Source organism: Geotrypetes seraphini, chromosome 12 (assembly GCF_902459505.1).
Source record: "Geotrypetes seraphini chromosome 12, aGeoSer1.1, whole genome shotgun sequence".
Lineage (NCBI taxonomy): Eukaryota > Metazoa > Chordata > Amphibia > Gymnophiona > Dermophiidae > Geotrypetes > Geotrypetes seraphini.
The window spans coordinates 120,564,346-120,706,906 of record NC_047095.1 but is presented as its reverse complement, the minus strand read 5'-3'; the positions used below and the strand labels follow the sequence as shown (position 1 = coordinate 120,706,906).

The 142,561-nt window shown below is 45.6% G+C and overlaps 3 protein-coding genes across 12 annotated transcripts; 1 reads left to right on the top strand and 2 right to left on the bottom strand.

The window, feature by feature from the left end:
- Positions 1-38,141: 38,141 nt before the first annotated feature.
- On the bottom strand, positions 38,142-61,802 carry RNF5 (ring finger protein 5). The gene is made up of 6 exons (XM_033916318.1): positions 61,609-61,802; positions 48,693-48,711; positions 41,640-41,752; positions 41,498-41,552; positions 39,292-39,403; positions 38,142-38,925 (listed from the first exon to the last, which is right to left on the bottom strand). Exons 1-6 carry the CDS (start codon positions 61,743-61,745, stop codon positions 38,825-38,827), a joined length of 537 nt encoding a protein of 178 aa, XP_033772209.1. The 5' UTR covers positions 61,746-61,802; the 3' UTR covers positions 38,142-38,824.
- A 334-nt stretch (positions 61,803-62,136) lies between these two features.
- AGPAT1 (1-acylglycerol-3-phosphate O-acyltransferase 1) lies at positions 62,137-117,254 on the top strand. 10 transcript variants are annotated; one of them, XM_033916363.1, is made up of 8 exons: positions 75,248-75,807; positions 98,097-98,178; positions 98,585-98,774; positions 101,247-101,380; positions 102,355-102,530; positions 105,508-105,603; positions 110,411-110,483; positions 113,334-117,254. In XM_033916363.1, exons 3-8 carry the CDS (start codon positions 98,590-98,592, stop codon positions 113,489-113,491), a joined length of 822 nt encoding a protein of 273 aa, XP_033772254.1. In that variant the 5' UTR covers positions 75,248-75,807; positions 98,097-98,178; positions 98,585-98,589; the 3' UTR covers positions 113,492-117,254. The 10 variants fall into 10 exon arrangements, with proteins under 10 accessions (XP_033772257.1, XP_033772254.1, XP_033772249.1 ...); XM_033916358.1 differs by having other exon boundaries at positions 98,049-98,132; XM_033916362.1 differs by having other exon boundaries at positions 98,049-98,132; positions 98,582-98,774.
- Positions 117,255-125,513: 8,259 nt separating this feature from the next.
- EGFL8 (EGF like domain multiple 8) lies at positions 125,514-138,747 on the bottom strand. Its single transcript, XM_033915381.1, has 9 exons — positions 138,552-138,747; positions 134,683-134,869; positions 132,687-132,806; positions 131,916-132,028; positions 129,912-130,007; positions 129,243-129,401; positions 128,648-128,721; positions 127,725-127,887; positions 125,514-125,818 (listed from the first exon to the last, which is right to left on the bottom strand). The coding sequence occupies exons 2-9, from the start codon at positions 134,769-134,771 to the stop codon at positions 125,766-125,768; spliced, it is 867 nt and encodes a 288-aa protein (XP_033771272.1). The 5' UTR covers positions 134,772-134,869; positions 138,552-138,747; the 3' UTR covers positions 125,514-125,765.
- Positions 138,748-142,561: the final 3,814 nt, after the last annotated feature.

Genomic DNA, 142,561 nt, shown 5'->3' with positions numbered 1-142,561 from the left:
TCAAGATTTCCTCAATGAATATGCATGAGATCGTTGTGCATGCACTGCTTTCAATGCATATTCATTTGGGAAATCCTGAAAACTTGACTGGATTGCGGCCCTCAAGGAGGGACTTTGAGATCCCTGCCCTAGATATATAATAAATAGCATTCAATCTGGCTCTGCCAATGCACCTCACTCCCTGCTGTCCTTTCATATCCACGGGGGTTAGGGCTTCAGCTCCCTCACAAATATTAAAAAAATTGCAAATAACTTTAAGGCTTCCACCCTGACTCCCTCCCGTCTCCCAGACCCCTCCACAGTTTACCTTTAAAGACCCTGGTGGTCTAGCGGTGAAGCTGGGCAGGAGCAATCTTTGCAGCCAGTTTTGATGGCGGATCTGCATGGGGCAGGAGCGTAAAAAGATCGCTGTGGCCCCGCTTCACCACCAGGGCTTATAAGGTAAGCTGTGGAGGGGTCCGGGAAGCGGCGTGGTAGAGACTTGCAAATAACTGAATCTACAAATCTTAAACCCGTGAATATGGAGAGGGGGGAATGTATACCAATGTACCTCACCCTTGCACTGAAGCACCCTTGCTGTTCCAGTACAAAAATACATACACATTATAGGGTTGCCAGATTTCCTCTTTGCGAAAAAGAGGACGCCTGGCCCTGCCCCATTCTGCCTCCGGCTACACCAGGGATCTCAAAGTCCCTCCTTGAGGCATTGAAAGCAATGCATGCACATAGATCTCATGCATATTCATTGGGGAAATCCTGAAAATCCAACTGGATTGCGACCCTTGAGGAGAAACTTTGACACCCTGGCCTAGAGTATCTGTCTTTTAGGGGCTGAGTTGGACCTATAAGGGATCTCAAAGTCCCTCCTTGAGGGCCGCAATCCAGTCAGGTTTTCAGGATTTCCCCAATGAATATGCATTGAAAGCAGTGCGTGCACATAGATCTCATGCATATTCATTGGGGAAATCCTGAAAACTCGACTGGATTGAGGCCCTCAAGGAGAGACTTTGACACCCTGTCCTAGAGTATCTGTCTTTTAGGGGCTGAGTTGGACCTATAAGGGATCTCAAAGTCCCTCCTTGAGGGCCGCAATCCAGTCAGGTTTTCAGGATTTCCCCAATGAATATGCATTGAAAGCAGTGCATGCACATAGATCTCATGCATAGTCATTGGGGAAATCCTGAAAACCCAACTGGATTCCGGCTCTCGAGGACCGGAGTTGCCCATGTCTGACCTAAACCCTTAACTATTGCTATAGGACAGGGATCTCAAAGTCCCTCCTTGAGGGCCTGAATCCAGTCGGGTTTTCAGGATTTCCCCAATGAATATTCATGAGATCTATTTGCATGCACTGTTTTCATTGTATGCTAATAGATCGCATGCATATTCATTGGGGAAATCCTGAAAACCCGACTGGATTGCAGCCCTCATGGAGGGACCTTGAGACCACTGGGCTATACCTGTTCCTCCCCCCAAGCCCGCCCCCCCATGAACCTTCCAGAGCTCGAAGGCCGCATTTGGAAACCTTTGTGCAAGCGGGGATGTTGACACAATGATGTCACAAGCATGCGCATATGATGTCATCACGGAGATGGCCGCGCATGCGCAAAGGCTTTCAGGCACGGCCTCCAAGCTCAGGATTTCCCAAACCCGGACAAACTGCCGAGTTTTGGAAATCCCTCCGGGCACCCGGACAGTCCTCTAAAAAGGGGACATGTCCGGGTTTTCTCGGACGTACGGTAACCCTAACATGGAAGGCTACCAATCCACCTTATTCCTGTGCTGTAGTACCCACTACTGTTCTAGTACTGAAATAGAGCTTTGCCGGTGCACCTCACTCCTCTCTTAAACCGCCCCCTGCTGTTCTAGTACAGAAGTTCATATGCACAGCTCCCCCTGCTATTCCAGCACTGAGATATATACAACAGGGAGCTCTGTTAAATGTGCCTCCTTCCGGATTCCATCACAAGGAAGAAGCAGTTGATAAGAAGGTAGGATTGTGTATGTATTTAGTTATGTATGTATGGCTTTCACATTTTGCAACTATTATTCCTGCCCTAGTGAGCAGAGAGACCTCATTAAAAGAGCAGAGCCCCTTGCGAACGAGAGCAGGACAGAAACAACTTACAATGAATGCTCTCCGGTGACTCTAGAAACATTCACATAATAAGCCAGATGAGGTGCCAGCCGGGAGCATTTATTATAAGAGTTAAAGGGAGCATTTATCATAAGAGTTAAAATCTCTGCTGCCTCAGAGAAGGCATTGCATCTGTCATGTGGAGGTGGAGGAGAGAGGGGGGGGGGCCTTGAATTGAAACCCTGTGCAAGTGTTAATCTCAGTTACTGCTCAATATCGACACCTACTGGCAAGACCTAAGTCCTACATAGTAAACACGAACATGTCCTCTTTTTGGAGGGCTGTCAGGGTGCCTGATTGGTTTTTCAAAAAAGGGGAGTCTGTCTGGGTTTAGCCAGCTCTCCTGACTCCCCCACTTGCCTTCTCCCCGGCCACTGTATTGAATCTTCAAACAGCTAGCGGCAGCAACAATGAGATGAGCCTGCTGCTGCCGGGCTGCCCTGGAAGCCGCTGCTTTGCAGAGACTTTGTGTGCCTGTGTAGGTGAGATTTGCAGAGAGGCGGCTTCCAGGGCAGGCCGCGGCAGCAGACTCACCTTGTCGCTGCTGCTACCCGAAGATTCAATGCAGCAGCCAGAGAGGAGGTAGGTGGGGGGAGTCGGGAGGTGGAGAGAGTGGTCATCTGGATCCTGCTGTGGGGGGTGGAAGGAGAAAGAGACATATGAACAGAAGCGCCTGTGGAAGGAGTTGAAGGAGAGAGATTTAAGCAATCATGGCTAGGGGGTAGGAAGAGATGCTACCATGGAGAGCTTTTGGGGACTAGAGGGGAGAGTGGTTAAAGCTACCGCTTCAGCACCCTGAGGTTGTGGGTTCAATTCAAACCCTTGTGACCTTGGGCAAGTCACTTAATCCCCCATTGACCCAGGTACATTGTGAGCCTGCCAGGACAGAGAGGGAAAACTGCTTGAGTACCTGAATAAATGCATGTAAACTGTTTTGAGCTCCCCTGGGAGAACAGTATAGAAAACTGTTGTTTGGTTTGTTTGTTTTTTTAAAGAGGGATAGAGAGGCAGATGCTGGGATGGGGAGTTAGATTAAGAAAATGGATCCGGAAGGGAGGGAGAGATACAGTTCCATGCGTAGGGGGCAGGGGAGAAAAGAAAGAGATACTGATCCTGGGGTGGGGTACAGGAGACGGGGTAAAAAAGGAAGAGAAGCTGGACAGGTATAGAAGAACAGGACCATGAACAACTGCCTGGGGAAAGGGATGAGGGACCCAGGGTTGATTTCTTCCTTCAGCCCTTTGGAAGTGCAGTGAGAGTTCCTGGTCCAGAGACCCACAGCTTGTGTCTTACTTCTGGACCCTTTGCAATAGCACCACACAAATTCTTCACAAGGGCCTCAAATCAATAATTATTCTTCCAAAGATAGCTAACCATCTACTACCTTGGTATACCCTCATGCATACATATTCATATTGCGTTCTTAAGGATCCTCAGCGGCACCACTTAGGGCTCAATTCAATCTCATTGCCCCAAGCTTTACGTGGCGATTGAATACACGGGGATGTTCCTTGATAAAGCTAATATATAGCGAAACATGTCGGTATGACAATCCCTGGGCCAGAGACCACAAGTTTAAGAGCTAAGTATAGCTTTTTACAAAAATTGTACTAATTTAATTAATATATAAAAAAACTTTAACAAAAGTAAAAAATGACATATAAAAATGATACAATTAAGTTAAGATAGGACCCGATGAAGAGTTGACACGTAAAGCTTGGGGCAATGAGATTGAATTGAGCCCTAAGTGGTGCCGCTGAGGATCCTTAAGAACGCAATATGAATATGTATGCATGAGGGTATACCAAGGTAGTAGATGGTTAGCTATCTTTGGAAGAATAATTACTTCTGGACCCTGGCATAGGTGTGCCTCAAGTCTTGTCACCAGTTGTCACTGTTATGTGGACAGATTTTTGGAACAGGGCATGGGAGTGGGACAAGGGAGGGGCACGGAACGGGGCAGGTCTCCAGTTTTTCTTTGACAAAAAGTTGGCAACCTTATCCTTGGGCAGCTGGAGATGCGTGAATTATCTCTGGCCATCGCAGGATGCGTTTCGCGATAAGAGCTGCAAAATCTCACAGCTCTTATTGTGAGTCTGGTCCTGGAGTATCAGGAGATGATGTTTTATTAAGGTATCTCTTGCTACTGGAGGGAGTGGTGGCTTGGTGCTGTGGCAGAATTATAGTGAGCCAGGGGTGGAGCCATGTCTTGAAATCTCCCTTTCAAACACTGGGTCACCTTGGCAGCTCGATTTATTGAGTTAAGTTTTCTATACCATTCTGCCAGGAGGGTTTAGAACAGTTTACTCAGGTACGCAAGCATTTTTCCGTCTGTCCTGGTGGGCTCATTCTAATCTACATGGGGCAATTGGAAGATTAAGTGACTTGCCCAGGGTCACAAGGCTGTCTCTGTCTCTCTTCCTCCTGCAGCCATTGGTCACATATTCTAGCCAATAGGCTAAAGAGGGAGGGTGGAGCAGTAACTAACATCTATTTGTATGCAAATATATTCTTGCATTCTCACTAAGGATATCTTGAAACCTGACTGGTCCAAGCTCCTCATAACAGAGCTTCCAAGATTTCCAGTTCCAGGAGGGAGATTTTGGGCCATTCTGACCCTGTTCTGGTGCATTATGTGACCTGCTGCACTGATTTCAACAGGTAGGATCAGGAACTACAAATCCCACAATGCCTTGGGACATACGTTCAATAAGTCTTTTTCCTAGAACTGGGTAACTTGACAGCACTGCCCTAAGGGCAGGAAGTGAGTTCAGGAATGCAGTTTAGTTTACTTGGGAGATTTTCATGTGATAGGGGTAACATTGGAGAGACCTTTCTATTATCTTCTCCCACCCCTTCCTGGAGAATGTGTACAGTACCAAGGGGTGGAATATAAGCTCACGGGGGTTAGGACACTTTCACTTAAACCCTCTAGCAAAGCAAGGCAAGACTCCCTTCTACACTCCCTTCTGGCTCAGTCTGTGTTTCTGGTTCTGGTGCAGATTTCCTTATTTTCTCAGTTACCTGCCCTGTGTCAGTGACATACAAACCAACATTTAGATATTTAATACCGCAGGTTTAGTAAGTTGAGGTTGGGTTGTTTCAGGCTGATATGAGAGTTAGCCAACCCTCTGCCCTTATTATCTTATCCCCTTAAAACAGGCACTGGAAAATAGAAATGCCTGTAGTCCTTTTTTTGAAGGGCAGAGCCCAAGAAAGAGAGATATAGGAGGGAGAAGGTTAGCAGCTCTGGATGGCTCAGTAGAGCTTGACAATGTTCTTTGCTGGAGAGCTTCTGTGTTCAAATCCCTCAATGGATAGTCTGTTTTCTAACTATGTCCAGGAAAGAGAGATATAAAGAGGAGAAAAATACATCTTACTCTTGTTGGGTGAGTAGTGGCTCAGAGGAAAATGATTCGTTCTTAGTTGGAGAGGCATTGGGTTTAAGTCCTTCATAGGTGCCTGCTTTACATTTGATTCCAAGAAGGAAAGGTATAAGAGGATGAAAAAGCAAGCACTCAGTACCTGCCTGACTAGTGGCTCAGAGGAAAGTAAGCAGCCACCATGGCTAAGAGTGCCTGGGTTTAAATATTGTCTGTTTGCTAGCTAAGTCCAGGAAGGAGAGGTATAAAGAGAAGAAAAAAGCAAGCATCTAGTAACTGTCTGACTGATAGCTCAGATGAAAGTGAGTTGTCCCTAAGGTGGTGAGGACCTGGGTTTGAATCCCACATTCCAACCTGTTTTACAACTTAGTCCAAGAAGGAGAGGTATAAAGGGAAGAAAAAGCAAGTTGCTATTGCCTAGCTGACCGGTTGCTCAGAGAAATGTAATTAACCCCTATGTTGGTAAGGTCCTGGGTTTGAATCCCACATTCCCACCTGTTTTTCAACTGAGTGCAAGAAGGAGAGGTATAAAAGGAAGAAAAAGCAAGCTTCTCATACCTAGCTGACTGGTGGCTCAGAGGAATATGATTAGTCCCTGTGTGGGTGAGGTCCTGGGTTTGAATCCCACATTCCCACCTGTTTTACAACTGAGTCCAAGAAGGAGAGGTATAAAGGGAAGAAAAAGCAAGCTACTCATACCTAGCTGACTGGTGGCTCAGAGGAATGTAATTGGCTCCTATGTTGGTGAGGTCCTGGGTTTGAATCCCACATTCCCACCTGTTTTGCAACTGAGTCCAAGAAGGAGAGGTATAAAGGGAAGAAAAAAGCATGCTGCTTATACCTAGCTGACTGGTGGCTCAGAGGAACGTGATTAGCTCCTATGTTGGTGAGGTCCTGGGTTTGAATCCCAACTTCCCACCTGTTTTGCAACTGAGTCCAAGAAGGAGAGGTATAAAGGGAAGAAAAAGCAAGCTTCTCATACCTAGCTGACTGGTGGCTCAGAGGAATGTGATTAGCTCCTATGTTGGTGAGGTCCTGGGTCTGAATCCCACATTCCCACCTGTTTTGCAACTGAGTCCAAGAAGGAGAGGTATAAAGGGAAGAAAAAGCAAGCTACTCATACCTAGCTGACTGGTGGCTCAGAGGAATGTAATTGGCTCCTATGTTGGTGAAGTCCTGGGTTTGAATCCCACATTCCCGCCTATTTTACAACTGAGTCCAAGAAGGAGAGGTATAAAGGGAAGAAAAAGCAAACTGCTATTACCTAGCTGACTGGTGGCTCAGAAGGAAGTAAGTAGCCCCTATGTTGGAGAGGTCCAGGGTTCAAAACCTACCTATTTTATAGCTGAGCTCAGGAAGGAGAGGTATAAAGGGAAGAAAAAGCAAGCTGCTCATACCTAGCTGCCTGGTGGCTCAGAGGAACGTGATTAGCTCCTATGTTGGTGAAGTCCTGGGTTTGAGTCCCACATTCCCACCTGTTTTACAAATGAGTGCAAGAAGGAAAGGTATAAGTTGACGAAAAAGTAAACACTTAATAAATGGCTGACTGGTAGCTCAGTGGCTAAAGAACTTTACTCAATCATAGGGGGTTGTGGGTTCTAGACTTTTTTGGAATGTTCCAGTGTCCTCTTTTGGTTTAGAGATCTGCAGAATAGAGAAGAACATGTAAAGAAAGACTAATTCTCAACAGCTGCTGGTGGCTCAGAGTTAAAACTTATCCCTTAATATACAAGTAGTCAAGGGTTCAAATCCCTCGTTTAAAGACATTTTAACTATTAAAATGCAACATCCAATAAGTAGCTGTCTTGTACTGAATGACAATTAATAATAAGCTTTATGGAGTTTCAGTAGAATACAACTCTGCTTTAATCCTGTCAGATGATATGACTAGAAAGCACTGATCTGCTCCAGTGTCTGCTTTCCCCCCATTACAGAGTCAATGGCTCAAGTTTGATTATTGTTAAATGCCTTCAGATAACTGGGCTGAGGAAGTCCCTGTTCAGTGCCAGCTTTCCACAGGATAGTAAAAGGAATCACAACCTAGAGAGGTTCCCATTTCCTCCAGGACTGATTCCTAGATGAGATCTGAGATTGCTGTAGCATTGACTATGCTGGAGATTTAGACACAGCTCTGAGCAGATGGGAAATTTCAGTTGCAGACAGGCACTGGGAGTCCTGGAGAGAAGGACCATATCACCCTCCTGTGACTCACAAGACAGAAGAAAGGAGACAGGACAGTGTAAGGGGATGAGGTGCTCCTGTGACCTCACGCTTAGACTACTGCAATCTACTCCTAACTGGTATCCCTCAGTTTCACCTCTCTCCCTTGCAATCTGCGTGACTCATCTTCTACCAACCTCGCTACGCTCATGTCACTCCTCTCCTTAAGTCACTTCACTGGCCCCCTATCTGCCTTCACATACAGTTCAAGATCTTATTGCTGACCTACAAGTGTGTTCATTCTGCTGTCCCTCAATATCTCTCACTTTTCTCTCCTTATACACCTCCCAGAGAACTCCGTTCCTCAGATAAGTCACTCTTAGCGTAACCCTTCTCCTCCACATCTAATTCTAGACTTCGTTCCTTTCATCTAGCTGCCCCCCTATGCCTGGAATAAATTACCTGAGTCTGTCCGTCAAGCCCCTTCCCTTGTTTAAAAGCAGACTGAAAACCCACCTTTTTGATATAGCTTTCAATCCTTAACCCCACTCCTCTGCCCTCCACTCCTGTTCCCCTTAACTGTCTCCATGACATCCTGTTTGTCTGTTTTGCCTATTTAGATTGTAAGCTCTTTGGAGCAGGGACTGTTTTCTTACTCTTTGTAATTCTGTTCAGGGCTGCCTGTGTGTGTCTGGTAGCGCTATAGAAATAATTAATAGTAATAGAACCTTCTTTATTCCTAAACTTATAGACACTTCCAGTTCTTTACAGCAACATTCTGGCTCCTAAGCAATAATCCCTTTCAGGTCCCTTTACCCCTTTCTTGCTCCCTCTATCTCTAACTCACAGCTCCCATCCTGTTCCCATCACCCAGCTTCTCTTCTCCTTTCTATTGCACCCCCAGCCTCTGCCCCCATCTTACAACTGTCTCCTCGCTCCCTTCTCTCCCTCACCTCTTCTTTTCTGTTCCTTCCAGCTTTTCCTTCTCCTGGGCAATGATCCCCCTTCCATTCACTTACCCCATTGGCAGTTGCAGGCAGGAAGTGCCTTATCCTTGCTTCCAGTAGCTCTCGCTTCCGATAGGCTATAAAAGGAGGCAGGAGCAGTCACTTGGAGACAGAAGCACTTCCTTCCTGCCCTGCTGCATGTGTCTCCTGTGGAGCTTTAAGCAGCCCTGATTGCCCAGGCTGATTAACAGTTAGTTAACCTGGCCCTGGAAGCAGAGGTGAGATTTTAGGGGTGTCAAACTAGCCAGGATTCCAGGATATTCATATCTATTTTTGTATGCAAATATATTCAAGCTTATTTACTAAGGATATCCTGAAACCCTGATAGGGATACAGCCCTCCAGTATTGCAGTTTGACACCCCTGGCTATCCAACAGAATTTCCAAGATATCCATTTCCAGGAGGGAGATTTTGGGCCTGGCCTGGATTTCTGACCCTATGGGTCCTGCAGTACTGATTTAGGATCAGGAACTACAAGTCCCACAATGCCTTGGGACATAAGTTCAAAACCAGGACTTGCCAAGACGTCTTCCTGGAACTGGGTAACTTTACAGCTCTGTTGTAAGGTTAGGAAGCAGGAAATGCATTTCCTAGCCTTTATTTCCAGCTCCTCTACTTCAAATCTCTCATCTGTTCAGGACCTGGGCCTGAGACTCCAGCTAATGAGTTTGACTAGACAACACAGCTCTGAAAACAAACTTGAAGTGAATTCAGGATACTAGGGAGGTTTTCCTCTGATGGAAGGAAATAATAAGGAGACTTTGGGATACAATATAAACTCAGAGGATTAGGACACTTTATTAATAGGGTTACTATATGGTTCCAGAAAAAGTTGGACGGATTGAGTCATCTGGGTTTTACTTCCATTGCTTTCAATGGAAGTAAAACCTAGATGTCTCAATTTGTCCTCCTTACTTCCATTGCTTTCAATGGTAGTAAAACCCGGATGCCTTAATCCGTCCTCCTTTTTCTGGAGCCATATGGTAACCCTAGCCTACACTTTTATCATTCACACTAGCTCCATCTATACTTCTGGTTCTGGTAAAGGTTCCCTAGTTTTCTAAGTATCTGCCCTATATCAGTCACCTATAAACTACCATGAAGATATTTAACACACCAGGTTTAGGGAGCTGAGATTGGGTTGTTAAGGCTGGCCCTTTTCAATTCTACTTGTGGATAAGTGGTGACTCACAGGAAAGTGGTCTCTCCCTGTATCAGAGAGTTCCAGGGTTAAAATCTGTCATAGCATCTATGGTACAGCTGAGTCCAGGAAGGAGAGATAGAAAGGAAGAAAAATCAGCCATGCAGTAACTACCTGACTGATAGCTTAGAGGAAAGTGTGTAGCTTCCTTGTTGGAGAGGTCCTGGGTTTGAATCCCACATGCTCATGTGTTTTATAGCTGGGTCCTGGAAGGAGAGGTATAAAGGGAAGAAAAGTCAGACATGCAGTAACTACATGACTGGTAGCTCAGAGGAAAGTATGTAGCTCCCTTGTTGGAGAGGTCCTGGGTTTGAATCCCACATGCTCATGTGTTTTATAGCTGAGTCCAGGAAGGAGAGGTATAAAGGGAAGAAAAATCAAGCATTCAGTAACTACCTGACTGGTAGCTCAGAGGAAAGTGTGTAGCTCCCTTGTTGGAGAGGTCCTGGGTTTGACTCCCACATACCCACCTTTTTATATCTAAGTCCAGGAAGGAGAGGTATAAAGGGAAGAAAAATCAAGCATTCAGTAACTACCTGACTGCTAGCTCAGAGGAAAGTATGTAGCTCCCTTGTTGGAGAGGACCTGGGTTTGAATCCCACATACCCACCTTTTTATATCTACGTCCAGGAAGGAGAGGTATAAAGGGAAGAAAAATCAAGAATTCAGTAACTACCTGACTGGTAGCTCAGAGGAAAGTGTGTAGCTCCCTTGTTGGAGAGGTCCTGGGTTTGACTCCCACATACCCACCTTTTTATATCTAAGTCCAGGAAGGAGAGGTATAAAGGGAAGAAAAATCAGGCATGCAGTAACTACCTGACTGGTAGCTCAGAGGAAAGTATGTAGCTCCCTTGTTGGAGAGGTCCTGGGTTTGAATCCCACATGCCCATGTGTTTTATAGCTGAGTCCAGGAAGGAGAGGTATAAAGGGAAGAAAAATCAGGCATGCAGTAACTACCTGACTGGTAGCTTAGAGGAAAGTGTGTAGCTCCCTTGTTGGAGAGGACCTGGGTTTGAATCCCACATACCCACCTTTTTATATCTAAGTCCAGGAAGGAGAGGTATAAAGGGAAGAAAAATCAAGCATTCACTAACTACCTGACTGGTAGCTCAGAGGAAAGTGTGTAGCTCCATTGTTGGAGAGGACCTGGGTTTGAATCCCACATACCCACCTTTTTATATCTAAGTCCAGGAAGGAGAGGTATAAAGGGAAGAAAAATCAAGCATTCAGTAACTACCTGACTGGTAGCTCAGAGGAAAGTGTGTAGCTCCCTTGTTGGAGAGGACCTGGGTTTGAATCCCACATACCCACCTTTTTATATCTAAGTCCAGGAAGGAGAGGTATAAAGGGAAGAAAAATCAAGCATTCAGTAACTACCTGACTGGTAGCTCAGAGGAAAGTGTGTAGCTCCATTGTTGGAGAGGACCTGGGTTTGAATCCCACATACCCACCTTTTTATATCTAAGTCCAGGAAGGAGAGGTATAAAGGGAAGAAAAATCAAGCATTCAGTAACTACCTGACTGGTAGCTCAGAGGAAAGTATGTAGCTCCCTTGTTGGAGAGGACCTGGGTTTGAATCCCACATACCCACCTTTTTATATCTAAGTCCAGGAAGGAGAAGTATAAAGGGAAGAAAAATCAAGCATTCAGTAACTACCTGACTGGTAGCTCAGAGGAAAGTGTGTAACTCCCTTGTTGGAGAGGTCCTGGGTTTGAATCCCACATGCTCATGTGTTTTATAGCTGAGTCCAGGAAGGAGAGGTATAAAGGGAAGAAAAAGTAAATTGATCTTACTTAGCTGATTGGTGGCTCAAAGAGAAGTGAATAACCTCTATGTTGGAGAGGTCCTAGGTTTGAATCCCCCATTTACACCTGTTTTGCAACTGAGTACAAGAAGGAAAGGTATAAGGGGATAAAAAAGAGGACTTTCAGAAACTGGCTGAATGGTGGCTCAGCAACTTAGGTGCTTTGCCTAAATATAAGAGGTTGTGGGTTCTAGTCTGTTTCTCTCTTGTACTGCATGACTTTTTCTATTAAATAGCAAAAAGCTTTCTATAATCAGAGTTTCAGTAGACTCTAACTCTTCTTTAATCTTGTCGGATGATCCCTACCACAAGCTCCTGATATGTTCTGGTGTCTGGTGTGTCCCCCACCCCCATATTACAAAGGCAATTGGTATCTCATGGCTGATTTCTGTTCAATGTATTAAGATCAATAGGCTCATGGGGTCCCTATTCAGTGCCAGCTTTTCACGGGACAGTAAAAGGAATCACAACCTAGAGAAGTTCCCATTTCCTCCAGGACTGATTCCTAGATGAGATCTGAGATTGGTATAGCATTGACTATGCTGGAGATTTAGACACAGCTTTGAGCAGATGGGAAATTTCAGTTGCAGACAGGCACTGGGAGTCCTGGAGAGAAGGACCATATCACCCTCCTGTGACTCACAAGACAGAAGAAAGGAAACAGGACAGTGTAAGGGGATGAGGTAACCCTATGACCTCACGCTTAGACTACTGCAATCTACTCCTACCTGGTATCCCTCAGTGTCGCCTCTCTCCCTTGCAATCTGCATGACTCATCTACCAACCTCGCTGCGCTTATGTCACCCCTCTCCTTAAGTCACTTCACTGGCCCCCTATCTGCCATCGCATACAGTTCAAGATCTTATTGCTGACCTACAAGTGTGTTCATTCTGCTGTCCCTTGATATGTCTCCTTGCTTCTCTCTCCTTATACACCTCCCAGAGAACTCTGTTCCTCAGATAAGTCACTTAGTAACATAGTAGATGATAGCAGATAAAGACCCAAATGGTCCATCCAGTCTGCCCAACCTGATTCAATTTACATTTTTTAATTTTTTTTCTTAGCTATTTCTGGGCAAGAATCCAAAGCTCTACCCGGTACTGTGCTTGGGTTCCAACTGCCGAAATCTCTGTTAAAACCTACTCCAGCCCATCTACACCATCCCAGCCACTGAAGCGTTACCCTTCTCCTTCACATCCAATTCCAGACTTCGTTCCTTTCATCTAGCTGCCCCCCTTTGCCTGGAATAAATTACCTGAGTTTGTCCGTCAAGCCCCTTCCCTTGTTTAAAAGCAGACTGAAAACCCACCTTTTTCATATAGCTTTCAATCCTTAACCCTACTCCTCTGCCCTCCAACTCAGTCCGCTGATTAACCGTTCCCCTTAACTGTATCCATGACATCCTGTTTGTCTGTCTTGCCTATTTAGATTGTAAGCTCTTTGGAGTAGGAACTGTTTTCTTACTCTTTGGGATTCTGTGCAGGGCTGCATGCGTCTGGTAGTGCTATAGAAAAAATTAACTGTAGTAGTATTAGTAGTGTGCCTTCTTTTTTCCTAAAACTTAAAGACACTTCCAACTCTTTACAGCAACATTTTGGCTCCTAAGCAATAATCCCTTTCAGGACCCTTAACCCCTTCCTTGCTTCCTCATAGCTCCCATCCTCTGTCCCCATCACCCGGTTTCTCCTAGGACAAGCAAGATGAGTCAGCCACATATGAGTGATGTCCCAACAGCACTTATCCTGCTGTCCACGGAGAACCTACGTTACAGGTAAGTAACTACACTTTCTCTTCTCCTTACAGCTCCTTTCTGCCAACTCCTGTCTTCCTTTTCCCAGGCAGTAACCCCTTCCTATTCTTCCTCCACTCTCAGCGCATGTCCTGATCAATTTACAGTTTTAGCATTCGCTAGACCCCTTTATCAAAATAAGGGCCAAAGCTGTTTACAATAAATAAATAGCAAAGATAAGAAAAATAATTCCATAACTATAGGAAAACATTCAGCTATATCTTCAAGGGGACTCTGGCATAAATAGAGAAGTCACCCAGCCCTTCTCCCCCTTCTGTCTCTTGCAGCATTCTCACTCCCAGGCAGTGATCCCTTCCTAACCCCTCTAAACCTCTCCCAGTGGATGAATTCATCACGCCTCACCTCTTCTTTTTTGCAGACTTCTCTCTCCTGGGAAATAACCTCTTGCGATTCACTTACCCCCTTCCTATTGCACCCCCAGCCTCTGCCCCCATCTTACAGCTGCCTCCTCTCTCCTAGCCAGAGACCCCCTTCTCTTCCTCTCCCCCTCACCTCTTCTTTTCTGTTCCTTCCAGCTTTTCCCTGGGCAATGCTCCCCCTTCCATTCACTTACCCCATTGGCACCTGCAGGCAGGAAGTGCCTTATCCTTGCTTCCAGTAGCTCTCTCTTCCTCCTGTAGCCTATTGGTCAGATAGTCCAGCCAATAGGCTATAAAGGGAGGCGGGAGCAGTCATTAGAATGCAGAAACACTTCCTTCCTGCTCCCCAGTGGCTGTGGAGCTTGCTTTCAACAGCCCTGATTGCCCAGGCTGATTAACAGTTAACCTGGCCCTGGAAGCAGAGGTGAGATTTGTAGGGATGTCAAACTACAGTTTGGGAAGGTCACAAACTAGGCAGAATTCCAAGATATCCCTAATGATTCTGCAGGTGATTTATTTCAATGTAAATATAATCAAGCTTGTTCACTAAGGATATCTTGAAACTCTGTCTTGTTCTTGGCCCTCTGCTATTGTAGTTTGACACTCCTGGAACCAAGCTCCTTAAAACAGAGTTTCCAAAATACCCATTTCCAGGAGGGAGACTTTGGGCCTGGCCTGGATTTCTGACCCTATGGGACCTGCAGTACTGATTTGGGATCAGGAACTACAAGTCCCAGAATGCCTTGGGACATAAGTTCAAAACCAGGACTTGCCAACAAGTCTTCCTGGAACTGGATAACTGTTTAAATTTTAAATCCAAATCACGGAATGAGAGGTAGAAGAGGGAGAAAAATGAATAGCATTATATGAAGTAGCCTGTGGCCTAGTGATTGTGTACTTGCTCAGTACCCAAAGGTCTTGGATGCAAAAGTATAAGGAGGAGAACATGTGATCCAATCTTTATCAGTCCAGTGGTGGATTAGTGGAAAGGTTTGTTACCATCCACCAAAGAGTCCTGTGTTCACCTCCCCTGACTGGATGTTTCAATTTTAAATCCACATCAAGGAAGGAGAAGTATAAGGGAGAGAAAAGTGAGACACTCTTCATCAGTCCAGTGGTGGACTAGAGGAAAGGTTTGTTACCTTCCACCAAAGAGTCCTGGGTTCAACTCCCCTGACTGGATGTTTTGATTTTAAATCCACATCAAGGAAGGAGAAGTATAAGGGGGAGAAAAGTGAGGCACCCTTCATCAGTCCAGTGGTGGACTAGAGGAAAGGTTTGTTACCTTCCACCAAAGAGTCCTGGGTTCAACTCCCATGACAGGATGTTTGAATTTTGTGACAGGATGTTTGAATTTTAAATCCAAATCAAAGCAAGAAAGGTATAAAGGGAAGAAACCGAAAACACCTAGAGTCTGGCTGACTGGTGGCTCAGTGGTTAAAGGACTTGGATCCAATATAGGAAATCACGGTTCAAGTCTGGCTCAGTCAGAAGCAAGGTGAGACCAGAGTAGGTAGGTTGGAGGGGTTAGACAGACCAGATAGGTTGAAGGGAGTTAGACTAGGAGGAGGGGGATAGAGAGGGTGGGTTGGAGGAGGGGGATAGGTAGACCTGTAATCCAAGTTTTTTTGCATGAAACCTAATTATCATACAAGCCATCAGAAGCTGGGGATTGTGCTAATTTTTACTATGAAAATAGATTAAATTTGAGTAAAACTACCCTCTTCTCCTCACTTGGAGCAATATCAGCCACCTACTCTTTAGCTGAGACTTGACCCCTCAACCTCCTGTTACTGACCTCTTTGCAAGAGCCACCAGCAGAATGGGGATTATGCTACTTTTGACAATGAAAAATGGACTAAATTTGAGTAAAATTATATTCTTCTTCTTCTCTTCTATCAACCCCTTCTCCTTGAACCTTCAACCTCCTGTTACTTCCCTCTTCTCTTGGAGCAGTATCAGCCCTACTCCTTAGCTGAGGATTGAACCCTCAGCCTCTTGCTACTAACCCAGCACTCAACCCTTGAGCCAGCCAGGCTTTCACATCAATAGCTTTTCGGAACTTATATTTATCCTTCTCTGAGCCTAAATCCTAGTAGTTGACACAAAATGTCTACTATTGCTACCCACTTCTCTTCAATTGGAGCAGTATCAGCCCCTACTCCTTAGCTGAGGCTTGAACCCTCAGCCTCCTAGGTACTAACCCAGCACTCAACCCTTGAGCCAGCCAGGCTTTCACAATAAAAGCTTTTCGGAACTTATATTTATCCATCTCTGAGCTTAAATCCTAGTAGTTGACACAAAAATGTCTCTTATTACTACCCTCTTCTCTTCACATGGGGCAGTATCAACCCCTGAACCTTTAGCCTCCTATTACTAACCCAGCACTCAACCCTTGAGCCAGCCAGGCTTTCATATCAAGGGCTTTTCGGAACTTCTATTTCACTGTGTGTAGGTGCAAATTCCTTTTGGCAAGAGAAAGGTGGCTGCGGATGAGATCTGAGATTGCTGTAGCATTGACTATGCTGGAGATTTAGACACAGCTCTGAGCAGATGGGAGATTTCAGTTGCAGACAGGCAGTGGGAGTCCTGGAGAGAAGGACCATATCACCCTCCTGTGACTCACAAGACAGAAGAAAGGAGACAGGACAGTGTAAGGGGATGAGGTAACCCTAAGACCTCACGCTAAGACTACTGAAATCTACTCCTAACTGGTATCCCTCAGTGTCGCCTCTCTCCCTTGCAATCTGCATGACTCATCTACCAACCTCACTACGCTCAAGTCACCCCTCTCCTTAAGTCACTTCACTGGTCTCCTATCTGCCTTCGCATACAGTTCAAGATCTTATTGCTGACCTACAAGTGTGTTCATTCTGCTTTCAAAGAGCCGCGCACGCCCGGCTGCTCAGTGTTCAATCTTCTGCTCTGATGCAACCGGAAACAGGAAGTTGCAGCAGAGCAGAAGATTGAACATTGAGCAGCCGCGTGTGCGCAGCTCTTTGAAAGCGTGCAGGTCGCCGAAAAAGAAAGCCTGCAAACTAAGGTGAGGTGAAGGGAGGGAGCTGGCTAAATGCTACGATCGATCTGGCAGGCGGGTGGGGGTTGCGGGGACCGCACAATCGCGCGTGTTCCCGACTCACACTGGAAGAAGGGAGTGAAAGGGAAAAGGATTCTGGGCCAAGGGGATGAAGAGGGAAAGAAAACCCCACAGCAGGAAAGAAAGGGGAGGACAGGCAGGTGAGCCAGATGCTGGAAGCAGGGGGGGGGAAGAAAGAGGGAAATAAGCTAGATGGGGTTGAAAAGAAGAGACACACTGGTATGGAAGAGGAAAATAGGGGAAATCTGGACACAGGAAGGTAACAGAAAGAGGGGAAATTATGTGCATGGGATATAGGGACAGAGACATAAAGGGGACATGCCATGGGGATGGTATATGGACACAGGGGGGGGGGCAATGGCAGATACATAGGGGAGATATTAGAAATGGTGAAAATAGGAGCACAGAAGCGAGATGGTTTGTGGGAATGGGACAGGGAGCTCGTAGGCTCCAGTGGCTTGCACAAATTACATTGTAACATGCCACGAAAATAAGGAGGAAGGTAGATAGATAGGCCACGCGAGAGGAGCTGAAGGGTGGTAGAAAGGAACAGATGGTAAAGGAGGGAGGGAAGGTGGTGGTGGAAAGGAATAGAACAGACATTGAAGGAGGGTGGAGAGGAACAGACCCTGAAGGGAAATGTGGAAGACAGAGTGGGGAGAAGATGCTGGAAAGGAAGAAGACAGATGCCAGACTATGGGGGAGCGGAGGGAAGAAGATGGGTGCTAGACCAATTGGGGGGGGGGGGTGAAGGGAGAGGCACAGTAACAGCAAATGGAAGACGCAGAGAGAAGACACATAGTGGATGGAAGGAATTGAATGAGAAGATGTGGAAAGCAGAAACCAGACAACAAAGGTAGAAAAAAAAATTCTATTTATTTATTTATTTTTTGCTTTAGGATAAAGTAGTATATTAGTTGTGTTGATAAAAATTTATAAACAAAGCCCTGCCAGCTGAACATCTCTTTCTCTAGTTCAGCAGCAGGAACTTTGATTTATAAGAAAGGAATAAGCTAAGTATTACAGTACTAAGGCTTATAGGATGCTGCGGTGACAGTGACGGGGCGGTGAATGGGATGGCAGTGGCGGTGACGGGGCGGTGAAGGGAACGGCGGTGCAGAGGATAGTGGGCCGGGGACAGATTTTTTCCCTGTGTCATTCTCTACTCTAAACCTCTCCCAGTGGATGAATTCATCACGCCTCACCTCTTTTATTTTTTTGCAGACTTCTCTCTCCTGGGAAATAACCTCTTGTGATTCACTTACCCCCTTCCTATTGCACCCCCAGTCTCAGGCCCCATCTTACAGCTGCCTCCTCTCCTGTCCCTGCCAGAGACCCTGTTCTTTTCCTCTCCCCTCACCTCTTCTTTTCCGGTCCTTTCCAGCTTTTTCCTCTCCTGGGCAATGATCCCCCTTCCATTCACTTACCCCATTGACAGCTGCAGGCAGGAAGTGCCTTATCCTTGCTTCCAGTAGCTCTCTCTTCCTCCTGTAGCCTATTGGTCAGATATTCCAGCCAGTAGGCTATAAAGGGATTAGGATGCAGAAACACTTTCTTCCTGACCTGCTCCATGTGTCTCCTGTGGAGCCTTCAGCAGCCCTGATTGCCCAGGCTGATTAACAGTTAACCTGGCCCTGGAAGTAGAGTTGAGATTTGTAGGGATGTCAAACTGCAGTCCTGGAAGGCAGCAAACTAGCCAGGATTCCAGGATATCCCTAATGATGTACATATGATAAGAACATAAGAAGTTGCCTCTGCTGGGTCAGACCAGGGGTCCATCGCGCCCAGCAGTCCCGCGGCGGCCCATCAGGTCCATGACCTGTAAGTGATCCTTTGTCTAAAACCCTTTAATACCCATTTTTCTTCTATCTATACCCTTTCATGGTCCTATCTCTATCTCTACCTATATCCCTCAATCCCCGTATCCTTCAGGAATTGTCCAATCCCTCTCTGAATCCCCTTAATGTACTCTGTCCTATCACATCCTCCGGAAGTGCATTCCAGGTGTCCACCACCCTCTGAGTGAAGAAAAATTTCCTAGCATTGGTTCTAAACCTGTCCCCTTTCAGTTTCTCCGAGTGCCCCCTTGTTCTTGTAGTTCCCAATAGGCTGAAGAATCTGTCCCTTTCCACCTTCTCTATGCCCTTCGTGATCTTGTAAGTCTCTATCATGTCTCCTCTGAGTCTTCGCTTCTCCAGGGTGAAGAGCCCCAGCCTTTCTAGCCTCTCTGTGTATGAAAGGTTTTCCATACCTTTTATCATTCTTGTCGCTCTTCTCTGAACCCTCTCAAGTATCTCCATGTCCTTCTTTAGATACGGCGACCAATATTGGACACAGTACTCCAGATGTGGTCGTACCATCGCGCGGTACAGCGGCATGATGACTTCCTTCGTTCCGGTTGTAATACCCTTCTTAAGAACATAAGAACATAAGCAGTGCCTCCGCCGGGTCAGACCATAGGTCCATCCTGCCCAGCAGTCCGCTCCCGCGGCGGCCCAAACAGGTCACGACCTGTCCAAATCACCAGAAGGGGCCCCCATGCCACCTTGGTTTCCTATTGAGTCCTATCTTCCCATCAAAGTCCTAGCCCTCCGGTCTTGCACATGCACGACCTGGTCGGGTTTCTATACTTATTTTCTGGTTAGCCTTCTGGTTTGCCTTCTTCGAGGCTGCTACGCATTGTGCCGTTGACTTCATTGTTGTATCCACCAATACACCCAAGTCTCTTTCAAGGTTACTTCCCTCTAGTACTAATCCCTCCATTTGGTAGCTGAACATCGGGTTCTTTTTCCCTATATGCATGACCTTGCATTTCCCTACATTGAAGTTCATCTGCCATTTATTCGCTCACTCCTCCAGTTTGTTCAGGTCCCTTTGTAGGTCCTCACATTCTTCCACAGTTCTAACTCTGCTACAGAGTTTAGTGTCATCCGCAAATTTTATAACTTCACACTTCGTCCCTGTTTCCAGGTCATTAATAAATACATTGAAGAGCAGCGGTCCGAGCACCGACCCTTGCGGAACTCCGCTCGTGACCCTCCTCCAGTCCGAGTAGTGACCCTTCACTCCAACCCTCTGCCTTCTGCCTGCCAACCAGTGTTTAACCCATCTGTGTTCCGTGGTTCCACAACTTCCTAAGTAGCTGCTCATGGGGTACCTTGTCAAAGACCTTTTGGAAGTCGAGGTAAATATATATTGAAGCTTATTCACTAAGGATATCCTGAAACCCTGACTGGTTCCTGGCCCTCTGATACAGCAGTTTGACACCCCTGGCCAACCAAGCTCGTTATAACAGTTTCCAAGATATCCATTTCCGGGAGGGAGATTTAGGGCCTGGCCTGGATTTCTGACCCTATGAGACCGGCAGCACTGATTTCCACATGTAGGATCAGGAACTACAATCCCACAATGCCTTGGGACATAAGTTCAAAACCAGAACTTGCCAACAAGTCTTCATGGAATTGGGTAACTCTACTGCTCTGTTGGAAGCAGGAAATGCATTTCCTCACCTTTAATTCTCAAATCTCTCATCTCTTCAGGACCTGAGACTCCAGCTAATAAGTTTGACTAGATTGCACAGCTCGGAAAACAAACTTTAAGTTAGTTCAGGATACTAGGGAAGTTTCATGTGAGGGAGAGAAAATAAAGAGACTTGGAGGGTACAATATAAACTCAGGGGGTTAGGACACTTTCTCATTCACACCCTCTACTGTGTTCTGAAGTATTTTCCTGGCTCCATCTGTAATTTGCTAAGTATCCGCCCTATCTCAGTCACTTTATTTTTATATACTGCAGTACCACAAAGCGGTTTACAGAGGAAGAGACTCTATACAGACAGCGATATTACAGAAAATTTTTGAAATTACATTAGCATGGTAAGGTTATTCAAATTTATCTGGAGTTATTTTGGAGATACATCAAGGTTGAAGTGGGGTCAGAGAAATTTGTCAAAGAGATAAGTTTTGATTGACTTCCTAAAAATTTGATAAGAAAGTACGTTTGAGATGAAGTTGTTTAGACATTTGTTCCATTTGCCTGCTTGGAATGATAATGTTTTATCAAGGAATCTCTTGTAGGTACAGCCATTTAAGGATGGAAAAGCGAACAAGTAGGTACTACGTGTGTTAGTTGTGTCTGGGAATTCGAAATGATGAGACAGATTAGGGATGAACCTGTCATGGTTTTGAAGCAAAGGCAAGCACACTTAAAGATGACCCTTGCTTCCACAGGCAGCCGGACTTGCGTGGTCCGAGTTCTTGAGGCCATAAATGAGACGGACTGCAGCGTTCTAGACAATTCTCAGTTGTTTGATGGTTTTCTTAAAAGATCCCAAGTATATAATAGAAACATAGAGCAGACGGCAGATAAGGGCCACGGCCCATCTAGTCTGCCCACCCCAATAACCCTCCCCTACCTTTCTCTGTGAAGAGATAAGAACATAAGAATTGCCACTGCTGAGTCAGGCCAGTGGTCCATCATGCCCAGCAGTCCGCTCAAGCGGCGGCCCTCTGGTCTAAGACCAGCACCCTAACTGAGACTAGCCCTACCAGCGCACGTTCTTGTTCAACAGAAACTTATCTAACTTTGTCTTGAATCCTTGGAGGGTGTTTTCCCCTATAACAGATCCCACGTGACGATCCCATTTGGTCTTAAAATCAGGCACACTGCTGGCCTCAATTACTTGTTGTGGAAGATTATTCCAGCGATCAGCCACCCTTTCGGTGAAGAAGTATTTCCTGGTGTCACCGTGTAGTTTCCCGCCCCTGATTTTCCACAGATGCCCTCTTGTTGCCATGGGGCCTTTGAAAAAGAAGATATCCTCTTCCACCTCGATACGGCCCGTGAGATATTTGAACGTCTCGATCATGTCTCCCCTCCCTCGAGTGAGTATAGCTGCAATTTATCCAGCCGTTCCTCATACGGGAGATCCTTGAGTCCCGAGACCATCCAGGTGGCCATTCACTGGACCGACTCAAGTCTCAGCACATCTTTGCGGTAATGCGGCCTTCAGAATTGTACGCAGTATTCCAAATGGGGTCTCACCATGGATCTATACAATGGCATAATGACTTCGGGCTTACGGCTGACGAAACTCCTACGTATACAACCTATGATTTGTCTAGCCTTAATATTGCTAGTCTATGGTGCTTAACATCAATGAAAAAGATATCACGATACTACTCCATGTTCACCTTTCTAGGAGTAAAAACTTGGAATGATCTTACAGAAATGACCAGAACAGAACCTAATCACACCATATTCCAGAAGAAACTGAAAACTCATCTATTTGACACTTAATTTCCTTACCCTCTCCTCCCCCCCTCCTTCCTTCCTCTTCTCCCTTTTCCCTTCTCTCCCCTTCTCCATCCTTGCCCATCTCTATAAGTCGCCTTGAGCCTGCCTAGGTATGAGCGACACAGAAATAGAAGATTAGAATGAGTTTCCCATGAAAATGTGGAGTTCATGGACTCTAGAACTGTGTATAGATGCCCCTAGGTTTATCTCCCAATTCTCTTGGTGTTACAAAGATTTATAACATAACATAAAATCCATTTCTAGACCGCAACATCTTTAAATTCTTTGTGGTTTACAAAAGATTAGCTAGGAATGCATAATTCGTAATAGTTAGGAGTCTAGAAGCCTAAAAACAAATAAGTAAGTCTTCAACTGTCTCCTAAAATGCAAATATGAGACAGAAGTCAATAGTAATCAGTTAGCTTAGCAGAGTTTAAAAGGGAAGTCTATAGGCAATTAATGAGATGGCTTGGGGAAATCCACTGCTTATTCCTAGGAAAAGCAGCATAAAATCCGTTTTACTTCTTGGGATCTGGGTTGGCCACTGTTGGAAACAGAAGTCTGGGTTTGAGGATCTTCAGTCTGTCCCACTATGGCAGCTTTTATGTTCTCATACTAAACACTACAAACAAAAACCAAATACCTAAACCATGCCATAACCTGCAACTCTGCAAACTAAAAATAATCATAAATGTAATCAAAAGCATAATTACACAAAACAAATCTGTTCTACATCAGGCTCAGAGTAAAAGTTTACAACCAACCACTGAAGCTGGGGTGATGGCTGGATTTGAACTTGTGATCAGAGAATTACTGGTGTTCTGCTATTAGTCTTGTGCCACTTGCATACTTTGAAGAGGGGGGGGATGGTTTTTATTCTGATGTTTTTTGTGTCAACTACTAGAATTTGCGCTCAGAAATGGAGAAATAGAAGTTCTGAAAAGTTCTTGATGTGAAAGCCTGGCTGGCTCAAGGATTGAGTGCTGGGCTTGTAACAAGAGACTGAGGGTTCAAGTCTCAGCTAAGGAATAGCAGCGAGGAGGGGTAGAACCTAACGGATGTAGCGGTATATAAGAAATAAATTACATTACATTAATCTCTATGCTGATGTTTTTTGTGCCAACTACTAGGATTTGAGCTCAGAGATGGAGAAATAGAAGTTCTGAAAAACACTTGATGTGAAAGCCCAATTGGCTCAAGAGATGAGTGCTGGGTTAGTAACAGGAGGCTGAGGGTTCAAGTCTCAGCTAAGGAGTATGGGCTTCTGATGTTTTTTGTGTCAACTACTAGGGTTTGAGCTTAGAGATGGAGAAATAGAAGTTCTGAAAAACTCTTGATGTGAAACCCCAACTGCCTCAACGATTGAGTGCTGGGTTTAGTCTTTCATCATACGAGATGAGTTCCATCCCTTTTACCATCTTGATCGCTCTGCTTTGAACCTTTTCTAGCACCACTATATTTTTCTTGTGATAAGGAGACCAGAATTGAATGCAATACTCCAGATGAGGAGAGAGCTGCAGGTAGTGGGTGGGGTGAGAGCAGGCGGAGTAACAAGACCCCCTAAGGGTTCAAGCCTCCCACATAAGGTGGAGAGCAGTGGAGGGGGGCCAGAGGAGGAGTAACAAGACCCCCTAAGGGTTCAAGCCTCCTAAGTATGGAGAGGGGTGAAGATAGTTTTTGCCTCTTTTGCAAGTTTCTTTTCATATTCTCTCTTAGCTGTCTATCAATGCTTTACATCTAACTTGCCAGTGCTTGTGTTTCTTCTTATTTTCTTCATTCGGATCCTTTTTCCATTCTTTAAAGGATGTTTTTTGGCTCTGGTTTCCTCTTTCCACCTTTGCCGATACGTGGAATACATCTGGTCTGGGCTTCCACGACAGTATTTTTTAATAATATCCAAGCCTGGTTTATAGTCCTAAGCTTTGCAACTGATCCTTTTAGCTTCTTTTTAACAATTTTCCTCATTTTATCACAGTCGCCCTTTCGAAAATCAAACGCCCCTACAGTAGATTTCTTTTGCGACGTTACTCCCGGTATCAGCTCAAATTTGATCACGTTATGGTCACTGTTTCTCAGCAGACCCAACACAGTTAACTCCTGTACTATGTCTTGCATTCCACCAAATCTAAAATAACATCTCCTCTTATCGGTTCCTGGACCAGTTGCTCTATGAAGCAGTCATTTATGACATCTAGGAATTTTACCTCCCTAGTACTCCCCAATTTAACATTTAACCAGTCAATGTTGGGGTAATTGAAATCATACTATTTTAAAGAATTGAGAAGCATATGTTTCATTCATATATCAAACAGTCATATGCTGGACACAAATCAGTGTAACTGGTCATTATAGTCCATAGAGGGATATACAGGCCATCTCAAACTAAAAATGCTCTCACATCTATGAGGAGCACGGGAAAAAAAAAGAAGACCTCAGTTAAAGGGCTTCATGGGTCTAAAAAAAAAAACTCCAAAACTTTTTGGCAGCAGGTCCATCACCATATTGTGGTCATGTGGAAGTACAACTTTGTGCTTAGTCCGCTTCTGCTGTTTACTATGGATGTTCTTCCGAGACCCTCTCCGAAGGGTTTCAGGGGCTTTTTGGATCCAGCTATTTTGTTGGGCAAGAAAGTGATACTTCATTGTTGGATATCATCTGATTCGCCGACCCTGTCTCATTGGCGCACACTGCTGATAGATTTGGCATCCATGGAACAACTTCAATATTGTTCTTGTTGGGCACCCTTTTGGAACACCCTGACGTCCAGAGCCCGCAGTCATTTGTTGAATGTTTAAAATATTTTTCTGTTTTCGACACACTGGAATGGGGATTGTGGGTTGTTATTATTGTTTAGTTTGGGTCATTGGGGGAGGGGATGGGTGGGTGGGTGGGTTTTCAGGTTGGCATGGTGAATTCCGATAAGATTGTTGGTACTTTTATTAGTGCTTTGTACGCTACGTTATTCTGAACTTGTTTGATTTTTTGAAAATTAATAAAACATATTATTCAAAAAAAACAAATCAAAAAACCTCCAAAAGGGTGCTACCACTGAGGTTTGAAAAAGTAAGTCAAACAACAATCAAATCTTCATTCATACCCTCAAGGAACAATCCCAGGGACTGGAAGTTCAAAAACATGCTCTAAATCATATACAAATCAGCACTGCAATTTATAAAACCATGGTCATAGAACTTGTTGTACCAGGGCAGCCTTGAAGCCCCATGGAAACAAAGCATATTGATGCTGCTGTGTTTTAAAGTAGAGGTTCCCTGCCCTGGAGGACCACCAGTCCGTTGGGTTTTTGGAATAGCCCTAATGAATATGCATGGAGTAGATCTGCATTCCTGTTGTCTCCATTATATGCAAATCTCTCTCATGCATATTCATTAGGGGTATCCGGGAAACCTGACTAGCTGGTGGTCTTCCAGGGCAGGATCGGGAACCACTGCTTTAAAACACAGCAGCATCGATATGATTTGTTTCCATGGGGCTTCAAGGCTGTCCTGGTACGACAAGTTCAATGGCCATGGTTTTTACTCCCACTCCTCAAAGACCACCGAGTTGTGTTCCCAGGAGTTGCTCTGAGAGAGATTTGCATGTAATGAAGGTACTGGGCATGTAAAACTTTCAATGCACATTAGGGACATACTAGACATCCTGTTTTGCTTATTCCATATACCAAGCAAATGATCCAAAAATGGCTTTAATACCAGCAGAAAGGATATCCCCACAGGGTTTGGGGTCTGTGTGGTTGGGATACGAGACATTGTCCAGGTGACAGGCCTCCTACTCTCCATGCCCCTAGGGGAGGGCCCTTGCTTGAGACTAGCTGGGAGCCGACGTGTCCCTTGGGAGACTCTCACACAATTCTGGGAAATTGTCACCTACTGCTTTTGAAAAGCCCCCTCCCTCCCCCCTTTTCTATCCCCTCCTGCCATCCCTGAGCCCTAGAAAGAAGGTTTACTGGCCCTTGTTCATCTTGCCTTGTACAGATCTGTAATTAATTTCATTCCGAGGTGCTGTTATGGTCTAAAAGCACCTCTTGATGGCCCTGCTAATTACGTTTTAATTAGAGGCTTTAATTATCATAATAACAGTAATAGATGAGACTCAGGCATGCCTGTCAGAGCTGGGAGGGGCTCAGTGTGCTATCAGGCTCTCTCTCCTCACCCTCAGATAATGCTAACAAAGGGAAGCAGGACAAGGCCAGACAGAAGCATAAAGGACAGGGCAATAACAGGGACCCTGGGCTACACTAAACGGGGTGGGGGGGGGGAGGGGGGTTAAAGCGTCCTTGGATGTATTAACTACCCTTAAAGATGTCTATTTTAAATTTGTATTATCCCAGGACAAGCAGGCAGGTATTCTCACTAGTGGTGCCCCGATGCGGACGTCTCACAAGCATGCTTGCTTGTAGAAACTATAGAAGTTTCGAGTAGCCCGCACCGCACATGTGCGAGAGCCTTCTCGCCCGATACACCGGGCACATCTCCTCAGTTCTTACTTTTCCGCGGAGCCGAGAAATCCATCTTCGACTCTCTGCGTGAAGTACCTTCACTTGTGCCTTCTAAGTCCGCGATTTTGGGTTCTTTTTACTCATAACCGTTGGTTTTCGTTGTGTTTTCTTGTTTTTCAAAAAAAAAAAAATTTCTTCCATCCGTTCGACCGGGCAGGCCAGGTGGCTGTGGCCCCGCGGCTTCAATCTTGTGGCGGAGCTTTTTCGGCCTATGTTCCGGCTTATCACCGGTTTTAAAAAGCGTGTCAAGTGCCAGCGCGCGATTTCGCTGACGGACCCTCATCGACGATGTCTTCAGTGTCTCGGGCCTCAACACTTTCCGAAATCATGCCGGCCTTGCTCCACACTTGCAGTACGTGCATTTAAGCGTCGCTGCTTCTTGTGGGAGTCACTGTTCAGCATGGAGGCTTCGACGGAGCTGTCCTCATCGAAGAGCGCCACGCCTTCGTGCATTTAAGCGTCGCTGCTTCTTGTGGGAGTCACTGTTCAGCATGGAGGCTTCGACGGAGCTGTCCTCATCGAAGAGCGCCACGCCTTCGACTTCTGCCTCGACTCTTCCAGCTTCCACCTCCACGGCCTCGAGTCTCCTCAAGCCTGCTTTGTTCGTGTTCGTTGTACACCATCTAGAAGTCTAATTAGGCAGTATAAGAAATTTTAAATAAACTTGAACTTTGCACCAGAAAAGAAAGTAGTCTAGTAAGACCGTAGTTTTCCTTAAGTGTCCAGAGACTGAAAACGATTGTAGGCAGGGCTCCAGGCCCTCTGACGCCCATTCAGAAGGTGGTCACAGAATCAGCAGAATATAGTCTAGAATTTAGCAGTTAAGATTTAATACTAAGGAATATGGGATCATGCGACTGGGCTGTAAAAACTCAAAGGAGCAGAAGGATATTCCTTTCTTTATTTAGATTTTAAGTCAAACCTTTTTGAGTAGTAGCTCAAGGTGAGCAACATTCAGATACACTATTTTCCTGTCCCGGGAGTGCTCACACTAAGGGTGAACCTGAAGCAATAGTGGGCAAACTGACTTGCCCAAGATCATAAGAAGCAGCAGCAGTGGGATTTGAACTGGGACCGATTGTAACGGATGATCTTCAGGTGGCCGAATGGCTAGAAAAGGTAGCGGCAGAAGCCAGAAAAATAAGAATATAACAGTTGCCATACTGAAGGTCTATCAAGCCCAGTCTCCTGTTTCCAACAGTGGCCAACCCAGGTCCCAAGTACCTGGCAGAAGCCCAAAGAGCAGCAACATTCCTGAGCTGAGATTGTGATGTCATAACGCCTCATTCCACCAATGCCTAAGATCCAACCTCAGTGATGTCACAAGGGCTTGATTCTCCTATACTTGGCTCACATAAGAGTTGCCGTACAGCAGGGATCTCAAAGTCCCTCCTTGAGGGCCGCAATCCTGTCGGGTTTTCAGGATTTCCCCAATGAATATGCATTGAAAGCATATTCATAGATCTCATGCATATTCATTAGGGAAATCCTGAAAACCCGAATGGATTGCGGCCCTCAAGGAGGGACTTTGAGATCCCTGATCAAGCCCAATATCCTGTTTCTAACAGTGGTCAACTCGGGTCACAATCAAGATCCCAAAAAGTAAAATATATTTCAGCGAATAATAATAAACTTTTATTAATATTAACAGGGGTTGCCATTCAGCAAATTACAGGGAATTGGAAAGATTATACTAAACTGAATTATACTTTTTGGTGGAATTCAGTGTGTCATTTATAAATGGAAAGGGTATTTGCTCTACAACAAGGCAATTATAATAAGTTTAAAAAGATTTGGGGGCCATTGACGATTTATTCTGGTGATCAGACATCTTAAACACCTAAATATTGGACAAGATAAGGGGGGGTGGGATTATGAAGGATAATAATTGATAATTGTTATTTATTAGTATACGGGTGGGAGGGATAGGCTTCTTATATAATTATTTATTTGGAATGTTACAAATAAGAATGTGAAGTGATTAATTAAGATATTTATGAATGATTGTTGTACACTTGTTGTAATTTTTGAAAATGAATAAAGATTTAAAAAAAAAAAAAATAATAAAAAATAAAGGATGTGAAGAGAATGGAGTCGATCCAGAGAATGGCCACTAGGATGATCTCAGGACTTAAAGACATCACATATGAAGAACATCTAACAAGACTGCACCTATATTCTCTCGAGGAGCGCAGAGAAAGAGAGGACAAGATAGAAACATTCAAATACATTACGGGTCGCATTGAAGTGGAGGAAGAATTATTTTTTCTTACGGGCCCCACGGCAACAAGAGGGCATCCGCTAAAACTTAAGGGGGGAAGATTTCATGGTGACACCAGGAAATTCTTCTTCACCGAACGGGTGATTTGTCGATGGAATAAACTTCCACGCCATGTGGTCGAGGCTAGTAGCGTGCTCGACTTCAAAAGTCGATGGGACAAACAGGTGGGGGTGCTACAGAGTTATGCATAAAGGATGGGTACACCAGGGAGGGAGGGTTCTCGAGTGGGCAGACTTGTTGGGCCGCTGGCCCTCTTCTGCCGTCTTATTCTATGTTTCTATAATCTTGTACTGAAATTCTGTATGTTTAACCCGTTCTGAGCACTTTGGGGACGAGCTAGAAAGGGGTCCTTTAACTAAGATGCGCTAGTCGTTTTAGCGTAAGCTAAACGCTAACGCGTCCATATCTTTATAAGGGACTTGGCAGAAGGGCTCCAAGGTAAGATAACATTATTTGCCGATGACGCCAAACTAAGCAATGTAGTGGGCAAAAGCACAATAGATAAAAATTCAATGCCCGACAATATGATGCATGATCTACTCTTACTAGAGAGCTGGTCTAAGACATGGCAGCTCAGCTTAAATGCCAAAAAATGCAAAGTTATGCACCTGGGTACCCAGAATCCATTCAGGACTTATACCCTTAATGGCAAGATCCTAACAAGAACGGTTGCAGAACGAGACTTAGGGGTGATCGTCAGTGAGGACATGAAGGCTGCCAATCAAGTGGAGCAGGCTTCGTCCAAGGCAAGACAAATCATAGGTTGCATACGCAGGGGTTTCGTCAGCCGTAAGCCTGAAGTCATTATGCCTTTGTATAGATCCATGGTGAGACCGCACCTGGAATACTGTGTGCAATTCTGGAGGCCACATTACTGTAAGGATGTGCTGAGGCTGGAATCGGTCCAGAGAATGGCCACCCGGATGGTCTCGGGACTGAAGGATCTCCCGTACGAAGAACGGTTAGATAAGTTACAGCTATATTCACTCGAGGAATGCAGAGAGAGGGGAGACATGATCGAGACGTTCAAGTATCTCACGGGCCGCATCGAGGTAGAAGACGATATCTTCTTTTTCAGGGGTCCCACGGCAACAAGAGGACACCCGTGGAAAATCAGAGGCGGGAAACTGCGCGGTGACACCAGAAAATTCTTTTTCACCAAAAGAGTGGTGGATTGCTGGAATGGTCTTCCACTTCAGGTGATTGAGGCCAACAGCGTGCCTGATTTTAAGGCCAAATGGGATCGACACGTGGGTTCTATTCGCAAAGTAAAGGCAGGGGAGGGTCATTAGGGTGGGCAGACTGGATGGGCCTTGGCCCTTATCTGCCGTCGATTTCTATGTTTCTATGTTAGCATTTAACGCACACTAAGGGCTCCTTTTACGACGCTGCGCTAGGGTTTTTAGCGCGCGCTAACCCCGCGCTAGCCAAAAAACTACCGCCTGCTCCAGAGGAGGCGGTAGCGGCTAGCGCAGCCAGAAAATTAGCACACGCTATTACGCGTGTTAAACCGCTAATGCGGCTTCGGAAAAGGAACCCTAAAACAGCTAGCGCACCTTAGTAAAAGGACCCCTTCATTTTTCTATCCCGTTGTAATGTAATGTAATGTAATTTATTTCTTATATACCGCTAAACTCCGTTAGGATTCTAAGCGGTTTACAGAAAATAGACAATAGTATGCATTAAAATGATAAGTAATATAGGTTTACAGAGAAAATATACATTAAAGAATACAATAAAAATAAGATGAATAAATAAAGAGAAATAAATAAAGAATAGGTACTTAGAACTTCCCTTACTGTTCCGAAGGCTCACAATCTAACTGAAGTACCTGGAAAATTAACAATTAGTTGAGTAATAAAAGTAAGAAATAGAAATAGAAGAAAATAAAAATTCCAACAAGACTACATTGATCCAAGGACTTTGAAAGGGAGAAAAGAAGAGAGATAGGAATAGCTGCAGAAAGGAGGAACCGTTGAGCTGGAGAAATTCAAATGTTAAAAAATAAAACAAAACAAGGGGCAAATCAATGAATGAAATTAACAATGTCCCCAAACTGTCCCCAAAGTGCTCAGAACGGGTTACAGGTTAAACATACAGAATTTCAGGACAAGATTATGATGCAAGTTTTATCCTAATTTGGCACCTACTAGGGGATCTAAATAAATTCCGGAGAACACACCTTCAAAAACAAACAGGCAAGAGTTGGCCCATAGGGCGGCTATGAAAATGGGCAGTGGTTCAGATTTATGTAAACTATTTTGATTATAACCACAGAAAGGCATTATACTTCATTTTTCACTTGGGGCAACGGACTTCCGACGCAGGTGGGGATCATGAAAGGAGCCGCCGCCGCGTCTTTCAACTAAAAAGTACAATACGGCAAGGCGAGCAGGGAGCAGGCCAGACCGAAGCTCCGAATTTCTCCCCAATGTCGGATTCAGGCGGCGCGGAGGCTGTCGGCTTCTGATGGCCGCACGAATCTCCTCACTGTCTCTCCCGGATGTTGGCTTCAGGTGGTAAGAGATTGGGAAGCTGCGCTTTGGTGGGGGAAGTGGCGGGTGAGCTAGAGAGGGTGGGAGCAACAGCCGGCCGAGGTGAGGGCCTTTCTCTGCAGCAGGAACTCTTCAGCCCCATCATTGCCTGAATCCCTCTGTTCCCTCTGGGCTTTTCACTCCTCCATGCCCCGGTTTCTCCAGCAGGTCTGCTCCAGCTGTCTCATCCGTCCATCCCTCGCTGTCCCCACGTCTCCCACCAACATTCCCCAGTCTCTCCTTCATTCCCATCGGGGGGGGGGGGGGGAAGGAAGAGAGGCCTACTGCTGGACAAGGGGACAGGAAAGAGATCCAGAGGAAGGCTACTAAAATGGTGCGTGGTCTTCATCATAAGGAGTATGGGGACAGACAAAGATCTCAATATGTAAACTTTGGAGGAAAGGCAGGAGAGGGGAGATATGATAGACACATTTAAAATACCTACGTGATATAAATGTGTATGAGAGGTTTCCCCCACCACTGGCAGACGCAATGGCTGGGGAATCCTCAGCACCTTTGGCGGTTAGGAAACCTTAGGCCTCCCCACTGTCCATGACAACTCACCTTTCACAGCTGCCGAGGAATCCCTGGTGCCAACTTGATCTGATACTAATGAGGGTTCCCCTTCCGGCCGCGAGCAAAAAATACACACACCGGCCACATTAAGCCCTCAGTGGGAGCATGCTGAGCACTTCTTAGGCTTATGAGAATTGCTCATTGTGAACTGTGAGCCAGGCTGAATGAAACCGGCAGCCGGCACACAGACAAAAACACTGCCTCGGGGGTTTTTTGTTTATAAATAAAACTTTAAAAGATCAGGAGCAGACCCCACAGGCACTCAAAGCTGTAGTCTTTGCCCCCTGGCAAGGTGGTACAGCTGAGGCACCTCTAGAGAAAAAGTAGGGAGGTGGGAGGGACTCGACTGCCTGAGTGCAACACCCCTGAAGTGTAATGGGCAGAACCCCAGCTCCATCCAACAAGAAAAAAGGGCAGAAAAGGCCACTGCCTGTCCCAACAGACCCTGATCAAGGCCAAAAGGAAGACTGCACATGCTTACCACTCCACCTGCTGGAGACTAAACAGACTGATTCTATGAGAGACTGCACAGGCCACTTGTACTGTTAGAATTCAGTGTGTTCAGTCTCCACCTACTGGAAGCAAAGCGTAAACCCATCAGTCTGTGCCAATCTGGAGGGACACTAAAGAAACAGACATTTGCTCCCCCCACCTTTTACAAAGCCACGTTAGACTTTATCGTTGACCGCGGTGGTATTAGCTCTGACACTCTTAAAATTCCTATGAGCATCAGAGCTAATACAGCCGCGAACAGCGATAAAAAAGTCTAATGTGGCTTCGTGGGGGGGAGGGGGTTAAATATTTGAAAGGTATTAATATAGGATCAAATCTTTTCCAGAGAAGGGAAATTAGTGAACTAGAGGACCTACATTGAGGTTGAGGGACGGAAGACTTAAGAGTAATGTTAAGAAGTTCTTTTTCATGGAGAGGGTGGTGTTGCCCAGAATGCTCTCCCGAGGTGGTGGAGAGAAAAACGGTGATGGAATTCAAGAGAACATGGGATGAACACTGAAGATCTCTAATTAGAATATGAATGGGCCAACTTTCTCAGTCTGAATCCCGCAAAGGAGACGGTTTGGATAGACTGGAATGAGTGTCACCGGCAACTCCAGTAGTTGGAACCTAAGGACTAATAAAAGAAAAAGAAAAAAAAAGATATTTTAATTTAATCATGAGATTGTAATGCATCTAATTATAGGGCAGTCTGGATGGACCATTCGGATCTTTATCTGCTCTCAATTACTATGTAGTCAGAGCTTCGTCAGCCGAAAGCCTGAAGTCATAATGCCGTTGTACAGGGCCATGGTGAGACCTCATCTGGAGTACTGTGTGCAATTCTGGAGGCCACATTACAGTAAAGATGTGCGCAGAATTGAATCGGTTCAACGGACGGCCACCAGGATGATCTCGGGGCTCAAGGGTCTCTCGTACGAAGAGAGACTGAACAAATTGCAGCTCTACACTCTTGAGGAACGTAGGGAGAGGGGAGACATGATCAAAACATTTAAGTACCTCACGGGACGTGTCGAAGTGGAAGATGATATTTTCTTTCTCAAGGGACCCTCGGCCACAAGAGGGCACCCACTCAAACTCAGGGGCGGAAAATTTCATGGCGACACCAGAAAGTATTTCTTCACAGAGAGAGTGGTTGATCATTGGAACAAGCTTCCAGTGCAGGTGATCGAGGCAGACAGCGTGCCAGACTTTAAGAATAAATGGGATACCCATGTGGGATCCCTACGAGGGTCGAGATAAGGAAATTGGGTCATTAGGGCATAGACAGAGGGTGGGTAAGCAGAGTGGGCAGACTTGATGGGCTGTAGCCCTTTTCTGCCGTCATCTTCTATGTCTCTATGTTATGTTTCTATTTCCATATATTTACTACACAGCTTTGTTTTATCCCAGACCTGTCATCTGTGAACATATACGCCACAGGTTTATGAATTTGCATATACATTATCATATGTTTTGTTTGTCACATATACATATCTTTGACATATTTATCATTCGTTGTATTTATATGTATTTATTTATTTATTTGATTGGTCTCTGGTATTGATTTATTTGTATGGCTTATGAAAAATTTTGTACTTTTTATATGATGTGATTTAATATGTTTTTATGTTTAGTGACCCCTGGTGCAGGCGTTCCTCAGACGCCGAAACACAGTGCTGCGTCGGGTCCACAGCTTCTGCTTGTGTCCTTTTCTGAAATAAACAAGTTGGTTTTACATCAGTGATCTTCAGTGTCTATTCCCACTTCCTTTTGTACTACCATATCTTTTATCTACCATCATTTTCAATCTGATTAATATTTATTACTATTGCTAATTTCTATAGTGCTGTACATTAAAAATACTCAAGAGACAGTCCCTGCTCAGTACAGTTTACAATCTAATCAACCAAACAGGACCAGTAGGGGGTCAGGGAGCTTCTCAGGCATGGGTGCTTTACAAGTGACTGGGGGTTAGGAGTTAAAAGTAACCTTGAAAAAGTGAGCTTTTAGCCTGGATTTGAATACTGCCAGGGATGGAGCTGGACGTACTGACTCAAGACAGTCTGTTCCAGGCATATGGTGCAGCAAGAGAGAAGGAACATAGTCTGGAATTGGCAGTAGAGGATATGGGTACAGATAGAGATGAATAGAATTCCCAGGGTACAGGGAGGAATAAGAGAGGAGAAATATTGAGGGGACGCAGAGCGAATGCACTTGTAAGCCAAAAAGGAGTCTGAATTGTTTATGGAAATAGATAGGGAGCCAATGAAGTGACTTGAGGAGAGGGATGATGTGAGCATAATGACTGGCAGAATATAAACTGAGCAGCAGAATTTTGAACGAACTAAAGGGGAGAGAGATGGTTACGTGGAAGACCTGCGAAAAGCAAGTTGCAGTAGACTTGCACGGTCTGTGTCTGTATATGGCCGTTTGGTGGAGGATGGGCTGGGGAGGGCTTCAATGGCTGGGAGGGTGTAGATGAACTGGAGTGAGCTTTGACGGAGACTTCAGTAATTGGAATCTAAGAACAGTACCAGGCAGAGCTTTGGATTCTTGCCCAGAAATAGCTAAGAAGAAGAAAAGTTTATATTCTGCCAGTCATTATGCTCACATCATCCCTCTCCTCAAGTCACTTCATTGGCTCTCTATCTATTTCCATATAAATTTTTAGATTGAATTAGGTTGGGCAGACTGGATGGACCATACGTGTCTTTATCTGCCGTCATCTACTATGTTAGTCGAGGTGAGAGGTGATAAGGATGTGGAAAAGGGTTTTAGTAGTGGGCTCAGAGAGGAAAGGTCAGATTTTGGCGATATTACAGAGAACGAAATAACAGGTTTGGCGATCTGTTGGATTTGTGCAGAGAAAGAGAGGGATCAAAGATGACCGAGGTTGTGAGCTGACAAGACAAGATAGACTGTTATCCACTGAGATAAGTGTGGTAGTGTTGGGTGGAAGGATAAATAAATCAATCTTAACCATGTTCATTCAGTTTTATGTGGCGGTGGGACATCTTTAAACGTTGACCACCACCAGCTACATTAGACTGTTATCCACTGAGATAGTGTGGTAGGGTTGAGGGGGGGAGAAGAAAACAGGTTTAGGTGGGGGGGAGAGGAAAGCAGTTTTAGGTGGAAGGGTAAGTAAATCATTCCTAACCATGTTTGGTTTTAAGTGGCGGTGGGACATCTTTAAACGTTGACCACCACCAGCTACATTAGACTGTTATCCACTGAGATAGTGTGGTAGGGTTGAGGGGGGGGAGAAGAAAACAGGTTTAGGTGGGGGGGGAGAGGAAAGCAGTTTTAGGTGGAAGGGTAAGTAAATCATTCCTAACCATGTTTGGTTTTAAGTGGCGGTGGGACATCTTTAAACGTTGACCACCACCAGCTACATTAGATTGTTATCCACCGAGATAGTGTGGTAGGGTGGGGGGGGGGGGGAGAAAGAGGAAAGCAGGTTTAGATGGAAGGATAAGTAAATCATTCTTAACCATGTTCAGTTTTAAGTGGTGGTGGGGGTGACATCTTTAAACACTGACCACTAATTCAAATTTGATTCGGGATTTACGTTGAACTACCAGAAATCTATGGCCCTAGCTAGCCCCCTGACACTACAACAGACCTGGAGCGGTCACTTCCCATTTACGTGGGCTCAGACTTCAATTCGCTATTTGGGGGTACAGATCCCCCGAGACCTTTCGACCCTGTACTCCAGCAATATCACCCCATTGCTTCAAGACACCTCACAACATCTACAGAATTGGTCCACTTTTCCCTTATCAGTGGTGGGCCGGGTAGCCCTTTTTAATATGGTGCTCTTTCCCAAATGGTTATATCGCTTTCAGGTTTTACCTCTGCTGCTGTCCCATGCCCATAACATTCGTTTAATGAAAGAGCTACAGCGTTTTCTATGGGGTGGTAAGCGACCTTGCTACGGATGTGTCTGCCCAGGGATAGGGGGGGCTATGGTTTATTAAATGTACGTTGGTATGCTATGGCTTGTCAGATGAGACATATTAATGATTGGTTTAGAGGCACATCTGATTTTTCTGCTACACCACTGGAGTTATCTTTGCTGGCTCTGTTCCATGTGAGCTATTTTCTACATGTGGCGGATCCGAGGATGCGTCCTTTGGTGTCTCATTACCCCATTTTTACGCCGGCCAGAAGGACATGGAGATGAGTCTGTAAAACAGCCAAATTATCTTCTAGGGTGTCTTTATATTTGCCTATACTGGGCAATGGAGCTTTCCAGCCGGGCATGCAAAATGCCACCTTTCTTAGGTGGCAAGCACAAGGTCTACAATATCTTTTTCACCTGTTTTCGGAGGAGGAGAGCCTGGTCACGTTTGCCGAGCTGCAACGAACTTTTGACCTACAGGCTAATGATCTCTTCGCCTATTACCAGATCCGTCACTATGTTCAGTCCCTCCCACTGGCTGCTCTTACTGAAGTCTGCAGGGAGGCGCTTTCAGAACTCTTCAGCCTTTCAGCCCCACAGAGGATTCCTCTACGATTTCATATTGTGGGGATCCGGGATTGCCAACCAATCTGGATATATTAGCGACAGCGTGGGCTGAGGACTTGCATTGCCAGTTGACTGCTCAACAGTTACAACGGGTCTTGAAGAACATTCAGAAGGTGTCACCCAATATTACTCACTGGGAAATGCAATTGAAAATTGTTCTTAGACTTTACATTCCACCGGAAAGTGCAGCCCGGATGGGGATTACTGCGTCCCATTCTTGCCCAAAATGCAATCAGGCTCACGCATCTTTGAGTCACATGTTTTGGGCCTGCCACACAATCCAACAGTTTTGGAGACATCTTGGCCTATATACTACATCGCTTTGGGGAAGGCGATGGCTTCCGCAACCGAGGGCGTTATTTGGATTTTATAATATAGCCTCGCCCAAACCCAGGGGAATGTCAGCATTTATCTCCAGAGCCCTTTTGATGGGAAAAAAAGCCATCCTCACCCACTGGCTCTCCCGTGATCCCCCGTCATATGCACCATGGAGATCCCTAATGATAGTGCACGCAACACTGGAGAGATGCATGGTGGGAGACTTGACTCTAGGCCCGGGTCGCAAATTTTGTCAGGTGTGGGAGCACTTCTGGCGTGCTCGCAGTAGACTTTTGAATCTTTAAGATTTTATTCCCACTCTCAGCTGTTGGATCAGCCATGGATTCTTGGGTAGGGGAGGGGAGGGGAACTGATTATATTGTTGAAAATGTTATTTCCTGAATGGTACTACTGTTTGTATTTGCTTCTTACTGCTGGAATAATAAAAATCATTTAAACATAAACACTGACCACTACCGGCTACATTAGACTCTTAAATTACTATGCAAATGTCACCCACCCACTGAGCAAGGCTGCTCCTACCTACGTGAGCGCCTAAAGCTCTACAGATGGTTTACCAAGCCCCCCCCCCAAAAAAAAAAAAAAAAAAAAATCACCAAAACTCAGTTTTTACTCTCAGGTTTGCACAATTTTTCATCTTTTTCCGCTTTAATTTGATCCTATTTTTGTTTTTTTTAAAGCAGGAGAGAAATAGACTACACTTCTTGGCAGAATCAACATAAAAATTACAGGAATTAAAAAGGTCTCTAATCAGATCTGCTCCTGGAAAGAGTAGAGGAGGGTCCAAGAGGCTGGAAGGAGATCATTACGTCCTGCTCAGTGCTCTGGGAGAGGTCTGCTGCTTTACAAGTACGACAGTGGGGTAAGCCTAGGGGAGACCGCACCCTCCCTTCTTATAGGCGTGAGAAACGAGACTACGCCTGCTATGTATGACTGGACAGATTCCTGACTGCTTCATCCCTTCCCCATTCTCTTCTGGCTCAGGTATTGCCCTTGTCCTTCCAGAGAACGCCTCAGGGGCAACGGATGAAGAGCGCAGGTGAAAGGTCAGCTTCGGCAGGGATGGGGAAAGAGCTCATACTCGCAGTCTCCTCACTCCCCTTTCCATGGCTTCCTCCAAAGGGTTAAAGTGCCAGGATGCAGTGCAAGAGAAGGGCTTCTAATATGTCTAAGAAAAAGGGTGGCACCGCTTGAGCCACAGGCAGAGGTCCATGTGCATTCGTTGGGGGTCGCCGACTCCGTTGACTCCGCCGTATCCTCCTCTTCCCTCTCCCCCCCCACAACCCCGGAAGAAAGATTCACACACTGAGGAGCCAGAAGAAAAAGAAAATAGCCAGGATGAAGAAAAGTGAATCTTGCCAGCCGTTGCCATTTCCATCAGGAGGGGCTCTGTTCGTATCTGCAGAGGGCAAAGGAGACAAGGGAAAAATAAAAAAAATTACCCCTCCTCCTCGCAAAACAGCAACAGCACAGGCAGCAGCAATACAAACTTCAGACACAAAAAAACACAGACCTACCACAGGACAGGCAGAATACCCCCCACCATCCCCGTGCCACAGAACAGGAGCAACAAAGTGCCCCCCCCCCACACACACACACACCACAAGACAGGCACTGCACAGGCGGCAGCAGTTCAAGCGTTCCAGACACAGGCACACACGGCAGGTACCGCATCCCAGACAAAGGCACACACGCTCTGCCCCACCACAAAGCAGATACAGCACAGGCGGGCTTCCCAGCTACAGTGTCTCCGTGTCTGACTGACCTGCCCTCTGGAAAGAATCCGTGATGTTGAATACTGTGGTAAAGAATCCGAAAGGAAAGGCTCCAATTCCAAAGGACATGTGAAAACCATTTTCTCCAAATGGGTGGAAACCCTGGAGGAGGGGTGAGAACAGCAGGGACTGTATGAACAACGGCAGCACAGCCTCCCTCTTTCCCTCCTCTCTTCGTAAAGCTTTAGGGGTACTGGGATCAGACCAGAAGGCAGCAAACAGAAGAACCATGGATCCTAGTATCCTGCTGGGCCAGTGGCCAGTCCAAGTCACAAGTGCCTGGCAAAGTCCCAGGAAATGACAAGATTCTGGAACCCCCAAAACCAGCAGGATTTTGCGTTATTTAAACCCCAGGGATAAGCAGTGGCTTCCCCCAGTGTACCTGAATAATAGTTTATGGGTTACGTCCAAACCTTTTTTAAACTGTTAGTGCATTGGGCTGACAAGGAAATGAGTGATTCCAACTGTGACTCCTTTTGACCTTGGGCAAGTCACTTAACCCTCCATTACTCCAGGTACAAAAATGTAGATTGTGAGCCCACTAGAGACAACAAAAACAACCCATATGTATAATATGTATCACAGAAAGGTAGTATATCGCATCGTCTGACAATTTCCAGAGCTTAATTTTTGTTACAGGGTAACATGCCATTCCACTCAAGATTTTAGAGACCTCTTATCACATCTCCCCCCAGCTGAAGAGCCCTAACCTCTTTAGTCTTTCCTCATATACAGTATACCCTTCTCTCTACCTGTGCTGGACTGGGAATGGAATCATGCTGTGTTTTAAAACTCTTATGCTCAAAACTCACCGTGCCTTAGGTATCTGAACCAGAGTAGGAAGGGGCCTAAAGTCTTGATTGGCCCAGGCGCTAAGGCCCCTCCTATGGGAGAGGCCTTAGGCGCCTAGGACAGAGATTTAGACCCCTCTCAATGAATCCCAGGATGGATCAGGAAGGGAAAGGTCTGCCATTTTGTAGAGGCAGGGCTGCTGGCAGGAGGGAATGGGCATTCCTTCTGCCAATCTTCAATTTAGAGGTGCATGGAGGGTTCGGGAGTTCATGGCAGGAGGGAGCAGGCATCCCTCCTGCCGCTCTTCAATTTAAAGTTAGGGGGGGCTTGGGGGGTTCTGGGTGGCCGAGGCAGGAGGAAGTGGACCCTCCTTTTGCTGATTTTTTTTAAGTTCGAGGGTGTGGGAGAGGGGCGCTATCGGCGGGGGGAGGGCACAATTTTTTTAATGGGCACAGATGTTTGTGCGTGTGTATATATAAACACATGCACATCATCTCAGGCCATTTTTTTTTTAAACCAACTTGCTTGGAACTGTTGAACACCAAGAGGCTGCTTCAGAGCTTCCCCTGCTGGCTCTGTGCATGTGCCGGTCGCTTTCTCCACCGAATGATCGGATGGGATTACGGCAGACCTCTGCAGAACTCATTTGCATGCAAAATTGTTTCAACATTGACTGCCGTTTCCAAATCAGACCATTTAGTGGCTCCACACCAGTGGTCTCAAACTCAAACCCTTTGCAGGGCCGCGTTTTGGATTTGCAGGTACTTGGAGGGCCTCAGAAAAAAAATAGTTAATGTCTTATTAAAGAAATGACAATTTTGCATGAGGTAAAACTCTTTTTATAGTTTCTAAATCTTTCCTTTTGGCTAAGTCTTAATAATAATATTGTCATTTATAGCTAAAGAGACATATGATTAAAAAATGGTTTTATTTTACTTTTGTGATTATGATAAACATACCGAGGGCCTCAAACTAGTACCTGGCGGGCCGCATGTGGCCCCCGGGCCACGAGTTTGAGACCACTGCTCCACAGTGACATACAGGCACAGGATTTTAACAGCAATTTTAGAGCATCTGGTCTAAGATTTTAAAAGAAAGCAATTAAACAAGTCAGATTTTGTGAGTTATGGGGGAGGCATATGACAGAGTTCACGTCTGTGTTCTCGTGAATAATTATACATATCTAAGTGTAAGTGTGGAATAATGGTTTTTTAAAAAAAATAAATTACAGATACTTTATATTGCTGCAACATGTTATATACATGTTTTGAGAACTGCTTAGGTTTAAGCGGGCTACAAATTTTTAAAATAAATACTGTATTAAATTGGGGTTTTTTTCCTAATAGTTATGGATGTGTTCCATGTTTTCATTTTGTCAATAAAAGTATTTCAAGAAAGACTCACCCCTCTACTCTCAGGTTCCGGCCTCTGTCCCTGAGGTCTGGGAGGTGTCTTCAACCTAGTAAGGGAGGGAAGACAGTTATAGAATTCTTGCTAATTCACTGCTTCGGTGGTTTGCTGAGGTTTCCCCATTCTGGGGTCCTACCTGGGGTCCTGCTGACTGGTGCTGCCCCTCCCGTACAATGGGATGACTTTGTCCCGGCTAATCCCGGCTTTGCAGACGGGGCATTCTTGCCGATCAGGCCGGGTCTCCAGCCACTGCAGAGTACAGAAAAAGAGAGACACAAAATAAGGAACATTTTACATGATCTTCCCCTCAAATAAGATCTACGGTATTCTACTTCTATGACAGGGATCTCAAAGTCCCTCCTTGAGGGCCGCAATCCAGTCGGGTTTTCAGGATTTCCCCAATGAATATGCATGAGATCTATGTGCATGCACTGCTTTCAATGCATATTCATTGGGGAAATCCTGAAAACCCGACTGGATTGCGGCCCTCCAGGAGGGACTTTGAGACCCCTGTTCTATGAGATTTCAAGTAGAGAATGACATGGGGACAAATTTTGTCCCTGTTCCCACTCCATCCCCGCCCCATCTCTATAAGCTCCATCCTCATCAGCACAATCCTCAAAATACTTATGATTTTTATATTTAAATCATTTTATTAGAGTATAAAAAGGGACAATATAATATACAACTATTTATAAATACTAATAGAACCTTTCATTTCGATCTGGTTCTCGTGGAACTTTCCCAAAGATTTGGTTGCCTTTGTTTTTACATCATCTGGGAAGATAATTGGATCTTTTAGACATGGGTGTAGAAGAGAACCAGCACTACGCAGTGGCTGGACAGGAAAATAAGTGTCTATTAAACATTGGAAATGCTCCTCGATGACAGAAATGATGGGTGAATCTACGGCAGTAACAGTAAGATGCCTGAACAGCTGGGCACATGATGGATGTTTCAAGTTTCATTAATAATTTTATAAGAAATCTTTCGCAGTTATGAGAAACCTTAGACAAGTCCGAAAATTCTTTGAAAAAACACAATTTCAGCTCCTAGTACAATCTCTAATCCTAAGTATCCTAGACTATTGCAACATCCTCTACCTCCCCTGCCCTGCAATAATGATTAAACAACTACAGACAATTCAGAATACAGCTCTGAGACTCGTCTATTCATTGAAAAAACATGATCACATTACTGAGGCATTCATCAATTCTCATTGGCTTCCAATCCAGGAAAGAATACAATTTAAATTCTACTGTATACTATTTAAAACTATAAATGGAGACAGCCCAACCTACCTAAACGACCGCCTCATCCAAACCACCTCTACCAGGCATAGAAAAACACACACCCCAATCAAAGAAGTAAAACGGAAAAAACTATACAACGGACTACTGGCCACTCAGGCAGCGAAGATAGACAACCAAGTCTCCAACCTATTGACAACAACCCCAGACTACAAGATGTTCAGAAAGGAAATAAAAACTATACTCTTCAAGAAATCCCTTAATAAAGCTTAATACCATGATAAAGCTTAACCCCCCTCTTACCATCCCCTCCCTAACCCCAGATCCTACTTTTCCCTCTCTTGGAAACCTTCTCTGATCTAACGTTGTAACCCTTCTTCCATAACTCTTTTTGTAATCCGCTTTGAACCGAAAGGTAATGGCGGAATAGAAATCTGTAATGTAATGTAATAAGATCGCTTATCAGGATTTCTAAGCAAGTAGGACACCAATCAGCAGACAAGACTCTTGTTGCCACATCAAAGGTAGACAAGACAAATGATGGCATTAACAGCAGTTCATTTACGGTAAATCCAAAAGCAGCTTCTACAGGTTGTTGTTTTTTTAATCACTGAATTCAGTTGCTAATTGCTTAAAATGTGTTACGTTTTTACATACTGAACAACATTCTTCCTGCTTATCGGATTCCATTTAAATACAATAATAGCCTTACTTTTCAAATTCTTTTCAGTGGTCTTCCCTCTTTTTTTATTCGGTTACTTCGTTCAATGTTCTCCCCGGAGAACCCTTCACTCTTCATCTCAATCACTATTGACTGTTCCTTCATTTACCTCCCCCCCCTCCTTATTTACAAAACCGCGAAAGCATTTGGCACAGGCCGGTGCGCTAATGCTCTGCGCTCCTCCCGACGCTCAAAGGAGTGTCGGGAGCAGCGCAGAGCATTCAGCGTGCTGGCCTGTGCTAAAAACGCTATTGCGGTTTTGTAAAAAAAAAAAAAAAAAAGAAGGGGGAGAGATTAGGCAGTTATTCTTGGATGTTCATTGAAACTCTGCCTTTTCATTACTGGCTCCTACTCTTTGGAATCCCTTTCCCTTATACCTTTGTACGGAAAGGCCTTTTTCAACTTTTCCTACTATTTTCCACAGGCCTTTAACACATAGCTTTTCTTTTTCGCTCAAGATCATTTATCATCCTGTAACCTTTATGCTTTTGCCATCCCATTTTTCCTTTTAAAAATGTTGTAATTTAACCCTACGCCTTGTCCTTTACATTTCCAGTCTTGTTTGCTTTTTTTTTTTTGTTTATGTCTAATCCCCTTACACAATTTTAATTGCACACCGCTTAAATTTTAACTTAACTGGCAGTGCATCAAAGACTACTTATGATATGTTCACTTTCCAAGTCACTTGATCCAGCATCTCTTCATTCATTGATAATTTCACGTCTGGATTACTGCAATTCTCTCTATAAAGGCATAACCCAGAAAAAAAGAAAGCGCTTACAAATCATGCAAAATACCGCAATTTGTTATATTTTTTTAGCATTGAATATAAATAACTATGTCACGCCATTACTCATTAAGGTCCACTATAAAATCCTTCTATTAACATTCATAATCCGTTCCACCAATTCTCCAGACTTCATGAATAGATTGCTCATTCCATTCAACCCGCCAAATAATAATAATAATAACAGTTTATATACCGCAATACCGTTAAGTTCTATGCGGTTTACAGAAGATTAGTGGAGTACAAGTTGAGTTGACGTACAAGCCAAAGGTCTCTCCACTCCACATCTCAAAACCTACTTGCCATTCCATACCTGAGACATCAATACAATGTGCTCAAACATTTTCACGGTTACAGCTCCTACTCTCTGGAACGCTACGCCGAACTACTTATGTTTAAATGATTTTTATTATTCCAGCAGTAAGAAGCAAATACAAACAGTAGTACCAGTCAGGAAATAACATTTTCAACAATATAATCAGTTCCCCTCCCCAAGAATCCATGGCCAGTCCAACAGCTGAGAGTGGGAATAAAATCTTAAAGATTCAAAAGTCTACTGCGAGCACGCGGTGTGAGGTCCTGCCAGAAGTGCTCCCACACCTGACAAAATTTGCGACCCGGGCCTAGAGTCAAGTCTCCCACCATGCGTCTCTCCAGTGTTGCGTGCACTATCATTAGGGATCTCCATGGTGCATATGACGGGGGATCACGGGAGAGCCAGTTGGTGAGGATGGCTTTTTTTTCCCATCAAAAGGGCTCTGGAGATAAATGCTGACATTCCCCTGAGTTTGGGTGAGGCTATATTATAAAATCCAAATAACGCCCTCGGTTGCGGAAGCCATCGCCTTCCCCAAAGCGATGTGGTATATAGGCCCAGATGTCTCCAAAACTGTTGGACTGCGGGGCAGGCCCAAAGCATGTGACTCAAAGATGCGTGAGCCTGATTGCATTTCGGGCAAGAATGCGACGCAGTAATCCCCATCCGGGCTGCACGTTCTGGTGGAATGTAAAGTCTAAGAACAATTTTCAATTGCATCTTATGCCGAACTACTTAAAAGAAGACATCTTTAACTGGCTTCAAGTCCAAATTAAAAACCTGTTTAAGGACGATTTTAATGTATAACCGTCCTAAGGATGTGACTTCCCTGAACTTTATTGGCTTATCCGATACCTTTCCTTGTGTTCTTCCCATTTGTGCTTTCTATTTTAAAGAATGTAGTTCTACCAGTTTCCTCTTGTTCCTGTTTGTCCGTTCGTCTTGTCAAGTCTTTGTATGACAACCTAAAACTTTTAGTGTTCTGTATTTATAAATTGTCATAGGCAATGGGCTCTGAGCTACCTGTGACAGGAATTTGGCTCCTGTCGGCCACTGTGAACCGCACAGGGATTTTGGGTGACCAGAGAGACAACACTGCACAACCAAAGACTTTTCAAAAATGTATTCATGAGAAACAAAAACCAAAATGTTCAGCTTGGTTACAACAAAAGCAGTTTGTGCAATACGACAGAAAACAAGCAAAAACAAGATTCAGACAGTGTCAGAATGCTCCACCACATATGAGTGCCTCAGCAGGCACAGAAAAGAGAAAAAAAACCACAACCTTTAAATAGTCTTTCAGGATTGTTAGTACTTGTGCTCTCCTGTAAAACTTCATTTTCCAGCACTTAAGTTTTACTGATCTCACTCCTTTCCCAGCAGGGGTGAACTCACCTCAGTCTTGGCTTCCAGCAGCCGTTGAGTTTACCCCCGGGTGGGCTAATAGGTGATTAGAAAGCTTCTGGTCCGGTCCTCACGGCAAGCAGAGAAAACCCCCCCCAGGCTTTTAAAGTTTCATTCAAAATCGGTCCAGAGAATGACCACCCGGATGGTCTCGGGACTCAAGGATCTCCCGTACGAAGAACAGTTACATAAATTACAGCTATACTCGCTCGAGGAGCACAGGGAGAGGGAGACATGATCGAGACGTTCAAGTATCTCACGGGCCGCAGCGACGCAGAGGAGGATATCTTCTGTTTCAAGGGTCCCACGGCAACAAGAGGACATCCGTGGAAAATCAGAGGCGGGAAACTGCGTGGTGACACATTCTTTTTTACCGAAAGGGTGGTTGATCGCTGGAATGATCTTCCACTTCAGGTGATTGAGGCCAGCAGCGTGCCTGATTTTAAGGCCAAATGGGATCGACACGTTGGATCTATTCGCAAAGTAAAGGCAGGGGAGGGTCATTAGGGTGGGCAGACTGGATGGGCCGTGGCCCTTATCTGCCGTCAATTTCTATGTTTCTATGTTTAAGCATGAAAACACACTCCTTTCAGGAATTACCAGGAGCAGGAAAAAAGAAAAAGGTAAGTTTGTTCCTGGCTTAGACTTCGTCTTCTTGATTGCTCTGCCGACTCCAGCTGTTCGTATGGCGCAGTCTCCATGGTCTGGTTCCACTGGCTCTTGGGTTCTGGCAGTCTCTCACCAGCCTCTACCAATTCCATGGCCTCCGACCTCTCCTGCCCATTTAGAACCTTCAGTCCTGAGCGTGCCTCAAGTGTCTGACATTCCATTCCTTTCCTTCTCCTCAAGCTGCTCTGCCTTCCTGTGTAAAAAGGCACTGCCTCGCCCCAACCCTTCAGGTGTTGCAGGTGCCTGTCCCCCTCTGTAATTGTAGGGAATAGCTCTAGAGCAGGGGTGCCCAAAAGGTATCATGATCGACCAGTAGATTGCAAGGGCAATGCACGTCGATCGCGGAGCCCATCCCGGGCTCTGTGATGGATTTGCGTTGCCTTTGCGTTCTCCCTGCTACCCTGACGCGCAAAAGCCAGGCCCGTGAAGCCACTAAACAAGTGTTCCCCCCCCCCCGACATCAATTCTGACATCAGACACAGAGAGACAGGAAGGGGGCAGGGTAGGGAGAGGAAGAAAAAGTTGGACTCATGGAGGGACAGAGATGTTGGTTGGGATGAGGTCTGGAGGAGAGGAAGCATGCAGGTGGAAGAAAAAGATTGGATGCACAGTCAGAAAGAAGTGCGACCAGAGACTCATGAAATCACCAAACAAAAGGTAGGAAAAATGATTATTTTCAATTTAGTGATCAAAATGTGTCCGTTTTGAGAATTTATATCTGCTGTTTATATTTTGCACTATGGCCCCCTTTTACTAAATTGCAATAGTGGTTTTTAGCGTTGGGAGCAGCACAGGGCATTCAGCGCAGCTCCCTGCGCTAAAAACTGCTATCGCGATTTAGAAAAAGGGGAGGGGGTACATTTGCTTATTTTTGTATGGTTGTTACTGAGGTGACATTGCATATTTTAAAGTCATCTGCCTTGACCTCTTTGAAAAAAACCCAAATATAAAATTATAATTCACATTTTCTCTGTGTACAGTGTGCTTTGTGTTTAAAATTTTATTTTTGTACATCATTTTGACTTGTCATTTTAAAAGTAGCTCGCAAGCCAAAAAAGTGTGGGCACCCCTGCTCTAGAGTGGTGTGTGATAGGAAGTGCAGGCTGCTCACAACTCAGACTCCCTCTAGAGCAGTGGTCTCAAACTCGCGGCCCAGGGGCCAAATGCCAGGTACTATTTTGAGGCCCTCAGTATGTTTATCATAATCACAAAAGTAAACTAAAACAGTTTCTTGATCATATGTCTCTTTAGCTATAAATGACAATATTATTATTAAGGAAAGATTTATAAACTATAAGAGTTTTACCACATGCAAAATTGTCATTTCTTTAACAACCGAAAGACTGACCTGAAGAACTCCACAAAAATAAAAATCGATAAAACCAGAGACCGTGGAGAAGATGATCAAGATGCAGGCTTTATTAAAAGTTCAATCCAATAATCTTGATCATTTCTTTAATAAGACATTAACTATTTTTTCTGAGGCTCTCCAAGTACCTACAAATCCAAAATGTGGCCCTGCATAGGGTTCGAGTTTGAAACCACTGCTCTAGAGGAATCAGCGGGAATATCTTCAACCCTATTTGTATGAGGATTAAACTGTGCTGTGATTTGCCTCTTTTGATCCAGTGTGTTCACTGCTTTGGGGAAATCTCTAGCAGACAGGTTGCACATCACAAAATATATGTACCTTTTAACCTTTGGATGTACATCGCCTTGAAATTTGATTTGGCGGTATAACAATTGTAATAAAACTTGAACTAGCATTTTATAGATGCTGTTCCATCTAGCTGAACAACCTGTTTTAAGGCTAGTCTATCCTTGTCCCCATGTCATTCTCTAATTTCAAGCAATTTTCCCACACCCTTTCCCGCTCATGTAGGCAGAAATCCAAAGATTCAATGGTTACAAAATGGCCGCCCTAATAGGCAGCACTGGACTCCTCCAGACCTGGCACTGCATTGCCCATGCGAAAAAGGCCAAAGCCTCTTAGTCTTGCATGCTAGGAAACCACTTCCCTAAAACAGGTTATTTGCACTTACCTGGTGAAGGCAGGGCCAGCTGCAAGGGAGAATTAATGCATTAATGGCCTGATTTATTTCTTCCTAAAAAAGCAGACAGACAGTTTAACCCTTCAGAAACTGGAGATATTTATGTTTGATTGCTTGATTTACAGCTTAAGCTGATGAATTCTCTCAGACATTGCTTAATAGAGGGACATTTTGAAAGCTTTTTTCACCGTTAGCTGTATACTAGAGAATGACAAGAGGACACTTTTTTTCCCTATCCCCATGGACATTTTCCCTATCTCCATGGTCATTTTCCCCATCACATCTCAGATACTTCTTTTCCTATCTCTGCCCCATTCCTGCAAGCTCCGGCCTCATCTGCACAAGCCTCAAACACTTTAAAATCATAAGTGTGGAGATTTGTGTGGTTAAGGCTGAGCTTACAGGAATGGGACAGTGACAATTTTCGGGGAAAGGAAGAAATTGAGTTCCGGCGGGGATGGGGACAAATTTGTCCACGTGTCATTCTTTACTGTATACCTGTGGGAAAAACCCTGATGAAATCTATCCCCCTAGCCTCCATTGTGGGCTAAAATACCACACGGTTCACAGCAGGATACCTTTACCAGGGTGCAAAAAAGGTGCAGGCAAGGACAGACATCAGGGGAGTCCTTGAGGGGTATTCATTTTTTAAAAAAGTCTCTTGTAAGAGACTTTTGCCCAGTAAACTGAATATGCCCTCTTCTTGGCAATCGGTACAAGAGAAGAAACTCTTGTCTTGGGATAAAGATGCACAAACCAGAGAAAGACAAGGTAGATGTCACCATCAACCGAAATGGGTCTATTAAATAGATTTCATTTTTGAAGTTGCCAGCATTGTACACAGTACTCTACATACAAGTGTCCCCTGAGGAAGGCGTTTTCAATTAGCTCCGAAACAGGGATACTTGTTTTGACTCTTAACGTTTGTACAATTTAATGAAGACCCATTTCGGTTTATGGTGACATCTACCTTGTCTTTCTCTGGTTTGTGCCTCTTCTTGACCATGCCATTCAAAATATGTTTTGTTCTATGAAATTGTAAACTATCAAAAGAAAATCACATTCAAAAGTTTTTAAAAACCCATAACACCCCCTCCCGAAATTCAAGAAGTCATTACATTTCAATTCTTTTGGAAACTGATTCTACCCTTCAGCTAAAAGCTTTTTTTCTTCCACTTACACTTCTCCCTCCGTATCCACAGGGGTTAGGGGCAAAGCCATCTTGCAAATATTAAAAAACCGCGAATAATATTCAGGACGGTTCTGCCCCTAACTCCCGCTTCTCCCCGGCTATTTTAAGCCCTGTAAGCCCCCCCTTAAGCCTTACCTGGTGGTCTAGCGGGTTTTCAGGGCAGGAGCGATCTTCCCACGCTCCTGTGCGGATCGCTCACAGGAAATGGCTCAAGAGACTACGGGAGCTCAAGGCAGCCATTTCCTGTGAGCGACATGCACGGGGCAGGAGCGTGGGAAGATCGCAGCTGCCCCGAAAACCCGCTAGACCACTAGGTAAGGCTTACAGGGCTTAAAATAGCCCCCAAAATTAAAATGGGTTTTTGGGTTTAAAACTGCGAATAACTGAATCTGCGGATGCTGAAACCGCGGATTCGGAGGGGGGAAGTGTATATTTTCCAAATTTATTATTTTATTTATCAGGGACAAGCAATAAGCTCCTTAGTGCAGAATATAATAATGTATAGGGTGAATGTGTACATCAGGAAAACAAATCTAGATCAAAACATACAGCTCATTATTATATTACGCAACTGGGACCCGACATAGGCTGCGTTTCAGCAAAGATTCTCTTCATCAGGAGTCCAAACAAAAAAGGACTTTAGTTTCAAGTTTGTTAAAAGCTTGATTTTATCGCATCATCAAACGATATCAAAACGATGTACAAATTAAAAAATTAAAATAGAATATGACAATATGTTTTGGTAGACAAGACTTAATAGGCAAACCTTTAACAGGCATATAAGATAACAAGCTGCTAGATGTTGCTTTGGAAAAGTATTTTGAGTTGAAATGTCATTGTATAATAAAGAGCTGTGTTTTAACCTATTCATTTGCCCAGTTTCCTACCTTTTTACAGTTTGTGCCTTATGGGACTTCTTTGGTTTTCCTCTTTGTTTTTCGTGAATGTGTATATAATAAGTGGGATATATGTGAATAAATATCCAAGATGTGGCAGTGGTAGGGTGAGGGGGGGGTGCATCTGTAAAATGAGCTTCTGTAAAGGTGTTACAATACAGAGTTATTAAATACCAGCATAATTATGCCATAATCAATTATCCTACTTATGTAGGATCATCTTAGTCATGTGAAAAAAATTAGGACACCCCATGAAATATTCAATTTTCTTAAGAAATGTTCACATATCGATGTCAAATCTTTTTTTAGTTTCTCTGTGGAAAAGAACATGATGTAATTGCATGTAAACAAATTCTCCGATAGGGATAGGAGAAGAGGCAAGTATAGGGATAGGAGTGGAGATAGGTTATAGAGCTAGTCAGGGACCACTGCTCAGGCAATGGGTCTGATGGGCCGCTGCGGGAGCGGACTGCTGGGCGAGATGGACCTCTGGTCTGCCTCAGCGGAGGCAACTTCTTATGTACTCATGAAAAAGATATCCACAAAAATGTGCATTCTAACTGAGGAATAAATTAGGATACCTCCCACCTATCCTCCCACTTAAACTGGCTCAAATCACACGCAGGTGCACATGATTAGATCATCATTACTCAGCATTTTGAAGGAGGTTTGCCCTACTTAAGTCTCAGACATTGAGTTTGGTGTGCTCATAACTGTTGCAGTGAGAGTGAATACCATGGTGAGATCAAAAGCGCTGTCTGAGGCCTTCAGAAAGAAGATTGTAGCAGCTTATAAGTCTGGTAAAGGATTTAAAAAAGATCTCGAAATAATTTGACGTTCACCATTCCATGGTCCAGAAAATAGTGTACAAGTGGAGGACTTTCCAAACAGCTGGCAACATGCCCAGGTCTGGCCGTCCAAGCAAGTTGACCCCTAGAGAGGACCACAAGATACTAAAAGTAGTCTCCAAAAACCCTAAAATGTCATTGCGGAACCTACAGCAGGCTCTTGCTACTGTTGATGTGAAAGTGCATGCCTCTACAATCAGAAAGAGACCGCACAAATTTAACTTGCTTGGGAGATGTACAAGGAAACCTTTGCTCTAAGAGAAACATCAAGGCCAGACTGAAGTTTGCTAGAGAACGTAGACAAACACCAGGACTTCTGGAATAGTGTTCTATGGACAGACGAGTCTAAAATTGAATTATTTGGACACCAGAAAAGAGGACATGCTTGGTGTACACCAAATACAGCATTCCAGGAAAAGAACCTCATACCAACTGTGAAGCATGGAGGTGGAAGTGTCATGTTTGGGGATGCTTTGCTGCAGCAGGACCTGGCAGCTCACCATCATAAAATCCACCATGAATTCTACCATGTATCAGAGGGTGCTTGAGGAACATGTTAGACCATCTGTAAGAAATTTATTTTATTTTTTCCAAAATTCTTTATTCATTTTTTCATCTTACATCAAGTACACAATATTACATCATTTAAAACTTTTACACATCACTTGAATTTATTTCTATTGTCATCATAAATGCATAAATTTATTCCCTCCCCACCCACCCTTCCCATAAAAATTTCAATCAAAATTATCAAATAAATATTTTATTCTTATCTATTGATTAAACCTTTAATAGAACTTTACACCACCCCCCTCCCCTATGTATAAATATACTGTCAGTGGAAAATGATTTCTATTACAATAATTTGTCAATGGCCCCCCCAATTTTTTTAAAATTATTGTAATTCCCTTTCTGTATAGCAATTGTTCTTTCCATTTTGTAAATGTGACACAACAAATTCCACCAGAATATATAGCTAAGATTATTGTAATTTTTCCATTATTGGTGATATGTTGCATGGCGACTCCTGTCATAATCAATAGAAGTTTATTATTGCTTGATGAAATTTGACTTTTTGTTCTCATTGACATACCAAACAGAATTAAAAATTAAAACTGAAGCGGAACTAGACCCTGCAACACAATGACCCAAAGACTGGTTGAAAACCAAGAAATGGAGAGTCCTGGAGTGGCCGAGTCAAAGCCCTGATCTTAATCCCATTGAGATGTTGTGGGGTGATTTGAAACGGGCTGCACATATCTCACAGTCCAAATATCTCACAGAATTCTGCACTGAGGAGTGGGCCAAACTTTCCTCAGACCAATGTCAGAGACTGGTAGACGACTACAAGAAGCGTCTCACTGCAGTTATGTCAGTAACCCTAGCTATTAGGGTGTAGGGTGTCCTAATTTATTCCTCAGAATACACATTTTTGTGGATATCTTTTGTTTCATGAGTTAATCAAGGAAAATTTTTTTTGTTTACTTGCATTTACATCACTTTCTTTTCCAGAGATAAATTAAAAAAAGATTTGACATTGACATGTGAACATTTCTTAAGAAATAACTGAATATTTCATGGGGTGTCAATTTTTTCACATGACATACAAATCTGGAGGTGACAACAGCTTCATGGGTTTTATAGGCATACCAAGGGAGAGAGTCATACATACCTACAAATTGGGATATGACAATGGACAGATTGGTTGCATAGGGTTTATACGTATAGTAACATATGGGTTTGATAGAGACACATACATACATCGCTACGATGTAATAATGATTAAGTAATCAGTGGCATGATAGGCTTATACGTATATAACATATGGGTTATATATACCTGGCACAGGAGAGGGAGTTTATGTCGCCAAGCATAGCTTCGGGACACCGAAATGTCCCATTTTCAGAAAAAGCAACCCACTAACAATTTCAAAAAAATAAAGATGCTGTGCTTGGGGACAACGGGATACGACTTTACAAGCGGCAGGCCCACAAGCCTCCCCCCCAGAGTGTCAATTCTGATGTCAGAGGGGAACTTCCTCTCTGATGTCAGAATGGACATGGGGGGGGAGGCTTTTGGGGCTACCCCTTGTAAAGTCACTGCACACACCTGGCCTGTTGCTGTGTCAGTGTTGGGAAGCAGGAAGAAATCAGTAGTGTTGGGGGGGGGCAGGGTGAGAGAGACAGAACCAGACAAAAAGGGGAGGGGGGAGCAAGGTGAGAGAGACAGAACCAGACAGAAAGGGGAGGGGGAGCAAGGCAAGAGAGACAAAACCAGACAAAAAGGGGAGGGGGAGCAAGGCGAGAAAGACAGAACCAGACAAAAAGGGGAGGGGGAGCAAGGCGAGAGAGACAGAACCAGACATAAAGGGGAGGGGGAGCAAGGCGAGAGAGACAGAACCAGACATAAAGGGGAGGGGGAGCAAGGCGAGAAAGACAGAACCAGACAAAAAGGGGAGGGGGAGCAAGGCGAGAAAGACAGAACCAGACAGAAAGGGGAGGGGGAGCAAGGCGAGAAAGACAGAACCAGACAGAAAGGGAAGGGGAAGCAAGGTGAGAAAGACAGAACCAGACAGAAAGGGGAGGGGAAACAAGGCGAGAAAGACAGAACCAGACAAAAAGGGGAGGGGAAGCAAGGCGAGAAAGACAGAACCAGACAGAAAGGGGAGGGGGCAGAGCGAGAGAGACAGAACCAAAGATATCTACAATGTTATCTAAAAATTAGTAGATGTCCCATTTTGAGGAAAAAAATAAGGCAAAATTAGGTCGCCTGACAATTTTCTTTCCTTTAGTCACAGCAGATGAATCTAGAGACTAGTGGGATTATGTCCATCAACCAGCAGGTGGAGATAGAGAACACAGAGTTGTCCTCTGATGCACAGCCTCCTGGCCAACCAGTATAGGTCTTCTCAAAGCAGTTGAAATAAAGCACATAAAAGGCATATGAAATTTTCCCTCTCATGCGCTACCCGAACCACTGATGCTATCAAATCGAGAATGCAATTTCTGCCGAAAAGCATGCCCAAACCACGCCTGAGAGCGACACACCCCGCAACAGGGTGGGGCTCTGGATTCATCTGTTGTGACTAAAGAAAATTATCAGGTAAGGATATAATTTTACCTTCCTTGTCACCAACAGCAGATGAATCCAGAGACTAGTGGGATGTACCAAAGCAGTCCAAACATAGGGAGGGAAAGTACAATTACTTACCGTAACAGGTGTTATCCAGAGACAGCAGGCAGATAAGAACATAAGAAGTTGCCTCCGCTGAGGCAAACCAGAGGTCCATCTCGCCCAGCGGTCCGCTCCCGCGGTGGCCCATCAGGCCTATTGCCTGAGCAGTGGTCCCTGCCTATTTCTATAACTTACCTCTTACTCCTATCCCTATAACCTACCTCTACTCCTATCTGTACCCCTCAATCCCTTTGTCCTCTAGGAACCTATCCAAACCTTCTTTGAAACCCTGTAACGTGCTCCTGCCTATCACAGCCTCCGGAAGCGCGTTCCATGTATCCACCACCCTCTACATGTGGGCGACATCATCCATGGAGCCCCATAGCAGATAGCCTCGCAAGCAAACTTGCTTGAAGATCTTCAAAGTCTGCGAGTGCTGCACCGCATATGCGCAAGTGCTTTCCCACCCAAGTCAGGGCGCGCGTCTCCTCAGCGTGGCCTCAGTCCAGATAGCTAGCAAAGAAGCCAACCAGGGGAGGTGGGTGGGTTGGGAGAATATCTACCTGCTGTCCCTGAATAACACCTGTTATGATAAGTAACTGTGCTTTATCCCAGGACAAGCAGGCAGCATATTCTCTACATGTGGGTGACCTCCAAGCTAAAAAGAATGGGATGGTAGGAGAGTTGGCAATTTAGGAGAACAGATTTTGCAAAACAGACTGGCCAAAATGGCCGTCAGGTCTGGAAAAAGTATCCAGACAGTAGTGAGAGGTGAACATATGAATTGAGGACCAAGTGGCAGCCTTGCAGATTTCCTCAATATATCGGAGTTGATCTGAGGAAAGCTACAGACGCCGGCATCGCTCTGACCTTATGCCTCGTGACTCGACCCTGCAGAGGGATACCAGCCTGAGCATAGCAGAAAGAGATGCAAGCAGCCATCCAGCTGGAGATGGTTCACTTTGAAACAGGACGCCCCCAACCTATTTGGATCGAAATATATGAAACGTTGAGGAGCAGTCCGATCAGCTTGAGTGTGTGTTAAGTAGAAAGCCAATGCACGCTTACAGTCCAGAATATGAAGCGCTACTTCTCCAGGATGAGAATGAGGCTTTGGAAAAAATACTGCAAGGACAATGGATTGCATGAAGTGGAAATCCGAAACCACTTTAGGTAAGAATTTGGGATGTGTAGAGAGGACCACCTTATCATGATGGAAAATGGTGAAAGGTGGATCCGCAACCAAGCTTGCAGCTCACTAACTCTCCGAGTAGACATGAGGGCAATAAGGAACACCACTTTCCAAGTAAGATATTTCAAATGGGCCCTATCAATCGGCTCAAACAGAGGCTTCATCAATTGAGCAAGGACAACATTGAGATCCCAAACCACCGGAGGAGGTTTGAGTGGAGGATTGACATTAAAAAGACCCTTCATAAACCGGGAAACCACAGGATGAACAGAGAGCGGTTTTCCATCAATTGGCTGCAATGGCACTGAGGTGGACTCGAATAGATGTTAATTTGAGACCAGCCCAAGATAAGTGCAGCAGATAATCCAGCACAGAGGACAAACAGACAGACTGTGGCTCCTAGTACACCAAGAAGAAAATCTAGTCCATTTCTGAGTGTAACACTGTCTAATGGACTGTTTCCTAGAAGCCTCGAGGATGTCCTGAACAGATTGTGACAACTGGAACGAGGAACGAGGCAATCAGGTTGAGAGGTACCAAGCTGTTAAGTGTAAAGACTGTAGGTTGGGATGAAGCAGAGATCCTTGACTCTGAGTAAGCAGAGAAGGAAAAACTGGTAGAAGCAGAGGCTCCCTGGCACTGAGTTGAAGCAGAAAGTAGAACCATTATTGTCTGGGCCACCGAGGAGCTATCAAAATCATGGTGGCGCGGTCCGACTTGAGCTTGACAAGTCTTCAGAATCAGAGAGAATGGAGGGAACGCGTAGAGAAACAGATTCTTCCATTCCAGAAGGAAAGCATCCGCCTCGAGTCGATGAAGAGTGTAAATCCTTGAGCAGAAACAAGGCAACTTGTGGTTGGGGGGGGGGGGACGCAAACAGATCTATCTGCGGAGTCCCCCACCGAGCAAACATCTGACGCAGAGTCGAAGAATTGAGTGTCTATTCGTGAGGTTGCAGAAGACGGCTCAATTTGTCCAGACAGTACTGCTGGCCCTGAATGTAGACTGCTCTGAGAAACATGTTGTGACGTATCACCCAATCCCAAATCTTCAGAGCTTCTTGGCAAAGAGACAGGTATCCCGTACCTCCGTTTGTTGACATAATACATGGCCACTTGGTTGTCTGTCCGAACTAGGACCACGTGGTCGCGAAGCAGATGATGAAAGGCTTTTAGAGCGTTGAGAATGGCTTGAAGCTCCAACAGATTGATGTGACAGCGACGATCTGTGATGGACCAATGGCCTTGAGTACGGAGACCGTCGAGGTGAGCTCCTCATGCGTAGGCGGAAGAGTCTGTCGTAAGGACCTTCTGCGGAGGGGGCACGTGAAACAGAAAACCTCTGGAAAGATTGGAAGAGAACATCCACCAGCGGAGAGACTATCGCAACGAATGAGTTACTACAATGAGTGGAGACGGGATCTCGATCCTGCCGCCACTGCGATGCCAGGGTCCACTGAGGAACTCGGAGGTGAAGTCTGGCAAAAGGAGTCACATGAACCGTGGAGGCCATGTGCCCCAGCAGGATCATCATGTGCCTGGCTGAAACTGTTGAAAGAAGAGACACCTTCTGGCAAAGGTGAATGAGAGAATCCTGACGAGGTTGAGGCAGGAATGATCGGAGTCGAAGCGTGTCTAGCACCACTCCGATGAACTGGAGAGATTGAGAAGGACACAACTGGGATTTGGGGAAGTTGACCGCGAAGCCCAGACTTTGAAGGAATGTAATAGTCTGTTGGGTTGCTGCAATAACCTCCTGCTGAGACGTCGCTTTGATGGGTCAGTGGTCAAGGAATGAAAACACCTGAAGGCCCTGCATCTGCAGGGCTGTGGCCACCACAATAAGGCACTTCGTGAAGACCCTTGGGGATGAGGTCAGTCCGAAAGGAAGAACTCAGTACTGTAGATGGAGATTCTCCATCCAAAATCTCAGAAATTTGCGAGAGGCCGGATGAATTGGGATGCGAGTGTAAGCCTCTTTGAGATCCAACGAGCATAACCAATCCCCCTCGTCCATTAGGGGGTACAATGTGGGAAGAGAGAGCATGCAAAACTTTTCTTTGACAAGAAATTTGTTGAGTGCTCTTAGATCCAGAATAGGACACAAGTCCCCGGTCTTCTTGGGGACCAGAAAATAATGGGAATAAAACCCCGTGTCCCGTTGGCTCAAAGGAACTGCCTCGACAGCTTGGAGGCTAAGGAGAGCCTGAGCCTCCTGAAGAAGGGGAAGTTGCGACCTCCTGGAAGGAAACTCTCTTGGAGGAAGGTCCGGAGGTACTTGCAGGAATTGAAGGGAGTACCCCTCCCGAATGATGGTGAGAATCCAGAGATCTGATGTAATCAGCTTCCAGTGATGATAAAGTGATGGAGACGACCTCCAATGCGCAGGAAAGCTGCTGGACGTAAGGGGGCGGAATGCTCAGATTGGGATTGTCAAAAGGACGGCGCTGGTTTAGCCACAGCAAGGTTCTGAGGATTTTGGGGTCCCCTCTGCTGCTGCTGATGTCTTGGCAGTGGCCGGGAAAATGCTGGTGTAGACTTCTGTGGATAGCGCCGTGGAGGTAGCTTGTACGGTTTAGCAGAGGGAGTCTTAGTCTTAGGCCGCACCAGGGAGATGAAGGACCGCTCGTGCTCCGAGAGGCGTTTGGTAGTCGCCTTGATGGAGTCATCAAATAGCTCATTCCCCAAGCAAGGAAGATTTGCCAGACAATCTTGTAAGTTGGGGTCCATATCCACTATGTGCAGCCAGGACAAGCGGCGCATAGCCACCGCAAAGGCCGTAACCCTAGAGGATAGCTCAAAGGTATCATACGTGGCTTGAAGCATAAAGAGCTGAATCTGCGAAAGAGTCTCCTGAAGCTGACGGAACTCCTGCAGGCGGTCAGCAGCCAAGTCAGAATGGAAAGACGGCATGGTCTTAATGCAGTGTTTGCAGTAGGTAATAAAGTTGAAATTATAGTTGAGGACCCGATTGGCCATCATCAAGTTCTAGTAAAGACGACAACCAAACTTGTCCATGGTACGTCCCTCCCTGCCCGGGGGGACAGCAGCGTAGACTTTGGATGGGTTTTTATTTCTTTAATGAAGATTCCTCAACCAAGGACTGATGGGACAGCTACGCTTTCTCAAACCCCTTGCAAGGGACAGTCCGTCCGATAGCGAGATTCCATCTTGGAAGGGATAGCAGGAATGGCATAAGGGGTCTCCAGATTTCTGAAGAAAGTCTGTTTCAAGATCGGATTCAGCGGCAGACGCAGGGATTCTTTGGGGGGAATGAGGAAGCTCCATCTCTGCCAAATATTCCAGGGTATATCTGGATTCAGACTGAAGATCCCGCTGAAGAGCCTTATCCATGTCAAAGACAAACTTGGTAAAGGAGGAAGCCTTGGAAGAGGAAGGCCCCTCCAGAGGCGAAGAGGATCTAGACCTCGGAGCAGCGGAGAAAGATGGGGAAGCCTCTCAAAAATATTGAGCTGGCATGTCCGTGTCCAGTAATAGGGACACCGAGGAGGCTCTGCTATGCAACACTGGAGGAGTCAAAGAGTGCCTATGTTTAAGCAACCTTGAAGGAGAGGACCTAGGATCTGAGGGATGGAGACCCGCGGGGCTTGCCTCGGAGAGCCCGGGGAGGTACTCTCCCAAACGGCTTCGAGGAGGGGGTCCTCAACCTCGATTTGCCTCGACTCGGAGACCCAGGAGGCGTGGAAGACTGCCGAGGTCAAGACCCATGACCCAGAGGCCTCAACAGACATTGAGACCTGAGGCACTGGAGACCGTCCCCTCCAAGGAGGGGGAGTCCTTCGGCCGCTTAGAAGGCAGGTGCCTCGAGGATGAGGCAAGCTTAGTAAGGTGCCTCAATCGAGGCTTATCGGCCGGCGACTCAGGCCTGGTAGGATGAGAAGAGTCACTCGAGGACAACCGGCGAGGCTTGTCCCGAGGGCCTTGACAGGATGCTCAGGCTGGCTCGCATGGAGCGGGGTTGAGCAGAGGCCTTAACAGGTACGCTGACGCTACTGGGGCTGAGGCTGAAGTCGAGGTCTTGTCCTCCGGTTGCTCCATAGTGCCCAAGAGCTCGAGGATCTTAGCATGCCGCCTGCGAAGGGGCCGCGGTTGAAGAGTGGAACCAAGGAGTGGAAAGAATAAACTCTGACCAAGAGAGAGCTGTAAACTAGCCCGCAACTAGCCTAGCCACAGCTAACTGTCAGTCGGCTGGTGCCAAGGCCAAGGCCAACCTCCCCCCCCCCATGGCGGTGACTGGGACCAGCTGGTCAGTGGCAGAAGAGGCAGCATCTCTCCTCCGAGAGGAGAAAGACTGACGGCAGCTGCAGTAGCCATGACGACCCCCCTCCCCTGAGCCACGGAGAGAAGGAAGGGCCTCGATCGACCGCCCTCAGGACCTCCTACTGCCTGTTGATGCCTGACCTAGCTGCAACCAGTGGACTCAGTTTAAGCACAGCCGACATGACACCACACTCACCCATACCATCCCAGCCAACCCGGAACGGTGCAGGGAACAAGAGGCAGGCTTGCTAATCCCTTCCCGTGACACTAACAGTTCTTCGGGGGGGAAGGGACCTGAGAGAGCCCAGGTGTTGCTCCCCAAAGTTGGCACCTTACAGCCAACATGCCGCAGCTCCAAGGAACATCTCTACTCACCTGAGGCCCAAGCCACAGCAACCATCTCTACTCACCTGAGTCCCAAGCCACAGCAAACATCTCTACTCACCTGAGGCCCAAGCCACAGCAAACATCTCTACTCACCTGAGGCCCAAGCCACAGTGAACATCTCTTTTCTGAACCAGGAACCTGAAGCCAGTAGCTGCCAAACCAGGCTCAAAATCCACCATAGAATCCAGGAGCTGTGAGGAACCCCTGTAGTCCAGAAGTCACCACATCCAGTAGGGTAAGGGACCTGGGGGGGGCAGGTGTTACCCTGTAGAGCACAGGTGTCAAAGTCGGTCCTCGAGGGCCAGAATCCAGTCGGGTTTTCAGGATTTCCCCAATGAATCTGCATGAGATCTATTTGCATGCACTGCTTTCAATGCATATTCATTGGGGAAATCCAGAAAACCCGACTGGATTCCGGCCCTCGAGGAGGGACTTTGACACCCCTGCTGTAGAGGGTGAGGTAGGGACGCTGGGAGGGCCCAGGTGTACCTCCAAAGCTGGAGCTGTTCAGCCAGAACACTCCTCCTTCCAAACATCCAGGCCTGGAACCAAAATCCACAAGCAAAAGCCTGGAGCTCTGAGGAACACATCTATGAAGCCTGCTGGAGATAGAGTATACTGGTTGGCCAGGAGGCTGTGCATTCAAGATATACCTGGGTGCTCTCTATCTCCACCTGCTGGTCGATGGACATAATCCCACTAGTCTCTGGATTCAATCTGCTGTTGATGACAAGGAAATGGTATACAGTATATACATAGGGGTTGAGGCAATACTGAAGTGGGCGCACATGGCATTAACAGAGCGAAGACGCGTAACGTCAGCTCGCGTCAAGCGTCATGACGTCGGAAAAGAAGCCTCGGCTCCTGCTGAAACGTCATCGCCAAGGCAGCAACGGTGATATCATGCATGCAATGACGTCGAGAGGGCGTTCCGTTACCAGAATAGGTGTCCGCACAGGCTAATAACAGCGTCCCGCGCTGTGTCCAGGCAGATGTTGCACTCGAAGGTAGTTCCGGGTTCCCGTTCGGGCTCGGTCCCATTCCGGCCGCTGCCCCGCTCCGCTCCGGCCGCCATCACTCGCGTCCCCGTACCGTGACGCGCCTCGCTAGCCGGGCTGCCCGATTGGTCTGCTGGCCATGCTGCTTTATACCCGATTGGGTGGCTTTGTTACCGCCCCTCTCCCTCTTACTTGCTAGAATTGGATGAATGTCGTCCCGTGCCGCCTCCTTGCCTGCTTTCATTGGTTGGTTGCGACCTTCTTTTTCTATTGGTTGCTTTCTCGTCCGGCCCGCCTTGAGGGGCGGTTACAACAAAGGAATTGTAAAGGGAAAAGGACATGCAAAGCTGATGTAACAGGCCTCGGCTGCTGAGTGGCGCCTAGAGCTGCCAGTCTTTCAGTCAGAGATTTGTGATTGGACTGTTTTCAGCGTTTTATCTTTTCCTTCAGCTGCAATAAGTCAACGTTTCCTATCTTTGATTGGACAGCGCATGCCTGGGCGGTGCTTGGAGCTTTTCTTGGCCGTCTTGCTGTTTTGGAACCTCCCCTGACAGCATGGAACACTGGGTAAGCTAATTTGCATATCAGTTCTATTGGTTGGCAATCTGACTACTAAGAACCATTTTAAAATGGGCTATTTTTTAAAAACTTGAAGCAATATATCCATATTTATATCTATCTATGTAAAGAATTATGACAAAGTGTCTCAAATGATGTCATTTTTCACACAGCGATGATTAACTCCCCAATGACATCATCACTGCATCCTACAATGTATGTCTAAATGTCTAAAGTGATGCTGATGAGACTAGGCCATGTCATATCACCACACCTGATACTGTAATAATTAATAATAAATTTATTCTTTTATACCGCCATTACCCAAGAGTTCTAGGCAGTTTACATCATAAGAAACTGAACAGTCAGTGAAATATAATAATAAAAATAATAATAACAGCTTATATACCGCAATACCGTGAAGTTCTATGCGGTTTACAAAGATTAAGCAAAGGTACAAATTGATTGACTTTAAGAGGGGAGGAAGAAAGAGGGTTAATAGGACAGGAAATCCATTTTTGAGGAGAGATCAATAGAACAAGTTAATCGCTATAGAGGGGAGAGAAGAGAGGATCAGTTGTCTAGATACTTTAGGAACAGGTGTGTTTTCAGACGTTTCCTAAATTCCCCATAAGTAGTGGGCGAAAGCAATTGTTCTAGGTCAGGGGTGTCCAATGTCGGTCCTCGAGGGCCGCAATCCAGTCGGGTTTTCAGGATTTCCCCAATGAATATGCATGAGATCTATTAGCATACGATGAAAGCAGTGCATGCAAATAGACCTCATGTATATTCATTGGGGAAATCCTGAAAATCCGACTGGACTGCGGCCCTCGAGGACCGACATTGGACACCCCTGTTCTAGGTCTTTTACCCCATGATGCTGCTTGGTGCGAGAGAAGATGTTCATGGTGTTTTTTCAGTTTACAACCTCTCACTGGGGGGGAAACGAAGTTGGAATGTGAGTTTCTCTTGTGTCTGCTGGCTGAGAAGACGAAAAGGTCAGTTATATATTTAGGAGCAAGTCCGTGTAGTGCTTTGAAGCAGAAGCAGGCAAATTTAAACTTTACGCACGCCTCCATTGGCAGCCAATGCAGCTGCCGGTAGTAGGATGTCACTTAGACTACTGCAACTCGCTCCTCAATGGTCTTCCACAAAAAGAATTACGACGCCTTCAACTCATACAAAATACCGCAATAAAACTTATCTACAAAAAAAACCAAATATGATCATGTCACTCCTCTCTTAAAGGAAGCCCACTGGCTTCCAATTTCTTATCGTATCACTTACAAAATTATTCTACTCACTTTCAAAATCAAACTCTTACATCAACCTACATTCCTCGATAAACTTCTTATTCCTCAAAGTTCCACTCGTACATTAAGATCATCTGACCAAAAACTCCTTTATATTCCATCTCTTAAAGATTTTTATTATACACGCAAAACAAACTTCGCTATAACAGCCCCTACCTTATGGAACTCACTTCCACAATACCTCCGCGACGAACAACAACTAGTCAAATTCAAGATCAATCTAAAGACTTTCTTATTTCGAGATGCTTTTAATTAAACCTAAAAGCATCTTCTCTCTCTTCTTTCGGTCAGCAAACTTCCATTATCTTAAGGTTCCCCTCCCTTTTGTTCAATCCTCCCCCCCACTCTTTCCTTTTCATCTATACAATGTAACTTTTTCCCCTTCCGCTGTTACTGCCCTCACACTCCAGTTCGTCAAGTCTTTGTCATTTATGTTTAACTTAAGACATCTTTTTACACATACTGCTACTTTTAATACTTTTTTATTATAATTTTATTGTAAACCGGCCAGACAATTGTTTGATGGTCGGGATATTAAAAACCAATAAACTTGGAAACTTGGAAACGTGGTCAAACTTCCTCAGCCCAAAGATTAAGTTTGACCGCTGCATTTTGCATCAATTGTAAACGCTGCATGTTCTTTTGGGAAATTGCTAAATAGACGATGTTACAGTAGTCATGTAGATTCAGTACGAGGGATTGGACTAGGGTTCTGAATGCCGCTGTCTCGAAATAAGCTTTAATGGATCTGAGTTTCCAGAGAGTGAAAAATCCCTTTCTGATCAAGGAGTCTACCTGGTCTCTCATGGTTAGGCACTGATCCAAAGTTACACCTAGTATCTTTATGGTAGGTTGGATAGGGGAATTAAGATTATTGATACATAGTGGTGATTTGGTGTCAAGCGGATGTGGCGAAGCAACGAAGAAAGTTGTCTTTTCTGAATTAAGTTTCAGCCTAAAGGTTGTCATCCAGTGCTCCATCACGTTTATGGCTTCTGAAGCTTTAGGAATAGTTTCAGAGATAGAATTAACAAATGGGATGATGATCGTAAAATCATCTGCATAACTATCATCTGCATGTACATATCATAAGGTAAAAACAGAGTAAAAGATTTTAAAAAATTACAATCTTAAAACAATCTAGTTAAGTGATAAATTTGTCAAACAAAGCAGATTTTACTAGTTTACGAAAAGAGCAATAAGACATGAATTGATGGATGCATTCACCGAGCCAACATTATATTTTGCGTGCCTGAAATGCTAAGGTCCTTTCAAAAAAGATTTTATATCTGACTCCATTTGGTTTAGGATAAGTAAATAAGTTGGAGTTTCTTGTGATCCTTGATGGTCTGTAAAATTCAAAGTGAGAAAACAAATAAATTGGAGGCTCTCCTGAGATCAGCTTAAAACAAATACAGGAAAACTTAAATAATATTCTTGCCTCCAATGCAGTAAACGATAATATGGACTAAAGTGATCGTTCTTCTTTAGGCCAAATATCAGTCGAACCGCAGTGTTCTGAATTATTCTCAATCTTCTTAAAGTCTTCTGGGAAGATCCCAGATAAATGATGTTACAATAATCCAGAATGGGTAGGATCAATGATTGTACCAGTAGTCTAAAAGTAGTTTTTAATATTCCGTAATTTCCATAATATATGGACAAATTTTTGTACTACCAGGTTTGTATGATTGATCCAAGTCAATTGACGGTCGAGCGTGATACCCAAAATTTGAATGGAATTGGTTATTGGATAAGTATGTCCATTAAGACATAACAAAGTTTCTGTTATTTTGTCATTAGGATTGGCTAAAAAATTTTTGTCTTTTCTGTATTAAGTTTCAGCCTGAAACTGATAGTCCATTGTTCTATCTGAAATAATATGGATGATATCTGATTTATGACTTCCACAGTGAACTTGTTCAGGGGAAAAAGAATAGAGATATCATCAGCATAAATATGAAATTTCAAATTTAAACTCTGCAATAGATATCCAAGTGGTGAAATATAGATGTTAAATAGTGTAGGTGACAACGGGGAGCCCTGGGTCACACCACAAGGGTTGTCCCAGGGGTGAGAATAATTTCCATCCTAATCACTTGATAAGATCGCGTTTTTAAGAATCCTTGGAACCATTTCCAGACCTTACCTGAGATCCATATTGTGTCTAAACATCCTAGTAAGCTATCATGATCTACTAGGTCGAAAGCACTGCTAAAATCCAGCTGAAGAATCAGCACACTGGTGTTTCTGCTGAATTGGCAGTGAAAATAATCAATCATAGATGTAAGGACAGTCTCGGTACTAAAACGTTTTCTAAATCCTGATTGATGGTCATGAAGAATATTGAATTTTGAGAGGGAAAAGAGGATGAGACGAAGAAGAAGTCCTGGTGAGATACAGGTGAAGCAAGATAAGTCCTTTGGATAAAGGTGAAGTAACCAGACCTCACAAGAGAAAAACCCCCTCCCCTCCCTCTTGCTCTAATAAATCAGTATATGAACTGTAAAAGATATTTCATAACCCACTTGCCAGCTGGCCTATAGTGATTGAGAAATATTCTGTTTCTGAGTTAGCTATGGTAAGCAAAAACTTGTAAGAAACAAGACTTAAATTCCGATGCATGGCACCTGGCCGGATATTATGCAAAGAGGAACACAGCTCATGGTCAGAAAAACAGAGTACTCAGGAACATTATTTAGCAAGATATATCATGTGTTACCACAGCAGAGAAGGAATTTTAGACTCGGAATTGCATATATGGTAAAGGGAAAAGGGCATTTGCAGGAAAAGGTTAGGCCTTACGGCAAACTGAACAGACGTATAAGATGACACAAATAGATAAGCCAATAAATGAATCTACTTATGTATTGACGTATAAGAAAAACAACCAATAAAGATGTATCATGTGATTTAGGCTAACGTGGTATTGACCACCAAAAAATGTATAAAACCAGGCCTATAAGCAGAAGTAAGGTGAACAGACATCAGAGGACCCTCAGGCCTGAGGATCACATCTGTTCCATTATATGCTGAATGATTTATTCTTGTAAGCTGTTACTAATTTGTTAATAAATGTATACCTATTGAAACCAGTATATAGTGTGTGGAGTCTCCATTACGAGGTAGGCCTAGACAGCGGCCTACTTCAATTTGTCTAAATAATTAACCAATTCTAAGTTGACCAGACCCTCCAAAAGTTTAGCGAACAGAGGTATACTTGCAATTGGCCTGTAATTAGATGTAGTAGCAACAGGTACTTTCTGATCTTTAAGAATGGGGTGATCAAAATTAGACTAAGAGCAGCAGGGAAGATTCCGTTGTACAGATACATTGCCATCTATGATGTTATGCGGCGTTGTCAGTGATGTTATCATACCCTATAATGCTGCTTATGAGGTTCCTCACTATTTTCAGGCAATATTCATTCCATTTACAACAAGCATATGTAGCAGTGCACAGGGTATTTTTAATTCAAACTAATAATATTAATAATGTGAGGTGTGTCGTCAGTGTGTAGTCATAAGTAGGGTTACCATATTAAAAAATAAAAACCCCCAGGCACATAACCCCACCTGGTTCCACCTCCAGCCCCGCCCATTTCTGCATCCAGCCCCATCCCATTTCAACCTCCAGCCCTGCCCCCAGAAAGTCTTTTCTCTTTGCTTCGAGCTCTGGCCGCTTCTAGAGGGCCTGGAGTAGGGTTAGGGTTACCAGATTTTCCGTTTGGAAAATCTGTACCCCCCTAGACCCGCCCCCCCAGGCCCGCCCAGTTCCATCCATTTCCAACCCATGATACTTCCAGAAATGAACTGAAGAGGAAAGTGTGGGATATAAAATCTTACATGTTACCGTACAGCGCTGTGCACATCTAGCAGCATTATAGAAATGATGAAAAAATAGACTAAAAATAAGTCATCGTTTAAAAAAAAATGCAAAAAGTTCTTATGATATGGAGAAAAAGAAAATTCTCCACTATAGCACACTTGAATCACAAAATACTACTCACATATAATGTGCTGAATAACCCAGCCAGCAGATTAACCGTTCCTCTTAACTGGATCCATGACATCCTGTTTGTCTTGGCTGTTTAGATTGTAAGCTCTTTGGAGTAGGGACTGTCTTCTTTGTGACTCTGTACAGCACTGCGTGCGTCTGGTAGCACTCTAGAAATAATAATAACAGTAGTAATGGTAGTAGTGTGAAGAGTTTCAGGGTCTAGTAACCAGAGCTGAGATTATGATGTCATAATGCCTCATTCCACCAATAAGAGCCAACCTCCTCAGTGATGTCACAATGGCTTCATTGAAAAGCTTCCCGTTAAAATCTGATGCCATCTGGGGGCAGGGCGGAACGGGGCATGACACAGACAGAATGGGGCGGGCCTGTGGGCGTGGCCATGGGTCCGGATTTCCCTTTGGGAAAATTTGGTAACCCCACCTCCATTGCCCTAGGTACACAATAAGTACCTGTGTATATGTGAACCACTTTGAATGTGTAACCACAAAAAGGTGATATACAAGTCCCACCCCCTTTCCTACTCTGCTGTACTCATGTGTGTTTTATCTTATCACCAGAGCTACTAATGTACCCATTCCAGGAGGGAGACCTTTTAGCCGGTCTTCGATGTCTGCCAACCTCCTCATATTGCATTATGGGTCCCCCAGCACTGATTTCATTGGTGAGAATCATGGAGTACAAGCACTCCACTGCTTTGGGATATAAGTGTGAAACCAAGGCTGGCCCAAAAAGTCTCCCCCCTGGAATGGGTAACTTGGCAGCCTTGTGACTGTTTACTCGAGGTTGGTCCCTGCACGGGGCGAGAACTTGGTGAAGCTAAGTCATGAGTGCTGAAATGTGCTTGTAAAACCCCTGAATAATTTACCTCCTTGGATATTGCAACAGTAATGTCTAATAGGTCGATTTTATCGGGAAGAGCATATCCCAGTGAACGAACAAAGCATATAACACACAGTTATAACAGAAGAAAAAGCCCCCAAACAAACCACTAGACCCCCTGTGGTGAAGGGGAGATATGGAAGAGCAGCTTGACTAATTAAAGTGTCAGTATCAAGTGAGTACTCTGTGCCCTGTGTGGTGAACGAGCTTTAATATCCTCAAAATCTATCAAAGACCAAGAAACTAGGGGGGAAAGATAGAGAGGAAAACCATCTCGGACAGTTCAGCGGCTGTAGAGGGTGATGGAAGAGATGAATTGTAACAGATTGAAATTGAGTGTCCAGAAAACGAAGGTTATATGCTCTTCCCGATAAAATCGACCTATTAGACACTACTGTTACAATATCCAAGGAGGTAAAATATTTAGGGGTTTTACTACCGTGTTTCCCCGAAAATAAGACCTAGTGCCTTTTTTTGGACCCCAAATTAATATGACAGTGTCTTATTTTCGGGGATATCTTATTATTTTTTCTGTAATGATCATCTCTCCCTTCCTCTCCTTCACCCCAATTCTTCCTATTTCCTTTCTCTCCCCCACATGTGCAGCATCTTTCTTCCCGTCCCTTGTGCAGCAAGACCCTTGCAGCTTCTATCCCTCCCTTCCTCCCATCTCCCCATGTAGCATTTTTCTATCCTCCCCACCATCTACCGCCGCCGCGCACTTCTCACCCCCCACTGACCCATCTCTCCCTCCCATCCGAAATGCGAGACAGGAATACCTTATAACAGCGTCGGCAGCAATCTACACAGGCTGCTTCACGGCCTTCTATCTCCCGAGCGTTCCTCTTCCGCATTTCTGATGACATCATCAGTGATGCGGCAGAGGAACATCCAGGAGATAGAAGGCCATAAATCAGCCTGTGTAGATTGCTGCCGACGCTATTATAAGGTATTCCTGTCTCGCGTTTTGGATGGGAGGGAGAGAAGGGTCAGCGCAGGGGAGGAGGTGTTCAGCGGCGGCGGGCGGGGGGGAAGCGCTGTTGCTGCCGGCAACTAGGGCTTATTTTCGGGGAAACACGCTAGATTCTTGTCTGGTGTTCAGGGGGCATGTATATGCAGGAGTGAAAAAGGTATTTTCAAAATTACCTCTATGTTTAGGACTGTCTTGCAAGGGTGGTATTTTCATGCTTAGACTACTGCAATTTGGTGCTTCTGGTTATACCTGCAACAGCACTGAGTGCTTTGCAGGTAGCCCTGAACGCGATCGTTCGGACTCTGTTTCGATTAAGAAAGAGCAATCATGTGACAGAATGCTACATATCTTTGTATTGGTTAAAACTAGAACATCGAATCCTTTATAAATTATTGGTCATGGTGCATCTCTATATACACAATAAGGCACCGAAGCATTTGATGGATAGCATTCGGCCATATGTTGCGCTCGGCGACTCACAATGGCCTACGTATTCCGACAGTGAAACAGCTGCGGCGAGCTGTGCTTTTGTGCGTGGGTCCTGGGGAGTGGAATAAGCTTCCGGGATATTTGCGACAACAAACATGTTTGAGTAGTTTTAAGAAAATGTTGAAGAAACACCTCTTCTGGAAGATGAAATATGGGACTTGATCTATAGTTTTTTGATACGAAGAGCCTCTTTGTAGTTTTAGGAGGCTTTACATTATCACTATTATGTTTCATTGATGTTCGATTTGTTGTACTGTATGTGATTCTGTTTGTGTATGTACTCTATTGTGCCCCGCCTTGGGAAAGGCGGGGTATAAAGAAAGAAATTAAAATCTCTGATGCAAACAGAACAGATGTTTATTGGATAGAAACCACTTCCTCTTGTATTCATTCATCCTTCCCCCTTATCTTCTTGGGTCCTCCACTCTCTGGGATATTTCTGTGTTGACGCCTCAGCTGTATAAATATATATTTTCTATATCGCCAAAAAAAAGGGTTCCCGGTATCCTCAAAGTGCCCGTGATTACCTGTTTTATTTATTTGGATTTAGCTCACAACAAAACAGAAAGAGCGGAAATTAAACAAACCCAGCAAAATAAAACGAAATAAGTTATACGTTAAAATAAATTCCAGTCTGCTACTAAATGGCGTAGAACGGGTACAAGTGGATCGATTTTTTTCACTCTGTCAAAAATGACAAAGACTAGGGGACACTCGATGAAGTTTTTCACTCAGAGAATAGTTGAGCTCTGGAATGCGTTGCCAGAGGATGTGGGAAGAGCGGACAGTGTAGCTGGTTTTAAGATGGGTTTGGACAATTTCCTGGAGGAAAAGTCCATAGTCTGTTATTGAGAAAGAAATGGAGGAAGCCTCTGCTTGCCCTGGATCGGTAGCATGGAATGTTGCTATTCCTTGGGTTTTGGCCAGGTACTAGGGACCTGGATGGGCCATCGTCAGATCGGGCTACTGGGCTAGATGGACCATTGGTTCTGACCCAGTAAGACTATTCTTATGTTCTTATCCAAGCTTCATTCCGGTGCAATGGCGCACCATATATGCCTTAACTTCACTACTCATGGAAGGCCAATAGAGTAAGGAAAGTGGAAGAGCAATCAATGCAATGACTGACTTCAGTCTGTTTCCACTTAAATGCTTTCACCTTCGCGGTTAACAGGACTTTGCTCGGTAAAGGAGAGAACTGCTCTGGGGGCATTGCAAAGAAGTGGTAGGCCGCGGTGCTGCCCCAGTCAATGGCATCATACCTGCCGGAAGAGAAGGGCATGTTGGCTGTGACCTGAAGCAGCCGATGATGGGCACTTCCCCCAGCAGGCCAAAACAGGAGGGCGGGAACCAGATGAGCAGGAGAGGGCCAGGGGAACAAGAGGAGCCCAAGAGCAAGTGACATGAAGTCCGTGAGGAAGAGGTGGGCCTTTGAAAGTCCTCCGATGCTGGCATCATCTGGCCACATGCCTACAAGGTAGCGTGAAAGTGCTATAGCGCCTAACTAAACATAAGAACATAAGAGTTGCCGCTGCTGGGTCAGACCAGTGGTCCATCATGGCCAGCAGCTCGCTCATGCAGCGGCCCTCTGGTCAATGACCAGCGCCCTAACTGAGACTAGCCCTACCTGCGTAGGTTCCGGTTCAGCAGGAACTTGTCTAACTTTGTCTTGAATCCCTGGAGGGTGTTTTCCCCTTTAACAGCCTCCGAAAGAGCGTTCCAGCTTTCTACCACTCTCTGGGTGAAGAAGAACTTCCTTACATTTGTACGGAATCTATCCCCTTTTAACTTTAGAGAGTGCCCTCTCGTTCTCCCTGTCCTTATCTACTAAGTACCTTAAATGTTTCGATCATGTCCCCTCTCAATCCCCTCTGTTCGAGGGAGAAGAGGCCCAGTTTCTCTAATCTCTCGCTGTACGGCAACTCCTCCAGCCCCTTAACCATTTTAGTCGCTCTTCTCTGGACTTATATGTGGGTGGAGCTTGTGCGAGCCCTGGGCATATCTTTCGCCTAAACTAAGGTACCAACTTATAGAATTGTCCCTATAGAGCAGTGGTTCCCAAACCTGTCCTGGGGGACCCCCAGCCAGTCAGGTTTTCAAGATATCCCTAATGAATATGCACGAGAGAGATTTGCATACCTGTCACTTCCATTATATGCAAATCTCTCTCATGCATATTCAATAGGGATATCTTGAAAACCTGACTGGCTGGGGGTCCCCCAGGACAGCTTTGGGAACCACTGCTATAGAGCGTAATTCCAGAAACTGGTTTTGTTGCAAATTGTCTGTTCTGAGACCAATATTCCAGAAAAGCTGCAGTCCTAAATTTATGCCCTATGTTTAGTCAGGAGCTGGGGAAGTTATCAACTTGGGCTACTGTTAAGAGGGTTATTTTGCTACAAGTTCTTGCGCTATTGCAGCACAGATCCCATTTGATGCAATGAGACCTATAGCGCTGCACAGTAAACATGTAAGAGAGAATCCCTGCTCAGTAGAGCTTACAATCTAATCAAAACAGACAAACGGGACAGGTAGGGGTTAGGGAATTTATTGGAGCGAATGATAAAACAGACATGGGTAAGAGTTAGGAGTTAATGGTCAAATATATTTTTATTGAGCAATCAAGAAAGCAACAGGTCAACACAACAAAGTACAAAACCAACTCAACAGATTATGAAATGTCCCCAAAAGAAGCCCCCCCCTCCCACCCCTGGGTCCTCCTTCCAAATACACAGCAGCTAAGAATTAGAAAAGAAAAGTAAAACACCAAGCAAAACAAAAGGATAGGTACAAACAAGAATCAACAATTAAGTATCCGGCTACGAGCCAGAGGGGTCAAGGTAGTCCAAAAAGGTTCCCAAGTGGTCTGGAAAAGGTGGCCCTGGCGAGAAGACAAATCAGTCACATCCCTCCTCTCCCACATCAGGAGAAAAATCATTCGGCATCTCCAAAGGGAATAATCCGGAGCTTCGGCCTCAAGCCATTTCAACAAGATGCATTTCAGAGCAATCTGGACAGACCACTTGAGGAAAGTTGCAACTCCTTTAGAACGTGGAATGTAATGAGGAACAGTCCCAAACAAAAGCAAAGGTGAGCTGCGAATGGTGACATGCCAAAGATTCTCCACAAAAGCAAAGATAGCAGTCCAAAAAAGCTGTACCTTAGGGCAAGTCCAAAACATGTGTCCCAAGCCTGCTTCCGGAGCCTGGCAACGAAGGCAGGCAGCGTTTAGACGGAAGTGGGACAAATAAGAGAGTTAGGAGTTAAAAGCAGAACCTAGTTATTAATAACTGGGGTTGGCCCTGTGGCTAACTTCCCCCTTAATTAAAGAAAAGAGAAATGTCTCTAGATATCGAAATCACTGCTATATATACAGTAATAAAAGTGAGCCAATCAAGCCATTATGACATCAATGATGAGGTTGACCCTTATCGGTGGCACCCGGAGGCAGATACGACGCGGTCGCGAGGAACATGTTAAAGTTGTTGTTTGAGACGGTGAACAATTAGAGGCACGGGGGAAGGGAAGGTGGGGTTGCGCGTATGGCGAGGGGAGGCGTGGGAAGAGGTGGGGCTGGAGAGGAGGAGGGGTGTTGGTGCCCCCACCAACATGGTCCCCGGGGTGTTCCGTTCCCCCCCCCCATACTACGCCACTGGATGCAGCAAGAGGGGGAGCAGTGCTTGAGCTTCTTAGCTATGTTGCGCGGTTTCCCCCGATGGTGGCAACGCTGAAGTAGCTGTGGCAGAGGCGGACATCGAAGTCGACGGCCCCTGGAGCAGGGCTACGAAGAGGAGCCTCAGTGTTGGAGTTGGCCATCCTCAATGCCGCTGGAAGGTCAGCAACCCTGAGAGAAAAACCGTTGACACGAGGTTCCTCGGCGAAGAGAAGGAGGCTAGTAGGCCAGGGTCTGAAAGCACCCCTTTTGGCAATATACTTCTCCCTCCATATTCGCGGTTTCAATTATTCACGGTTTTTAGCTTGCTGGCTCCTCCCCCCCAAATTACATCAGCTTGCATAGAGAAATCGCTGATTCCATGCGTTTACAGATAAAATCGCCGATTCCCGGCACTTTCTTCACCGTGTTTTGCCTCTCCTTCAGGAACAGGCCAGGTCTCCCACCATGTTATTCGCGGTTTCACCATATTCACGATGGTTTTTAATAGAAAACAACGAATAACATATGAAAAAGTTATTTGTGTTTTTTCTGTATTTGCAGTTTTGTTAATCCACTATCACAGCGAAATCGGAGGGAGAAGTGGTCTGCCAAATAAAATAAATTGAAAGTAGATTTAATACGGGAAGGCACACAACATATGCAACTGATACATGCAGCAAATATGCATGTATAAAATTCACATATTAAGAATGCATATGAAGAACTGATGGTCCCGTGAACTGGTAGCGGGTGGGAAAAACACCCACACATGATTCTTATTTATTTATTTAACTATTTATAAGCCACTTATAGCAGGGGTGTCAAAGTCCCTCCTCGAGGGCCGCAATCCAATCAGGTTTTCAGGATTTCCCCAATGAATATGTAGGAGATCTATTTGCATGCACTGCTTTCATTGTATGCTAATAGATCTCATTCTTATTCATTGGGGAAATCCTGAAAACCCGATTGGATTCTGGCCCTCGAGGACCGGAGTTGCCCGTGCTGGGTTCCATGGATGACGTCGCCCACTTGTGAGAGTACGCTGCCTGCTTGTCCTGGGATTATGAAATTATTCGCATTCAGGGGGGGAAGTTGTCCACGTGGGCTACTGTTGAGGTGTGTTATTTTAATGCAGGTCCCATTTTATGCAATAACCGGGGTGAACATTAAAATAACACGTCTTAATGGTAGCCTACCTGGATAACGTCTCCCCTTAATGGGGGGGGGAAAGGTCTCTAGAAAGTGAAATCAAAATGAGCCAAATATAGAGCAATCAAGCCATTGTGACATCACTGACGAGGTTGGCTTTTATTGGTGGATTGAGACATTATGACATCACAGTATCAGCTTTGGTTACCAAAGACTGAAACTCTTCACACTAGGGTGGGGGGAAATATCGATGTGGGCTTCCGTTACGAGGGGTTATTTTACCACTAATTCATGCTGTTTTTTAGCACATGGTCTCATTGGACACAGAGATGTAATACACACAAATATAACACTTGCAAAGATAACGGACATGTCTATTTATCTAAAACGCACACAGGGATATAGAACATGCACGTTATAACAGGCAGAGAAAGGCCAGGCAGACACGGCCACCCCCAACCCTTCCCTTCAGGCTGATTGGCTGCCTGCTCTGTCTGTCTGTCCATGCCGGGGCCCCTCCCCTCCCCTTCCTGCCTCTCCCTCCCTCCCGGGCTGAGCTAGGCTGGAGGCAGCAGGCAGTGAGCAGCGCTCTGGGGAAGGGGGTTCCCGGCAGCATCCAGAGCATCTCCCAGTGCCACTGCAGCTGCCCGTCCTCACCCTCTCCAGCAGCAGCGCCAGGCTCCGGCTCCCCCTCCCCAGATCCCCCTCATCTCCCTCCCCCATCAGGCTGGTGTGCTGGGCCCTGCACATTCACAATCTTTCAGATCTGCCCTGACTCCTCATCTGCAGTACCGGAGGGGGAGGGGAGCCCTCAGCTCCCCTTCCTCTTCCCAGGGGCTGTCAAAAAGGAAGCAGCACCCCCTCCCCCTCCCGCATATGACCCTGCTTCTGCTCCCATGAAATAAAACCCTCTCCCCTTGCTCAGAGAGAGGGATAGCCCCTGACACTCTCCCTCTCTGGTTTCTATCAGGTTTGAGGATTAGGGTCTCTCTCTCTCTCCCCCTCCCCAGCCCCCTCCCCTGGACACCCCACAAAAGCACGGAGAACGGACAGATTGGATATTTTCCAAAGAGTGACATCCTGGCAGGAGGCAGGAGAGAAAGGTAAGACAAAATGGGGAGTGGGGGGGGGGGGGGAGTTCATCTCTCTGCTGTAGGGTTTGGAAGTAGTAGGGGCTCCTTCTGGTATTTCTTTGGGGAGGGGGAGGAGAAGAGCGTACTATCCCCCTCATTGAACCCTGTGATCAGGACCTAAGCCCTCTCCTCTGCAGCACGCTGTCCACGGTGCCCCCTCCTCCATAGTGGGTTGCCAACAGCAACTATCCCCTAATAATCATTTAGGGGATCGCACCTGGAAAGCGAGGAGTTTGTAATGTGGGAGAAGGGCTATGCAGTCAGCACATCTTGACTCATCTGGCCCTCTGGGTTATCAAAAGGGGAGCCGGGAAAGAGGGATGATTCCATGATGTTATCACTCATCCACTGACCCCTCCCATAGAAAGGAAGGACAGAAGACCTCTAGACCCAAAAAGTGTGGGGGGCCCACCCACCCCGGGGCCCACCCACCCCCAAGAATCCTCTGCCCCAGCTCAAGGTTTACCATCACTCCTTCACTGGTAAGGATCTTCTGTGCCTATCCCAAATATTACCCCTCACTCTCCCACCACTGTGCCCATCCCGGGTTTTACCCCTCACTCCCCCACCACTGTGCCCAATCCAGGCTTTACCCCTCAAGGCCCCAGCACTGTGGATCCTCAGTGCCCCCCCCCCAGACTTTACCCCTCACTCCCCCACCACTGTGCCCATCCCAGGCTTTACCCCTCAAGGCCCCAGCACTGTGGATCTTCAGTGGGCCCCCCCCAGACTTTACCCCTCATTCTCCCTCCACTGTGCCCTCTGTGCCCATCCCAGGCTTTATCCCTCAAACCCCCACCACTGAGGACCCTCTGTGCCCATCCCAGGCTTTACCCCTCAAGGCCCCAGCACTGTGGATCCTCAGTGGCCCCCCCCCAGACTTTACCCCTCACTCCCCCACCACTGTGCCCATCCCAGGCTTTACCCCTCAAGCCCCCAGCACTGTGGATCCTCAGTCCCCCCACACCCGACTGTACCCCTCTTTCTCCTTCCACTGTGCCCATCCTCAAACCACCACCACTGTGCCCCCGAAACTCCCACCACTGAAGACCCTCTGTGCCCATCCCGGGCTTTACCCCTCAAACCCTCACCACTGAGGATTCTCAATGCCCATTCGAGGCTCTAACCCTGAGACCCCACTGCCGAGAACCGTCTGTGCTTTGCCCAAGCTTTTACCCATCAGTTTTGAATGGCAGTTTATAGCATGGATGAATATAATGCCTTCAGCTTCATCCTCTTCCCCGGCGCAATCTCTTGTCCTGGTCGCCTCTGACATTCTGGCGGAAAAGTGTGTATGTATGTGTGTGTGTATTTAGTGGGCTCTCTCTGCAAACAGAATCCTGTTAAGTAATGTTGATTTAAGACCATTAAACGTGTGGCTGTGTCTAAAAAGTGCCCCTTGTTGCCCAACTGATAAAGTAGGCCTAATAATATTTAGGCGGTCTTTTTTTTCTCGTGGGGGGGGGGGCGAGAAGTGTGTTTATTCTTTTGTTTAACATTGGGGGAAGGTGTAAGAGTAATATGCTACTGTTTTTTTATTTTTCTTTTAAGGATGTTTTTGTAAAAGAAAATAATAAATAAATAATATGAAGAGGCATCGGAGGCACAGTGGGGGAAATTCTAAAACCGATGCCAAAACGTAGGCACCGAAGGCGCCCCACCGGCGCCTGTTAATTGAAGAACGCCGTTAGAAGCGGCAAAAAAACAGAGAGGTTGAAGCGCCTACCAGCGCCTAAATAAAAGGCACCGGAACCGTATCCACTTGGCGCTTTAGGCCGCTGAACGCCAAAGTAGGCGCGGCCAAAGCTGGAAGTGTCGTTACGTGGCCTAAAGCGCCTATTGTAGGTGCAATTCACGCAAAGACAGGTGACGGAGATGTAGGCCCGAAAAACCTTGGCCTGTATTTCCAGCTTTCCCATAGGTTTGGTTCTGAAACCGGTGCCAATACGTGTTTGGCATGTGATCGGCGGCTGCCGATATCCGTGCCGGTTGCGGAATCTTGCGCGGTGTCTTTTATGGTATAACAGACAGTATCTTCTGCTAGCTGCTTTGCCATGTTGATAGGGGCTGTGGATACCTTGTTGTCCTGTCCTGGGCTGGCTTGTGGCGTAGTAAGAGGAGGCGGGGTCCGCCCTGAGCGTCGGCGCCCATCTCCTCTCCACCCCTCCGCTCCTTCTCACCCTCCCCCTGCAGCACGCGCGCTTTCACGTCCCCTCCCCCCCACAGTACTTATAGCTTTTCGCCGGTGCGAGCTGTTGGCTATCTCTGACGTCACTTCTGGGTTCCGTGCTGAGAAAGTGATGTCATAGGGAGAGCCGACGTAGGCAGCGAGTTCGTGATGCTGCTTGCGCCAGGAAAGTTAAAGAGGTAAGGGGGAAGGGAAGGGGTGTGCGCACGGCAAGGGGGGGGGGTCGGGAAGGAGAGGGGGTGGGGAGGGGCGCCCCTCACCCTCGCTGTACCACTGGCTGCTTTTAACTCCTAATCCCCACTTGCTTGTGTAGCACCTATGCCTGAAAAACTCCCTGACCCCTTGTCCTTGTTTGCCTGTTTGACTTGATTGTAAGCTCTACTGAGCAGGGACTTTCTCTTGAATGTTTTACTATACAGCGCTGCATATGTCTATCAGCATTATAGAAATGATAAGTAGTAGTGGTAGCGCTTTGTAATGTCGTTAGGGACTGCAGATAGGATTAACATAAGGCTTCAGAAAAAGGAGGGCGGATTGAGACATCCGGGTTTTACTTCCATTGCTTTCAACGAAAGTAAAACCCGGATATCTTCACCCTGTCCTCTATTTTTTTGTTCTGGAGCCATATGGTAACTCTGAGTCTGCAGATAACCTCTGAAGCAGGAGTGCCCAACCTCAGCCCTCAACAGGTTGGGTTTTCAGGATTTCCCCAATGAATATGCATGACATCTGGTTTGCATGCAATGGAAGCAAATCCATTAGAGAAATCCTGAAAACCCAAAGGAAAAACAAAGAATCGAACGAGTCTGTAGTGAGCAGGTAAGACCGAAAAAATAAAAAGGCTGCAGAAAACAATGTACAAGTTACGGGAACTTTATTAAAAATCAATAAAATATTTTCCAAAAAGAGGCTGTCGTGTGCATGTTTCGGGAAACACTCCTTCTTCAGAGGTCCAAGTTGTCCTCTGCTTCACTACTTGAGACCCTTATGGAAAGCCACAATGTTGAATAAAAAACGTAAATGCTCTTTTTGGAAAATATATATATATATTTTTAAAAATCTTTATTCATTTTCAATCTTACATCAAGTGTACAATCCATAAAACATTACAATTAAACACATCACTTGATAATCTTTGTAAATTGTCTTACAATACATAAAATTACCACCCTCCCCACCCATCATTCCTCTATTATTTTCCCAATATGAATAACAAAAAATTATGCCTCTCCCCCCCAAACATTAAACGGTGTAGTGTTTACTCATTACAATAAGAAATTAATGGCTCACAAATTTTATTAAAATTCTTATAATTCCCTTGTTGTATAGCTATTGTTTTTTCCATTCTATATATGTGACATAATGAGTTCCACCAAAAATTATAATTGAGTCTACTGTAATTTTTCCAATTACTTGTAATATGCTGACTGGCGACTCCTGAATGGCGAGAGCCTCTTGTTGGAAAATATTTTATTGATTTTTTAATAAAGTTCCTGTAACTTGTATATTGTTTTCTGCAGTCTTTTTTATCCTTGAAACCCAACCGGATTGCGGCTCTCGAGGACAACCCTGCTTAGTAGAAGAGACAGTGTTTTTTTGTACCGGCTGGTTGACAGGCGCTGTATTGGCGTTAGGGACCTCAGATAACCTTGTATGGTATAAAAGATGGTGACTTGTACTGGCTGGTTGGCTGGCGATTTAAGCAATGTATTCCCACCCATTTAGTTCGGTGTATGACTTGTTTAACATTTTATGTATAACAATTTTTATTGACAGAATCAAATAATCAGTACAATAGGATAATACAAAAATACATTCAATACAATAAATTTCATACAAATTTAAATCATTCTTTCAAATTTAATTTCCATATGAATTAATTCAATCTTATCTACACCCCCCTTAATTCCATCCCCTACCCATTATCTTCCCCTAAATGAAATCCCTCACCCTGGATGAAAAGTTGACAAAAATAAAGAATTAAAATAAATAACTGGAATGTAATTAGTAAACCTAATTTTCATAATAAATCATTGGTAACCAAACTTCGTATTTTTGGTGAAAGATTCTGAATATAAGGATCCCAAACCTCCATAAAAAGACGAGTTTTTTTAGGCGAACCTCGAACCTCCTAACTCTCAAATAAAAATAAGCGATGTAATTGATTCCTCCAATACCAAAAACTTGGAGATTCTTTCTGCAACCCAAATGGCATAATACATTTAGGCCCAGTCATACAGGCTTTCTGAAATAAAAGACATTTTAGTTGGCCAAAAACCCCACAAGCTGATGCTTTACCAAAAATTATTCCCACAGGACAACCCACTATCGAATTACCCCATAAAGAACCCAAAAATAATAGGATGGCAGACCAAAATAATAATAATAATTTTATTCTTGTATACCGCCATACCCAACGAGTTCTAGGCGGTTCACATTAATTAATTAAGGTCCGCGATGACACAGGGATTTACAAAATTTTAACAAAATTACAAAAATTACAGAATTTTAACAAAAAATTACAGGCAATGAAGAGGGGGGCATGGGGAACTCTATAACTGAGATTTAGCAGAGGTAATGATAAGACAGAAGGTAGGGTTGGTAAGCGATAACGAGAGTGAGACCAAGTGTGGGGAGGGGGGGGAGGAGAAGGAGCAGAAGGAACGGGGGAATGTGGGACAGGGGAGAAGCCGGGGGCAGGGGGATTAAAAGCCCTGTTCGCGGAAGAGGTGCGTTTTGAGAAGTTTTCTAAAACTAAGGTAAGAGGGGGCCTCTAGTATCATTTGGGCAAGCCAAGGATTCAGCTTAGCCGCCTGGTAAGCAAAGGTTTTGTTGAGAAATCTATTGAGGTGACATAATTTTAGGGATGGGAAGACGAACAGCTGGATTCTGCGGGATTTCTTGTTGGTGAGATTCAGAGTGAAATGGTGATTGAGGTAACTTGGTAGTAGGCCAAAAACTGTTTTGTAGCAGAAGCAGGCGAATTTGAATAGGACTCTGGATTCGAAAGGGAGCCAATGCAGTTGGTGGTAGAAAGGCGTGATGTGGTCCCATTTGTTCAGGCCGAATATGAGGCGGACGGCCGTGTTCTGGATCAGTTTTAGTCTCCTCATGGTTTTCTTTGTGGAGCTCAAATAAAAGACATTGCAATAGTCTAGTACGCTGAGCACGGAGGACTGTACCAAAATGAGTTGATCAAAGGACACAACCAAAAAGCATTTTAATCATGTATGTAATCCCCCCTACTTAAAAAAAAATTTTTCCAAATAACTTTGGGCTCCTTTTATTAAGCTGCGATGGCGTTTTTAGATCACGCAGAATTTTAGCGTGTGCTAAACCTGCGCTACGTGGCTAGAACTAACGCCAGCTCAATACTAGCATTAGCGTCTGGCGCGCGCGCTAAAACTCCTATCGCAGCTTAGTGAAAGGAGCCCTTTATTATTCAAATGCACAATGAATATAGACAAAATATGCAACAATCTTCAAACAGTTAAGCAAACCAGTTTAACATTTTCTTCCCCAAGCCCCCTCCCCCTACGATATATAAGAGCACAGCACTATGCTAACGGCAGCTCCCAACAGGACAGTCACAAGTTCAGGAGTCTACTTCTAGCAGTAGGTGTCAGTGAATTCCAAAATGGCTGCCACATATTTTGCAGCCTTCGGCCCTGGGGAGTGTCCAAGTCTGGAACACACAGTCTTTCCGACTGTAAATAATGTCTAAGCAAAGCCCTCCGCTGGGAGAACGAAGGAGCTTCCGGGGTTAGCCAAAGGAGCAAAATCAACTTGACCTCCAAAAGAAAGGCAACTTGATGAAAATCTCATAAGCCCTTAGGCACTGGAGCGACAACCGGGCACCTGGAAAACAAAATCGAGGGCGTCAGTGTACATCGCACCCGCCAAAGGTCAGAAATATGCTGCAAAATCCTCTTCCGAAAATGATCTAAAATTGGGCAGGAGTAGAGCATGTGTCCCAAGGTAGCGATAGGCGATCGACATTTCGGGCAATTCGAGTCTGGACGAAAAGCCATTTTTGCGAGCGCGGGCAGGCGAAATAGAAAGGCGCAAAGCCAATTTATAACAAATTTCCCAGAGAGGAACAGACAAATGCTGATGAGATGTTATGGTGCGATACCGGTGAAGCTACCGCTCAGGCAAAGACACTCCCAGATCAGTGGACCAACAGAGCGCCAGCTGAGCATAATTATACTCAGGCTGAAAGTCCTACTTTTAATTTTTAACAATGTGTGATGTAAACCGCTTAGGGAAGGTAAAGTATTAATAAAACTTAAACTTAATGTTATTAAAGACCTCAGATGCTCTCTTATGGTATCTTTAAATTTGGCTGCCTTTGCTACAAGACACTATTCAGTACCTCACCCACCTACCTCCTGAATCACTTCATCCTACAGGACAATCCCAGCCCCACCCGCAAAATGTTGATATTCTCATTTCCAACCCCCGAGGGATGCCACTACAGAAGAGTCCTAGACAGAACTCTTTCCTTCCAAGCAGGCATTTGGAACAACATCCGAAGCAACCTCCTCTTGAACTCCCCAACGTACCGAGCTTTCAGGGGAGCCCTCAAAACCCATCTATTCGACAAATTCATCTGATTCTCCAAACCCCTGACTCTTTCTGAAAGACCCCGCCCCTCTCTTCCCCTTTCCCCCTCTACTTCCCCCTCTTTCTCTCTGTCCCTATTCCCCCTACCTCCTTACTTATACTTATAGGATTAATTACCCCCACAATCCCACTTTGTAAAAATCCACTACTCTATCCACTATTGTATACCGTCTTGAACTGAACAGATATGATAGGATATAAATAAAGCTTTAATATTATTATTATTATAAGAGACAATGTCTTTTGCTGGCTGGTTGATAGGTGCTGTAGATACCCTCTTGTAATGTAAGAAATGGTGACTTGTGCCGGCTGGTTGATAGGGCTTTGTAATATTAAGGGTTATGTTATGAATACGAGAGTGAATCAGAAATTAAAGGCAATTGTTAAATTATGCGATAACCAGAACACAGCTAGCAAAATGCAACATATGTACTCGTACACTGCCTGTTGGATAGTTTGTCCATGCATAGTGCAGCGCTCAGCCATTAGTCGCGTGGCAGCCACGAGGTCAGAAACATGAACGTTCCATTGCTAGATCGCAGCTTCGAAGAACAACGTGTAGTAATATAGAAACATAGAAGATGACGTCAGATAAGGGCCATAGCCCACCAGGTCTGCCCACTCTACTGACCCACCCCCAAGTCTACTATCCTAGGGATCCCACTCCTGGTGACAGGTTCTTTTGGCTTAACCCTCTAAGGGATCCCACATGGGCATCCCATTTGCTCTTAAATTCTTGCACGCTGTTTGCCTCGATCACCTGCACCGGGAGCTCGTTCCAAGGATCAACCACTCTCTCGGTGAAGAAATATTTCCTGGTGTCGCCATGAAATTTCCCGCCCCTGAGTTTGAGCGGATGCTCTCTTGTGGCTGAGGGTCCTTTGAGAAAGAGAATCTCTTCTTCCATCTCGATACGGCCGGTAATATACTTAAACGTCTCGATCATGTCTCCTCTCTCCCTACGTTCCTCGAGTGAGTACAGCCGCAAATTTTTCAGCCTTTCCTCGTACGATAGATCCTTGAGCCCCAAGACCATCCTGGTGGCCATCCGTTGCACCGACTCTACTCTCAGCACATCTTATCGGTAGTGTGGCCTCCAAAATTGCACACAGTATTCCAAATGAGGTCTCACCATGGTTCTGTATAATGGCATTATGACTTCAGGCTTCCGGCTGACGAAACTCCTGCGGATGCAACCTAACAACTGTCTTGCCTTAGATGAAGCCTTCTCCACATGATCAGCAGTTTTCATGTCTGCGTTGATGATCACTCCCAAGTCTCGTTCTGTTGTAGTGCGCTTTCTTTGGGCAGAGGGCGTGAGACCTGTGGAAATTCACCGTCGGATATTGACTCAGTATGAACATAGCACCATGAATCAACAAAAGGTTTATGAGCGGGTAAAAAGGTTTAAAGCGGGAAGAACAGATGTAACCGCCGAAAGTCATTCTGGCCGCCCCTCAGTATCACGCACACAAGAGCACATCGACAAGGCAGGTGCCTTGATTAGAGAAGACTGACGGATAATGGTGTCTTAATGTCTGCAAATTGGGATATCAGCTATGGATCTTCATTTGTCGTAATGCATGATGACTTGGGATACAGGAAAGTCTGTGCATGATGGGTTGCCGAACAGCTGACTGATCTGTACAAGCAACAGCGTGTGGAGGTTGCGACCCAGTTCCGGAGATGGGATGAAGAAGATCCGAGTACTCTGGAGAGAATTGTCACCAGAGACGAGACCTGGGTGCATCTCTGCGAGCCGGAGGGGCAAAAGACAAAGCGTGAGGAAGTAAAAGAAGCGGAGCTCACCTGGCTTTGGGAACAAACGAAAAACATCTTCTCTGTAGGAATGCAGAAGCAACAAATGCGTCATGTGGAAAAGTGACATGTTCAATTGCTCACTGTTACTTCTATTAAAGAGTTAAATGTACCGTATTTTGCCTTTACTTTTTGATTGACCCTCGTCTATGGTATTTGTCATGTCTGCTTGATACAGCTTCCTATTTTATCTCTCACTGTTGTTCCTGTGCTATCTCACCGTTATCTCGGTGGTTTCTTGCGCTGGCCAGTTTGCAAATTCACAGCCGGGTAGATTTTGTTGTTCTTTTTAGATATGGTAAATATGTCATTATGTCATGTTCCACTTCCTTCCTCATGTCCTTCCTTCCTTAGCTCTGTGAACTCCTGTTCCCCAGCCGGGACTGAGCATTTTGGAAAGCTTGCTCAGATCTGCAGACCCCCTCGTGCCGCAGTCCCAGGAAGAGGGCCTCATGAATAAGGAAGTGACTCTGAATACTGAACAAGCAAGAGAGCTCACACAGCGTGAGGCCTAATCCCCTCTCTTTTACCTGTTCTCTGAGGAGTTAGAACTGAAGTTCAGGAAGGTAACGTGACATGTACCGAGAGTTTAGTTTAATATTTGAGCAGAGTGGCAAAGTTGTTTCTTTTGGTTTGTTTTATGAACCCATAAATTGTAAACTCAGACTTACAATCAAAGAATATGATACAGAAATGAGAAAGGACTCGGGCTGGGCTCTTAAAAATGGTAACACATTCATTAACCAATAAATAGCAATCCAGATTATTAACACTTGAGGAATGTGCAGAGAGACTCAGGAGAGCAAGGGATGGAGTAGCAGGTTAACGGCCGAGAGCTTGGGAGTGGAGCCAAGCCTTAAGACCTTTCCGGAAGAAGGAATAAGTACATGCAGTTCTTAAGTGAAGAGGAATGGAATTCCAGAGGGATGGGCCAAGGTAGCTGAATGCTTCATGACTTGCCCTCTCGAGGTGTATCTCTTCTGGAGGTGAGACAGCAGTTGCGGGGGTCTTAAAACTACGAGAAGGGGAGTCGAAAACCAAACCGGGCCAGAGATCTTATGGCTGACTTTGGGAGAGAGTCATAAAGATCAAGGGTATAATTTGAGATTTGATTCCAAAAGCCAAGAGAGGGTGACATGGTCAAAACGATGCGACCGCTGTAAAGTTTGGTGATGCTTTTCCGAATAAATTGGAGCTGTCTTAAGGGTACTGCGGACACTGCGTCACATTAATCGGATTGGCTCAGAACTAAGGTCTGTAAAAAGGTCGCTCTTGTCTAAGAACAACTGGCAAATTTTACAAAAGAAAACGATAGATTTTATGTACCAACCTGATAGTACGTGCTTTGGGAGATAGATCGGAGTCTAAGGCGATCCTATTTCTTTCTATCCCCTCTATAAAGGAATTCTTCTATACCAGGAAATCCAATTTCTCAGTAGTAGCTCCAACTTTATGGAATGCTCTGCCATCTCAACTTCGTCATGAAAAACTAATCGATAAATTTAAAAACGTTCTTATTTCAAGATGCATTTAACTGCTCTTGAACCTTCTCATCTTCAAATCCACCAACCGCTTTTAAGAAGCGATCCCATTCCCAATGTTTTATCCTTTTTCCCTCCATTTACTTTCCACTCTTTTTTTTTTTTAAATCTCTAATAATGTATCTTTACCCCTTTCCTCCTTTTTAATCCTCACTTTCAAGTTCGTCTTGTCTATGTCTTCAATGTACACTTCCCTCCCTTTCTATAAACATTACTTTTTACAAGTATTGCTTTTATTTCTATTTTAGCATATTATTGTAAACCGGCTAGATACCCGTTGATGGTCGGTATATTAATTCAAAATGCCAATTGTGATGGGCAATCATCCATGGGGTTTTTTGTACTGTGGGCCTTTGTTGTCCTTATTATGCGTTCTACTTTTGAATGCTCTGTTTTCTGCTTGTTCTGCTCCGGGTTGTTTGTTCCTTTGCAATTGTTAATAAAGATAATTGGAAAAAAAAAAAAAAATCAATAAACTTGAAACTTTGAGGGAGATTAGAGGGAAGGTTTTCTTTCTGCTTGAACCAAAGAGCCTCAGATTTGTAGAAGTTTACGAGTGGACAGCCAATGGGCAAACAGCATCCAGGCAAGGAGCTTATATTCCGCCTAAAACCTGAGCGGGTTCAAGAATACATTCATAGAATATAAATAAAATCAGTAATATCAAATAACAAACAATAAAAAAGTATAAAAATTGAAAACATAAATAGTTTTGTTGCTGTTGTTGTTTGCCTCTGCCACGATGGGCATTGTTATAAGATTTTATGTTGTTTATTTATTCTACTAGTTTTTTTAGCCCGTTACATTAACGGGTGCTAGAATTAGCTCCCCCCTGTCCAGCAGCACCCCTTACCTGATCCCCCCTGTCTAGTAGTACCTCTTCTCCCTGCCAGGGCAGACTCAAAAGAGGAGCTCCGCCCCCTTCCAGCAGACTTGCTGAAGATTTTGATGCAGGCACGTGGTGGTCTGTTGGCGGGCCGGGCTGCTGTGTTCTTGGCCGAGGAACCTTTCCTGCGGGGACAGTGGGCACCTCGTCTCTGGCCAGCGAGCTCATCATGCACATCTTCTTCGAGCACCTCTTCTACCCAGCGCAAGCGCCTTTTCCACTCTGCATTCTTGTGCCGCCGTGGCCGACATCCGACTCTGGCTGCCGCGGTCGACATCCGTCTCGGGGGGGGGGGAGGAAGAGAGAGAGCGCAGAGGCGGCGACGGCAAAGTTACTGGAAGGGAGGGAACGCAGGCGGGGATCGTGCAAATAGCCACCGCTGCGTCTTTCAACAGGACAGACCGTAAGCCGCGCATGCGCACTTCCTATGTGTCGCTACAGCTCACGGAAAACCGGCGCACACATAGGAAGTGCGCATGCGCGGCCTAGCGTTTTATTATATTAGATGACGGTTTTATTACGCATGCTGTTTGGAATCTACGCTAGTTTTAAGAACATAAGAACATAAGAATTTGCCTCCGCTGGGTCAGACCAGAGGTCCATCGTGCCCAGCAGTCCGCACCCGTGACGGCCCATCAGGTCCATGACCTGTCATGTTATCTTGATTTAGCCCTATAGCCCCCTTGTTTTTATCTATTCTCTTTCCATACTCTTATCTACCCTTATCTGTATCCCTCAATCCCCCTATCGTTCAGGAATCCATCTTTAACACGTTAGGTGCACAGATTTGCTATTACTAAAAGCAGCAGATAATCCCAAAACTTTGGATCGGGGCTGCCAGCGGGGCACATAAGATGTCGAAGGCGGTGACCGAGCAGGGAGGCCAATGCAGGAAATGTTTCTCAAAACAATGCATGGTCTTTTTTGGCTCCACCATTCTGGAAACTAAAACTCTTTACAATACAAATGCACGGGAGCAAAAACTCTGAGAAAAATATGCCAGGCTGCCCCTGTGGCAATCCTTGGAATCCGAGTGAGTGTATGATATAAGTCATTAAACCCCAAAGCCAACCCCAGCTCCTCATTCCACTTAGCTGTTAAACCCGTAAAGGATCTGGCAGGAACCACTTTATATTGGACTCGAAATACAACTGGCAGCCAACGTAATTTCTTTAGAACTGGCGTAATACGGGCTGTTCTTTCGACACCCATAGCCAACCGAGCTGCGGCATTTTGCACTAACTGCAGCATTCTTCCTCTTGTTTTGGAAATACCGAGGTAAAGAGCTTTACAATAATCTAACCTCGATAAGATCATCCATTGCAATCAAAAAGAGAAGTCATTGGTTTCAAATAATACAACATATGAAACTTACTAAAACATGCTTTTATGGTCTTAACTATCTGCCATTTCAGGGTTAAACCTGGGTCCAATACAACCCCCAACACCATCATTTCTTTTTTTCACAGGTAATTGCGCCCCAGAACGCTTACCGTTTCAGGCCATAATTCCTCCCCACTCCTTCCAACAAACATCACTTCTGTTTTCCCCACATTCACACTTAATCTATGGCTACTCACCCAATCCTCTTCATACATTGACTTAAAAGTGCCTGCCAATCTATTCCCCCTAAATGGCGTCGGCCCCCTAAATGGCATAGGCGCCATTAATAGAATCACAGTTACCGTCAAACATAGGTGCTGGTAATGTAGGTCAGGGTTTTGAAGACCTACATCACTGGCTTACGCCAGCCTGGTTCTCCTCGGAATCACTTCCGGGTCACGGGGCCAGGAAGTGACGTCAGAGGGGAATCCAACACTGGAGTGAGGAACGTGCTGCAGAAGCCACTCATGTTGGTGAAGATTTAGAGGTACGGGGGGGGGGAGGGAGAGCGTAAGTGTGGAATTGGGACATGAAGAGGAGGGCGCAGGGGGAGCGCCTCCTACCCATACTTCGCCATTGACGGCAGCTCTTATGTTCTTATGATTTGGATGTCCCTTTTCTGACTTGGATGTTCTTTCTAAAATGCCATTCTCTGTAGTTGAGGAAAGTTCAATAAATATTTAAAATTTTTAAAAAGGTATCATCAATGTCCTAAAGTCTAGGAAGCCCAGGAGGAAGCGTATGTTCCTGAGGGCCACCAAGGACTTTTCTACTGTCATTGAAAGAACAGCCTGGCATCCCAAACCACTAGTGATGACAATAAGGTGTTGAACAAATAGCTAAAAAGGTGGGGGTGTCCAAAGTTTTGAACCCCAAAGGCCTTTGCATTTCCAGGGCTTTTAAGATCAACTTACTTGCCTCGAGCCATTATCCAGATTTTGATCTAGGGATTGCTTTAAAATGACATCCCATTTATCGTGAACAATCACAAACCGGACGTCATCGGCATAAAACCAGGGACTGAGTCCTAGATCCTGAATCAGAGAAGCCAGAGGAGTGATACGGACATTAAGGCAGGAGCAAGAACAGATCCTTGAGGGACTCTGTAGGTTAGAAGATTAGTACTGGAAGTAAGTTCATTTATGGACACTTGGCATACCCTCTGTGAAAAGTATGAATGGAACCATAATGCCCATTTGTTCCAGTCTGGACAGTAGTAATGAATGGTCAATCACGACAAAGGCTGCACAGAGACCCAACTGAATGGCGACACCAGAAAGTATTTCTTCACAGAGAGAGTGGTTGATCATTGGAACAAGCTTCCAGTGCCAGGTGATCGAGGCAGACAGCGTGCCAGACTTTAAGAATAAATGGGATACCCATGTGGGATCCCTACGAGGGTCAAGATAAGGAAATTGGGTCATTAGGGCATAGACAGGGGGTGGGTAAGCAGAGTGGGCAGACTTGATGGGCTGTAGCCCTTTTCTGCCGTCATCTTCAATGTTTCTATGTTTCTATGACCTTCCTGAGACTAACTAAGCTCATCCAACATTCCCAAAAAGGGTTGTTTCCATATATAGCCTTTACAAACTCCAGATTGTCCTGGATGGGTTGTGTTTGTAGCATCCCAACATTTCGTTACCTGTCGTGCTACAGCTTTCTCCAAGAGCTTTGCCATAAAGAAGCAGATTTGCGATCGGACGATAATTAGCTGGGTTTTGTTTCTCTAGCGTGTGCTTCGGGACAGATCATGGAACATTTCCAGCTGTCTGGAAAAGTTCTTTCCTTAAAGTTGGGTTAAGGATATCCAAGAATACGGGTGAGAAGGAAAAGGGAATGGAGTCTTGCATGCCGCTTTAGCATTTCAAAACTGATGGCACTGGAGAATTAAGCGACTTGCCCAGGCTCACAAGGAGTGGCACCAGGACTTCATCTCACAACCAGTGAGCCACAGCCCTTGAATGAAGAAAGATGGATAGTTCTTAAGCCATTTGGGAGGTGTGTCATCTGCTAAGGAGGTGGAGGAATGCCGCTTTTGACCAAAGCGGCTCACAGATAACATACACAACTTTTAAACACGTACAAAGTCTTAAGAATCCACATAGAAGATAGAGAATGACACGGAGACAAATTTTTCCCTATCCCCGCGGGAACTCCTTTGCCCTTCCCGTCCCAGCAAGTTCTTTTCCTGTCCCTGCCCCATTCCTGTAAGCTCTGTCCTCATCTGCACAAGCCTCAAACACTTTCAAATCATAAGTGTTCGAGTTTTGTGGGGGTTAAGGCCTACAGGAATAGGACGGGACGGGAACAAATTTGTTCCCGTGTCATTCTCTAGTAGCAGACAAGAGCGAAGGGAGGCAGAAATTAAAATGTAAACAGCATCTCAGACCCATTCTAACAGGGCAGCATATAAAATGAGATACAGCTAGCGTAGCAGGTTTCCACAAAATGTCAATGCGCCCTGTTAAAGCGTTCCAGAGGACAGGCCCAGCAGTAGACAAACAAGATTTCCTAATTTGCACATAACGTACAGCATTCATTATACCCGTGTAGAGTGACAAACGGTTCTCAGATCTCAATGCTCTGGATGGTTTGTACAATGGCAGAGTGTCTTATCAAGTAATCAGCCAAGGTACCTTAAATGCCTTGCTGAACAATTTTCAAGATTTTAAATTGAATTCGAAAGTGAATTGGTAACCAGTGTCATTTCTTTAAGACGGGAGATATGTGCTCAATAACGAGACACTCCCGTCAACATCCGAGCCACTGAGTTCTGCCTTGATACGCATAGAGGGTACGGCTAGGCATATACCATTGCAGAATCCCGCCACTGATACTTACTTGGTAGAGCCAAGAACATATGTGCAGGATTTCCTCTTCAGAGGTCAATCGACGCACAGTGCGAGGCTGATTTGTGGGGGTTTAGAAATTTGACCGCATAACACCGTGGTTGAAGAAATGGCACCAGTTACCTGTGCGATCACACATTATTTTCAAAGCTCTTTCCCAAGGGACCCTCGGTCACAAGGGGGCACCCGCTCAAACTCAGAGGAGGGAAATTTAGTGGTGACACCAGGAAGTATTTCTTCACAGAAAGGGTGGTAGATCACTGGAACAGACTTCCGGTGCAGGTGATCAAGGCCACCAGCGTGCTCGACTTTAAGAATAAATGGGACATCCACGTGGGATCCCTACGAGGGTCGAGTTAAGGAACTAGGTCATTAGCATTCAGACTTAATGGGGTGGGTCAATAGAGTGGGCAGACTTGATGGGCTATGGCCCTTTTCTGCCGTCATCTTTCTATGTTTCTATGTTGGTGTTCAAAGTCATTTACCATGGAATTCCTGGTATCTATTACAATGCATGACAATCTGTCGACCGCTCAGAACCTTGCGTTCGGAGGGTGCAATACGTTTGTCTTTGACGGACTTCTCAAGAATGCATTATGAGAGCGCACGAACTTCTGCTTTTTCCGTCATGGGAGTAACGCCATGGACCAAATGAAGTGGACCACTGAGGGCTTTATCTGATATTCAGAGGTTAAAAAAAATACTTAAAACTGGAAGCTTTTCAATAAATCATATGTTGTTTGATGCTGGTTTTAAGAGGAATGATTCTGTGGGATTTAGGAAATCTTGGTTTTAAGATGTAATTATTCATTTGTATTTTAAGATATGTGTATAAGTTGTGTTGGTTGATTTTATGTAAGTTATTTTTATAATGGCGCTTAGGAATAGGCAGTTGACAAATTTTTTAAATAAATAACCTACGAGTGAATAAGATGAGAAATGTCCTTGGATTTGGCATGCTTTATCAGCTGTTTGGTCTTTGGACTTAGATTATAAATTCTTGTCTAGGTCAAGGTTCCATGAACTTGTACAATCCCAACTGATGTATTAACTTATTCTTATTGTAAACAGCTCAGAACTTGTTGGTTGTTGCAGTTTACAAAAAAAGGACTATTATTACAGTATTATTATTATTCAATGGTAAGGAGTCCTTTCTCTGCCTATGTTCTTGCTGCAGAGATTTCCTAAAAGACTGAAGTTCAGCAGAAAAAAAGATGAGGGTTAGCACCTGAGATGACCATAGAGGATCTCAGTGATATCTCTGAGATACCTACGTAAACCGCAGACCTAGAGGATCCCCAGAAATGGAAAAAGTGAGGGGGGAAAGCCTCTGATGGACACAGATGGTCCTTGGTGGTGAGATTAGGGAAGGTAAAGCCTGGAACAGGCACAGAGGATCCTCAACGATGGTGGAGTTAAGGCAAGTCCCTCAGTGGAGGAGTAGAGTCTTGGGATGGATGAGTGTGGGATAAAGCCAAGAATGGGCACAATGGATTGTCAGCGGTAGGGGAATGAGGATTAGTGTCTGGGATGGGTACAGAGGATCTTCAGTGGAAGAGGAGTGAAGGAAAAAGCTTAGGATGGACATAGAGGATCTTCAACAGTGAGGAAGTGAAGGGAAAAGTCTGGGATGGGTACAGAAAATCCTCGACAGTGGGGGAATGAGGTTAGCACCTGAGATGGCCACAGAGGATCTCGGTGATAGGGGAGACAACTACAGAAGATTCTTAGTGGAGAAGAGGAGGGATGAGAGGGAAAGTCTGGGGCAGGCACAGAGGATCCTGTGCAGAGAGAAAGTGAGGGGTAGCCTGGGATGGGTTTAAAAGATTCTGAGGGAGTAAGGTGGAAAGCCAGAGATCCAGGGGAGCCTATGGTATTACATCGAGTAGGAAATGGGGTAGGTTAAAAGGGCCATCATGGTCTACAAGTGGTCACCTAGACCAGCAGTTCCCAACCCTGTCCTGGAGGACCACCAACCAGTCAGGTTTTCGGGATAGCCCTAATAAATATGCATGAGAGAGATTTGCATATGATGGAGCTGACAGGCATGCAAATCTGCCCCATGCATATTCATTAGGGTTATCCCGAAAAGCTGACTGGCTGGTGTTGGGAACCACTGATCTAGACTTCTAGGAAGATTAAGTTGGGTCCTGGCCACTTGTTCGTTTCTCAGCTCAGCCACGGCTGAGAATTCCATGGATTCGTGAACCCTGGCTGGAGAAGGTGTCCCAGTCATTGCTCACCAACGACACCTAGGACGCCAATATTTTAGCTAGTCGTGAATGCGTGTAAATGGCCAGAACTACACACCTGGCAATTTAGCCCATAATTATATGGGTCGATATTCAAATTGATTTGACCAGCCAGAAACTGCTCCTGGCCAGTTAATTCACCTGCTTGGAGCTAACCGTGAATTTTTTAGCAGTACCTAACCAGTTAGGTCCAGATTCTAATAACGGCGCTGTAAGTTAGCTGGCATTAGGTGCCCTAACGCCGCCTAACTTAAACCCCCTTTTACGAAGCCGCGCTAGGCTTTCTTATCGCCGGTCATGGTGGTATTAGCTAGGATTTCTATAAGTGTTGGAGCTAATACCGCCACAGCCGGCGATAAAAAAGCCTAACGCAGCTTCGTAATGTGGCTTCGTAAAATGGGGAGGAGGGGTTAATTGGTTTAATTGGTGCAGTAGTTGACTGCACTGATTAAAAACCAATTAAAACACTGTAAAAAAAAAAATGGAGGTACCGAAGGGCGGCTCCAAAACTGGAGCTGTTCTCCTGTCTTAAGGAGGCGATAGGCCCTTCTGTGGATGCAATTCTCGTGAAAGGTAGGTGGTGCCAGAAATGTAGGCCTTTCAAACCCTGGCCTACACTTCTATTGCCTGCGTTTCACATAGCCGCGAATCTGCAAATAGGGCCATTGTGTTATTTAACACGCCCCAATTCATATCAAGAATGATTACTCCATATCATTCAACTCGATCCCTTCGATCTTCACAACAAGATTTATTATCGATCCCCTCTCTAAAAATAGTGGGAACAAGGAGAAACGATATGTTCTCTGTTTTAGCCCCCCAACTCTGGAACACTCTGCCTCTATTTATTAGAAAGGACAAAGATCTTATCTCTTTTAAAAAACAATTAAAGACTTTTTTATTCAACGACGCATTTTCCGACTAATTAATTAGTCTCTTGATTTTTCTTTCTTCTTTTCCCCATCCTTTTGTTTTTTCCATTACATGTTTTTCATTTCTATTTGAGTAAAATTTGTAACTTTTCCCTCCTTTCCTCTCAGTCATGTCTGTCATAAACTAAATGTACAGTGTTATCCCTAAATTGCAGGTTACTATTGTTTTATTTGCTTTTAATGAGATATATGTTTTTTATTTAAACTTGTTTCTTTTTTATATAAGTTGTTAACAATTTTGTTCTACGCTTTTTAACTTCTTAATAATTAGACAATTAGTCTTCCCTTAATTTGTTTTAATTGTACATCGCTTAGAATTTCTTATATAGGCGATTAATCAAATGAACTTGAACTTGAACTTGAACATTTGCCGAATCCGGCCCTTAATGCCTAACTGAAAACCGGCTATTTTGGGGGTGTCCTGATGACAGACTCAGTGCCGACATTCAATACTTAACCATCTAGGTTTACAACATAAATTGGACATAGTAACATAGTAGATGACGGCAGATAAAGACCCGAATGGTCCATCTGGTCTGCTCAACCTGATTCAATTTAATTTTTTTTCTTCTTCTTAGCTATTTCTGGGCAAGAATCCAAAGCTCTACCCGGTACTGTGCTTAGGTTCCAACTACTGAAGTCTCCATCAAAGCTCACTCCAGTCCATCTACACCAGGGATCTCAAAGTCCCTCCTCGAGGGCCGCAATCCAGTCAGGTTTTCAGGATTGAAAGCAGTGCATGCTCATAGACCTCATGCATATTCATTGAGGAAATCCTGAAAACCCGACTGGATTGCGGCCCTCGAGGAGGGACTTTGATACCCCTGATCTACACCCTCCCAGCCATTGAAGCCCTCCCATCCTCCTCCAAACGGCCATATACAGACACAGACCGTGCAAGTCTGCCCAGTACTGGCCTTAGTTCTTCAATATTTATTATTATTTTCTGATTCTAGATCCTCTGTGTTCATCCCACGCTTTTTTGAACTCCGTCACCGTTTTCCTCTCCACCACCTCTCTCGGGAGCGCATTTCAGGCATTCACCACCCTCTCCGTAAAGAAGAATTTCCTTACATTGCTCTGGAGTCTCCCACCCCTCAACCTCAAATTATGCCCTCTGGTTTTACCATTTTCCTTTCTCTTGAAAAGATTTTGTTCTACATTAATACCTTTCAAGTATTTAAATGTCTGAATCATATCTCCCCTGTCCCTCCTTTCCTTTAGGGTATACATATTCAGGGCTTCCAGTCTCTCCTTATACGTCTTTTGGCATGAATAAAACATAGACTCTATGCCAATACGCCCGCAGGAAGAAACGTCACTAGACCGATTTAAGTCAAGGCTCAAAACATTCTTGTTCAAAGACGCTTATGACCTATGACTGTTTTCAATCTTTCCATCGCCTTTTCACGTAAAGATGCTGGAGCCAGTCTTGTTTCCTTGATCCTCTCCTAGGCATTATCTATCGCTCAGCTTCGGATGGAGTCCTCTTCCCTCAGGACCTCCCTCCACCTGGAGACCTCTTGCCTTGGGGAATCTCTTCCTGGAAGCCTCTACACGAGGGGTCTCTCTTTCTCCACACACTGACTCACTACCCTTAACTCCAGCCTGGTTTGAGCTCTGCCCCTCTGATTAAACAGGTTTGTCCCACTTACTCTAAGGCAGGGGTGTCAAAGTCCCTCCTCGAGGGCCGCAATCCATTCGGGTTTTCAGGATTTCCCCAATGAATCTGCATGAGATCTATTAGCATACAATGAAAGCAGTGCATGCAAATAGATCTCAAGCATATTCATTGGGGAAATCCTGAAAACCCTACTGGATTGTGGCCCTCGAGGAGGGACTTTGACATCCCTGCTCTAAGGTGGCTTACTCCCAGCATCTATGAGCTAGTGCCCCCTGCTGTAAGGTGGCTTAATTGCAATATCAGCAAGAGAGCACTTTTCACTATACCACCCACCCTCTCACAGGAGGAAACCACAGTTCATGGCCCCACAGCTGAAGAGGGTCCTTGTGATGGCTGAGCCGAGTTGGAAGGAACATTATGTCAGCGTCTAACTAGGAGAACTCGCTGTCTGTCCACCTCACCCCCATTCGAGTAGTTACGAATGAAAATCTGAGACTCTGTAGCCCAACAGAGGCCGGTTCTGATTGAGTCACAAGCCCAAAGCAGCAGGTGAAACCTTCTGGGAAAATCTTTTTTTAAAAATAAGAGGTTGGGCTTGGAAGGCCCGTCAGGAGGCCCTTAGTCCATTCCCTGTACGTTTTGTGTGGCCTACCGTTGTAGTATTTAATGTGAATTCTAAATTTAACATCTGGTTAATTACATAATATAAATTTGGCTCCTAAGTGAGTATAATAGAGAAGATAGGGAGGATGAATATTTTAGTATAGCCCATCGATGAACGAGCGGCTTCTGTAGTGGTCCATCATTAGTCATGAGTCTGAAATACTTGACTTAAACTCACCAGTGTCAGGGATCCCTCCAGTTCCCTAGGGAGCTCATCCCAGAGCCCAGCTCCCTCTTTGAAAACTTCTTCCTGACATCTCCCTTCTGTAAGTTCAACCCGTTACTACATGTCCTTTCCCCTAATTACGCCAGATATGTGGAAAGGGTGAGTAGGCGCCTGTTAGCCCGAGTCCTTCAGACATCTCTTGGGGAGGGGAGAGGGGAATGACGTTAGGACTGAGGCAGCTCTGAAGGGTGCATCTGGATTCTGAGCTGGAGGAAAGGAGGCGGTGGGGTGGGGGTGGGGGCAGCATTTCCTGCCTGCTTCGATGGGGTCATAATTCGGACTCCCGTGGACCGATAAGTTGCTTGGGAACGCAGCAAGGTGAGATGCTGTCATGGAAAAGTGGGTTTTAATAGATTGAGAACCGCCTGTGTCGTTATCACGGCCATGGGAAGACAAGAGAGGTCTCCGGATCCATCCAAAGTTAATGGGAAGGAGCAGATTAGAACTGAAGTTCAGTGAGATACGGTGACTATGTGTGTACAGGGAGAAGTCCAGGCTTTCTGTGTAAGTGTGTGTATGTAGAGCGCTACTGAGCAGTCCAGGCTGTGTGTGTTCACTCCACTGATCAGTGTATGCAGTGACAACTCTGGGAGAGTGCACTCTTAATCCCCATCTCCGCAGTAGTCTCGGCCATTTGAGATCTCTCTGTCTAAATGCACCCCCTCCCTGGCATTTTGGTGGTCTTTCTGCAGAGGGGATGTGAGTTTGGATGTCTCTCTCGAGCATCCTGGAGGTCTCTCTGAGTACTTAAACTCCCCTCCTCTTGCTATATCTCAGGCACACTGGAGATCTCTCAGTACTTAACCCCCTTCTGTCTCTCTCTGGAGGTCTTTCTGAATACTTAACTCCCCTCTCTCTCAGGCACGCAGGAGGTCTCTTTGCGTCTTTCAGGTTGGCACGCTGAAGGTCTGTCTGTAGAAGGGAAGTGAATTTAGAAGTAGAGAATGACACAGGGACAAATTTGTCCCTGTCCCCACAGAAACTCAATTTCCTTGTCCAGTTCCCCTGAGTTTTGTCGCTGTAGCTGCCTCTGCCCCATTCCTGTGAACCACACAAGCCTTAAGATTTTAAATTGTTTGAGACTTGTGCAGATGAAGAAGGAGCTTGCAGGAATGGGGCAGGGACAGGAAAAGAATTCACAGGGACAGGGAAAAATTTGTCCCCATGTCATTCTCTATTTAGAAGTCTGTCTGGGTTTCTAATTCTTTCTCTCTCTCTTTCAGGCACCCTGGAGGATTATCTCAGTACTTAACGTCTTCTGTTTCTCTCAGGCATCCTGTATGTGTATGTCTTTCGGTAGAGGGGAAGTGAGTGTAGGAATATCTCTGGATACTTAACCCTTCTGTCTCTCAGGCATGTCATAGATAGTCTCTGGACCCTTAACTCCATCTATCTCTTTCAGGTACCCTGGCAATCTCTCTGAGTATTTAACCCTTCTCTCTCTCTCTCTGGCACTCTGGACTTAACTGTCTCTGTCGGACACTCGGAGATCTCTCTGAGTACTTAACCCTTCTCTCTCTGGCACTCTGGACTCTCTAAGTGCTTAACTGTCTCTGTCGGACACTCGGAGATCTCTCTGAGTACTTAACCCTTCTCTCTCTGGCACCCTGGAGGACTCTCTGAGTGCTTAACTGTCTCTGTTGGACGCTCCGGAGATCTCTCTCTCAGGCTCTCTGGATGCTCAGTTGTCTGTGTGTTTCAGGTCTCTCTGGGTACTTCTAATCTTCTGTGTGTGCCTCTCTCTTTCCTGTCTCAGCAGGCGCCATGGAGATCTCCGTGGGTCAGTGGATCCTCATTGCGGTGCTGATTCTGGTCCCGTTGCTGTACGAGTGGAGCGCCACCTTTAAATACTTCTGCAAAATGGCCTTCTATAACGGCTGGATCCTGCTGCTGGCCGTTCTCGCCATTCCCATCTGCGCTGTGCGTGGACGTAACGTGGAGAACATGAAGTGAGTGCGCCAGAGCGCGTGGCTCTGGCTTCTAGTGACCTCTGACCCGGAACCGGTACTCGTTTAAAAGGTTTTTCTTTGTGGTAATCTAGAATTCCAGTAGCATCTATAGCGGTGTATCGCAGACTTGCGTCTCCTGAGATTTCAGGTGTGCCGCGACACACTGGGCAGGAGGAGAGGCGCCGGCTGACTGTCTACAGGACGCGCCTCTCGCGGCGAAAGGCACGTCCGGTAGGCCAGTGTGGTGTCAGGTCAAAAGCGCGCCGGGACAAAGGCGCACGCAGACAACTGAGCATAATATGGAGGCACGCGCCGAAGAAAATGACTGTTTTAAAGGGTTCCGACGGGGGGTGTGGGGGGGGAACCCCCCAATTTACTTTATACAGATCGCGCCACGTTGTGGGGGCATTGAAGGGATTTGGGGGGTTGTAACTACCCACATTTTACTGAAAACTTCACTTTTTCCCTAAAAAGCAGGGAAACAGTTAAGTTTCCAGTATAATGAGGGCAGTTACAACCCCCCAAACCCCCCACAACGCCGCCATGATCTGTATTAAGTAAAGTGGGGGGGTTCCCCAACAAAATCCCCCGTCAGAGCCCCTAAAAACACTCTTTTTCTTCGGCGCGCGCTTCCGTCTTTTTCTTCAGCGCGCGCCTTTGTCTTCCGCGGTTTTGTCTATGAACCGGCCAGTGTTTCACAACTTGGACCTGGGGTTCCCCCTTTGCCAGTCAGGTTTTCAAGATATCCACAATGAATATGCATGAAAGACATTTGCATATAATGGAGATAGTGTATGCAAATGAAGTTTATGCAAATTCAATGTGGATATCCTGAAAACCTGCCTGGCAAGGGGGTACTCCAGGACAGAGTTGAGAAACACTGCTGTAGACAACCAGCCAGCGCATCTTCCCTGCTGCTCCCTCCCTCCCCACTGACGGATCAAGGCCCGTCTCGAAGGCCTTCGCGAACGTGCGGACGTCCTGAAATCTCAGGAGGCATAGAGTTTGCGATGCACCGCTATAGAAGTTGAGAGCCGATGTGCGTGACATCATCACGGTGATGTCCGTGCATTTCCGGATGCCTCGAGCCGCGGCCACTGCGTTTAGCGTGATGCGGCTTGACAAAGTTTGCGGGACCCTGATCTACAGGGTTAAAGGCATTCCAGGTGCTGCAAATTATGCCGAAATTCAGCCACTCTGTGGTCCAGTGGCAGCAGGCATCACTGTGTACATTGTGGTCCTGATCCTATAAATGCAATTGTCAATCATCCGTCAGGGGTGTTTTATAGACTCATGCCTAGTGATGCCTAAGCGTTCTTGGGTGCCAGTAGGTGTGAAAAGCTTAGGCGCGCTCCCATTTAGGCTAGGGCTTTCTTGGCCTAAATGGGCGTGCCTAAATGAAACCACACCCAAATCCCGCCCCCTCCTTAACCACGCCCACTTTTTTTAGTAGGCGCCTACTAAATAATTCATGTATTTAAATCATTTTTTTGAATTGGTTTTTAAAGGCACTTTCAATTATTAGTGGTGATTAAGCTAATTAAGAAAATTAAGTTAGGTGCCTAGATTGGCCAGGCGCCATTTATAGAGTCTGGGCCTATGCGTTTACCATCACTGCATATACGTAGAATTTTGTACAGACAAGCTTGGTTAGGCGCTGGGCACACATCTTCGGGGCAGTAAACAATTAAATCTTAAAAGTCCAAATCAAAACATGATGCTTTCGACAGTAGCTGTGATGTCATGGCTAGAGCAGAACCTTAGCGGGGAGACTGTATTGTCATCGCTGGTTGGTGGCGTAGCAAGGGTAGGAGGCACTCGGGGCGGTGGCGCCCCCTGCACCTTCCTCGCCACCCCTCCCTGCTTCCTCTGCACCTCCCACGCCACACTCGCGCCCTCCCTTCTCACCCCCGTATCTCTTAAAATCTTTGTTAGTGCGAGCAGCTTCTCTAGCCTCTTACTCACGCCGGCGTTGGCTTTTCCTCTGTTGTCACTTCCTGGCCCTGCGACCCAGAAGTGATTTCAGAGGGATCCAGACCTGTGTGATCAGCTGGCCAGAGTAGTTGCTCATGCTGGTGAAGATTTAAAGAGATACGGTGGGGGGAAGGGTGCGAGTGTGGCATGGTGGGAGGGCAGAGAGGCGATGGCACCAGGGGTGGTCCACCCCTGACCCCCTTCCCTTACTATGCCACTGTCACCAGTGCAGAATCTTGGGGGGGACTGTGATGTCACAGCTAGAGCAGAACCTTGGGGAGGATTGTGATGTCATAGCCAGAGCAGAATCTTGGAGGAGGGCTGTGATGACTCAGTGGATGTGCCTTTGCCATGTGATTGAGCTTTTGCCAGATTTCGATACAATGACAAAACTTATTTTGATGATACTTTTAATATGTGGTTTAATAACATCCCTCTCTTCCCCTCTGCTTCTCTGTGTCTGTCGGCCTTGTCCTCTCCATGCCTTTCTGTTCCCAGAATCCTCCGCTTCATGCTCCTGCATATTAAATACCTTTATGGGATCAAGATAGAAGTGCGAGGCTGGGAGAACTTCAGTCTGAAGGAGCCTTATGTGGTGGTGTCTAATCACCAGAGTGAACTGGATCTTTTAGGTGAGTTAGGCCAGCCCCAGTACTCAAAATGAAACAATCCTAGGATGCCCCACTCCAACTCCTGAGGGCACATTTCTAGTAACATGACCACAGGAGATATTTTCCTGATGCATGACAGATCCAGTAAGTCACATGTGGGAGCTCTAGCCCTGATAACTGAAAACATAGACGTCGGCACGGGGGAAGCCACAGGGGCCATGGCCTCCCCCCAAATTTTGGGGCGCTGGTTTTAGCCCTCCCGCCCACCCTTCTCCCGGGGTTACGCTTTAAATCTTCGGGAAGCCACCATGCAGCGTCAAACAGAAGGCCTGCCCCGGAACCCTTTATTCTACTTCGTGGACACTGCTCGGCGGCTGCTGAAGATTTAAAACTATAGCGCCGGAAGGAGGTGGCTGGGGGACTCGGGAGCTGCTCGGAACCCCCCCCCCCCCCAACAAAGCAGCGTTCCGCTGCCTATGACTGAGAGGAAGGTCCCAATAATACCCAGAGCTTCTCTACCCCAGTAGCTCAGATCATGTTCCAAGTAATATAGACCTGAGACCCTCTATCCTCAGATAGGAGTGAGAGAGACATAATTTTGGTACAGCAACACAGAGATAGGAGTAGGGCTGGTGTTAGGACTATGCAAACAGAGTATTTGCCCTGGGCCCCTGTGCCAGGAGGGGTGACAAGCCTACCCCAAACTGAAGGTAGCACGGCCTACCAGCAGGTTTTGGGGCCTTCTTGCAAATTTCTGTCCTGCGCTCCATCTTGGCTAACACGGGCCCTGGTTAGGAGTGAGAGGGAATTCCCATAATTGCAGACTTGGGATCCTCATTTGGGAGGAGGCAGGCCTTATCGTAGGAGGGGGGAGGGGAGGGGAAAGGGGGTATCGTAGACCTGGGACTTTCCAGTAGGAGTAAGGGAGATTGTGCTTCACTGCCACCCCCCTCCCCCTATCTAAAGTGAATTATTACCTCATATTCCCTCCCCAGGAATGATGGAGATCCTGCCTAACCGCTGCGTGCCCATTGCCAAGAGGGAGCTGATGTACGCGGGCACAGCGGGTCTCGCCTGCTGGCTGGCCGGAGTCATTTTCATCAACCGCAAAAAGACAGATGACGCCATCAGCGTGATGTCCGAGGCCGCTCAGACCATGCTTCGTGAGGATGTGAGTGGCACTGTGTTGACCTTTGGGGGGGGGGCACAGGCGAGGGGGGGTATTATTCACTCAGACTCGAGAACCTTTTTTGCTAGAAACAAATCAAACAAATGCAACTTCAAGGTGTATCTTCACAAAAAGTGCAACATAAAAGACACACCCATATAATAATTCAAAGCCCTTTAATATATGAGGGTGTTAAAAGACCTCAGAGACCTTTAAAAGGCCACAGTGCTACTTAAAGTTATCAAACGAAGCAGGTCATGTCTCAATCACTGGTCAAAACCCTGTGTGATACTTAGGAACATAAGAATAGCCGCTGCTGGGTCAGACCAGTGGTCCGTCGCGTCCAGCAGTCCGCCACCAACTCATTTAAAGAACCTTAACAGAGCTGCTGTGTGCCAACCAATGTGGCTCTGTTAAGGTTCTTTAAATGAGTTGGTGCAATTAGTAGAAAGAGGCATAGCCCCTGATGAAACTAAGTGTGAAACGGTGGGCAGCTGTTGGGCACAAAAGATAACATGGATGTTTTTATTACATAGAGTTTTATGGACCCCTACGAGATTACAGAAATTAGATAGTAGTAGATCTAATAGATGCTGGCATTGTAAAATAGAAGTGGGGACATTAGATCATTTATTATTCTTTTGTCCCTGTATTAATTCCTTTTGGAAATTAATTTGGCCCCAAATTAATAAATTATTAGAAAATCATGTTGGACTATCATATGATACAATATTATTTGGAACAGCAATGAGAACACAGAGTCCGATATCAGCTAACAATAATAAACTTTTATTAGTTTTAACAGGGGTCGCCATTCAGCAAATTACTCAGAACTGGAAAGATTACACTAAATTAAATTACACTTTCTGGTGGAATTCAATTTGTCATATATATAAAATGGAAAAAGTAATGGCATTACAACAAGGTTATATTAAAAAATTTAATAAAATATGGGGACCATTGACAAATTATTCTACTGATCAGATATCATAACACATGTATAGAGCATATAGAGGGGATAGGGAGGGAAAAATATTGAAATAATAATATGATATAAAATTTTGATAAAGGGTTTCTTTAATTTACAATGTAAGAACATTTATTGATAATTTCAAGTATTTTTTCATAATTGAATGTAATACATGTATTTCACTTGATGTAAGAATTTAAAAAGAATAAAAATTATTTACAAAAAAAAAAAAAAAAAAAAAGATAAGTGATAGTATGAATATTTAAATTAATTCTCACAGCATAAGCACTTTACCAAGACCAATGATGAATTTACCACCTCAGTAAGGGCACGAAAAATCACTTACGTAGTGCCTTGGGTATTTGAAGTCTGGTTATCTAATACAACTTGATTTGAATTTGTTCTCTGACCTGTATCGATCTTTTGTGGGACGTCTTTCATGTCCTCTCTCGCCCGTCAGAAACGAGAATCTCTTCTCTCTCGCTGCGTTGCACGGTGCAGGAGAAAACGAATTTCTGTTTCTCTTGCTCCAGCGTCTCGCTGCGTACATTTGGGGTTTCCAGTTCAGTGTTTTTCTCCGCACGTTCCGATTTCTAGTTTGTGGCCCTTGCGGAGAGTAAATTCATAACGGGGACTCAGGTTCCCAAATTGTGCCTATTTGATACAGACATCATACTGTACATATGTAAGATAACCTCGAATCTCACCCCGTTAACATCTTCTCTGAGGCAGGCGTAGCTTTGTGAGCATATGTGTCTGTAAGAATCTGTTCCTTTTTGGGGTGTATTTTATAAGTGCTGATCTCGCCACTGCTCCACCTGTTTTCTGCCTTCGGGGCAGCCTACGTTTGTCACCTGAAAATAGGTTTGTGTTTATCTAATGCCTTTTTTTAATGTTTTGTGTACACCAGCATTAGTTGACTATGTGAAATAATGTCCTATATGTTCAATTTACTGAACTTTAGAAATCAAAATGTAGAAAAAGCGAGCCAATGACAATGAAGCCATTGTGACATCACTGACAATGAAGCCATTGTGACATCACTGCTGGGGTTGGCTCTTATTGGTAGAATGAGGCATTATGATGTCACAATCTCAGCTCTGGTTATCGGAGGCTGAAACTTTTCACACTTTATTTATTCAATTTTCTATACCGTTCTCCCAAAGGAGCTCAGAACGGTTTACATGAATTTATCCAGGTACTCAAGCATTTTCCCCTGTCTATCTAAAGTACCTGGGGCAATGGGGGGATTAAGTGACTTAACCAGGGTCACAAGGAGTAGCGTGGGTTTAAACTCAGGGTGCTGAGGCTTTAGCTATAACCACTGTGCCACACTCTCCCCCCCATCCCATATTAAAAATCTGTATGCAACACATCACTCCCAGATTTCTCACTTGATATATATTCAATACCTAGTGTCACCTCAGTCACAGCAGCACAAAATCCCTCCACAGCCAGATATTGTGAGGCAACACAAAAAAACTGCAAATGATGTTACTCAGAAAGACCCACAACATTTTCAGTTGGGGCTGGAGGCACCAGTTATGGGGATTTCAAGATCCTGACTCTCAGAGTGGGCCTTTTCAGCTTGCAGGTAAATTGGTTGAAAAGGAAAATACAGGCTTGCTGTCTACACCAAAATTTTTGGGACGCACCAGTGTGTCCTGACGCACTGGTTGAGAACCATTGTGCTAGGGTGCAGTTTCTTTTCAGGGATTCGTAATAAAGAGCTGCATGGGAATGAGGGTCGCGGGAGTCCCGCGGAACAGTTTCAGGTGGCATAAAGGTGACCCAAAGCTTTGGAATTTAAAAATATTAAATCGACCTCAATCCAATAAAAAAATACTTGTTAAAATTAATAGGTGTTTCCAAAAATCTATGTCTGTGTGCTTTGTGCTGACTTGTTTCAGGCCCCCGAAGTCACGGTTTTTCACGCGAACACTTTCTGCTCAGGGCTGGGTCAGAATGTTACATAATGTCACAGCTTTCTGTATCTCCCTCCCTGTGTAGGTGCGAGTGTGGGTCTTCCCGGAAGGCACGCGGAACCACGATGGATCGATGCTGCCGTTCAAGCGGGGGGCTTTTCATCTGGCAGTACAAGCACAGGTGAGGTCTTGGCGCGGGGTCTGTGTGTGTCTCCGGCGGTTGCGTAGCCTCAAGTGAATTTTTGGGTGTGCCTGTGTATTTCCTCTCTGGACCCTTCCCTCGCTTCGTCATTTTAAAATCGGATATCTTGGTTGGCGTGGATCCCCCAAGCCCCGACAGAGGAAGACCCTCCCCCCAGGCCATCTGAACACTGGTGAAGTTGGTGACCCGTTCTCAGTCGCCAGCACCTTCAGTGTATGAGCGTGCGTGAGGGGTGCCGGCATTAATGGCAGAGAGCTTCACAGTCCTGCGGTACATAAGTGGAATGTTATGTTATTATGCCTGGAAATTCAATTCCGTGTCGTGTGCGAGCCCTGGCATTGAATTTCCAGGTTTCTGGAGCCAGCTAACCCTTAGTCAGTTAAGTAAGTTATTCAGCCCTCAACCGGATATGGATTACCACGTAAAAATAGGTTAACCTGGCCGGTTAAGTACTGACTCTTCCCCCGGAACACCCCTAAAATAGCCCAGTTTTGAGTTTAACACTAACTGGTTATTCTCGGCAGCACTTAACTGGTTAAAATGAGCAGTTAGCCTTGAACAGGCGATTTAACTAGCCAGGAACCACCAGATCCTCCCACAAATTAAAACTATCCTTCCCCTCGCTAAAAGGCATTTCCCACACAGGAAAGCTAGGGACCTCCCTCCACTTCAAAATCACTGAGCTCTGGAACAACCTTACCTCCCCTCTTCGGAACTTGAGCTCTCTCCAAGTTTTCCGCAAACATCTGAAAACCTGGCTTTTCTCAAAAAATGTAAGTCTCCCTCCAACTTAGGAATCGAGGAAACTCTTATATCTTGGCATCCCAAGTCCTCTAAATTTTCTTCACACTTCTACCTCTAACCCTCTGTTGTAGTTCCTTCCTATTTCTCCTACTGTAAACCGCGTCGAGCTCTACGAACGTGGAGATGATGCGGTATACAAACCTAAGGATTAGATTAGATTAGATTAAACTGCTTTGAATTTCGACCTGTGAATTAGTTCTGCAATAGTGACTGTCATGGAGCATCAATGGGGCAGAGGGCTTATGAGCAGCGGCACCCCTGACTGTGCACAGAAAGGAAAAGTGGTCAAATAATCTCATCTAATCCAAAATTGGTATTTATAAACCGCTTTCTCCCTACAAATAGGTTCAGAGCGTCTTACAATAAAAATTACATTCCTGCTTATTAAAGGATAAAATTATTCACAAACACATATAATCATCCAATTTCCAACTCATAAACTTCTCAAATAAATACCTCTTCAGACCTTTTCGAATAAGCATATACGAGAGTCTCCGCATTTTCATATTTTTGCGGGAAACGGTTGGGGGCGGGAGAAGTGGTGAGACGGCGTGTCTTTGAATGTGATGGGACTAGTCAGTCAAGCAAGCCGGCTCACCTTGCAGGTAGAGATTTACTCCTCTCTTCTACGAAATCGCGCTAGCGTTTTTTAGCGCAGAGAGCTGCGCTGAATGGCCCGCGCTGCTCCTGACGCTCATAGGAACTCAATGAGCGCCGAGAGCAGCGCGGGCCATTGAGCGCGGCTCTGTGCACTAGAAACCACTAGCGCGGTTTCGTAGAAGAGGGGGTTAATTTGCTTGTGAGATATTTAATAGTATTAGAAAAAAATAAAAATGCGGAAACCTTTTGAAGATCCCTTGTATGAAGATTGATTTTAACGACTGAGGTAGAGCGTTCCAAATTTGCACTAAATATTTTAAAAAAATCAAATTCCTTTAAACGAAGGTGCAACAGCGTCTAGTCTATGAGACGTTCGACGGTGAAAAATATGACCATGTCACTCCTTTTCTGACTAAATCTGACTGGCTTCCAATTAATCACCGTATTACTTTTAAAATTTTACTCCTAGTATTTAAAACCCTTTCCACTAATGAACCCCAATTTATTAATAAATTACTCATCCCTTATAGTACGTCACATTCTCTCCGGCCCACTCATCAAAAGCTCTTGGTAGTCCCCTCCCTGAAAATTATTGGAACTCGACGACGTGATATGTTTTCAGTGATGGCTTCGCAACTTTGGAACACTTTACCTCAGCATGTAAGAGAGGAAAATAATTTGAGTCGTTTTAAAAGTAACTTAAAGAGTTTCCTTTTTAAAGATGCTTTTAATCTTTAAATTATGCTCAAATTTTACATTAGTTTCTTTCAGGTTTCCATTTTTCCCTCCCTAATGTTCCCTCCTTTTATGGTTCTCTCTTGTTCTTTGAAATATTGAATTGTAGTTTTGTCCCTCTTTACCTTGTGTATTAATTAGTCTGTAAGTCTGTTGGTCTAACCCATTATTTTAAATTTTAAACGATATGTTTAAATATATGCTTTTTTATTAATGTTGTATCTCGCTTAGTAAAGCTAAATAAGCGATTCATCAAACTAAAATAAAACTTGAAACTTGCTTGGAAAAGATATTTGTTGAGAAACCCCGCGGTGAGGTCAGTCCATAAAAAAAAAAAAAAATCGTAAAAATGAAACAACGGATTTTAAATGCTATCCGTGCTTGGCATGATAACCAACGAAGCTCTTTGAACAAAGGTGACACTTGAGCGGATTTTACTCTGTCTCAATATCATTCTAGCAGCTTTGATAAGGCTTTGATGCGCTTTTTTATGAGTTGCATTAAAGGAAGGAGCAGTGGCATAGCGAGGGTGGAGGGCGCCCCTCCTCCGTCCTTCCCCGATCCCCCTTCCCTTCCCGCGTGTCTCTAGTTCACCGCCATGAGCAACAGGAACTTCAGCATGCTCCTCACAACCCCGTCGGCCCTCCCTCTGACGTCACTTCCTATGCACGGCACCAGGAAGTGACGTTTCAAGTTTCAAGTTTATTATATTTTGATTTTACGCAATATCCAATATTTCAATGCGTATTACATAATTGGAATGTACAATAAAAGCCAGGGATGACAAATACAAATGAGACAAAATTATACAGACTAATCATTATGTTCTATTAATACAAACTGGAACAAGTAGGTAAAGGGGAGAAATACAATTTATACAATTTAGAAAATAAAATTAAAAAAAAGAAAAAAGAACATTTAAGGTTTGTACACAAGGGTAGGGTCAATCGAGAAAAAAAAAATATGAAGAAAATAAATTGATAGAAAAAGCTTTAATTATTTTAAAATGTTTCAAGGAAAGAGGTAATGTTAAGAATAATTAATCAGTTTAAAAGTAAATGGTTTTTAACATGAAGAATGTAAGAAGACCCAGATTAATATTAATGATCTTTTAAAAGAAGAGAAAAATAAGAGGATTAAGATTATAGAAGCACTTATAATTTCCATATTGATGTCCTACTCATTTGATTCTCTGGGGAATAAGTACTGTGTTTATTGGAATTCTCTATCTATGTATTGAATGCATCTTTATAAAGAATGCTTTTCAGACCGCGTTTGAATTTGACTAGTGATGGTTCGCTACGTAGATAAATTGGTAAATTGTTCCACAGTTGGGGTGCTTGTATTGAAAATATGGTTGCTCTTCTTGTCCCAATTATTTTTAAGGAAGGAATGGTTAATAAATTTTGTTGCGTCGATCTCAGCGTCCTAAGTGAAGAGTAAGGGATTAGTAGTCTGTCCAGAAATAACGGCTCATGTGATTGTTGGATTTTAAATGTTAGTAATATAATTTTAAATGTTATTCTGTGTATAATAGGTAACCAGTGTGCATCTTGTAGGAGAGGTGTAACATGATCATACTTTTTTGAATTTGTTATAATTTTTATTGCTGTATTTTGTATTATTTGTAGTCTTCTTATTTCTTTATGAGTTATGCCACAGTATAATGAGTTGCAATAATCCAACCTAGAAATGATTAGGGAGTGGATAAGAATATTAAGTCAGCGGGAGAGATGATGCGGTCGCAAGGAGCACGTTGAAGTTGTTTGCGCCGGTGAACAACTAGATGTACAGGGCAAGGGGAGGAGTATTGCGTTCAATTCTGGTCTCCTTATCTCAAGAAAGATATAGCAGCGCTAGAAAAGGTTCAAAGAAGAGCGACCAAGATGGTAAAGGGGATGGAACTCTTCTCATATGAGGAAAGACTAAAACGGTTAGGGCTCTTCAGCTTGGAAAAGAGACAGCTGAGGGGAGATAGGATTGAAGTCTACAAAATCCTGAGTGGAGTAGAGCGGGTACAAGTGAATCGATTTTTCACGCCGTCAAAAATGACAAAGACTAGGGGACACCCGAAGCTACAGAGAAATACTTTTAAAATCAATAGGATGAAATTTTTTTCACTCAGAGAATAGTTAAGCTCTGGAACGCGTTGCCAGAGGATGTGGTAAGAGCGGATAGTGTAGCTGGTTTTGGACAAGTTCCTGGAGGAAAAGTCCATAGTCTGTTATTGAGAAAGACATGGGAGAAGTCACTGCTTGCCCTGGATCGGTAGCATGGAATGCTGCAACTCTTTGGGGTTCTAGAACCTTTTGTTACTCTTGGGATTCTGGAATGTTGCTACTCTTTGGGTTTTGGCCAGGTACTAGTGACCTGGATTGGCCACCGTGAGAACGAGCTACTGGGCTTGATGGACCATTGGTCTGACCCATTAAGGCTATTCTTAAGAGGCGGGGGAAGGGGCAGAGAGGAGGAAGGGTGATGGTGCCCTGGGCGGACCACCCCCCTGCCCGCCACCCTTACGACGCCACTGGGAAACAGGGTACAGAAAGGTAGCATTGTAAGAATGGGAAGAGCGTGAGGAGGTGGGTGGAAGAGAACAGTGAAAAGAGAAATACAGATTCATGGTTCCATTTCCTTCTTTCCACAGGTTCCCATCATACCCATAGTCATGTCTTCCTATAAAGATTTCTACAATAAGAAAGACCGTCGCTTCACCACAGGTGAGGAAACACCCAATCCCATTGCTCCACTGATGACGGACTGATACTTTGCTCTGTGGTGTGGTGTTTTGGGGTGTCAGGTCAAAAGCGCGCCGGGACAAAGGCGCGCCCAGACAATTGAGCGCAGTGCGGAGGCGCGTGCCGCGAAAATTACTGTTTTTACGGCTCCGATGGGGGTGTGTGTGTGGGGGAACCCCCCCCACTTTACTTAATAGAGATCGCGCCGCATTGTGGGGGCATTGTGGGGGGGTGTGGGGGGTTGTAACCCCCCACATTTTACTGAAAACTTCACTTTTTTCCCTGTTTTTAGGGAAAAAGTTAAGTTTACAGTAAAATGTGGAGGGTTACAACCCCCCAAACCCCCCACAACGCCGGCGCGATCTCTATTAAGTAAACTGGGGGGGCTCCCCAACAAAACCCCCCGTCGGAGCCCCTAAAAACTGTAATTTTCTTTGGCGCGCGCCTCCGTCTTGCGCTCAGTTGTCGGCACGCGCCTTTGTCTTTCGCGGGGTTGTCTATGAACCGTGTTTTGGAGAGCGCTGGATGATATTACAGCACAGATGGGAGGGGGTGACCACTGCCCCTGGTGTCGGGGAGCAGAGTGGGGGGGGGGCGCAATATCTTTTCTCAAGGCTTAGCTCTGACATTTTCTCCTGTGTTTGTGCGACTAAACCAATTTACTTTGGTTTGGCGTAAAGCCCGACATTATTCTCGACTCTACACCTGTCAGCAATAAGCTTTTCCTCTTTTACCAGATGGAAAAACTGGTAACTCTAGTTTGGGTACCTTTTTGACCTTTATATTGCCCTGGATGTCCAAGTGCTAAGACCACCCAAAACATGCCTCTGTCATGCCCCCCTTAACATGTAGATGTCCTGGAGAGTAAATAATCTGCAAGATGTCTAAAAACTTAACTTCAAATATATTTAGCATGAAAATTTTCAGGCAACTCTCTCATATCACTCATTACACAAAATTCAGGACTATTTCCTTGATTTTAGTTAGCGGCACTAAAGAAACTTCTTAGGCCCTCAGTGTCACCACTCAGAACTCAAACTTATCACTGTTCTGAGCTTTACGTGACAAATCATAGAAACATAGAAGATGACGGCAGAAAAGGGCTCCAGCCCATCAAGTCTGCCCACTCTGCTTACCCACCCCCTGTCTATGCCCTAATCGTCACTGGGTCTATTTTTTCATTTTTATATTTTATCAAAAGCTTAAAATAGCTCGATTTATTTTATCTTCTTTATATAATCTAATTTTACTTAGCTTAATAGCGAGTGTTCTCAATAGTAGAACCATCTATGTCGTGTAGGGCAGTGTTCTTCAACCACCGGTCCATGGACCAGTGCCGGTCCACAGAAATTTCCTGCCGGTCCACAGGGCCAGCACGTGCATCAGGCCCAAAACAGTGTTCTTCAACCGCCGGTCCACGGTGCAATCGATGCGGCGTTATCTTCGAGCCAGCTCCCTCTTCCTAACTGATTCAGTGCACAAAGCCACGGGCATCCTGCGCCTGAACCGGAAGCCTTCTCTCTGACGTCGCAACGTCAGAGGGAAGGCTTCCAGATGAGGCATGGGACGTGCAAGGTGCAATTAGTACTATTATGGGGGCGGGGTCTGGGGTGGAGATTGGGTAGAGATGGGCGAGGTCTGGCCCACAACTTAGCCCAGTGTTCTTCAACCGCCGGTCCACGGACCGATGCCGGTCCACAGAATAATTCTTTTATTTCTGCCGGTCCATACGTGTAAAAAGGTTGAAAAACACTGGTGTAGGATGTCACAGCCGGCATGTTTCGCGGGAACCGCTTTATCAAGGCTCCACCCCTGCATCAGTGCCAGTAGCGTCAGAGTAGCACTGATGCAGGGGTGGAGCCTTGATAAAGCGGTTCCCGCGAAACATGTCGGCTGTGACACCCTACATCAGTGCTCTTCAACCACCGGTTCACGGACCGGTGCCGGTCCACAGAAATTTCCTGCCGGTCCACAGGGCCGGCATGTGCATCAGGCCCAAAACTGTTCTTCAACTGTGCGATTGGTGCGTTGTTAATAAGATTATATTGTGTGTATGTATGAAAAATGAATGGAAAAAATCGTGTTACAATTAGGACTATGGGGGCAGGGTCTGGGGTGGAGATTGGGTAGAGATGGGCGGGGTCTGGCCCACGACTTAGCCCAGTGTTCTTCAACCGCCGGTCTGCGGACCGATGCCGGTCCACAAAATAATTATTTTATTTCTGCCGGTCCATAGCTGAAGAACACTGCCCTACATGACATAGATGGTTCTACTATTGAGAACACTCGCTATTAAGCTAAGTAAAATTAGATTATATAAAGAAGATAAAATAAATCGAGCTATTTTAAGCTTTTGATAAAATATAAAAATGAAAAAATAGACCCAGTGACGATTAGGGCATAGACAGGGGGTGGGTAAGCAGAGTGGGCAGACTTGATGGGCTGTAGCCCTTTTCTGCCGTCATCTTCTATGTTTCTATGTTTCTATGATTTGTCACGTAAAGCTCAGAACAGTGATAAGTTTGAGTTCTGAGTGGTGACGCTGAGGGCCTAAGAAGTTTCTTTAGTGCCGCTAACTAAAATCAAGGAAATAGTCCTGAATTTTTGTGAAAACTTAACTTGGCACTTTGACATCTTGATAATTCAAACATCGAAGTGCCGGTTTTGGACGTCTTTATTTTTTTCAAAATAAGCCCTTTAACGAAGTAATATGTTGATTTAACCTTTTTTGCCCATTTTGAACTTTTACAGGGACTAGGTGGGATATGTGACATATAATTAGTTACCTTCTCTGTTTTCTCTATCTCTGTCTTACTCTCCCCGTTGCTGCAGGGAAGTGCACGGTACGCATCCTTCCTAAGGTGGACACACGAGGACTGGGTTCGGACGAGGTGCCGGAGCTAACGGAAAGCGTCAGGAAGATGATGCTTGCCACCTTCCTCGAATTGTCAGGAGAGCCGAGCCAGTCCAGGGACGCCTGTAGCCAGTGAGTCCCTCAAGAGGGCCCAGAGCTGGGGCCACAGCATAGAAGAAGCAACGAGAAGGGGAGAGGAGAGAGCCAGCAGCGATTCTGAGGAATGTCAGGAAAGACAATCCAGTGAGAGTCTGAAGGGACTTTGTGAGCAGAACCCGAAGAGGAAGTGATGTCACACCGTCACATCCATCTGACACTTCGCTCCAGTGTATCATTCCAGTGGCAGGCCATAGGACTTGGGGAAGAGGGTGCCTCCCCTCCCCCTTTTTATGGAATGGTACGATCCCATCTTTATTTCAGTCACTCGGATACTGCAGCAGCATGGCTTGTTCCATTTTGGACCAGGGTGGGTTCAGTGTTGCTGCCCTCCCCTTTCTTCTTACTTACTGTCTTTATTTCCAGCGATCCATTCCATAAGTGCCAACAGTGCCGATGTCACTCTCCAAGGCCGACCTCTTTCCCTTTCTCTGCATCCCTATGGCAGTTATCGCCGACACAGCCTCTCCTCACATCTGTAAGAAACCCTCAACCCTAAACTCCTAATACAGATCAAACGAAGATAGGCTACCCACCCTTTCTATGAAGTGGCTGACTCCACCCTGGACCTTCTGGGGGCTACACTCTTCCCCCCACCCCATCAGGGGCTTTTGTCTCCTAAAGAACTTTGAACAGACCCGGGTTTTTGTCTCCAAATGTCACCCTTTCTTGCTTGAAAGACACCAGGTGTCCGGGTAAGATGAGGCAAACCTGAAACCAAAATTCAGTAACCTTCCCATCTTTCCATCTTGTCCTTCCCTTTGTCCAGAAGAGGGAAGCTAGCTTAAGATATTCCCGTCAATTTTGATTCATCGGCCCTGTTGTCTTAGGAGCGCTGACCATCACTAAACATTGGGGGGGGTGCAAGGAAGGGAGTCAAATTCCATACATTTCAGCTCAACCTGGTGTCCGACTAGGGTCCATTTACCTTCTCTTGAAATAACAATACCAGTCAGTTTGAAACGCCCTCCATCCAAAGTTACCTTTGCTGAGGAATGATGATGCATCTCTGCAGTTGTTATCTGAATTACATTGAAAAGGATAGGAACTGCCCAAGATAGACAACTTAGGGCACAAGAGAGTTTCCCAGACCCACCCCTCCTTGCCCTATTACCCCAAAGCTTCACCTCGTTTCTTGTGCTGGCAAGTGAGGGTTTCTGTCCCCTCACCTCTTCAAGACATTTATGTTGGTGGGTGGAGATGCAGACGTGAGTCGGTTTCACTATTATTTGCCATGTTGAGCACCACTCAATGTATTTTCTGGACCAGGACGACTCTCTTTGCCTGGATGTGAAGTAGCAAAGAGAGAACTGAAGATGGGAGAAATTAGGGAGTACCTCCCTTGTACCCCCAGCTCCCCAATGTTCCTCCTTGTTTGAAGAGAAACCTGGGGCCAGGTTTTCCAGAGCCTCATCTCTGAGGAGGATGGAAGGAGGGGAGCAAAGGGGGCTGTTTCCACCCTGTTTCCCAGAACACAGTCTTCCTGGAGTGTTTTCTGAACCGGTGTGGATCCAAGAGGTAGGGGATTGTAGGATCAGGTTCACCGGAGCTTTTCAGGTTCCATAGTAGCTAAACTTCGCTGAACCTGTTCCTTTGTTAGAATTGGGGGGGGGGGGGGGGGTTTGGTTGCCAGTTTTCTTTCTGCCCCCTCCCTTTGGGTTGGGAATTAGGGAGTGGGTTAGTGTCCTCGGTAAGTAAATCCCAAGGCGTGCACAGCGTCCCTTCCACTCACTTCACCGACTTCCTCCAGATCTTGAAGAATGCCCCTGTTTCGTGCACACTGCCTTAAGACAGGCTGTGGAAATTAGGGTCTGTCTTGGGACCACAAAATATGATCTTTGCTTCCTCTGCCAGGCCTCCTTCCTATTTGTGTACTGCTCTGACACTTCCACCAGGGGTAGTAGTGAACCTTGCTGTGCTTCCCTATTTGACTGTAGGATGCAGTTGGGGCTATGGACAGAAAAGATTAGGGTGGGAGGGGGCAGTGTGACAGCTTGCAGAACCCCATTGAGTCACAGGATAGGGATAAGCTCACCTCTGGGCGCCTTCTGGCTCTTAACAAAATGTTCTCAGGAGGCGGAGAATGTGATATATTTGGTGCAGTGCTTCATCACTCTTGTCCCAGTGCCATAGAAAGCTGTTCTCCTGCCAACCGATTATGTTTTCCTTACCGTGAGTCACTGGAGAGAAAGGGAATTACACTTTCCCCCTCCTGCGATCAGGTGTCCTCACCCATGATAACAAATGCATCTCTGTTTTGTTTCAACTGACCTTTTCTTGTTGTTTTGTTGTTGTAAATCTATTTATTTTTTATTTAACTTTTGATATATTTAGTCTGTGGCATTTAGGCCCTTGTCAGCATTTTGTGACGGCTCATTTATTGTCAGGCAAGGCAGCAAGGGGGGCGAGGGAGTGAGAGAGAGCCATTCCTAGAATTTCACCTAACTGGGATATTATTAATATCTACCCTTTGCGTACCTGGGCTATGAATTTTAAAGGAAGAGTCACGTGAACCATGTCTCGTGGTAGGTGGACAGAGATGGGGGCTGGGGCTTGGATACACGGGTCATGCTAAGAGTGCGGCTTGCCTTTCCACTGCCACTGCAGGAAAAATTGGAGGCCTCAATCCCCTGTAACCCAGATGTGAAACCCTTCGTGGCATAGAATTTCTGCTGCTTTGGGGCTGGCTTGCTAGTTGGTTTGGAGACAAAGTTGTTATGAATGGATGGAGGGAGGGAGGCAGGCAACCTATTGCTCAGTTGGTGAGAAAGGAAAGAAGCAAGTTCAGAGGAATAGTCTGTAAGGGTTAAATTGACTTTTCTTCTTCCTCTTCCCTGTGGCAATTCCTGAATATGTTTATTTTGTGACTTTGGCTCTCAACAGTTAAGTAGTTGGAAAAAAAATATATATATATATTTATATATATATATATATATATATTTTTTTTTTTTTTATTTTATTTTGGTACACACATACTCTCTGTCACTGTGGAGGTGCTGGGAATGGAAAATCCAGGTGATGTTCCATTCTGAGCATTCTGAACGAGACCTGAGCTCTGCAGTGTAAGAGTCACGCCCCACTTTGCTGGTATGTGTTTTAAGCAAGCAAACAGAAAAGTGTCCAACCAGTGGACTAGCTGGAATACTCCAAGACAGCTGCCAATGCACACAATGAAGTGATCGTTTATACATGGAGAGATCAGATACAGGGCTGAGGGGGGGGAACACATCCTGAGCTTTGTGCTCCAGTGTCACTCTGCAGTAAACAGCAACAAGAGCTAAGCGTCCGCAATCAGAAGGGATCGTATATATTTAGCTTTGTTAACGGTTTTTGATGGGAGAGGTGGTTTCCTGTGATTCAATCTGTTAAAAAAATGTCAGGAAAATGTGGTAAGCAAAGAATGATGTGTATTGGCCTCTATGCCTGTCCCAAACCCTCTCCAGGGCTGGATAAAATTTTGTACACCCAGCAGACAGCAAAGCCCGCGCGCGCACACACACACACACACAAGGAAAGTTTTGTGTTGAGGGATTTCGGACATGTGAACCCCTGCAGGGAGTGGGGCACCCGCTGGAGATTCTTCCACTGTTCCCGAGGAAGGGGCTCCGGTCCTGTAGATTTGGCTGTGCGTTCTGTGGTTGTCTGTGTAATGTACTAATACACAGTGCTACTGTAACTTACGTCGACCTGTTAATAAATCTCACCTGGTTTACTAAAAATCTCTGCATCGTCTCTTTGCACAAATCCCAGCCTGACGTGACAGCGGCTCGCCATAATTTTGCCGAGAGAGAAAAATCCCTCAGATAGAAAAGTTTCAGCTGTGTCAACACCTCACTGTAAAAACCTTTGGAAGAAAAGATCTCAGGCAAAGTTGACACCTCTAATTTCGCCAAGATCGGCATCAGTCAGGGTGATACCTTAGAGCCTGGTGACACCGTCCGGGGATTTACAGCAAAGGGTCACTATGTCCAAGGACTTTCTAGCCAATGCTGGAGACTGGCGGAGAACTCTGACCACCGTCCTTTTAAAAAGATATAAACAGGACGGAGTCGATCCAGAAAGTCCATGGTCTTTGTCATAGCGTATGTGGACAGACTTAAAGATCTCAGTCTGTATACTTTGGAAGAAAAACAGAAGAGGGGAGATATGATAGAGACATTTAAATACCTCTGTGTAGTGCCGTAGTAAGGGTGAGCGCCTCCTCCCCCCCCCCCCCCCCCCCCCCCCCCCCGTTTGTGCTCCCTTCCCTTTCCCCGTACCTTTTAACCTTCTCCGGCGTGAGCAGCACGCTGCCCTTGTCAGTGTCGGCTTCCTTTGACATCACTTCCTAGGTGCGGGTCCCGGAAATGACGTCAGAGAGAGCACCAAAATGTACGGGGCAAGGCAAGGGGTACGCGAGGAAAGGAGCGAGCAGGGGAGGAGGAGGGGTGTCACTGCACCCAGGGTGAACTGAACCCCCACACACTCACTACGTCACTTCCTCTGTGGTATAAATGCACAGGATGCAGATCTCAATTGAGAGGAATGAATGGATGAAGGTGAAAGGGGATATCTGAGTTCAAGAAAGCTTAGGACAAGTACAGAGGATTTCCAGGGGAGAGGAAGGGTGTCAGGTCAAAAGCGCGCCGGGACAAAGGCGCGCGCAGACAATTGAGCGCAGTGTGGAGGTGCGCGCCGCAGAAAATTACTGTTTTTAGGGCTCCGACGGGGGGGGGGGGGCGTGAGGGGGGAACCCGCCCACTTTACTTAATAGAGATCGCGCTGCGTTGTGGGGGGTTTGGGGGGTTGTAACCCCCCACATTTTACTGAAAACTTCACTTTTTCCCTGTTTTTAGGGAAAAAGTTAAGTTTACAGTAAAATGTGGAGGGTTACAACCCCCCACAATGCTGGCGCGATCTCTATTAAGTAAACTGGGGGGGCTCCCCAACAAAACCCCCCCATCGGAGCCCCTAAAAACTGTAATTTTCTTTGGCGCGCGCCTCCGTCTTGCGCTCAGTTGTCTGCGCGCGCCTTTGTCTTTCGCGGGGTTGTTTATGAACCGAGGGGAAGGGAGAGCAGATGCCATGGATAGGAAGACTGGATAGATCTGCCTTCATTTTTCTGTTTGTATGAGAATTATAGCTAAAGCCAGTCCTTGGAGTATTATAATGAGGTTTAATTACAATTCCTCAAGGATTTAAAACAAAAATTTCCTATATACTGCTTGTAAGCTACTCTGAAGATACACCATAGAGAATGACATGGGGACCATTTACTGCGGTAAACCATGGTCACTGCAGTAAATCCGCAGTAATGAGGACATTTGCAACTGGTTTACCGCAGGAATGGGGACAAGACTTTTCACCGCCCCGTGGAAGCGGTGAAAAGTCTTGTCCTGTGGTAAAAAAATTGTGCCCATGTCAGACTCGGCATCTCCTCCCCAGCTCCTCTTGGGCCTATTTTACCTTCAGGAGCCAGCCATGCCACAATGAAGACAGAAGAAACCCAAAACCAAAGCCTGAGACCAATGTGATTTGAAAAATAAAAATACCAGACAACAAAAGGTAGGAAAAAAAAATTTATTTTATATTTTGTGATTAATTTGAAATATATATCCTGCTAGAGCTGGTATTAAACCTAACGGGACCGCAAAGCCCAGGCTGTGCTCTATACCTTCCAGCTGGATTAGGGCTCTCTCTCTGACCAGGGGGCAGTTGCCCTAGTTGCTCTCCCCTAACACTGTTCCTGCCATGTGTGGCTTAAGTATTCTGTTAGCTTGATTTTTCTATGTAGCATTCTGTAGTAATTTGGTTTGTTCAGTTTTCACAATAGTGGAGGGGATATTTGTGAAAGGGAGGGGAGACAGGGGTTTTGTTGATCCTTGCTCAGTATTATTTGTGTTCATAAAATGACAATTGTACAGAATAGTCTCTTTTTATACTTTAATAAAATAAGTTCAGTATAAAATCATAACTATTCGAGGCTTGTGCGGGTGGGATCTGACAGTTTGCAGGGTGGGGACGGGAACTGAGCTCGCGGGGACGAGGCAGGGAGGGAACGGGGCAGGAACAGTGATAAATTTTTTTCCCCTTCTCATTCTCTAATACACCAGGTATTTTTCTCATGCATCACTGAAAAACCCTTGAATGGAAGAGGTGCAAACATGGTCACTCCTCACTTTGATAACCCTCGGAATAAAAGGCCTCTGACATACTGACCCCTCACTATAGATCCCCTGGATAGAAAGAATATGGTCACAGTAACGTCACTGTAAAACCTTCTAGAATAGACAGAAAAGCCTCAAAGCAACAATGCCTCGCTATGAGGGGGGGTGCTGAAAAGTTCTCAGCCCCACGAAGACGGGAATGACGTGGAGCCATGAACCTTACAAGTTACTTCACATATTTGCCCCCTAAGTTCAACAAATTTGGCACGGCGTGTCTGAAATTTCTGTAACCCTTCCCGAAAAAAATGCTCTGATGTCCGATCACTGAAATACTGCTCCACTACTGCGATCACCTCGGAATCCCTCGAAAACTGTCGCCCTTTCAAACTCTTTTTAAGGTTTAGAAACAGAAAGACCTGGTGAGTGGGGCGGATGGTCTACGCGCTGAAACCCCAACTGCACCAAAACATCCTAAACTAAACTAAACCTTAAGTTTATATACCGCATCATCTCCACGGAAGTAGAGCTCGGCACGGTTTACAAGAACTTAAAAATGAGAAAGGGTAGGAAAAGGTTTACATAGGTTTATAAATCAAGTGGAAAGTAAGGGAAAAAAGAAATTACGTGTTAGAGAAGAGCCAGGTTTTTAGTTGCTTGCGGAATAAATGGAGGGAGCTCAGGTTCCGCAGCTGGATAGTAAGGTCATTCCAGAGACCTGTGATTTTGAATAGAAGTGATTTTCCCAGTTTACCTGCGTGGAGAATACCATGTAGGGAGGGGAAGGATAGTTTTAATTTATGGGCGGTCCTGGTGGAGTCATGGCAGGAGGAGTTGAAGGAAAGTGGGATTAGGGAAGGAAGGATGCCGTGAATAATTTTAAAAGCCAGGCAAGAGCATTTGAATTGGACTCTGGAAATCACTGGGAGCCAATGAAGATTGGCCAGGAGTGGGGAGACGTGGTCAGATTTGCGTTTTGCAAAAATCAGCTTGGCTGCCGTGTTCTGAATAAGCTGAAGTCTTTGGAGGCTTTTTTTTGTTAAGCCTAGGTAAATGGCATTGCAGTAGTCAAGTTTGAAGAGGATGATGGATTGGACAAGGACGGCAAAATGTTTTTGGCGGAAGAAGGGTCTTGCTTTCCTTAGCATGTGGAGGCTGAAAAAGCATGATTTTGTCAAAGAGTTGAGGTGGTCCATCGTTTCGCCAGCCTTGTGAGCAGGTGCTTTGTCTTGCAAAAAGAGAAATCCTTCCCGCAGCTTCCCTCTCCTTTTTTCTTCCAGTGCCTCCTTTAATCGGCACAGCGGGTTACCGTAGTATTCTGCATTAACTGTTTGGCCCCTTGGAAGATAGTCATTACAACACCTTCCTGATCCCAAAACACTGCAATTGTGAATATTATTGTTATGCAAATCTCTCTCATGCATATTCCTTGCGGGTATCCGAAACACCTGGCTGGCTGGGTACGTTCTGTGGACAGGTTTGAGAACTCCTGCATTAAAGAAATAAGATTTAGCAACCCTGCAAACAAAATTCAAGCTTAAGTGGCTCTGGGAAGCAACAGACGCTCCCCACAGCCGGCACGGAAGGAGGGGGAGGTGCCGTGCCTTGCCCACGTGCATCACGGACCGTGTCATTCAGAATAACAGCTATTGACAGTGCTTTGGCCAGTAGAGAGGCTCCTGGTTGCTTACGTTGCTTGTTTGGAACTAATACTTTCTCCATTTTCTTTTAAATATGCCACATAGTAATTTCACGGTGTTTCCCCTAGTTTTTGTACTTTTTGTAAAAGTAAGCAAGCAGTTCCCCTTTACTTGTTCCGTGCCACTCAGGAATGTATAGACCTTCGTCATATCTCTTTTCAGGAATGTCTTGTCCAAACTGGACAGCCCAGCATCCCTATCCTTCCCTCTTAAGAGAGTCATTCCATCCCTTTAATCATTGCTGTCCTCGGTACAGAGCTAGATGGCCAATTATGGGTGGGCCTGAGCCCAAAGTGGGCATCTCTCCCACCCCCCACCAAGCGCGCCATCGAGCCCTGTCTGCCTTGCACCTCTGAAGCTATTCTCTCTAAGCCAATGATCTCAAACTCGCAGCTCGCCAGGTACTATTTTGAGGCCTTTGGTATGTTTATCATAATCACAAAAGTAAACTAAAAGTTTCTTGATCATATGTCTCTTTAGCTATAAATGACAATATTATTATTAAGACTTAGCCAAAAGGAAAGATTTATAAACTATAAAGAATTTTACCTCATGCAAAATTGTCATTTCTTTAATAAGACATTAATTATTTTTTCTGAGGCCTCTTAAGTACCTACAAATCCAAAATGTGGCCCTGCGAAGGGTTTGTGTTTGAGACCACTGCTCTAAGCTGAGCACATGAGCAATATCTCAGATATTCTAGCAGTGTCACTCACAAAAATACGTACAGTGCTTGCAAATCTGGAAAACAGTTGGTTTTTAGAACTTGCTGCTCACATGAAAAATCAGTTTTAGAGAAAATATTTGCATGCACCCAGCCAATGCCAGAGCTGGGACTGTGGTGGGCGGAAGTCGCCCTTCCCGAGAGGCGGAGCGCTGGGCTGCGTGGAGGTGCGATGCCGGCTGTGACAAGCTCTTCCACAGTCTACAGTGCACGGGTGAGAGACAAGGGCCTGAACCGAGATTGGGCGGGCAGGGACCACCCAGGCCTGCCCGTGACTACGCCCCAGGTACAGAGGCATTATGGTATTTATTTTATTCTCAAATCCTTTCCTAAAAATTCCTAACATTCTGTTTGCTTTTCCAGCTGCCACTACAAACTGAGCAGAAGATTTCAACATGTTATCCATTAAGACGCTTAGATCCCTTTCCCGGTTGGTGACTCCTAATGTGGAACTAGCATAGTGCGGCTATAATTCGGGTTATTCTGCCCTATATGCATCGCTTTATCCTTGTCCTGTATATCAGTGTTGTCCGCTAAAACAAAAGCCAGCAATTGTACGGGCCTAAATTAAAATGGCCAAATCAGACCATATAAAACGCAGTCTCGTCTCTATGTGGTGTCGCATGAACTTGGATATTTAATGTCAGTGCCCGGCCACTGGCTGAATATCTAGCCCTGTATTTTCAAACTGCAAGGGATTTCTGAGTGTGACAGGTGTGGGTAATGCAAAGGCCACCAGGTGGTGCTCTCACTGCAGGACGGAGCACGGCGGAGGTTTTTCAAGGGGACCATCAAAGCCCCATCCCGTGTGTGCATTTTGTTTCCCATTACTTTTGATATCTTTCGGGATTCTTTTTTTTTTTTGTAATTTTGTGATGGATCAACCCACTGCTTCTTACGAGACATTGCCAGAGATGCCAAGTTACCCAGTTCTAGGCTGGAGATTTTGGGACAGTCCTGGATTTCTTACTATCCTATCCTGCATTATGGGTCTTGGAGCAGTGATTTCTATTAGTAGGATCAAGCACCACAAATCCCACACTGCTTTGGGATGTGAGTTCAAAACCAGGACTGGTCAAAAAGTCTGCAGCCTGGAACTGGGTAACTTGGCATCTCTGGCATTGCTGGAGAAGTTCTGAGGTTGTCCCCTAGCCTAGAGACCTCTAGGTTCGCTCTGGGCCTTCTGGATCTCGTGGTTAGATATGGGAAATTCTGAGGCTGTTTCCATGGACCTCCTGGTTAGCTTTGACCGTCCCCTGGACTAAGGCTGCTAACTGGATCCAGACACGCAGAACAGGGTTGATCCATTCTCGTTGTGTGCAGGGCCTTGTACTTCTGATTTCCCCATTTCATTCCCAAAGAAAAGGAAAACTACAAATCCCAGCATTCAGTGGGGTAAACACAGGTCTGGATCAACCCTAGCCTTCCTTCCAATGTCCCATGAACAGGCAGTGACATCAGAGGGTGGGATGAGGCTTGCCCAAGCAGCATGTAAGAGATCCTACTTACTGCCATTGAGGATTTAAGAGTTGGGGAGAGTGCATTTCAGAGACCTCTACCATCACCAGGGGGATAGGGTGCTAGTGCCTTTACCAGGATGGTGTTTGGGGCGCTCCGCCTCCTCTTACTAAGCTACTGTCTGGGGCAGTCCTATTAGACCAGGGGTGGGCAACCTTTATACCCAGAGGGCCGCATGAATGTCAGTGCTATCCCTGAGAAGTCAAAGTCTTATATAACACCAGAGCCAGAAATGCACAGAGCTCCATACATCTTCTGTGATAAATAAGTAAAAATTAACTAAAAATGATGATGGAGTGAGTATTCTGAAAACATTTGCGAAATAAAATATTTAAAATTGCCAAATATCTGGAACTAAGGCCAGTACTGGGCAGATTTGCACGGTCTGTGTCCGTTTATGGCTGTTTGGTTGAGGATGGGCTGGAGTGAGCTTTGACCGAAACCAAAAATAGCTAAGAAGAAAAAATTATTTTTTTTTAGATTTAATCAGGTTGGGCAGACGGGATGGACCATTTGCTGTCATCTACTATGTTACTATGTTTCTGTGTGTACTTCCTGTGGTCTGGAGGCTGCAAAAAAATCAATGGTGGGCCACATTTGGGCTGCAGGTTGCCCACTCCTGCATTGGCCTATGTTAAAAACCTGCTTTGGTAATGGGACAGACTCATAGCTTGGGACGCAAATGGTATCTCATTTGAAAACCTTTTCCGAGATCCGCTAGGAGCTACAGAGGCCGCACCCAGTCTGTGTGATGTCACAATGCACAGTGTGATGTCAAAGTGCTCACAGTCTGTGTGACATCACTGACACACACTTGATGTACCAGTTTAAGCTCTGAAAATGTGATGTCGGTCCAGCCACTCTAAAGGATGGGAAGCACATATGATGGGTGTAGCAGTGCCTATGACAGGGTTGCTAGTCACCTTCTTGTCATAAACAAAGAGCTGATCCAGTGCTGGCTTTATCCTGATGCAGGGATTCTCAACCCACACCCAGTCTGGGTTTTCAGGATACCCACAATGCACTACAGTTCCTCGTGCAAATGCATTGTGGGTATCCTGAAAAGCTGGCTGGCTGGGTGTTTTTTGAGTACTGGGTTGAGAACCCCTGCCCGGGACAGTTCTCATGGCACCAGGTCTGGATTAGCCCATTGTGCCTTGGTGCCAACCCTAGTGGGAACAACTTACACTGAATAGTGTGGCTGGTAACGGGGCAGGGTGTGGAGCTGGCTCAACCACAAGGCAAGAAAGACTAGGCAGAGACCAAGGGGCAGCAAAAAAAGATCCTGTCAGCCACACAAACTCAAAGAACCTTCAATATGGACTTTTACCTGGAGGAAGGGTGGGAAAATTTTCATTTAACTGGATAAATGACTTTTGGAGCTCACACTCACTAAATGTGTGTCTTCTGACCCACAGAGAGAAAAGTTTAATATTTAAAAGCATGATAACTTGGGGAGGGAGAGCATAGTAAGGGCCTGACCTGAGAGGAACATAAGGCTGAAGGGTGCTTGAAGTGGCAAATACCCGCATCCTGGCTTTCTTCTTTCTCACAAGTCTGCTTTCTGTGCCAGGGCGGTCTGCGGCTCCTTGCGGCACAGCAGCTGTGTTTCAGGAAGGGAGAGGGGGGTACAAGAGCACTGACTCATTTCCCCCTCCAGACCAGGTTCTCACAGCCTGGACAGCTTATCTTAAGCTATCAGGAGTTGGCCCAAGGGTGGAGGAGAGAGAGTGGTAAAGGAGAGAGGGAAAGACCCCCCTCTGCCCCCTCCCCTTAGACACAGGCATTCAAAGCACAAAAGGGAATGGCGTTTTGGAACATGGCCAGAAACAGCTGAGGGAGTGACGTTTAGAAAATGAGAGAGACCTGGAGGGACATACAGAGACGGAAGTTACTAGCAGACGCCCCCCCTGTAAAAATCAGTGCTCTTTATTAATAATTAATACCAAAACTGCAAATATAAATTAGATACGATATTAAGAATAAAACCCAGATTCTGCAGGTAGATGGATTTGTATAGGGCGGGGGTTTGCCCAACCCTTGCGCTGGGGGAGGCCCAGGAGGCAGGGGGATTGGAAGGATGTTGGCAACACCAGCTTAGGTAGAGCAGACAACAGGTGACGGGGCGAAGGTTCTTGTATAAGGTGGTCCTGGGGGGGCGGGCTGTGGTCACCGGGTGTTGGGATCCGTCCGTAGGCTAATCTCGTTGTCCTGACATGCACCTGAACAGAAGAGAGAGCAGAGTTCACATCAACACTCTGGTCCCACTATTTCCATGTGCTGCACTCCCTGGTATTTTCAGCCCCTGCACACTCTGTATTTTGCTGTACTCTTCTGTATTTTCAGCCCCTGAACTCATGACAGTTTGCTATAGTCTTCCTCTGGTATTTTCAGCCCCTGTGTTCTCTGCATTTTGAGGCTCTCTTTCTCTGCTATTTTTAGCCCTGCATTCATTTTTATGCCCTTCTCTGAACCTTTTCTGTATCAATTGGGAGGGATGGGGTGACCAGAACTGCGTACAGTGCTCGAGATCTGAATGTACCAGAATCCTAGACAAAGCGCATATTTTCAAATTTCCCTTGCCAGGTGCTGCCCCATCTTCTTGTTACCAGCTTAGGCTGGGGGGCCTGTTCTGCCCCCCCCCCTCTCGCCCCCAGGAATTAAGCAACAACGAGCCCTTTCCTTTTGTTTTTTTCCTTATTTGTCTTTCGTTCCTATCCAAATTGTATTTCTAACCCTATTTCCCTTTGTCTCCCGTCTGTCTGTCTCATTTATCCCTTTTTAATATGCCAATTATTAGTTGACTAGTGTTTAAGCCCGTTACATTAACTGGTGCTAGAATATATGTCTGAATGTCTTTCTTTCTTACTTTCTGTGTCTCTCCCTGCCCATGTCTCTCTCTTTCTTTCTGTCTTTCTCCCTCCCGCTGTCTGTCCTTCTTTCTTTCTGGTTCTCTCTCTGGCACCCTGTCTGTCTGTCTTTCTTTCTTTCTGTCTCCCTGCCTGCTGTCTTTCTGTGTGTCTGTCTTTCATTCTAATGCGCTGCCTACCTGTCTTTCTGTCTCCATGGCCCCCTTCTGTCTCCTCTCCCCCAAAGCAAACCAAGATTGCTCCCAGGGCCCCTTTCCCTCTCCGTCCCCTCCACTTCCCTGTGCAGCAGCAGCATTTCCCTCCTATCCTTCCCTGTGCTGCAGCAGCATTTCTCCCCCTACACACACAATTCCCTGTGCAGCAGCAGCATTTCCCAGCCTTCCCTGTGCAGAAGCAGCATTTCCCCCCCCACACACACACACACTTCCCTGTGCAGCAGCAGCATTTCCCACCCTTCTCTGTGCAGCAGCAGCATTTCCCGGCCTTCCCTGTGCAGAAGCAGCATTTCCCCCCCCACACACACACACACTTCCCTGTGCAGCAGCAGCATTTCCCACCCTTCCCTGTGCAGCAGCAGCAGCATTTCCCGGCCTTCCCTGTGCAGAAGCAGCATTTCCCCACACACACACACACTTCCCTGTGTAACAGCAGCATTTCCTGGCCTTCCCTGTTCAGCAGCAGCATTTCCCACCGCCCCCTTCCCAGCTGCCGCGTTTAAATTCAGCTACCACTGGCTTCGGCGTCTTCTATCCACTGCGGCCAACCCTAGTGGAAACAGGAAGTAGTCAGAGAGGGCGGGCCGCAGTGAACAGAAGATGGCGAGGCCAGCATTAGCGTGGTGCAGTGCTTTTCTCTGAATTTAAACGCGGGTGAGCCGGCAAGAAGGAGGAGGCTTTGGCGGTGGTGGTTTTGGCAGGGAGGGGGGGGGAGTCGCCGGCTGTGCTGTGTTTCTCCGCTTTCCGATTTGTCTGTCTGCCGCATACGCACTCCTGCTGGCCACGGTCCTACTGATCACAGATCAGAGATCACGGAAGCACGCAGGTAAGTGCGCAGCGCGGCTAGAGTTTTATTATATAGGATGTTTTTTTGTAATTTGTTTTTTTTTATTGATGGTATTGTTAATGGCATTTTTATTATGTTCATGCTCTTTTTTTTATATATATATTGTAAACTCACTTAGAAATTAGATAAGCGATTAAATCAAATTTTAATAAAACCTTGAAATCTTGACCCCTACAAGGGTGGGGTGCATACTCACAGGAGCCCATCTTTTCCTCCATATACATGAGCTGATCACTTAGCGATTCCACCTGGTCCAGCTGCCGGAGGCGCGTCCAAAGCTCCTGTACATGTTCCACCTTAATATCTTCCAGACGCATGGGGAGAAGGTTCTGGAAGGTGTTCACTGTCCATTCCAGCCTCTGCAAGGATGGGAGAGAGGACGTCAGACCTTCGGGGGGGGGGGCAGAAAAGGGAGGGAAGCACTCTTAAAGGTACAGAAGCGATCTCTAGCCATGGTGGTCAATCTACAGGTCTCTCCAGTAGTCATGGTCTGGCATGGATCTTAGGATTAGGCTCAACCCAAATTTATGCTCCTTGGTATAGCTGTAGGGGTTCCCCCCGCCCTGCTAGGTAAATATCTCCTCACAGCCAGAACTCTTCCAACCTGGGCATCCATCATTGCCACCCCTGCCCCTCATATATACCCAGTTTTCATGCATGCACTGGGGCTAGCAGTAACAATGCATCAAAGATACTTAGACTAGTTGCCCAGGTTGGAAGAGATCTTCTGCTGGTGGAGCCAGCTGAAGTATTTCTGTTTTGAGTTGGGGATAAGGAAGGCAGGGGCAGAGATTAAATTTTGTGCCCAGCCAATCTGGGTTCAGGCCCACCCTAAATTAGCCACCTGGCTACAGCACTGCTAGGTGTCTTTCACTACAAGGTCTCTCTAGCATTGTTCGCTGTGCTGTATGTCTCTGCAGTCATGGTAGCAAAGCTGGAGATCTCCTAGCCACAGCAGCCGGGCTGTAGATTTCCCGAGCATTGGTCACTGGACTGGAGGTCTCTCTAGCTATGTGACCAGGTCGTAGCTTTGGTGATTAGCCTTCTTGTCTCTTTGGTCCTAAGTGAAATCTCCCCACCCCACCCTCTGCGATGTTTCCATTCCTTTCTATGGTTTACCTCTTGTAGGTCCACCATCTTCCCTTGCAGCTCCTTTACTTCATTGGTCAGTTCTTCTGAGGTTGAACTCTGACCTTGAAGGGTGCAAGATATATGAATGTTACTCAATGCTGTCCCATTCAGAGAAACTCAAGGTTGGGGTTCTAATCCCCGGCTCTGTCACTGACTCTATATGTGACCCGGGAATGATTCCCCCATCCCACGTTGCTCAGTTCTAATCCCCAGCATTGCTACTAAATGCATGTGATCTTGGAGCCAGTTTATTGCCTTGTCTCTCAGTTCTAATCCCCTGCTCTGTCACCGACTCCATGTATCTATTTATTGGGCTTTATGACCAGGGGTTCGGGAGTAAGCCCATGTAGATCCCAGGCCTCGGTTCTAATCACCGGCTCTGCCAGTGATTGTGTGTGTGACATGGGAATGAGTCAGATTATCACCTCATCTCAGTTCTAATCCCGGCTCCGTCACTGACTGTGTAGGTGACCCTCAGGGACAGTCCTGTTATCTCCCTGTGCTGCTAGTTGACATGGCCCCAGTCGGTCAACACGGGAACTTGTGTACTGTTCCCAGGGCAGAAGGGGAGATGAGACTTTACCTGAGGTTGGCAAGGCAGGGCTGGGGGTGGGCAGCTCCTGGCAGGATTTCCCATCTGCTCCTAGAGAGAAGCCAGGGTGACAGGCACAGTGGTAACTCCCTGGGGTATTCACACACTGCTGGGAACAGGAATGTATCGGCGTCCGGCATTCATCAACATCTATTAATGGAGAGCGGGGGAGAGCATGAGAGAAGAGGAAAAAGACAGAGCTGAGGAGAGCTTGTTGCCTTGGATTTTTATTTTAAAGGTAACCTTTATTTTGAGAGAGGGGGGTAAAGCATAAGAAAATAAGTGGGGAGGAAGAGGCAGGGTGATTAGAGAGAAGACAGAAAGAATGGAGAGAAAAGAAAAGCATGTGAGACAAGTGGAGGAAGGGAACAGGAAGATGGGAGAGAAGAGAAGAAAGAGAGATACAAGGTGAGGAGAGGGAGAGATAATGCAGGAGAAGCAGAAGAAGAGAAGAGAAGATGGAAAAGAGAGACAAGGTGACGAGAGAGGGAGCATGAGGAAGGAGACAAAAAGGGTGAGGGAAGAGAATGGAGGGGACAGGATAATGAGAAAGGAGAGAAAAGGGCAGGAAAGAGAGGGAGATGGAATAAGATTTATTTCCTTTCTCTGGCAGGAATCTCTGGGGTTGCAAGGGTCGTGCCAGGGGGTGAAGCCACTCACCAATCTGACAGTATTTACCCCCCCAGCCTGGACGGCACAGACAGACATTCGGCCTGGAGCAGCTGCCCCCATTCCTGCAGGGCTTGTGACAGAGCGCTGCGGAGAAAATGAGAGGGAGGCTGAGACAGTAACAGGGTCACAAATTCCCTCTATTATCGGGCACTGTGTGACATAACACAAAACCCTGCAAAAGCCACGTTCAGCACCTATGTAGCAAACCCGCTCTACCATAACATAACAGCGCTAACTGCCAGGACTTTCAGAGCAACAATCCCACCTAGAAAAAGGCAGCACTGCAAATATTATAGCTGGTCCTAGAACACCAATACACCTCTTACCAGGGAAACAGAACATGTCAGACGGCTGCAGATCTTTCTATAAAAACTGACATACCACACATAAGAAAAGCCACGTTGAGTCAACCAAGGCTCTTCCCCCCCACCCCACCCTCAGTATCCTGTTTCTCACGGTGGCCAGTCTGGGTCATAAGTACCATATATCCCCAAAAAAGTAGATCTATTTCCCATAGCCCCTATCCGAGGATAAGCAGTGGCTGTCCCAAGGCTACCTGGTTAATAATTTTTATGAACTTTTTTCCGAGATTTTGTCTATCTCCTTTTGAAGCCCACTAGGTTAGTCTTTCTGACTCCATCCTGTAGCTACAGTTCTCCTAGGACAAGCAGGATGAGTCAGCCACATATGGGTGTTGTCCCAACAGCTCCCAATTTGCGGATAAGCTCTCCAATAGCTCAGAGAGATTTTTTTTTTTCTCTCTCTGAGCACGTGCAGTGCCCGGGCCCTACCCATTTCCCCCTGCTTCCCCCTAATCCCCAGTCTTTAGTTTCCGCCCGTTCCCATCGGTCGGATTTTCTACAGCTCTCCATTACAACTTTTCTACTCATCACCTTGAAGATGCCTGAATCATCTAAAGAAACGACTGGGATGCAGGAGGAGGATGAACACACTGGATCCTCATGAATTGTGCGCCCACTGATTGGATCCGGCGCTCGAGGTTTCCGTGTGGCTTGCATTGTGCGCACATGTCACCACGTGCACGCAAGCTAAGGAAGAGGGCACAGCTTAATTATGTGTTGAATGAATAAAAAATACCTCTACAATTGGTTTCAGTCTAGCAAAATTCCTCTCCTCAAGTCACACATGCCGAACACAGACAAACCTTCTCCAGACTAGTAATATAATCCATGTTACCAATCCCAGGGATAAACAGTGGCTTTTCCTCAGATCTACCCTTTTTAATGAAGATTCACCCAAAGCGGTTTACATTGAATACATTGAATAATAATCAGATACTCAAGTATTTTCCTTATCTGTCCTAGCAGGCTCACAATCGAACTGTGTATTATGGACTTTTCCTCCAGGAATTTGTCCAAACTTTTTAAAAACCCAGTTATGCTAACTACTTTTACTTTTTTGTTTTCTATGATGTACTTGGTTGTTGCTTATCTAGTTTATATGTTTTTATTAAAAATTGTAAACTGCCTGTGACCCATTTGGAATAAGGCAGTATACCAAGTCCAGAACAAGCACAAATGTTTGTTCTGGTAATGAGTTTCAGAGCTTAGTTATACACTTGAGTGAAAAAAATATTTTCTCGTGTGAGGCACATTTTCAGACTTACAAGGTTCCTTAGCAACCATAGGAACCAGGCAGGAGATTTGGCTTCACAAGCCCTCATCTACACCACTTGAGGATTTCATCCAGCTTCCCCAAGAGAGTCTGGAACCCTTCAGAGCCTTCCAACCATCTAGACAACCCCTTCCCCACCCTGGAGACTGTATACACTAGAGAGTGGCATCCAGGTTTCCCAATCCTGATGCATTTACCATGGGAGGTTCTGGGTGAGGAGAAGCGCAGATCTAGGGGCTCCACGAAATCCCCGTGTGGTGTGAATGAGGGTTGTCCCTGCCTAGCTCCTGTTGAGCTGGAAAGAAAATACTAGGAGGAAAAACTGACCACTCCACGCCACTCCCTCCTGGTGCTCACCTTGATCACAGCTGGTGGCCGCTGGATGTTTTTTCTGCCAGCCGGGGCAGCAGGTGATACTGGTCTGTAGGACTTCCTTCTTCACCTGCCGGTAGGACACCCGATATGTGGTCCTGAGGTGAGAAAATGGGAGGAAGAGGATGTGAGGGGTGGTGCGAGACTGTTCTGAACTGTGAACTTTTTCTCTCATGCTCGGGTGACCTTTAGTGGGTCACTGACCTGCCGTGAACCAAACCTGCAACTGTGGTGGCTCAGAAATTAACCCTAAAACCCTCATCCCTTGCCATACCACCAGCCCTGTCCCGTTCTCTGTAGGCACAGAGACCCCTGTAGATGGTGTCAAATCTAAACCCAGTCACAAACCCATTACCTCTAAACCAGGGGTGTCAAAGTCCTTCCTCGAGGGCTGCAATCCAGTCGGGTTTTCAGGATTTCTCCAATGAATATGCATGAGATCTATTTGCAAGCACTGCTTTCATTGTATGCTAATAGATCTCATGCATATTCATTGGGGAAATCCTGAAAACCCGACTGGATTGTGGCCCTCGAGGAGGGACTTTGACACCCCTGCTCTAAACCAATCCAAACCCTAGCCCTCACTCTAAACGCTAATTCCACCTAAGCGCTGTAATCCAGCCCTAAATGGGGCTTTGGGCACAGAAACCCCTGCAGATGGGCAACTCAGACTAAAGCAGATTCTGTACATTCTGCCTCATACACAGACTAGACTTCTGTTCATTCTCTGTGGTTCTCCCCCTCCCCCTAGGTTACCTGTAAGTACTGCAGGCACGGAGACCCTTGCAGGTGGTGAGATAGGGGTGATAAATGGGCTGGATAAAGGTCTCATTGTAGATCAAAGGCACCCGCAAAGTTTGCTTGGAGCAGACTCCCCTGGAGGATAGAAAAAGGAGCTGGAATACATAGAAACTCCCACCCCCCCCTCCAGTAATGTCAAAGGAACAGGGTGAGGTTCTCTGGCACAACCAGAAAAGATCCTCTTCCCCTAGTGTCACTGGTTCTGCAGACAGCTGCTCAGCTCATCAGGGCTGGTGTTAGGGGTGTGCAAACAGAGCAATTGCCCTGGGTCCCCATGCCAGGGGCCCTAAACCTGCCCACAGAAAGTGGACTGGAAGAAAGTGAAGCATGCAAGCTGACTCCCAAATTTCTGTCCTGGGTCATAGCGTTTCTAACACCAGCCCTGAGGTCTATAACACATCAATAGCGCACTTCTGGAGGGCTCTTACAGATGATGGTTGGAAAGGTGGGGGAGAAGAGAATGATGGAGGGGGAGAGAGGGAGACAGAGACCTAGAGAGAGATGAGGAGAGTAGATGAGGGAAAGAAATATAAGGTGAGAAATGGAGACAGGAGGAGAGACAGATGGAGATAAGGAGATGTATGAGGGGCCACTCAAAAGTTCTCAGCCTACCCAAGAAGAGAAGAACATGGCAGATGAGGTTCAACGTGGATAAGTATAAAGTGATGCATGTAGGTAACAAAAATCTCATGTACGAATACAGGATGTCCGGGGCGATACTGGGAGAGACCTCCCAGGAATGAGACTTGGGAGTTCTGATCGACAAGTCGATGAAGCCGTCCACGCAATGTGCGGCAGCAGCAAAAAGGGCAAACAGAATCCTAGGAATGATAAAGAAGGGGGATCACGAACAGATCGGAGAAGGTTATCATGCCGCTGTACTGGGCCATGGTGCGCCCTCACCTGGAGTACTGCGTCCAACACTGGTCGCAGTACATGAAGAGGGACACGGTACTAGTCGAAAGGGTCCAGAGAAGAGCGACTAAGATGGTTAAGGGGTTGGAGGAGCTGCCGTACAGTGAAAGATTAGAGAAACTGGGCCTCTTCTCCCTTGAAAAGAGGAGACTGAGAGGGGACATGATTGAAACATTCAAGATAATGAAGAGAATAGACTTAGTAGATAAGGACAGGTTGTTCACCCTCTCCAAGGTAGAGAGAACGAGAGGGCACTCTCTAAAATTGAAAGGGGATAGATTCCGTACGAACATAAGGAAGTTGTTCTTCACCCAGAGAGTGGTAGAAATCTGGAACGCTCTTCTGGAGGCTGTTATAGGGGAAAACACCCTCCAGGGATTCAAGACAAAGTTAGACAAGTTCCTGCTGAACAAGGACGTACGCTGATAGGGCTAGTCTCAGTTGGGACACTGGCCTTTGGCCTAGGGAAAGGAGGACCGCTGGGTACGATGGACCACCGGTCTGACCCAGCAGCGGCAATTCTTATGTTCTTAATGTGGAGCTTAACAAGTTATTCCACATTTTGGATCGCTACTACCGCTTGCTTCGGACTACGTTGCCAGCCTTCCGACTTCAACACATGGTGATCTGGATGCTCTTTAGTAAATTTACCTGTTGTGGCTTCAAACAGACGGACGCCAGAAGAAGGTTGTTAAATACCGAAACACAGACCGTGTGGGGTCCATGCCACAGACTCTTCACAGTGTCCCATTTGGATATGAGAAGTATTTGCATTGCTTTCACTTGTGAAGACTTTTAATTTGAACAATAAACCTGGCTATTGAGATACTCATTCTCTTTTGCCTTTGGGTTGCCACATTTTTCTTGACACTTTTTGTTTCAACTGTATGAAATGAAACGAAAAGTGCCAAGAAAAGTATAGAATAACTTGTACGTTTCACAACTCCACGTCATTCTCTTCTTGGTTGGGCTGAGAACTTTTCGGTGGCCCCTCATAGGGGGATGGAGGAGCGAGGGGACCTCTGGCGGTACCTACATTCCTTCCTTTAGGACTTGACCTCTGCCCCCAAGGTTAGTGCTGAGAAGACAGGTCAGCACTGTGGCCACCAGCTGCGGCAATGACATGGTCGGGGCAGGGCAGCCCCAGTGGATGCGTCTTTCCAACCCTCTGCTGCCTGCTGGAATGTGGCCAGCCTCGTTTCCACAGAATCACAAGATCTTCACTGGAAGAAATAGGGCAGAGGTGGGGATTAGCACAGAAGCATGAGAAGATCAAGTAACTCACTTTGAGAAGAAAGTCAGAGAGTCGGTGCCAGAGCCAGGGATTAGAACTGAGATAAACTGACTCCCCCCCCCCCAAGGGCACACACAAATTGGAAACCACAGCTTGAGGAGTGCTACAGAGAATGACATGGGGACAAATTTGTCCCCCGTCCCATCTCCCTTGAGTTTTGTTGCTCTTCCTGCCCCATTCCTGTAAGATCTGCCTTAACCGCACAAGCCTCGAACACTTATGAGGATGGAGTTTGCAGGAACGGGGCAGGGACGGAAAAATGAGTTCCCGTGTCATTCTCTAGAGTGCTACTGCTGAGCAAAACAGAGGAGTTCCCATTCTCTCTCGTGCTGCTGGGCGTAGAGGAATCTCTTCTGATACAAGGACAGTGGCGGCTTCTTCAATCACCTCAGTGCATTCAATACAGGAGATCCAGGCCCTCCTCCAGAATCAAAGACTGGCACATCCTTCAGCCATATTGATTGTTTATTTCATTTCTAGAATTTCTAGACCGCCTATAACTAAGCGGTTAACAATAAAAACCATTCCTAATAGTTCGTGGACAATACGGTTACAAAATGCCTTCAGTTACATCGCAATCACATAATAACTTAATCCACTTAAGTTACATCGAAAGCTCAACAAATTTTCATATTATCCGTCCCCACTTAATAAGGTGCAGGAATTGCAATTCAGATTTCTCATCAAATATACCTACTATCCCAAGACTCGTAGGTCATCTCTGCTGAAATACCCTTCAATATTTATTTCCTCATCTTGGTAAAAAGACATTCAAGATGGTTTACAAAACGGTCTAAATTACAATTTAACCCCCCCCCCCAACAATATGGGTGCTCCAACAAGGAACACAGTATAACAATATTGTTGGCTTTGTATTTCATCTTTTATAAAATCAATAAAACTATTTGAACTAAAAAAAACAAAACAAAAAATCCCAAAAACCATCACATCATAGCTGAAAATAAATACAAATAAATGTCAGAGCCTTTTTGAAACCACCATGCTCTGTTTCAAAGCTTCTGGTAGTTTATTTTATTCCGACACAGCCAACCGACGAAAAACCCTCCTGTCCCCATTTTTCTAAAAAATTCCCCCCCCCAACACACACGTGTCACCTCTCCTCAAGTACCCTTCAAAGTGCACTCTCTCCCCCCTCAAACGTGTTGTTGTTTTTTTTTTTAATCTTTATTCATTTTCAAACTTACAATAAGTGTGTCAATATGTTAAAACAGATTAACAATAAATATATCACTTAATAATCATCCATAGTACAAATGATATGCTCTTATCTCCCACCCTTCCCTATCATATATCAAATACCTTGTACAATATGTAATAATAAAATTATTCCCCCCCTCAATATTGAACCTGTAAATTTAAGGGGGAAAAAAAGTCAAATATTTCTTTGATTAATTTGCATCACTTATTCCCCCCCTTTTATAAAAGCGTGAAAGCGTTTTTTAGCAAAGGCCGGCGCGCTGAATGCTCTGCGCTGCTCCCGACAAGCATTGATTCATTAACCACTTTTTTTTAATGAAGAGATTCACCCAAAGTGGTTTACAATAAAGTGCTCGTAAGTATTACCACTCTTGACAAGTAGCATGAGAGGGTGTGCAATCAATTGATAAATTCGTTTAAACTTCCTCAAACTATTTCCTCTACATCTACTTACATGCTCCTGCCTTCCGATATAATAATAATAATAATAACTTTATTTTTGTATACCGCCATACCCGGAAGAGTTCTAGGCGGTTCACATCAATTAAACAAGGTTACAAGTGGTTTACATCAATTGATGGGGTTACAAGCGGTTCAATATCAAATTGATCAAAGTTGCCGGGGGGGGGGGGGGGGGTGAGGGAAGGATGTAGAGGGGAGAGGGGTTATTTAGTTAGGAAGGGGCGTTAGGATCCTGGTCTTGGAAGAGGCGGGTTTTGAGTAGTTTTCTAAAGCCGAGGTAGTTGAAGGCCTTGAGGGCCATTTGGGATAACCATGGGTTTAGCTTAGTGGCTTGGAAGGCGAAGGTTTTGTCGAGGAATTTTTTAGAGTGGCAGAGTTTTCGGGAGGGGTAGGCGAAGAGATTCTGCGGGAGTCTTATAAATAATTAGGTTACACGCCTGTTTGTTTTCTCCTATGTAACTTCACTGCATTCCTGCAGCCTCTCTTGTTGTAAACCGTCTTGAACTGAAAAGTATGACGGGATATAAATAAAGCTATTATTATAATGAAAAATACTGTAAAATCACAGAATCAACAAGACATACAAACACATGAGGAAGAAATGTTTAGCACTGCAATGACCCAAGGATGACTGTCTATGCTTGCCATGCCATGTTTAAGAACATAAGAAGTTGCCTCCACGGGGTCAGACCAGGGGTCCGCTCCCGTGGCGGCCCATCAGGTCTGTGACCTGTGAAGTGGTTTCTGACTATTTCTATAACCTACCTCTAGTTCTATCCATACTATTTAGTTATTTAAAAACGTATCCACTGCTTAAACCTAAGCGGTTCACAAGATACATACACGTTTTTTTAAAAAAACAATACAACGAATATTTTAAAAACCTCTCCAACAGTATTACTAAAATAAACAGCTTTCAGGAAAAGGCCTCTTATAAATAAATTTGTTTTTTTAACATCTCTTTAAATCTCTGAATGTCACGGAGCATCCTAAGTTCCATCGTAGCAGCCCTGCCCCTGCGTAATGCACGCTTGTCAGTCCTTCACCAACTACCTGTAGTGTACCCTCTGACCTCAGGGCTCGGCCGGTTAATATACTTCCAGCACCTGAGCCAGGGGATATGAAAGTATATCACTTTAGAAATCAGCAAAAGAGCTTTAGACACAATCCGCTATTTCACTGGTAACCAACGAAGTCGTTTCAGCCAAGGCGAGATATGATGGAATCTGCTCCTTCCATAGATCAGCCGAGCCGCTGCGTTTTGAACGCCTTGCAAAGCTTTGACATCTGGCAGCTGTAATCCCCAGACACAACGCATTGCAGTAATCTAATCGTTGGGTTATAACGGTTTGCACAACGATCCTAAAATCAAAACCTGGCAGCATCCCTTTCAATCTATGCTTGCTACACAATGTTTGTCATGCCGTTTCTCCGTGCTTTAACTGTTTTTTTGCCATCTCTGCCATACCAGGTTTACCAACCCCCTGTATAAAAACATATTAATATGTGTGTAAACTTGTAACCTGTTTTGAGCTCCCCTGGGAGGACGGGATATAGATCTGAAGACATCTAGGATAAAATAGATTCTAAGATCTTAGACCCACTGTCTAGAATTCACATTTGAAAGTTTGCCTGAATAACACTTACCTGCAACACCTACATAAAAAAGATCCAGAGCCCCCCTGCTCTTTAGAAAACTAAAGTTCTGATAGAATACCCCAGTCCTTACGGTGTTACAGTCCTGCCGGTCCCCTTGTTCTCCTAATGGTCCTCCCCTTGCACACACTTTGTAGAGCTCCTCTAAGATCCACTTTGCCTGTATTTAGCATTTTCATCCCTAGTATATTCAGGGAGCTGGGACTATCAGCCCAGTGTTACCCTGACCAACTAGGGATGGGCTCCAGTGAACTTCCAGGGAGGGTGTCTCTCACCTTCTTCGGGTTCTGGTCACAGAAGGCAAGATTCATCAGAACCCTTCTCGAGACAATCCAGGTGATCACCCCAAATCTTTAAGGTCCCTTCTTAGGGGAACTGGCAGCAGGTGGCTGGCCTCCTCAGTCCCAGTTTGTTTCGATCCACCCTTGCCATGGGCAGGCTCTCATCTCTCCACCCTGCCTAACTGTGCCTGGTTCCTTCCCCCCACCCCCTGCCTAAGGAAACCTCCCCATTACTTGGAAGCAGAGACCCAGCATCATCCCTTCCTGTCTCTCTGATCCTCCCAGCTCCTATTCCTACAGCAGGGAGGGGTGGGAGGAAGAGAGGCAAGATGGATTAGCGGTACCTGGGTGGGTGTGTGCGGGGGGGGGATGTTTAATCTATCACTGGTCATCCGCCCACTCACCCACCCCCATGGCGAATAGCAAGAGGGCCTGGAGGGAGGAGACATGGCAAAAAGATGGGTCCCTCTGAGGGTCACTGACATTTTCACCCCATTTTCTCATATCCCTCTCTCAAAACAGAGACTGATAAGAAGGGAAAGAGAGAACTCTTCTCATGGCATCTCTCCTCTGAGGATGTCCAATTTTTCATTCAGTACTTCAACCCCTCCCTTTCCTCATTCCCAAATCCTCTCTCAAGACACACAGACCTGAGAGTAGAAATCCCTTCCGTTTTGACAGTCTCCTCTTGTCTCTCTGCACCAGCCCTAGGATGCAGAGGGGCATTTCCAGACAGAGTCAGAACTGGCTGTAACTGTACCATGGACCAAGAGGACATTCACACACCAGTTGGACACTGAAACTCAAGGAAAGGTCACATTCCCAGGGTGTTCCTGCTCCGCTGGACTGTCCTGCAAACTGGCAAAATGCAGAAATCAAGGGACTGAAAATACAAGACTTGAGCGCAATACAGAAAGTACTGGGGTGAAAATACCAGGAGGAGACTCCAGCAGAATGCAGAGAGTTCAGGGGCTGAAGATACCAGAGGAGACTCTAGCAAACTACAGAGAGTTTAGGAGGCTGAAAATACCAATGGGAGACTCCAGCAAAATGGAGAGATCTCAGGGGCTGAAAATGCCAGAGTAGACTCCAGCAAAGTGCAGGGGCTGAAAATATCAGAGGAGATTCCAGCAAACTACAGATAATTCATGGGGCTGAAAATACCAATGGGAGACTCCAGCAAAATGGAGAGATCTCAGGGGCTGAAAATACCAGAGGAGACTAGCAAACTACAGAGTTTAGGAGAGTGAAAATACCAGAATGCCGAGATCTCAGGAGGTGAAAATACCAATGGGAGACTCCAACAAAATGCAGAGATCTCAGGGGCTGAAAATAGCAGAGGAGACTCCAGCAAAGTGCAGGGGCTGAAAATAGCAGAGGAGACTCTAGCGAACTACAGAGAGCTCAGGGGTGAAAATACCAGCAGAAGATCTCAGGGGGCTGAAGATACCAGAGGAAACTCCGAAGTGCAGAGTGCAGGGGCTGAAAACACCAGAGGAGCCTCCAGAGGATGCAGGTGCTGAAAATTCAGACAGCTGTTTTGCTTTCACAGTGAAGGGTCAGAGACATCTTCCTCCATGCCCTTCCTATCCAGCCTCTGAGGTTAAGCAAATATTTAGGATTCGTTAATGTGGACTGGGGGCGGAGGATTGTGTGATATAGATTCATGTCCTCTTCCTATAACTTGGCCATTATTACTGGGGATGGTAACCTGTCAGCCCTGGGGGGTTTCCAGCTCCACCTCTCACTCTCATCCCTTTCCTCTCATGCACAGACAGAGATGTCAAGTCCTAAATCTGCTAGAGACTCACAGCTCACAGTCTCTGTGTGGATGTCTGTCTGTCTCTCATAAGCAGCGGCGACCCTGCTATCCTAAAGGTCACGGCTCTGTAATGCTCTGGCTTATATCCAGATCTCTGTACACTGGGGTATTTTGTTCTTAATTGCTGTGATATTTTGGTGTTCCACCCTGTTCTGTCACCTCCCTCCTTCCACACCCACAACTTGCACAAAGACTGAACAGTCTCTCCCCTGCCCTCCCTTCCTCTTCCCCCACACACTTTAGGGTCTTTCAGACATTGGACAGAGGAGCTAAACTGAATCTCTCGCTTAAACATAATGACTAATCCTACCCTTAAAACTTTAACCCCTGAATCAAGGCTAAACTTTAACCTTTACAATTAACCTCTGACCTAACCATCAACCTCAACTAGCGCCATTCCCCTAATCCACAATGCCAAAACTCAACTCAACCACTATCTCAAGCAATGAGAACCCTAGCCTTTCACTTGACCAATAACTCTCACTTAAACGTTTTAACCCAGCCCCCAGCCTTCATGCTCATCATAATCAGACCCCACCCTAACAGTGGCTGACTATCCTGCTGTCCACGGAGAACCTACGTTACAGGTAAGTAACTACACTTTCATAACCTAAACCCAATCAAAATCTTTGCTTTGTTCATCTCCTATGCTAACCCCTAAACCCCAAACCAACCCTAACCAGTAGTCATAACCCAAACACAAATCCAATCCATACTCCTAGACGTAGTCGTCCTGCAGGGATAATCAAAGGTTTTACCAGACTTCCTAGACAGAACTTATACGTTGTGACTTAGACGATGTAAAAACAGGCATAAGGGCCCAAAAGGTGTCCAAAGTGACCAGAGAACCACTGCAGAGACAAAGTGAAGACCTCTACACACTCACCCAGTGTTCACTGACCTCCTCACCTCCCCACTTCGCGAAAATTGGAATAAAAACGTACATACCTATCTCCAGAACATCAGCACCTGGTATAGGAAAGCCTAGTAGAGCTGGTGTGTGAGCTAGTGAACCATAGAGAGGAGGACCCAGGCCCAGAAGCCACTCTAACCACTACATTCATGGTGGAAAATGTGAGTCCACCAAACCCTACTCTACTGCCATATAGGTGCCACCCAGCACAGGATTAACCAATAGGCGAAGTAGGCACGTGTCTAGGGCCCGAAATGGTCAGGGGGGCCCAATGAAGGAAGGCATCAACATTGTTTTTTCCAAACAGCGATGGGCCCCTCCAGCATCGATCGGCAACACGGGCCTCCCCCCCCCCCCCCATCGACGGAAAGTAAGACAAGCAAGCAAAGCAGGTAAGATAGGCAACGGGAACCATAATTTTGCAAGCGGTGCTGCTTGCCCAAAGCTTCCCTCTGACGCAGCTTCCTGTTTCCGTCTGGGCGCTTGGTGGGGTGGGGCGGGGCAGGAGGGCCCAGTGTACTTGTGTGCCTAGGGGCCCTCGATAAATTAATCCTGCCCTGGTGCCACCTGCAGCCATAAGGGCTATTGGGGTTGTAGACAGATGGGTAAAGTGGTTTTGAGGGTGTTGGGGGGGGGGCTCACCATGACCTATAAGGGAGTTGTGGTGATATGTTTATGTGGCACCCTTTTTGTGAAGTTCACAGCAGTGCCCTGTAAGATGCCTCTGCTGCCACGTCTGGGTGGCCAGTCCGTCTCAATGCTGGCCCCTCCCACGTCCAAAAGGTCTTGTTCTGGACATTTCAGATTTTGGTCGAGAATGTGGTATAAAGATAGACGTAGTGGCAGTTTGGACAATCAAGCGCCTGGACATACAGATTGACGATTTTCGAGAAAAAAAAAAAAAAAATTTAGACATGCTTTTCGAGAATGGACATTTTCCCGCTGCCGACTTTGGGCGACTAGCACCCTACCTCCAAATCAGACTTAGACGTATGGTTTAATTATGCCCCTCTAACTTTCCCTCATCCTGAACTTATTTACCTTAATGCATTAACCGACTGTTATAGTCACCCTATAACTCTGTCTCTAATCCTGACTCATGCTCTAGTCCCAGCCTTAACTCTACCTCGGCCGCTTACAGCCAGCCTCTGCAGGGCAGCCGATAGGACTACAGCCAGGCAAGGGATGCACAGAGCGCTAAGGCGCAGGTCCGGTCGGTACATCCCTCGGCTAGGGAGTCACCCATATGTGGCTGACTCATCCTGCTTG

Coding starts and splice junctions, on each gene's coding strand:
- RNF5 (XM_033916318.1), bottom strand. CDS start 61,745: ATGGCGGCCGGAGCGGAGCGGGGCAGCGGCCGGAATGGGACCGAGCCC. Junction 41,553..41,639: donor ACCAGTCAGCAGGACCCCAG/GTAGGACCCCAG, acceptor CTCCCTTACTAG/GTTGAAGACACCTCCCAGAC. Junction 39,404..41,497: donor CGGAACCTGAGAGTAGAGGG/GTGAGTCTTTCT, acceptor CCCCTCCTCCAG/GGTTTCCACCCATTTGGAGA.
- AGPAT1 (XM_033916366.1), top strand. CDS start 98,590: ATGGAGATCTCCGTGGGTCAGTGGATCCTCATTGCGGTGCTGATTCTG. Junction 101,381..102,354: donor GAGTGAACTGGATCTTTTAG/GTGAGTTAGGCC, acceptor TTCCCTCCCCAG/GAATGATGGAGATCCTGCCT. Junction 110,484..113,333: donor AGACCGTCGCTTCACCACAG/GTGAGGAAACAC, acceptor CCGTTGCTGCAG/GGAAGTGCACGGTACGCATC.
- EGFL8 (XM_033915381.1), bottom strand. CDS start 134,771: ATGTCATTGCCGCAGCTGGTGGCCACAGTGCTGACCTGTCTTCTCAGC. Junction 129,402..129,911: donor GGGTAAATACTGTCAGATTG/GTGAGTGGCTTC, acceptor CTCCATTAATAG/ATGTTGATGAATGCCGGACG. Junction 128,722..129,242: donor CCCTGCCTTGCCAACCTCAG/GTAAAGTCTCAT, acceptor GCACCCTTCAAG/GTCAGAGTTCAACCTCAGAA.